This window comes from Dermacentor andersoni, chromosome 5 (assembly GCF_023375885.2).
Source record: "Dermacentor andersoni chromosome 5, qqDerAnde1_hic_scaffold, whole genome shotgun sequence".
Taxonomy (NCBI): Eukaryota; Metazoa; Arthropoda; class Arachnida; order Ixodida; family Ixodidae; genus Dermacentor; species Dermacentor andersoni.
In genome coordinates this window covers 126603775-126747416 of record NC_092818.1, presented here as the reverse complement: position 1 = coordinate 126747416, position 143642 = coordinate 126603775, and the positions used below count along the sequence as shown (strand labels likewise).

The 143642-nt window shown below is 45.1% G+C and overlaps 5 protein-coding genes across 7 annotated transcripts; 3 read left to right on the top strand and 2 right to left on the bottom strand.

The window, feature by feature from the left end:
* Positions 1 to 21497: 21497 nt before the first annotated feature.
* On the bottom strand, positions 21498 to 32330 carry LOC126531123 (uncharacterized). The gene is made up of 5 exons (XM_050178535.3): positions 32167 to 32330; positions 24327 to 24446; positions 23609 to 23776; positions 22524 to 22622; positions 21498 to 21631 (listed from the first exon to the last, which is right to left on the bottom strand). Exons 2-5 carry the CDS (start codon positions 24435 to 24437, stop codon positions 21551 to 21553), a joined length of 459 nt encoding a protein of 152 aa, XP_050034492.2. The 5' UTR covers positions 24438 to 24446; positions 32167 to 32330; the 3' UTR covers positions 21498 to 21550.
* Positions 32331 to 35148: 2818 nt separating this feature from the next.
* LOC129385061 (uncharacterized) lies at positions 35149 to 41806 on the top strand. The gene is made up of 4 exons (XM_055070975.2): positions 35149 to 35412; positions 36889 to 37047; positions 39079 to 39177; positions 41239 to 41806. Exons 2-4 carry the CDS (start codon positions 36901 to 36903, stop codon positions 41299 to 41301), a joined length of 309 nt encoding a protein of 102 aa, XP_054926950.1. The 5' UTR covers positions 35149 to 35412; positions 36889 to 36900; the 3' UTR covers positions 41302 to 41806.
* A 17-nt stretch (positions 41807 to 41823) lies between these two features.
* LOC126531122 (cytochrome P450 3A24-like) lies at positions 41824 to 66887 on the top strand. 3 transcript variants are annotated; one of them, XM_050178533.3, is made up of 14 exons: positions 41824 to 42145; positions 47622 to 47718; positions 49246 to 49298; positions 49405 to 49501; positions 51597 to 51713; positions 52281 to 52369; positions 52998 to 53143; positions 53277 to 53392; positions 54360 to 54501; positions 55314 to 55474; positions 59593 to 59684; positions 59856 to 59999; positions 64944 to 65106; positions 66638 to 66887. In XM_050178533.3, exons 1-14 carry the CDS (start codon positions 42081 to 42083, stop codon positions 66710 to 66712), a joined length of 1557 nt encoding a protein of 518 aa, XP_050034490.1. In that variant the 5' UTR covers positions 41824 to 42080; the 3' UTR covers positions 66713 to 66887. The 3 variants fall into 3 exon arrangements, with proteins under 3 accessions (XP_050034490.1, XP_054926948.1, XP_054926949.1); XM_055070973.2 differs by lacking the exons at positions 49246 to 49298; positions 49405 to 49501; XM_055070974.2 differs by lacking the exons at positions 41824 to 42145; positions 49246 to 49298 and having other exon boundaries at positions 47642 to 47718.
* A 13471-nt stretch (positions 66888 to 80358) lies between these two features.
* LOC126531119 (cytochrome P450 3A8-like) lies at positions 80359 to 120331 on the top strand. Its single transcript, XM_050178524.3, has 14 exons — positions 80359 to 80585; positions 87424 to 87520; positions 88292 to 88344; positions 88809 to 88905; positions 90150 to 90266; positions 95237 to 95325; positions 97023 to 97168; positions 102915 to 103030; positions 106639 to 106780; positions 111863 to 112023; positions 113140 to 113231; positions 114008 to 114151; positions 116141 to 116303; positions 120171 to 120331. Exons 1-14 carry the CDS (start codon positions 80521 to 80523, stop codon positions 120252 to 120254), a joined length of 1566 nt encoding a protein of 521 aa, XP_050034481.1. The 5' UTR covers positions 80359 to 80520; the 3' UTR covers positions 120255 to 120331.
* Positions 120332 to 129118: 8787 nt separating this feature from the next.
* LOC126532065 (cytochrome P450 3A24-like) lies at positions 129119 to 143082 on the bottom strand. Its single transcript, XM_055070506.2, has 14 exons — positions 142738 to 143082; positions 140438 to 140534; positions 138700 to 138752; positions 137915 to 138011; positions 137386 to 137502; positions 136250 to 136338; positions 133808 to 133953; positions 133428 to 133543; positions 132828 to 132969; positions 132012 to 132172; positions 131621 to 131712; positions 131376 to 131519; positions 129967 to 130129; positions 129119 to 129368 (listed from the first exon to the last, which is right to left on the bottom strand). Exons 1-14 carry the CDS (start codon positions 142803 to 142805, stop codon positions 129285 to 129287), a joined length of 1569 nt encoding a protein of 522 aa, XP_054926481.2. The 5' UTR covers positions 142806 to 143082; the 3' UTR covers positions 129119 to 129284.
* Between the last annotated feature and the right edge of the window lie 560 nt (positions 143083 to 143642).

Genomic DNA, 143642 nt, shown 5'->3' with positions numbered 1-143642 from the left:
GAGGACGAGTCGAATGAAAGTGAGCCTGCCCATCCCGCGGAATAATGGTTCGGTTCATTACCTACGAGGCATGCGCGTAGCACGCAGGCATCTCTAATTTACAAAAGTGACACGCAGGTGGGAGGATAAATGTTCTTTAATGCTCTCATACACTGGGTTGAACATGATTGCGTGACGTAATGCAAGCTCTAGAAGTTGAGCAGCGTGGTGTGGTGACGTTTTTGACAGCTGACGGTGTTTTCTAAAAAGAAATTAGTCGCCGTATTGGTGCCGTGTACGTTGAATATTGCATTTCATTGGCCACTGTGAAGCGTTGGAGCAAACGGTTCAAAGAAGGACGTGAAAGTTACAAAGACGATACAAGACCGGGCCAAAGCCACTGTGCAATCACCCCAACAAAATTGCAAAGGTTGGTGGGTCGATGAGACAAGAACGGAGGATAAGCATCGATGAACTGGCAGAGCTTGTGAACATCAGTCACGGTTCCGTTCACGCCATAATTTATGAGCGTCTCCGTTATCGGCACTCGTGTGCGCAATGGATGCCCAAGATTTTGAACCACCGTCAGAAGACGGAGGAGTTCGGCGCTGCCTTGACTCATCTGATTCGGTATGAGAATGAGGGTGACGATTTCTTGTCTGCAATTATGATCGGAGACGAACCATGGTGCCACTTCTGCGAGCCTGAAACACGACGGCAAAGCTTACAGTGGAAACATTCGAATTCACCCCCCCCCCCCCCCCATAAAGCAAAGGGCGTCATTTCCGCCGGAAAGGTGTTGTTGACTTTTTTTTCGATCGTCAGGCGCCATTGCTGATAGAATTTGCTAAATCTTGAGAGACTATCAACTGTTTCCGATATTGTGAAACGTCGGATCGGCTGCGTGTCGCAATCAAGAACAAACGACGTGGAAAATTGACGAACGGGGTCATCTTGTTTCACGACAATTCCCGTCCCCGTGTCGCTGATGTGGTTAATACAAAACTGGCAAAGTTTAAGAGGGAAACGCTGCAACATCCGCCATACACCTCAGGCCTGCCGCCTTGCGACTTCCACATTTTTGGGCACCTCAAGAAACAGCTCAAGGGAACCAGATTCGTGTCGGACGATGACGTGAAAGAGTCAGTTGCAGACTTTTTGAAGCAGCGACTCAAGGAGTTTTATGAGACGGGAATAACGCGACTCGTTAGTCAATGGGACAAATGTCCAAATGCTCATGGAGACTACTTTTAAATAAAGTACCCCATTTGTCATATATTCGCATTGAGTCACCTTCATTTGACGCGCCCTCGTATATTATGCAGAACTCCTGCTTTTTATATATCCTGTCTGTTGCAGCTATAATTTCGGTGCAATTACTCACGATACACGACCGGTGACAACTTTTCCTGTGTAATATACTTTGGAACAAATGACAGCGTCATTGAGATTTTTCACTGGCCGTTGCATGTGTGCAAGAATGTAAACAAGGTTCTTCAATGACAAAGTCTCATTAACATATTTGTCCTCAACTTGTTCATTTCATGGCCTTTACATTTTTCGCATCAGCGGCATGCACTGCTTAGCTAGTTTCGAACTGATATAGTTCTAAAGTTCGTGTGATATATTCTTTACTTATTAAACAGACAAAAACATCGAAGCATTGATATAAATTATTTCGGGCACAATTTTTGGGATATACGGGCATATTTTTTTATGAAAAAAATACACATTTTACTTGTTTTGACAGTGCGTAGCGTTCAACAATTCGTTTGCAGCATCTTTGGCAATGGCAATGCAGTTATTATTTATGTAATTGATCCCTCGACAAATTGTTTAAGAGGGAGCTTTAGCTCGGGCCCAACTCTGACGTGGCCTATTCAAATACATGTAAAGTGCAGAAACGCTTTTCTGAGATAACCTCTGGGTCGCTTTTAATAAAATGTGTTGCATTTGAGAGAGAAAGTGGAATTCTAGTATCTGTTGAAAGCGGAAATTCGATTTAGGGCCTGAATTTTGTTTAAGATATCTTGAAAGATTTGAAAGTTCGAAAATAATGGAATCACGACGTTTACAAACTAATAGCTCTGCATCAAGAATACATATCGCGCTTCTGTAAATGCCATCTACTACAACAGTCAAAGCTGACAAATTTGGTGTGTCAATTTGCCTATTACGTAAATTGGTTACGTTGTGTGCAAGGGTTCTGCAAAAGCCGTATTTCCGTAGTACTAAATTTTTTGAGATTCATGTGTAACATATTAATTTGTTCCGCTCTAAATGTACTATTAGAGGCAATGCAGATAATTGTGATATCATTTTTCATTGTTGAGTTACAGAGTTTTAAACTCTATAGTTTTGTTTACTGAAAATTTGAGGTTTTTGCCAATTTTTAACAAAAAATTAACAACCTAAATGAAAAATTCGAAACAAACAGTCACTAGAATTTAAGTTTTTTTTTTTTAATGCAACAAACTTCGTCAAATTGGTGCAGTGGTTGCCGAGAAAAACGAATTCTCCTTCTACATGTATTTAGATAGGAGCACCCGAGCTAAAGCTTCCCCTTAAGGACGAGGCCGAGCTGCAATGTGACACCCCCCGAACGAAATTTCTGGCTACGCCACTGCCGGTAGCGAAGCTTCCATAGGAGCCCATACGTTCAAAACATGGCGGTTCATCAGCGGCATAGTTAGTTCAATTAGTTCCCCTTGGCAGGCTCCTTGAAACCGAAATTGACTGGAAAAAGAGCGCCTGTGTCGTCGATGTCGCAGAGAGAGCTATGTTTTCGTGTTAACGAATAAAAAATGAAGCTTGCGCTTAGCACGTTTTCTCTGTTCACGCTCAAATTTATAAACGATGTCGCAAATTTTTTACCTGCACCATTCAATAACGAATTTTACACTACTGTGTGCCTCATTCGACCAAAAAATGGAGAAAATCGCTGTTGTATGCACATAGCATGCCATTCGTGAAGCGAGCTTCTGCAGAGACCCCGACAGCTTTCGCCTCCTGTCGCCAATGTAAAGGCTGTACAACCAAAACAAGCACATCATTTAATGACGCGGGCAAAAGAAACATGCAGTGCCAAAATTTTAATGAAAACAAATTGGTAGCGTAAAATACTTTAAGGCTGGAATGGAAACCGATGCCATTGTATTCCTTCCAGAAGGTCCCGATATTGTACGTGGAGCTTATTATCAGCCAATCAGCATTTCGTTTTGTATTTCATATTTTCTAGCTCCGCCGCAAATATCCGGAACAGGTACGTACGTACGTCTCTTCTTGTATTGCGCGTTCTCGAAAGCAGCTGCTATAGGCACCTTGCATTGTGCAGAGGGCGCTACGACGCTCTCATTTATCTCCCTGGTGTCGCCGACAGTGGCCGTCAGGGATGCGAATTAAATGAGATGGAAATAAAAGAACGACAGCGACCCACGGCTTCATCGTTCGTTATAGTGTTATGCACCGAGCTTTGTCAAGCTGAAGCTTGGAAATTATCGCGTTTCTAATCCCGATCGCAAGCATGCTGAGTCAGGCGGAGCATGCACGCCTAGACGTTTTCAGATATCGGATATTCTTGCCTTGTGACAAGCGATCAACGTTGTCACGGCGAATGCTCATTGCGTCAGATCTGCCGTTTCATACTCTCCCTCCCAAGTCTTTATTTTCCTTTTTGGCGGAACAATGTGTCCATTAGATCTCAACCAACTCGCCCAACAACAAGTTCTACCCCCCCCTTCCCCCCATTTTGCTTCCACCGCTCGCTAGGCTGGGTGTTCTGCCGCTGCTGTCAACGCTGTAAATCTTCAGCGCGGTGTGCCTATAGCCTCTATCGACCCGGGTTGATGCGATAGAGTGTCGCGCAGCAGGTATCGCACAAATCTCGCGCTAAGACGACATAATTATCGCAGTGCTTCTTGGGCGTTGTAACCATAGATGCTCTAACCCCGGTCCCTTGAAAGATGAGCTGGGTGTTCTATTTAGACCCAAGACGACCGAGTTTAAAATAGTGCCTAAGTATACGCTTGGTGTTTGTGTAGTCGCATTTAGCCTCCGTGACAACACTGCGCCGCTTATGTAAGTTAACTGAAGTACATGGCGCCGCTGCGGTGTCTATCGCAAATGCACACATGGGATGAATGAATGAATGAATGAATGAATGAATGAATGAATGAATGAATGAATGAATGAATGAATGAATGAATGAATGAATGGCTCGTTGCCCAATTGGGGAAAACGAAAACGGGTTAGGAAGTGGCATAAGAGGAATCGCACACCGAATCCGGAAGTAAGGATCTCCTCACATGTGACGGAAGACCCGATGCAGTCATCCTGGCGTACAGCAGGAACAACCGTGTAATTTTCGTAGCTTCGCTGTTTCTGGGAGTAGCGAAAGTTCACGTAATAACTGAGGTACCCACAATAACCACGATATCTCACGGACCTTATTGTACGGTACTGCTCTTCGTTCTGAAAGTTTTAATCTTGTGTGATCCTTCGTATACGAGTTTATCTTCCCTTCTTTTTTTTTCTCCTTCCTCAGCTTCAGCCCATACGTCGGTGCTTGGTAAGTATATACGCTTGACCTCATACTGCACTTTTATGTGAATTGAGATAGCTGTCATTTTCATAACGTGAGTGTAAGTTTGTTACGCGAGATACGCATTACTTGAAGAAACGTCTGATATTGTGAAGCTCTGCAGATGCAAAATAATGTTTCCATTTTGACCTTTGCTTTCTTTAGATTCACCACAAAACTCGGTACCTGGTACGCATGCGCCGGCTTGTACTATATAAACATTCGTTACTGTTCCCCTACCACGTTCCTCTTTGTGATCATTTTGGTTCTTTTCTGATGTCGTTTGTTTGTTTTTTCCCCTTCCTCTGGTTCAGTACAAATGTCTTGGTACGTATGTATGCTTTTCCTCGTATTGCTATACTTATTTTGTGTGTGAATTGAGATCACTGTGTTTCTGGCCTTACTTGTTGACACGTGTGCTACAAAGCTTGTTCACATTCCCGCTTCCTTAACGCGCTTGGAACGCTCGTCACCGGCGTAACAGCACAATAACCATTCAGACGTGCTCCTCTATAGGGCTCCACACTGGCCTGGTCGCCTCCAGTTTCATTCTGCGTTTTCGGTACACTAAATGGAATGCTTTACATGTTTGCAGGTCCCTCGGTGTATGACTCGTCGGGTCAGAAAAGGCCAGAGAAGAGAACGCACGAGTCGCGCCTTATTGTAACGCTACCCTGGTTCGTGGTGCACCACTGCATGTCGTGAGGTATAGTGAACGTCGGCTGTCATATGGCTCCGCAGTTTAACACACGCCTTTCTTTTTCTTTTTCCCGCAATAAACTGAGGATCTATATTCCCTGTTCTTCCTTCATAAGAACTCATCTAACCTTTGTGTACACAGCAGCGGATAAATTGCTTGAAGCATTGAAAAGCCATTGTGAAGGTTTGCTGTCAGCAGTATTACTAATTAATAAATAATAATTAACCAATAAATAAATAAATAAATTAAGTTATTTATTTATCATACCCTAACGACAGCTACGTTGAGCGACTGGGGCTAATGCCTCTTGAAAGACCATGCAGCTGCCTTTCAGTCACCGCAGACTCCTTGTCGCCATCTTGACTACTTCAACATTACTCGACGTATTGCGGCTAGGCTACTCAAGTCACTCTTTCAAATCATTTTTTTTCTTTTGTTTTACTCGCGCACTGATTGCCTGACCGGCTCTTGTAATGCCACAAAAACATGCCGCCAACGACACCCCTTATTGCTCCCTAACCTCTCGCTTCCCCAACGCCCTCCCATGCCCCCTTCTTCCTTTATTTTTTTTTCTCTTATTCTTTCTCTCTTTCTTTTTTAATTTAGTCTTGGTGTCGCCCGTTTTTTTTTTCTCCTTTTCTTTCTTTTCTTTTCTCCCCGCCTTCCCACTCTCCCGCTCTTGTCCCCTCGTTTTGGGAACGAAGCTCACAGACGTCGGACGACAGCGCTCATTACCTCTGAAGTCTCTCCCTTTATAACCAGCCGCCACCGAAAACACCCGCACGTGACGTCACTGCACTAACCCTTTAAAACTAACACGCCGAGGATGACGAGGCCGCCTTTGACGAAAATAGGTCCTCCTATCAAAACGTTGGCCAGCCTTTCTGAGGCACCTTATCCTTGTTTACAAACTTTATACCACAGTGTGCTATTCCATCTGTCAGCCCCTTTCTTGATTGTGGACCTCATGTCCAGAGCCATTGCAGATGGAGGGATTACAAACTTACAACAAAATACAAAAGTTTATAGTGGGTGACAATTATGAAGTAAGTGCTACCTACACGATGTTATCTAGGCCTTGCAAAAAGCGTGGTTATCTTCAATAGCAACAACTTCTGCGGGAATCTGGAGCAACGCCGTAGCCACTAAGCCACCACGGCGGGTCATTACATGTATGCAGCGTGGGAGTGAAGGTTTTCTTACATTTGATCTGTTCATTTCTTTAGCTACAGTAGAGCCAATTTACAGAATTGCAGGGATAATCTGTATAACACAGTAGTAGCAGGCGATAGCTGTGGAGATGAAAGGTGAAAGTGAACTTTAATATTTGTCAAGCTGCCTTGAAGGCACATCTTCCCTGCCACATAATGCAGACAATATTGCTTACAGTGAATTAAGTTTGCAGTTACAGCTCATACAGATAGTTCTACTGGAGCAGGTGAGTGATTCACTATTTTCTGCACAACGTAAAATCCTTTTTACCACAGAAGCGGCTCTCGTCTAGGTCTGCCTAAGACTTCTGTTGCATGTACGCAAAAAAATTACGTCATTGCCTTACATGGCGGCACCGGGACTTCCTATAGGCCTGCTCACTTGTGGCCGAACGGGTCGACATTTCCAGCCCATTTGCCCTTTTCACGGGAAGTGAATGTGGTTGAAGACTTATACTCTTTATGTGACCTCCGTAGCAAAGTTCGGGCGTAATCTCGGCGCTCTTCTTGAGATTGTTTCTCGATATCAAAAAAAAAAAAGACGAAGCTTAGTTTACGGTAACCCGCAGGAAGTTCGCGATGTCACTGCATCGAAAGGTGGTGCCATGTGCTACCTCTGCGGCAAACCACGTGGCGACAAATGGTGTCACCGTTCTATTGCCGAGAAATCTGCATCTTCTGAGCAGTGTTGCAACAGACGACACGCACCTTGGTTCCTTGCAGCAACATATCCCAGCATATACGCTCCCTTCGCTTGTGCATGAACGCTCGGGCGCGTCAAATTGGTTTTACAAATAGTTCATGAATCCTTAACGCATCTTACATGCCTGAAATTTTCTTGGTTAAACTCAACTTTATGCTTCATTGACGTATGTCAAAACCGCGCACGCTTCCGCCAGGAGCGCTGGCTGCCTCGGCGGCAAAGAATTCAACGGGGTTCGCCGCTTCTGCGGTAACCTATTTTGATTCAACAATCAAACAGTACAGCTTTTTGATGATAGCTGACATTTGGGCGAACTAGTAGCATATACATGGTGAAAAAAAATTAACGGCGCTACTTAACACGGACAAAGCACTGAATCCAAAACTAAACCTTTATTCAAGGCGTGGCTATTTATATATCGCACTTTTTACAGGTGAAAAGTAAATAAGCAAACGTAACAAGTAACACGTAAAACACCTACTACATTTCCAACAACGCTTCCACCTGCACATACACGCCTACACATCACCACGTTTGCCACTTATCAACCAAAACAATTTATTTTTCAGTTAAAGCAATTGACGGATGGATGATGCATGTACATTTTGTCTTATAGGTGTGGTATGCTCCAGTGATCAAGCCAGTCTCACTACATATCTCGCAATGATGTTAGTACGATAGCATGCCAGTTTATGCCGTACTGCGCTAATACTGACTGAGGACCTTAGCCGAGAAAGTGTAAGCGTGGGATTGAAGATTAATATGCAGAAGACAATGATAATGTTGAATAACCTGACAAGGAAACAAGAATTCAGGATGGCCAGTCAGCCTCCAGAGTCTGTACATGAGTACGTTTATCTAGGCCAATTATTCACAGGGGACCCTGATCATGAGAAGGAAACTTGCAGACGAATAAAAATGGGTTAGAGTGCATACGGCAGGAATTACCAAATTTTGACTGGGAGCTTACCAGTGTCGTTGAAAGGAAAAGTGTACAATAATTGCATTTTATTAGTTCTAATATAAGGGGGAGAAACAGAGGTTAACAAAGAAGCTCGAGAACAAGTTAAGGACGGCGCAAAGAGTGATGGAATGAAAAACGTTAGGCTTAACGTTAAGAGATAGGAATAGAGTAGTGTCGATCTGAGAGCAAACGGGAATAGTCGACATTCTAGCTGACCTTAAGAGAAGAAAATGGAGCTAAGCAAGCCATTTAATGCGTAGGGCAATAAACGGTGGGCCATTCGAATTACAGAATGAGTGCCAAGGTAAGGGAAGCACGGTCGAGGACGATAAAAAACTAGTGGAGTGATGAAATTAATAAATTTGCAGGCGCAAGTTGGAATCAGCTAGCGCAAGACAGGGGTAATTGGAGATCGCAGCGACAGGCCTTCGGCCTGTATTGGGCATTAAAAATAGGCTGCTGTTGTTCTTGCTGCTGATGATGATCATGCTAATACTATAACATCATTGCGTGGTATAACGATATTGACTTCCTTGATCATTGCAGCATAGCACATCCATAAGACAAAAGGCACATATGTATCAGCTATCCGACCATCGTTTTAACGAAAAAAAGAAATTGTGTTTCTTGATGAGGTGCAAACGTTTTAATGGTATGTGCACGTTGAAGCGTGGATATAAATATACGTATGGGGTACTTTGTTTGTGTGTATGTGAGAGAGAGAGACAGAGAGAGAGAGAGAGAGGTTGGCGCTGGTGTTTGTTTAATGGTTCTGCGTCTGTGTTAAGTAGCGCTGTTTTTTCTTTCCATGATGCACGTAGTTCTTTAAGTCCTATGCCATAATTAAGGTGCTTTATAGCATCATTTCCAGTTGCACAACTTTTGTTCGCGGTGGATACAGGCAAAGAGTCCAAGGTTTCTGCTCTGCAAAGCTTTCAAATGGTGCCCGTCTTTTACTTTGTTTGAAGGGACATACTAAGGTGAACAAGCTATCTACTCCTCTAAAATGTGCTGTTGACCGTTCTGAATAGAGAACAGGTTCGGCATACATCAGGAAACACCATATTATGAAAGATCGGTCGAGTTCCCGGATGTAGTTCTCTAGGACTCCACAGACTGTGACATCGATTGCCCATGAATACTTATATAACATTACAAATAAAGAGGAGTAACATATCAACTGGCGAAAGAAAAACATTCAGCCTAACTTCTCTTTTGCACGTATTTTGTTCGCAAGAGGAATAACAATTCGTGAAGACGGAGACTGCGAAACTTGTAACCTCACTCAAAGACGTCACCGTTCTTGTGATTTAGGCAAAAGGCAAGAAAAAGTGATGTTTGACTCTCAAACTCGATTTTCTCCACCATAAAGTGCTTTCTTCGCCCGGAGAAAGCTGCAAACGAATAAGTGTACGAATCTACCTACTGCACAATGCAAAAACTACGCGCAGTACGTATGATAATCATTCCGATATACTGCGTTCAACTGCTGTGCTTTGCCCTCTACTCTCTTGACTTCCTTTTATGCAGTACATATTAAATAGCTAACTAGACTGAAAATATGTGCCTTCGTGTAGATGTATACTCGCATATTTCAATTTAGCATTCGTCCTTGGTGTCCCTGTAATGTCTTCAAATAATAACATCTTTAAGAAGATGCTGCAGTAGTCGAGGTTAGGAACCAAATGAAATAATAAATAAAAAATCACCGGATCTGATTCGCTACTTGCTAATTTCTTCGTTGTGGGAGTGCACAGCGAACATGTTTAAGCAGGAGGAGCTAGCAGCGGCGTCAACGACTTGTCGCCGATGTTGATCGTGACATTTAAGCCGATGACGTCGGCGACCAAAGGGATCACTGCGCCGGGCACCGTGTCCGTATCAGGGCTTGGCGCTGGTCCCACACCCCAAGTTGTCCAACAAAGTGCGCCGTGCTCAACGAACCGCCGTGCTTATTCAAGCACGGGCACGAGCCCAGTGCGAGCTGCTACGACGCCAAGGGCCGCAACGAGTGGGTCAGCTGGTCTTTGAGTTAGTCTGACCCTGTAATGGCCCGGTGCATCATATATGCGGCACCCTATATTTTGATACACCGAAATTATGATTTAAGCACTGAAAACTTGACGCGTATACACTATAGTAGCGTTTTTAATATTCTGGAGCGAGTTATCAGTTGTGGATAGGTTAGCAGGCCACTTGTTAGTTAATTGTTTGTTATACTAAATAAGTGATAAAATAACATAACGTTTTTAGTACAAATGTGCAATAAATCGTGAGAAATGAAGATGCGTAAGATATTACTAATTTTCCTTGATATGGAAATGCGGTTGGACATTGCAGCCCTGCAAGGTCAGAACCATTTCACATGAAAAAGTTGAAATAACATTTGACATTTATTCCTGACTGAAGAGAGCGCATTCGCAAAAAAAAAAGAAAAACAAGGAAAAAAAGAAAAAAAATTATAATTGCTTAGATTTATTTTTGGTGATAAAAATATTACTAAAGGGTTTCTTGAACTATCCACAACTGAAAAAACACCTCTTATATGAGAAACGCTACTATGTGCTTTGTGTCAAGTTTTCAGGGATTAAAACTTTTTTTTTTTTTTTTTTAGAGAATTCAGAATATCCACAAAGGTAAATTTCACCGCAATGACTTCGTGGTTAAGGCGTCGCGCTGGTAAGCACGAGGCCGTGGGCTCGATTCCCGACCGCACCAGCCCCATTTCGACAAGGCCGGGATGCAGGACCGCTCGCGTACTTATAGATTTAGGCGTTTGTTCAAGAACCCCTGGTAGTCAAAATCAATCGGGAGATCCCCGCTATGGCCTGCCTTATGTCGTAGTTTTGGCACGTAAGACCTCTCACTTTGCAAAAGTTTTAATGAAAAAGAAATACGTGGGCCTTTGCGTGGTTTTAAAGGGCAGCACGCGTAAAGAGAAGCGCTAATTTCGCATACTCTTAGGCATAATTGTGGCTAAAAAGACGCACACAAAGCAAGTGCGACACAGAAAGAATAAAAAAGATCAATCCCGGCGAAAACGGGCGGCTGTTCAGCGGCTGCACTAATTAACTATTATCACCTAAACTTTATTTCATAATGGAATGAATTGTCAAAAGACCCCACACAAAGATAGATAGCCATGTAGGAAAAAAATAAACATCTGACGCACATTTACTTCACTCCTTGGCATAACTATTCGATAATACCTTCCCAACAGTCATCCAGCTTCCTGCAGTAGTTAATGCAGAAAGTTTAGATAGTTGTCAACTGAACATTGCCTAATTGCTTTAGCGCCTTTAAGAGAGCTAAGGCAACAGGATACCAGCGGTATTCCTGTCATGTTTTGAGGATACCAGCGGTGTTCCTGTCATGTTCTTAAAAATAATTTTTAGAAATGCTTGAAACGTTTGATTTGTGACTATGACTTGCGAAATGTTTGATTTAAGACTTCTGAAATATCTGAAAAGAGTTTACAGATTTAATTTCCGCGGATTCTTGTTTTAAGATAACACTATAGCTAAAGAAATGAGAACGAGAATGATTTTGCCCTTTATCATTCTCTGAACGCTGTAAGTCTGTCAGATTCCCAAAATAAATGACTCATCGTCTTGTCAATGCTATGACTAACTGAATCGTTCACAGGTTGGTTGGTTGGTCTACCTCTTTTTAAAGGTGGAGAACTTTCTTCAAATAGGAGGCAGTTCTGCTTCGTTCGAATCTCAAAGGAACGCATGTACAAGCTGCAAGCACTACAAGAACTTCGGTCATTTCAGATATCCTTCGGAGCACTTTGAAACGACAACACGAAGGCTATACTGACGCAGATCGCGCACACGTGTCAAAAGGGGCGCTTCTATTTGTTAAGGACCATTTGTTGTTCCGATTCAGCAAACAACGACTCTCTTCACGTAAGCTAAATCTGTTGCCAAGAAACTAATTAGTGCGTGATTGCTTAAATTATTTTGCGAAGTATTGCTGACAAGTTGCTCATGTGCGAATATTTAAACGGTATTTAAAATATTTAATATATTTAAAATATTTAAAATATTTAAAAGAGTACAACGAAAGTTCATTATTGCGCTGTCCTTGTGCGCATGTTCGTTGCCTGTCCTTGAGTAACGAGAGTACTTCTTTAGAAACGGTTGCATGCCTTCATTTTGTGGCTGTGGCAAGGCTCCTTGAGCAACCCTCAAAGAAAGTGTGACGCAAATCTCCCTTTATGCCTGCAGAAGCATTAAGAGCAGCTGTCGAAGAAGAAAAAAAGTTATCGCTACCTAAGCCAGATACCCACCCTAGATTGCAGATTCCGCATGCTTACGGTTCAGACATTTTTAAAAATTTATGAGTATTCAAAAAGACGTACGCAATATGCCTTTATCACTGAACCTGCTGAGTTTTTCCAAGTATCGTGGTAGAGATTGCACAGCCCTGTGATAGTATTCGTACAAGCACAGTTACAAAAACTGGATGTATCCATACACCAAGTTTACCATTCAAATGATGCCTTTACAGACCTCAAAATTGAGTTCGAGGACATATTTCCTAATCATGCTAAACTATTACCAAGGCGATATTTAATTAATATCTTACACGGCCACCTGCACCAGCTAACCACTGACAACGTAGTAGCTACTGACGCTTCTGTTTGCAATGAGAAGGCGGGAGTGGGGATCTTCTCTGAATCTCTTGATGGTCCTACTCCCTTCGCCTTCCGGACTTCACACCTATATTTCAGGCAGAACTATTAGCGAATATATTAGCATTACGAAAACTCCCCCCAAAAGACCCATTAGCTGTTATCGTGACCGACTCGCTATCTGTATGCACAGCACTAACTGCATCATTAAATTCAGCAATTCAAAGAACATTTCGTTCGATGATACCTCCGTACTTACGAAAAGTATGTTTGCTCTGGGTACCGGGACATCGTGGGTTGCACTTGAATGAAATGGCAGATTCACTCGCACGAGCATCCCTTAACGGCCCTATCATATCTGTTTTGCCGACATCAGCTTATGTCACCGCAGCAAGGTACAGAAATTTCGCTATATCTCAAAATTCTGCAATATCCATGCTAACACCGTGTTCTGAATTCCACCATCTTGGCTTCCCATGGAATATTGACACGTGTACTTATATTTATCGGGCGACCACGTTTCGCCGCCTAACAAATCTTATCGCACAGCGCGGGACGCGCTTGCATGTATCCGAAGTTTCTGGAAAGTTATCGATGCTTCTATCCACAGTCTGTTGTCGACGAACCTTCTGATTTATTCGCCTGACTCGAATGGTGTAGAACTTTGTGGAAGGCACGCGGGTCCGAACGATTAGTCTGGAACATTCGACGACTGCTCTATAAAAGCCGACCCCCTTGACCCGCAGATCAGATTTCCGACGATCGCCGACTGTGTTCGCCGCTTTCGTTGTGCTATAAGTGTAGCCTGTTTTGTGGGCACAAGTTCGCCCAATAAAAGTTAGTTTTCTCGTTCACAGTATTGCTACTGTGTTCTTCTACGTCACCACCACGTGACATCTGGTGGAGGTGCTTTGCGTTCATGTACCGGACGCCCCCACAAAGCCGTGACCCAAGCCCTCACTCGGAAGACAGCAACGTCGCCAAGAACCAGCGAGGTAGCCGCAGGCTGCAAGGACTGCCCCCGGAGCACGGACTTTTGCCTGAGACGACTAGGAAGATGGCCACCACGTCAACCCCAATGGCAGCCCCAGCGTCACCCGTCGTGCTGCAGCAGCCCAGGGAGCCTCCGACGTTCCGCGGTTCAACTTTCGAGGACCCGGAAAGCTGGCTCGAGACGTACGAGAGAGTCGCTACCTTTAAAAACTGGAATAGCGACGACAAACTGCGATATGTCTTCTTCGCTTTGGAAGACGCGGCCAGGACGTGGTTCGAGAACCGAGAAGCCACCTTAACGACCTGGGAACTTTTCCGAAGCGGCTTCCTGCAGACGTTCGCAAGCGTCGTACGCCGAGAACGAGCCCAAGCGCTATTAGAAACCCGGGTGCAGCTACCTAATGAGACGACCGCGATCTACACGGAAGAAATGAGCCGTCTCTTCCGCCACGCCGACCCTGAAATGCCCGAGGAGAAGAAAGTCCGCCTGCTGATGCGTGGTGTGAAGGAGGAACTTTTTGCCGGAATGGTACGAAGCCCACCGAAGACCGTGGACGAGTTTCTTCGCGAGGCCACCAGCATCGAGAAGACACTCGAGATCCGAAACCGGCAATTCGACCGCCGCACAAACTCGACGAACTACGCCGGAGTTCAATCACTGGCCACCGACGACCTGCGCGAGGCTATCCGAGCGGTCGTGCGGGAGGAGCTACAAAAGCTGTTCCCACCATCACAGCCTCAAGTGGCTTCGATTGCCGACGCCGTGCGTGAAGAGCTCCAACAACAACTTGGAGTAGCCCCTGTATCGCCCCAGCCTGAGCCGCAAGCGATGACCTACGCCGCCGTCGCACGCCGTCAAGGTCCCCCTCCGCGACCGCGCCAGGGCCCTGTCACGCCGCAGTTCCGTCGTCCGCCGCCGCCAGCGCCAGCACGACCACCCGTCGCCCAGCGGACCTACGCGAGGAAGACGGACATTTGGCGCGCTCCTGACCACCGCCCGCTCTGCTACCACTGCGGAGAAGCGGGGCACATCTACCGCCGATGCCCATACCGGGAGATGGGACTGCGAGGTTTCGCCGTTAACGCGCCGCGGCCACAGATTGGCGAACGACCTCGCGATATCGCCGACTACCTCGCCGCCACTCAGTGGAGCCCTCGACGAGCTTCCCGTTCGCCGTCACCAGGCCGCTACCTGTCGCCGCAGCGCCGACCATACACTGGCCCAGCCCGGGGCCGGTCCGTCAGCCCATATCCGGAAAACTAAAAGCAGCAACCGATGGAGGTGCGGTTGCTGTTCGTCGAACTGACGAAGATCCTCCGCCGCCGACGAAAACGACGAAGAAACCATCTCGACGACTTCATGACGACACGCCGCCGTCCCGAAGAAGTCGGGAAGCCAAGACTACACCGACGAAAGACGACTTGACGACGCGACGTTCCAGCTTCAGATCAACACGACGCAGCCGTGATCCGACGCCAAGACCCAACTGCAACGCCAGACAAAGAACCACCGACCTCGACGTGCTTCTCGACGGCCACGCAGTCACTGCCTTAGTCGACACAGGGGCCGATTACTCCGTAATGAGTGGACACATCGCCGTCCAGTTGAAGAAGGTTAAGACTGCATGGGAAGGCCCTCAAATTCGGACCGCTGGAGGACACCTGATTACGCCGACAGGAATGTGCACGGCAAGAATTACCATTCACGACCGGACTTACCCTGTCACCTTCGTTATCCTCCAACAGTGTTCACGAGACGTCATTCTCGGCATGGACTTCCTCAACCAACACGGCGCAGTCATCGACCTGAAGTCGAAGTCAATAACGCTGTCGGAAGATCATGCAATACCGCCGGAGAGCCCTCGTAGTCACCACGCCTTGAGTGTGCTTGAAGATCAAGTGAGCATCCCGCCTCGCTCCAGCATTATTATTTTGGTCGGCACCGAAACACCCGCTGACGTAGAAGGCGTCATCGAAGGCGACCAACGTCTACTGCTCGACCGTGAAATTTGCGTCGCAAGAGGGATCGCTCGACTGCACGGAGGAAACACGAAAGTGTTGCTGACAAACTTCAGCAAGGAGTTCAAGCACATCAACAAGGGCACGACGATCGCATACATCGAGGAAATTGTGGAAACCAGCGATGCCTTTGTCCTCTCGGATTCTATCGCATCTACCCCGACAACCGTAGTTCCCGAGCCAGACTTCGACATAAGTCCAAGTCTCCCCGTGATTAAGCAGCAACAGCTCAGAAGTCTGCTTCGACGATACAAAGGCTGCTTTTCGACGTCATCGAGGATTCGACAAACACCAGTCGCAAAGCATCGCATAATAACCGAAGAATGCGCTCGACCACTACGCCAGAGCCCTTACCGAGTTTCGACGCGGGAACGTGAAGCTATAAGAGAACAAGTCGACGAAATGCTGCGCGACGACATCATCCAGCCGTCGAAAAGCCCGTGGGCATCCCCTGTTGTCCTGGTAAAGAAAAAGGACGGAACCCTACGTTTCTGTGTCGATTATCGTCGACTGAACAAGATCACGAAGAAGGATGTATACCCCCTCCCACGGATAGACGACGCATTAGATCGGCTCTGCAACGCTAAATACTTCTCGTCGATGGACCTCAAGTCTGGCTATTGGCAAATTGAAGTCGACGAAAGAGATCGCGAAAAGACCGCCTTCATCACCCCAGACGGCCTCTACGAGTTCAAGGTTATGCCATTTGGACTGTGCTCGGCGCCTGCAACGTTCCAGCGCGTGATGGACACGGTTTTAGCAGGATTGAAGTGGCAGACCTGTCTCGTTTACTTGGATGACGTCGTTGTCTTCGCCGAAAATTTCGACGAACACCTTAGGCGGCTCGCAACAGTACTCGAGGCCATCAAGTCATCAGGGCTCACTCTGAAGCCAGAAAAGTGCCGCTTCGCCTACGATGAGCTTCTGTTCCTAGGCCACGTCATCAGCAAGTCTGGAGTCCGCCCCGACCCGCAGAAGACAGCTGCCATCGCAAAGTTCCCGCAGCCCACCGACAAAAAGGCAGTGCGTAGATTTCTTGGCATGTGTGCCTACTACAGGCGATTTGTCAAGGACTTTTCACGCATCGCTGAGCCGCTGACACAGCTAACTAAATGTGACATCGATTTCAAGTGGGAAACGCCGCAGGCCGACGCATTTGAAGAACTCAAACGACGCATGCAGTCGCCGCCCGTACTTGCGCACTTCGACGAGCTCGCTGATACCGAAATCCACACTGACGCCAGTAGCCTAGGCCTCGGTGCCGTCCTAGTCCAGAGAAAAGATGGACATGAACACGTGATAGCTTACGCTAGCCGGTCGTTGTCAAAAGCGGAAGGCAATTATTCCACAACGGAAAAGGAATGCCTAGCCATCGTTTGGGCTACAGCGAAATTTCGCCCCTACCTATATGGCAGGCCATTCAGAGTGGTCAGCGACCATCACGCGTTGTGTTGGCTAGCTAACTTAAAGGACCCTTCAGGACGGCTGGCACGGTGGAGCCTCAGACTACAAGAATACGACATCACTGTAACATACAAGTCCGGTCGAAAACACTCAGATGCCGATTGCCTATCACGCGCCCCCATTGACCCGCCGCCGCAAGATAACGAGGACGACGACGCCTTCCTTGGAATAATAAGCGCGGAAGACTTCGCTGATCAACAACGAGGGGACCCGGAACTAAAAGCCCTTGTCGAGTATTTGGAAGGGCACACCGACGTTGTCCCTAGGGCATTTAAGCGTGGATTATCTTCGTTCACGCTTCAAAACAACCTACTCGTGAAGAAAAACTTTTCACCAGTCCGCGCCAACTACCTTCTTGTTGTTCCGTCGGCGCTGCGTCCAGAAGTACTGCACGCCTTACACGACGATCCCACTGCTGGGCACCTCGGATTCTCCCGGACGCTGTCGAGGATACATGAAAGGTATTACTGGCCGCGTCTTACCGCCGACGTCGCCCGTTACGTCAAGACATGCCGAGACTGTCAACGACGCAAGACACCACCGACAAGGCCAGCAGGGTTACTACAGCCGATTGAACCTCCCCGTCGACCATTCGAGCAGATTGGGATGGATTTGTTGGGGCCGTTTCCGACGTCAACATCCGGGAATAAGTGGATCGTCGTGGCGACGGACTATCTCACCCGATTCGCTGAAACAAAAGCTCTACCGAAAGGCAGCGCAGCCGAGGTGGCGAAATTTTTCGTCGAGAACATCCTGCTGCGACATGGCGCCCCAGAAGTCCTCATCACCGACAGAGGAACGGCTTTTACAGCAGAGCTCACCCAAGCCATTCTGCAATATAGCCAGACAAGCCACAGGAGGACAACTGCCTACCATCCGCAAACTAATGGTCTCACGGAGCGCCTGAATAAGACCCTCGCCGACATGCTAGCGATGTACGTCGACGTTGAGCACAAGACGTGGGACGCGGTCCTGCCGTATGTAACCTTCGCTTACAACACGGCGGTGCAAGAAACAACACAGATCACGCCGTTTAAGCTGGTTTACGGCAGGAACCCGACGACCACGCTCGACGCCATGCTGCCCCACGTCATTGACGAAGAGAATGTTGACGTCGCTAGCTATCTCCAGCGCGCCGAAGAAGCCCGACAGCTCGCCCGCCTCCGGATCAAGAGCCAGCAGAGGACCGACAGCCGACGCTACAACCTCCGACGACGCTTTATCGAGTACCAGCCCGGTGACCGTGTTTGGGTTTGGACCCCTATACGCCGACGAGGACTGAGCGAGAAGCTCTTGCGTCGCTATTTCGGACCGTACAAGATCATCCGACGTATTGGCGTACTGGACTATGAGGTCGTGCCAGACGGCATTTCGCTGTCACAGCGGCGTCGCTCACGACCTGAAATTGTCCACGTTGTGCGACTCAAGCCGTACCACCAGCGTTGACGAACTTTGGGACTTCGCGTAACTGACTTTTAGACTTGATTTCTTTTCGTTGTTTTGTTACTTATGTTTAATAAGTGTCCTTTTGTGTGTCGCTCTCTTATATTTGTAGCATCGGGACGATGCTTTTTAAGAGGGGGGTATTGACACGTGTACTTATATTTATCGGGCGACCACGTTTCGCCGCCTAACAAATCTTATCGCACAGCGCGGGACGCGCTTGCATGTATCCGAAGTTTCTGGAAAGTTATCGATGCTTCTATCCACAGTCTGTTGTCGACGAACCTTCTGATTTATTCGCCTGACTCGAATGGTGTAGAACTTTGTGGAAGGCACGCGGGTCCGAACGATTAGTCTGGAACATTCGACGACTGCTCTATAAAAGCCGACCCCCTTGACCCGCAGATCAGATTTCCGACGATCGCCGACTGTGTTCGCCGCTTTCGTTGTGCTATAAGTGTAGCCTGTTTTGTGGGCACAAGTTCGCCCAATAAAAGTTAGTTTTCTCGTTCACAGTATTGCTACTGTGTTCTTCTACGTAACCACCACGTGACAATATTAATTGGTGCCCTTCAAGGCAATTGGAAGTATCTTTTACAAAATTGAGATGCCGTATACCTCCTCTAAATTTTTACTTACACAGGTCTGGTCTCGCGATGTCCCCTCTATGTTCTTATTGCAGTGCACCTGAAACTATCGAACATTATTTTCTCTCATGCCGCCCCTTTCTAAGACAAAGAAGAATATTAGAATGCTCATTTACCAAACTTGGCCTATCACTAACCTCGACAAACATTCTTTCTTTTGGGGCAACTTCACTGGGAACCAGCCACAGGGATGCTTTTCTTGCTGTTTACAATTTTATTAGAGAGACAAAAAGAGTACCTTGCTGATTTTCTACAATTATCCATAGTTTCTATTACTTAATTTCTTTACGTTAAATTATTTTATCAAAATTCTTACCAATACTTTCATTGCAAGTCTAAATTACAGTTCTATCGTCCCACGCTCCACTATTCAAATCTAGTTTCTCTATACTTCTAACCTTACGGAAAACCGCCTGCTTCTTGGCCAATCCCCCATAGTGGGTACGCGCCACTGTCTGGGACACAAGACAAGACAAGACTTTCGCAGGTGAATCAAGTGAGCATGTAAAACTTGCCTGTAGCACTGTAACCTCCGCCATCATCTCGCAGTGAGATTGCACAAAATATTGAACAACCACGCGGATTAAGAAAACTCTCTAGTGAGCCGTTGTTGGACATGCTAGGCAAGAAAAAAAAATTGATTGCAGGTGAAACAAGTGAGCATGTACAAGGTGCTTAGCACTTGTCTGTCATCACTCAATGATGTGAATGATGTTCCAGTAATTTTACACTATATATTGAAAAACTGCGCGCATTCAGACAACCCTCTACTTGGTTTCCATAGGTTGTAATATAAACTGAACTCACCCGGACTTATTCGCAAAATGTACATCTTTTTTCTGCTAATCACTCGGACTCAGATTACCCAAAATTCTACTAGTCCAGGCTCACTCGGTCTCAGACTCACACCCCTAGGATCCACTCAAGTTCACTCAGAATAACTCTCACGGGTCAGTCTGAGTGAGTCTGAGTCGACTCAGAAGTGTGACGAGGCCGTTGTCATTGGTCATAACGAGGAAGACGCTTGCACGTGAGTGAAGTAAGCTTGCAAAAGGTACCTAGAACTGTCGTCTGTCTTCGCTCCCGTGACGATGTCGTAATGAGATTACGTAAAATATTGAAACACCACGCTGATTCAGGAATCGCTTTACTAAGAACGTTGTTGTTCTTCATAGTAAGAATTCAAACTTTTTCAGGTGAAATCAAGCGACCCTGCAAAAGGTGTCTCCCGCCGTTGTCTATCATCCCTGCCGTCGTCACTGCCGTCGTCCCTGCCATCATCATGTCGTATTGAGATTACATAAACGCAGATTGCATAAACCATCTTAAAACCGTTGTCGTTGGTCATAATAGACAACAAAAACAAGAAGTGCTTTGTGGCGAAGTTTATAGGTTGAGACACTGCTGTTCCGACCAGCTCGAGTACCACAAACGTTGCACAATTTATTTATTGCATCTTAAAGCAGGTCACATTGCCACCCTTGTCACGCCCCACGAAACTCGCAGCACACCTCGCAGTTTTCCTTGTACACGCGTACTTATAACAACTTCCTTGCTAAAGAAAATTTTGGTGCCGCTTGTGCAACGAGATCACATGATGACCATCCTTACGCGTGGCCAAGCGATTGATTTCATGACAACACTATACGCCACCAGTGCCGCAAGAAAGTATGCCGGCAGAAAGTGTTGCAGGGCAACTATGGTAAGAAACATGTTATGTTTGTTCCAAAGAGCAGGGAGACGAGAATAAATAGTTTCTACAATAGTTAAGTTGAGGAGACGCCACCTGCCGTCTTCACTCGAAATGTCTATGCACTGGCACAGTACATCAGAATAGCAGCAAGGACTACTATCATCACGGTGTCGGCAGGACCATTGCGGATGCATCCCAACCGTAACTACTGGCAAACATCACTCAAACAGAGACAGCTGTTTGAGTGAACCTCTCTGCAGTTAGAACACTGGTGAAACGTATGGCCGGATACGCAATGATCACTGTCCTCTGAATGCGGGATGTTACTTTCCCACGCACGCTTGCCGCGATTGCGGTTGACTTATGTTATATTGTCTGTGGGTTTGTGGTCTCTAGTGTTGCATTTCTATCTCCAACGATGTTTCTTCTATGGAAAGCGATAAATGGACTTCACGACGCGTAGAGTCACAATCTTTTTATATATAAAGACGCGAGAAATCTAAGCGATGGCGCCAATCACTCGGGCTGGTGGAAAACCGTCACGAAGGTGTAGAAGCCGTGCAGAAAGTGCATTATCCCACAGCCAATTCCGGCACCCTGTCAAGAAAAAAAAAACATGTTGGCACGATGCGATCCTTTCTCTAAGGTTTTCAGGGAGTGAAAAAAAAATAAACGAGAAAAAGCAGATCCAACTCATACTTTAGAATATATGGGGAGCAAAGCTTTCATAATGTAATTAGATCAGTGCTATAAAGCTTCTCGTCTTCTTCACCACATTTTCAGCCTAACAAATACGTGTGCCTGCCTGACAAGCCCGAAAGACGCGGAGACAGCCAACACGCGACTCGCGTGATCAACGCTGCCCCGTATTTCACTGAATACGGGATCGGCTGCCTTTTCACACGCCATCTCCGGGATCAGACCAGTTTACTAGTGTACTATCACCAGGGCCGACCCGCCTAACTGGGCAAGAAGCTGACCGAGCAGATGCGCAAAAGTCCTAGAAAGAAGACATACAAAAATTCGCTTTATCTAAATAATTTTGGGCTTGAAAGCATGATGCGCTTGCAAGCGAAAATTTGTATGGGCATTTGTTTTCGCATGTTTTTTTTTTAACGCAGAAAAAAGAGCCACGGACCAGATAGCGCGCCGTAATTTCAAATTAATGTTTACGAATTGTTCTAAAACATATAATTGACATATGTGCCGTATATAAGATAACTAATAAGTTCTTTAATAAGTATCTTAAGTTAAGAACAATAAATACATCTAGACGCTTCTTCCGGTTCCTACTGCTAATGAAGCATTTCAACCTAAGAAAAAAGAATTCAAAATACTGGGCGCTTCTCCAGGTTGCTGTTGAAACACACAGTTGTAGGTTTCATCCTTACGGTAGGCTTCGCTTTTCCTAAAGATACCTCGAACAGCCTGCATTTCTTACCCTATAATAAGCAAGAAGGGGCCATGACTACCGCGCATGCGCACTCACCGCCGCGACCTGCATGAGGAACTCGCCCTTGGCCACGCCCATGAGCCAACCGCCGCTGAGCAAGAGGAAGGCGCTGCCAATGAGGTGGTACAGCAGAAACTGCGACAGAGTGACCCAACAGCATGCATGGAGAAAGTTGTTAGCACACTGTGCCCAAAGGACATCAGTGATGCATACCTGGTCATTGCATTCCTAAGTTTCAAAGACTCACTAGTGAGTGCTCGAGTGCTCGCGTGTTGCCCTTCTTGACATCTCTGTCATCGGTACGCCAACTAACCCAGCAACAACTTCTGGTTATGCCGATAAGTTAATCTGCTCAACTTATTTGCCACTGCTGTATCGTTCATCACATGGTCGAATGATCTATCTATCTATCTATCTATCTATCTATCTATCTATCTATCTATCTATCTATCTATCTATCTATCTATCTATCTATCTATCTATCTATCTATCTATCTGTCTATCTGTCTATCTATCTATCTATCTATCTATCTATCTATCTATCTATCTATCTATCTATCTATCTATCTATCTATCTAAAGATGATTTAGACCTCGTAATCTCCAACAAGCAATTGAAACCACTGGGACACGTATGCATGATTGATTGCTTGCTTGCTTGCTTGATTGATTGATTGACTGATTGATTGGGGGTTATGACCTGGGTGATTGATTGACTGACTAATTTATTGATTGATTGAAGGGGTTATAACCCGGGTCATCTGTTTTTTTTTTTTTTCAGTTCTGAACATTGAAAGATACAGCCCAAAAGATCCACGCACATCTGTGCCCTTCGTGCATCCCATGTCCCGTCCCCTGCGCTGTCCACCATGTTCGTTGACGATGACGTTTAACTCCTCAAAGTCACACCTGGGCTTTTGAATCCGCAGCGGGGGCTCCCAAATAATTTTGGCAAGGGTTGCTTAGGGAACCTAAACCTTTTTTTTATGTTGGCGTTCTTCCCCCGATTGGGTCGATGTATCTGCGGCGGGAAGCTGAATCCGCGACCTCGCTTTCAACAGCAAAAAAGTAATATAGACGCCGCGGCGGGTAACTCCGCCTATCAGAGAGCGTTCCACTCACGTATAACGACAGCGGCAGCAATGCTTGCGTGTAAGGGGAAACGATGCCGCCCGCGAGCATCATGAGCGAGACGTAGCCGTAGGCAAACGACGAAACCACCATCAGCTCGGCAGCCAAGCTCTCGTTGGAAGACAGCATGACGGCCACCAGGGCCGTAATGGCCGTCACCTGCGTAGGGTTTCGACTGGCGGGTAGTCCACCACTTGCGCACTTCACTTGAAACGGCGCAATTACACGGAACCTAGAGGGAAACGTTTTCCATAACGGTCGCGACTTGATTAGAAAGAAAAGCAGCACATAACACAGGACAAAATAGAGAGACAGACAAAGCGCTGGAAAATCGTGCCTAGAAAGGTCGGACGCACTAGAAATTAATGAGGAATTCCAATTTGTATTCTGGTCGCTTTCCTAGACTCACGAGGAAAGGAAGTGAAGGGGTACATGTCAGAAAATGCGTGTACGAAGTTTACTTATTTTGCTGATCAAAGTTGCCTTAGTCAACTATCCAGTATAACCGAACAAAATTCTTCAGGTGGTTTGGCACAAAACCGGCTCCACAGCTCCAACAAGAAAATTCGATATACGTGCATTTGCAGTCGAGTCCCACAGTGTGATAGTTCCGTTGTGGTGGTAAGTTACATTAAACCAACTTATAGAGTACAAACGTTGTTTTGTGCGACAACGAAAAATAGTGAAATGACGGAAATAAGGCACTCACTATTTCACAAATGTTTAGGAAGCCATGCCATGTGACCGTATACTTGGGGTTCACACTCAAGTTGCTTTGTTGCTTGGCTTCTTTCAGTGCTGCCTGAGGCGTGTCTGCCATAGCTTTTCCCTGCAACAAAGTACCCGAGGACAAAGCACAGGATGATGCGCATGTGCTCTTATATGTGAAAGACCAGTGCCCATCCTTCACAAGGGCTCACAGATGGTATATTTGTTCTTGTATAAAGGTCACGGTAAATTATAACAACAAAACGACTTTCTCACTGGCTTACTCGCGTTCCTGTCCCTTTCTTGTGCTTCAACTTATGATAAGCTAGCTTACCTTATGGTACATTCGACTGGTTAATAGCGCGCTCTAACTTGGTTTGTAGCCCACTCGATATTGAAGCCAGGGAAAGCCTGCCCCATACGGACGTGCAAGCTGATCCTAGAGCAATCGAAGTAGCCACGTGATCAAGTTTCTGTGAAATCTAGGTAGCGTTACCAGGTTTAAAGTAGGAGCGCCTCCGTGCACTCTGAGCTAGAGCGCGGCGCTCTGAATGAGCCAAGCGAATGTGTTCAGAACGCTAAATTTTGACCAGGCGAATGTAAAATGCGCTGCGTGAACGCTCTATAGAGCGCTGGAAAACGACCAGTCGAATGTACCATTATTAAATGCGTAGTGGATTAGTGATCAAACGAGCGCAGGCAATAATATTGTTACGTGTAGAAAGAAACAGGTGGAAGAGACTATTTACAGGCTGTTTACACTGGAGCCAGAGCACCAGGCCAACATTCGCTCGCGCCAAGGGCACAGACCCACTTCGTCGTTATCGCGGTGGCTCGTTTCTTGAGCATCTCGCGATAATATCGTAATACTACCTCTTCCCCCCCCCCCCCCCCCCCCCCGTCTGGCGGCAAAAGAACCGTCACTGTGCTGTTAAATATCCAAGGCGCGTGGATAGGTGTAGGGCTTCAGTCGGGCGACGTTGACAATGTCACTGGTTGTCACAGCGGAGGACGTAGTGGGCGTGGCTAGAACGATTTCATAGGTGACATCGGTCACTTGTCGGAGCACGCGATATGGGCCTGAGTAACAGGAAAGCAGTTTTTTTACAAAGGCCAACTTTACGCGATGGTGACAAAAGCAACACGAGGGGGCCGGGCGCAAAATGGACATCACGGTGACGGAGGTCGTAGCGTTGTTTCTGTTTATCTTGAGACACTTGTAGACGAGCGCGCGCAAGTTGGCGGGCATGGTCAGCATGGGCGATTGCATCACGGGCATAACCGCTAGTTGAAGATGTGGTGGACGCAAGCACAGTGTCCAGTGGTAGCATCGGCTCTCGGCCATACAAGAGGTAAAACGGAGTAAAGCCATCAGTTTCGAGACAGGAAGAATTGTACGCACAGGTAATGTGAGGTGAGCCAGGTCCCAGTCACAGTGGTCGTCTGAAACGTATTTGGATAGCATGTCTGTAAGGGTGTGGTTCAAACGCTCAGTGCGGCCGTTGGTTTGAGGTTGGTAGGAGGTGGTAAATTTATGCTGTATTGAGCAGGAACTCATGATGTACGTCGTCAATGACTTTGGCCAAAAACGTACAGCCACGGTTTGTTAGCAATTGACGCGGAGCACCATGCATCAATATGATATCATGTAGGAGGAAGTCCGCAACATTAGTTGCGCAGCTGGTCGGAAGAGCGTGGGTTACGGCGTAGCGAGTCGCGTAGTCCACCGCGACTGCAACCCCACTTGTTTCCTGATCTAGATTACGGAAATGGGCCGAGAAGGTCCAAGCCGACACGATGGAAGGGCTCGGCAGGGATGTCGAGCGGCTGCAGGTAACCAGCGGGGAGCTGGGAAGGCTTCTTGTGTCGTTGGCAAAGTTCACAAGCGGCTACGTAACGTCGTACGGAACGGGCAAGGCCCGGCCAGAAAAAACGGCGGCGTACCCGGTCATAGGTTCGATATATGCCGAGGTGGCCTGCGGTTGGTGCGTCGTGATGCTCATCTAGAACGGTGGAGCGGAGGTGTTTAGGTATTACAAGTAGGAACTCAGAGCCGTCTGGATGAAGGTTACTACGGTACAGAGTACCGTCGCGGAGGACGAAGAGGCGTAGAGTAGCATCGGCCGGAGAGTGTTCAAAACGGTCGATGAGTGCTCTGATGTAGGCGTCACGACGTTGCTCGTCGGCGAAATGAAGCAGCTGGGATACAGAGAATACGCAAGCAGCACTGGTAAAATTGGAGGAGTCAAGAGTCGTAAACAGGGTAACGCGACAAGCTGTCAGCGTCTTGGTGCAGGCGGCCAGACTTCTAAAGCACGGAATATGAAAACTCTTGTAGCCTCAAAGCCCATCGATGAAGCCGGCCTGTAGGATCTTTTAGCGATGAGAGCCAGCAAAGTGCATGATGGTCAGTGACTACGGAAAAAGGGCGACCGTAAAGGTAACGACGGAACTTCGCAACCACCCAGACAACAGCAAGGCATTCTCGTTCCGTAATGGAATAGTTGCGCTCCGATGGTGCTAGGAGGCGGCTCGCATAAGCAATAACGCGATCTTGGCCACGCTAACGCTGGGCTAAGACGGCACCGATGCCATGACCGCTGGCATCTGTACGCAATTCTTTAGGGGCATCAGGGTCGAAGTGGGCGAGAATGGGTGGTGAGGTTAGATGAGTGACGAGACGAGAGAAGGCGGCGGCTTCCGAAGTACCCCACGAGAATTTTACGCTTTTCTTCAAAAGATTAGTGAGGGGTCTAGCAATTGCCGCAAAATCTTGAACGAAACGACGAAAATATGAGCACAGCCCTACAAAACTTCGAACGTCTGCGGCTGTCTTCGGAACCGGAAAGTCTCGGACAGCGCGTGTTTTGTAGGGATCCGGCTGTACTCCGGAAGCGTCAACGATATGACCCAGCAGAGTAATTTGGCGGTGGCCAAAACGACATTTGGACGAGTTAAGTTGTAGCTTCGCCTTTCGAAATACATCAAGTATAGTTGTTAGACCCTCAAGGTGAGTGTAGAACGTTGGCGAGAAGACGATGACGTCGTCGAGGTAGCAGAGGCATGTGGACCATTTGAAACCTTGGAGCAAGGAGTCCATCATACGCTCGAAGGTGGCAGGGGCGTTGCATAATCCAAACGGCATTACTTTATATTGGTATAGGCTATAAGGTGTGATGAACGCGGTTTTTTCTCTGTCCATATCGTCAACAGCAATCTGCCAGTATCCAGAACGAAAATCACTAGAAGTTAAATAGCTTGAACCGTGCAGGCAGTCAAGGGCGTCGTCTATATGTGTAAGCGGGTAGACGTCTTTCTTAGTAATGTTGTTCAGATGACGGTGGTTTACACAGAAGCGCCACGCGCCGTCCTTCTTAACAACACCACAGGTGACGCCCAGAGACTCGAAGAAGGCTCAATGATGTTTTTATCTAGCATTTTGTTCACTTCACTTTGAATTGCTCGGCGTTCCGACGCAGAAACTCCATACGGTCGTCGGTGAATAGGCGTAGCATCGCCAGTAAGAATGCGATGCTTGACCGCGAGCGTCTGGCCTAAAGGGCGATCGTCTAAGTCGAAAATATCTCGGTAGGACGATAATACTTGGCAAAGGTCTTCAGTCTGCGCAGAGGACAGGTACGTAGCAACCATTTTCTTAATGGTGGGATCGGCGCCCGAGGCTGGCGCAGGGGGCCTGCTGAGCTCGCAAGAACCATCGGTCGATAACGCTGCCACGTGATGGTCGCCGAGACAGTCAACGTTGGCAAGGCAAATACCTTGCTGTAGAATTTGCCTTTGCCAATCGAAAGTTAAAGATAGGCATGCGAGTGCGGTTCGCAGTAATAGTAAGTATACTGTGAGGCACGGTAACGTCGAACTGCAGTGGAATGTCGGGCAGAGGAGTGACGAGGTACTCGCCATCAGGAACTGGTGGGGAAGACAACAGTTCAATATAGGCTATTGACTTTGGCGGTAGGCGAAGAAAGCCGGTGGGGCATAAGCGGCACTGGAGTGCGTCAGAAGGTTCTGCCAGAATCGGAAACTCAAGGCGAAGGGTACTGGCAGAGCAGTCAATAAGAGCAGAATGCGCGGAGAGAAAATCGAGGCCGAGGATAAGGTCGTGGGGGCAATGAGCAATCACGGCGAAGAGCACAGGAGTGTGGCGGCCGGCGGTGCTGACGCGTGCCGTACACATTCCGATGATAGGCACAGTACCGCCATCCGCAACGCGCACGACGCGTGCCGACGCTGGGGTGAAGAGCTTGTTCAGTCGTCGTCGGAAGCAGCACTCATAATAGAAAGATGTGCTCCTGGATCGATGAGTGCCGTGACAGGATAGCCGTCAACGTCAACGTCAAGACGGTTTTGGTTCGTAGGTAACGTGAGCAGAGGATTCGAGTGCAGGGTCGACAACGCAGCTTCACCTCCAGAAGCTGCAGTGCCTAGTTTTCCGGCTGGACCTGGGAGGCGATAGGCGGTGAAGAGAAGCGACGGGGTTGGGGCGAACGAGACTGATGGCGTCGAGGTGAGGGCGAGCTGGTGTAGCGAATGTTCGGAGCAGGAGCATCAGCGGCAGTGTGTTCATGGCGGGTAGCATAGGGAACAGAAGGTCAAAATGTGCGGGGATAAGCGGCGGCGTATGTCCGAGGAGGTGGTGGCCATCGGTTGCGGCAGTGACGCGCGACGTGGCCGAGGCGACAGCAGTGGAAGCAGATCGGCCTGTCATCAGGGGTACGCCATTCGGACGCGTTGCGGCAAGATGTGGCAGAAAAAGGCTGCCGGGGTCGAGGAGGGCCGCTAGAGAACTGGGGAACGCTGGGTTGAGAAGTTGAACACACGGAGTTCAGACCCATGTTCTCAAATTCCTGTCTGACGACGGCCTGAATCATCGCAATTGTGGTTACTGGTGGATCGGGAGGCGTCGCTGAGAAAGCTGGCGGACAGGCGGCCTCGAGTTCGCGCGGACAATACGGGCTACGTCGTCACCGGTGGTAGTCTGACGCAATCGACCCTCACATGTCGGCGTAGCAGCAGTGTTGGGTAGCCGCGTGATGTGGTGTGAGATACGGCGGCTATTAGCTTGTTCAATTCTTTTATGATGGCGTCGATAGTTAAGACGTTGCCCTAAACAAGCAAATTGAAAGCGTCGTTGGCGATGCCTTTTAGCACATGCGCCCCTTCATCTGCTTCAGACATAGCATGGTCAGATTTGCGGCACACAGCCAAGACGTCGATGATATATGAAACGTATGGCTCTGTAGGTGTCTGAACACGAGACGCAAGAGCTCTTCTCGCGGCAACCTTGCGCCCAATGGGGTCACCAAACAGTTCCCGTAGCTTTTCTTTGAAACTGTCCCGACTGGTTATCTCGTCGTCATGCGTTTGGTGCCACACGCTTGGGGTGCCGCCGAGATAAAAGATGACATTGGCGAGCATAATGGTTGTGTCTCACCTGTTATTAGCGCTGGCATGTTCATATAGCTTGATCAATTCGTCAACATCCTGTCCCTCCAGGCCAGAGAACACACCAGGGTCGCGATGTTGGGCAACCGTGACGATTGGAGCAGTCGGACCAGCCGAAGCCGTTGCAGAGGCGGGCTCGTCACCGGGAGGCATGGTGACTAGCTCGATGTACCGACCACTCCGAAGTTCCGTGGCGAGGACGGGGATCACTCACCTCCACCAGAATGTTACGTGTAGAAAGATACAAACGGAAGAGACTATTTACAGGCTATTTACACTGGAGCCAGGGCGCCAGGCCGACATTCGCTCGCGCCAAGGGCACAGACCCACTTCGTAGTTATCGCGGCGGCTCGTCTCTTGAGCATCTCGCGATAATATCGTAATAATATATTTGATATTAAAACGAAGGAAAATAAAGCTGGGCAAGTCATGTAAGGTGAACATAGGGCGGATAACCAGTGGACGAGAAGAAAGAGGAAGTGTCGATGAGGACGGCAGAGAAGTTGGTGGTTGCGATGAAATTAGAAAACCTGCAGGCATAATATGGCGTCAGCGGGCGTAAGACAAGGCTAATTATCGATTACAGGGAAAATTTTTTGGCCTCAAGTAGGCTGATGATTAACCACCGCAAGCAAAAATGAGTAGAAATACGGACAGCGGCGGCCCCAATATTATCTGAAGCAACATTACATTCCGTTAACGCGTTTTGCTGTGTTATGGATGACTCGCCATGCTGCATGACTGATCTCATAAGGTTCCATTAAGCTCTCTACCTCTCGTACCAATCAGATGTTCAACTATTAATGCTCTTACCAATTGTATCTTGCAGAGGAAATGGACACCTATTTTGTTTACCTTGAGACTCCGTGCAACAACTCGCGTCTTTACTACACAAAATTGCCATCACCGTTCAATCACAATGTCTTCGTTCAACTGATTTCACAGCTATGTTAAGTTTTATCACGTGTCGATGGCAGTAGTGTAAGGCAGCCGTTCCTCGATGTCTCTATGACGTGTTCTTACATTTTTTTATGCTAGACACCCTTGCTGATGGGAGCCACCTTTCCTCATCTATCGCCACTACAGCCGGCTCACCGTCATTTAAGACTCTTATAACCAAATTTTAGAGCGCAGCTCTTAGGCGCCCGGCCCTTCGATGAGCTTCAGTGTTGCAACACCTCGTAACCGAGCGGACGCGGAGCGCAGCGGGAGATGAAAGTACGTGCGAGGAGGTAAGTGGAGGAGAAGGCTACAGTGAGAGCATGAGGCGGGAGCGGAGGAGGAACGGAGGGGAGACGGCCTGCGCATGCGCTGAGTTGCCGGTGGCCACGGAATCTTCAGCCGCGTGGGCGATCTTAGCTGCGCTTCCGAGGGGGAGGGCAGGGTGGCGTGAGCTGGGGAGGGCTACACTCGCCCACGGCGTCAGCTGCTGAAGTCAGTCCGCGGCATCAGCGTGTGTTACGGGGATCACTGCTCCGGCAAGGCTCGATGGGGAGTGGTTACGAATAAAGGTCGATGCGACGCTCCCTTAGGTGCTGTCGCCGTTGACGCTGGTGGCACGATTTCCCCGCGACGAAGCCCCGCTCTCGTCGTTGGTGGAACGAAAGCGTGCGAAAAAAAAAAAAGCGTAGTGCCTTGCAAGACGGGCTGCGCAGTGACGATGGCTACGATAGGGCGTCAGAGTAGGGCGCATTGTCTGTACGGAAACATAGCGCTGCATGAGCTGCATGGCGGCTGCTGTGAATCGCGCCCACGCATCATCTACGCATTGCCTCTCGCGATATCCCGATTAGCGAGGCAGTCGCGCCACACTTCACTCCGTTTGCAATGTGCTGCACGAGACAGATTGTCCGCGCCAGCTAAGCTACTCACAGCGTTCTGTTCCTAATATAAACCGTGTACCTATATAATCATTATACGAAATATTAATGCGCGAAATGAAAACACGTATGGAGCTGTGCTCAAATTTCACAAAAAAGAGTATCGTATTCGTCGGTGATATTTTGCTGGGCGCGGAGGGGGGGGAATTGCATTTACTTTTCTTTCTTTTTTTAATCTACTTTTTGATGCCCATAGAATGCTTCGGAGTTTTTCACTGTTCCTTTTTTTATTATTCATATATGATTGTTAGCAAGCCTATGTGCCTACTCCCTCTGCAGTGCCCACTGGACCCTCTGAGGGTATGATAACACAAATAAATCATAACACGAACGGTGTCAGGTACACATTGCAGTCGGGTGGCGCCTCAGCTGTAGATGTCACTTTTATTGCAGGATAAGCAACGTAGTGTCAAATTTACGCAGGTAACCTTACAAATCAGATTTAGATGGCGGCGGCAGCACCACCTACAGATAGTTGTAATTTAAGGCCACGCTTACCTTTTGTGGTAACTGCGCGCAAACGGAAAAGGCCCAACTGTCGCTTCTCAGCGACCTCGCACTAACGTGGTCTTGTCTTCGTCTTCAGCAGGCACGAAGCGCGCGCAGTAGAGACGATCATGGCGATGATGGTCCTCAAACATATAAAATAAAGGACTATAAAATAAGGGATCCGCCAAGAATCGGGCTAGTTGAATAGAGGTTTATAATATACATTAAATGAAAGAAATGATAGAATCATGAAACCTAAAAAGCAAGGACTAGCGTCTAATTGAACAATTCCATTAGATGAATACACAAATAAAATATATTTAAAGATATGCAAAACCGACGCACACTTTTGAATGTCGGTGAAGTAAAGCTTTAGTAAAGCGGTTAATTAAAGCGTTACAACCAACAGTGACGCGTACATTTTTCTTATTCCCCGCAACATGTAATCCATTGGAATGTGTATTTGTGTCCACCATGAAGGTTACAACTTTATTGTCATGCAATTTTTATGTTTATGCACTGCGTCATTCGCAGGCTATGCCGAAATGCAAACTCCAAATCAGGTGGATGCACATTGTGAGATGTATATGCATCGATGCCTCAAGGACGAAGACGATATGTCATGCTTGTCGAGGGAAGAATGCTGATGAGAGCTCTATTTTTTTAGTATTCCTATCAACGCAAGGTTTACTGTAGTATTGATCAATACTTTATCTCATGTATTAAGCTTTCTTTTTACTTTTTGTGTTATTTATTTATTAACCAATTTCTTTTATTTATTGAATCAAATTACCACCCGATTCGTGGCCTATTCCCCATAGTGGGTTTGTGCCATTAATTGAGACTTCTTCATCATCATCATCATCATCATCATCATCATCATCATCGTCGTCATCGTCGTCGTCGTCATCATCATCATCATCATCATCATCATCATCATCTATCTCCAGAAAAGTAGGACACATATCGAACAACATTTAGGAATTCTTTACCGTCTTATTGTGGCATAGAGGGACTTACCAATTCTGGGGGGATTGACCAAGGATGGGAAAGCCCCACTGACACATACTGAGTCGTTACATAAATTAAAATAAAGTGAAAGAATCCGCGATATATAATTCACCATTGCATTAATAAGATGGCGTGCTTTAGGGATGCTTGTGAGCCGACATAATGGGTATGGATGTTTTATGAGGTATTATGGAGGAAGTTTTTTGGTACGCAGAACATAGGGGCGCATACTTGCTCAGCCTACAAGGTTCATACGCATAACCTAGTTCAATAAGTACTTTCATATAACTTTCGTATATACATCCACATATATATCCACCGAGATAGCGCTCGGCCCAACATCAGCCAGGCAGCCATGCCAAACCTTGTAAAGTAGGCGAAGAAAATTTTGTTTTAAAGGAGGAATTTAAAAGTGTTCTCTTCGCCCCCTTTTTTCCTCGATACATGGTATTTATTGCAGCGACTTAATCAATCCATGCAATTATTACAAAGGCAAAATGCAATAGATCACTTTAAAAATAATCAAAAAGCACGATTTCTATGAGCAGGAACCGATAAAGAAAACCAGCATAGTTGCCTCTAAGAGGGAGGCAGCGTCAAACAACTTGTCAATCGAAGGCAACAGCCCGGTTGCCTTCGACTGACGAAGAAAGAACTGGCTAAGCAATGTGGCCCAACGTTCGTGTCTTCCATAAACTGCGCAAAATAATTAGTAAAAACATAAAATAGCACATTACCTCCATCGGATATAATAAAAGATAGAACGATATGTGAATCTAAATGAGAGTTTTTCTACAAAATCCTTTTGGTGCACGCCCTTGCAAAGCTTCTCCCATTTGACCACTTCGAATTGTAAGCATTTGGTTCGCGCTTCGGTCTCCGAGCTTTGCGGTAACAATATTACTTACTTTTGAAGGCAATCTTGATGTAATTTCTGAAAGCAATATTGAGGTGGAGAAAAACCAGGACTTCCAAAGATAAAGCTGCACAAATGGGAAATTGAATGAATAGCTACAAATAGCAAAATTCAGGAAAAATCAAGCAAGAGAACACGCTTGATAACGAAATATCGCTATATATTGTAATTTTTAAATATTTTAAAGAAGATTAGGCAAAAGGGGTAGCAGTGAGAGGGCGCACCATTATTACCTTTTCAGGTGGTGCCGCTAACAAAAGGAAAAAGAAGAAATCCAGACAGCGAGAAGAATGGGCAAGGTAAGCCGAAACCTTGCTAGTTAATATTACTGCCAGTATACTAATGTTTCTTAAGATTTATGGGCGGGATTGAAGGCTTTGACCTCATTTAACAGGCTGGAAAAACTGAAGCTTCCATTGGGTCTTCCATTATAGCTTCCCTTCTTTCAGTGCATCCGCGACAACACTAATTCTCATCTGGTGGAGTGCTGATATGATAGACGCATCACTTGCAAGTACGGAATAAAGCTTTCGCCATTGTTGGCTCGCACAAGATACGTGCGTGAGCACACAGTATTCGTAAGCCGTTTAAACAAATTTGTACGAGTCCATACACGCAAGCAGTGTGTCGATAAAACTTGAAAAGTTGCTCTGATAAATTATAATTTCGGTGGATGCGCAAACGTTAACGCAATATTTGAAACAACAATTAGGTCAACATACTTATTCATGCCTTACTCGTACTCGGTCACATTTATTTCTCTGGTGCGACTGTAAGCGGACGCGAGAGCAGACGCGAGTGAACGCCGGTGACTGTGAGTGAACGAGTACGTGCATATGGGTTACCACCTGTGCGTGTGAGCGGGCGTGAATGGCGAGTGTCGCTGAGTGTGTGACGTGGACGTGTGTATGTAAGGGAGTGGTTGCCTGCAACAGATTGGAAGACGTGAGAGTCAACCTGAGGTGCTGGTGGAGGGAAAGGGCTGGAGCGTGAGCACGAGTGACTGACTGCCGGTGAATGTGAATGGGTGTGAGGGAGAACATGCGCATATATACGTACCTATGAGTGGACGTCAGCCTGCGAAGTTCGAGAGAGTGCATGGCCGAAAGAGATTTTGGCGACCGAGCGCTCACCTGGTTTACCGATCTATAGAAGAAGCAATCAGTGAAATAATACGGTAGGCAAGTTAGAAGCTGCATAAACTCGACCGGCCATGTCTGTGTGCTGATTCGGATTTCTAACGCCGCCTGAATGACTTGCAGGGAGGCGTAGAACTCAACCTCGACTACTTTTGCTCGAGAAGAGGAATTGCGTGCACTCTTGTCACGGTGAGCTAAGATTTCGTGTTGATTTTGTCGAGCTAAATAAATAATGGAAACCTCCATGCTGCCTCCCGCTCAGATTAAATATTATAAGCAAGCCATATGCCAAATGAAATTTACGCTACTTAAGCGCCATCGTTTTCTAGGAATTTCGCATATCTCCGTACAGTGCTTTCGTTACAACAGCAACAGAAAATGATATCGAGACGTATCCAGCCCAAGAATATATTTACGTCGTGGCACCCACGTAGAAAGCTATTTCGAGTTGACAAAGAACACAACTTTTAATTCACAGCCGCATGCTTGGTTACCAGGATTCCTGAAGCTATCCAATTATTCACCTTTGCGGCTCTTCTTTAGCCTAAGTAAACATACGTATATTGATGTTCGTGTGTTTAGTTCTCATAGCACTGTTCATATTCAGCGCTCCGCACTCCTTTATTATCTCTTTTTTTCTATCCTTTTTTTTGTGGTGACATTCGTTCAAATCATTTTTATGTATGACGACACTTCTTGTGTACATTCATTAAAGATGGTCCACTTCTTAAATGACACTGAGATGAACTAAGCGGCTAAGTCAATGAAGAACTTGTGGCATAGTTAGTGTCCACAAGTGTTACCGGCTGTGTCGAGTTCGTGAGGCATCGCATCAAGACATCTCTCGTCTACAAGCCACCGGCTGCGCGATTGCTTCTGTCTGAATTGGCAGGTACCGGTCGTACGTAGTACGCAAGGTAAAGAAGGACAGCGCTCGTCCTGTCCTTTCTTTACCTAGTGGCCTCGTATTTTTTTTCACAATGTGCAGCTAGACGATGCAGGATGATGCATGCATGCATTTGCTGCAGAAAAAAGAATATGCAGTGACGACTCAGTACATTGTGATGGAATGCCAAGGTATTCGCCCAGCCGGGACCCCAGGGAACGTCCACATTTCAAAAGCACTGGGGTTCCAAGCTGATTGGAGCGTTAACTGGTCAGCAGTCAAGAAAAGCAAGCGACGTTTAGAGAACCACTGAAAGGAGGAAGGAAGAAGTGGAGCTGGAGTCATTATACATTTACAATATGATATAGAGATTTTGATGAAGAGAATGAATGTAATGTAGACATAGGCAAAAATGATAGACACCAATAGACGCAGTAAAACAGGTTCAGCTCAAGCAGGCTAGGTTATCATTTCTGGCAGCCCCCGTTTCAAATAGAGTGCTATTAGAAATCGTCATCACCAGTTTCTATTGCTCCCATCCTGGGAGGGCGCTCAATTGCAACATTTAGTAACATTTACGGGACCTTCAGTTGTCCCCGTCTCTGTTGTAAGATGCAAGATAGCTGCGTATGTGCCCTTATTTACGGGAGGCCAGAGTTCTTTCGGCCGTTATTCTCTGCAGCACTAACTGCTGGCATATTACTGTCCTACGCAAATGTCCTTGCCACGCGCCTGCGTTCCGCTTTCGCTGAACAAGGACATCACTTTTCCTTCTCCAGCTGTTCTCAGCGATGTTGTTCATACTGCTGCATACCACGAGCAACACTTCCGGCGTCTACATGTGGCTGTGCTACCTGAGCTTCACCTACTCACTAGTGGGCGTCTACCTGGCGGTGCACAGCCTCTTCAGCTCAGTCGACAGCACAACCACGGTCTTTGTGAGCAGCTGCTGCTTTGGGTTCCAACTCTTATAAGGCTGTGCTGCCTTGCTCACGGCTGATTTCTTGTCCTCCCCGATGAAGAATACTTTCACTCTTTTTGTGCGCAAGGCAGGGTGAATGTATGCTGCGCCGAATACATCACTACAGCTTCCTATAATGAAGTATTTGGCGAGCAGTTATTTCAAAAAATGTTTTCCGCAGTTTTTATTGAAGCACACGTGATAAAATTGTATTATGCAATGCAGCTCTCAAAACTTTCACATCATGTTCCGACCGCTTGCGAACTCAAACTAGGCTCTTCAATCTATAGTTTGGAAATCAGATTACGGCTTTAAAAGTATCTTTTCTCTTGCGTTTCAAGCACAGATGAATAAAATACAGCTCACAAAGGTTATTTCTGTAGACACCGACCTCTTTCACTATAGTTCTTGTGTTACCTATATTTCTCTGATCACATCTCCTTTCGTTCTTTCCACTGTTATTTTTTTAGGTACATGAAAACTCACTTCAGTCATTTTAATACTTCCACTATCGCGTTCTCAATATGATAAATAGTCTTGCCTCGCGGGACGTGTTGGGGCATGGTGCCCGCAGCTGCCCTTCTGGACGATACAAGAGAACGGGATGGACTATAGAAAGGCGACACGAGACGGTGCTGTAGGCTTTTAGAGAGGCAAAAACGAAATCCGGCCGTGCTGTTTAAGTGAGAAAAAACGAAATCAGGAAAGAAATAATTTACGATAACTCAAAGGGAAGCTCATTACTTTTCGAAGCGAGATCGGGATGCCTTAGAACACGCACCTATAAAGCGAGATATAAGAAGAAAGAAAGAGCATGTGCTTGCGGCGGTAAAGCTTGGGAAACAATGGAGCATGTTTTCTTAGAATGTGAAGACGTCTGACGTCGATTTAGGCATCACTGGCCTCCTTGAATCCCTTGGGTTTAGCGAGAGCAGTGGAAAAGTACACATGTCCGCAATAGAGATAAGTAAAAGGCGATTGGAAGATTGGTGGAAGAAAAATAGGAAAACGACAAAAAATGGAAACGTATAAAAACAAAGTTCGGAATAGGGGATCAGAAAATTTGGTTGTTGGAGTTCATAGTCTTTCATAGTCTTTTTTTTTTTATTTTGTAAACTAGGTAGGGCATTAGGCAGTACAAGAGCAAGAGCGTGATGGTGCAACCTACCGGCCCGTTCCAAAGGGGATGCTCATAACATCCATCCATCCATCCATCTAGGCTCCGCAAATGGTTGATGAAAACGCGACGATAGCAGTTACGTGTGCTCGTGGGAAACGTTATGTGGTTGTGTGTGCGCGCTGAACGTCATGTCTCTTTGGGGACCTCGTAGCGACTGTGCATTTCTGTCCATGACAATGTTTCTTCATTTCCCTTTCTTGTTATTTTTGTTAAGACGAGGTTTTGTGCTATGTGTATGCAGGTAGTCTGCAGTGACACCATAGGGACAATGCCTAACTTCATCTGTTTGTTTATGTGCATATATTGCATCAGCTACAGCCATCCACCCGTTTCAAAGGGTAGACACACACACACACACACACACACACACACACGCACGCACAAGCGCACACGCACACACGCACACACGCACACACGCACACACACACACACACACACACACACACACACGCACACGCACGCACGCACGCACACACGCACGCACGCACACACGCGCGCACACACACACACACACACACACACACACACACACACACACACACACACACACACACACACACACACACACACACACACACACAATCATCATCGTTCTTTCGAGCTGTTCCGAAGAGAACCAATACCAATTGGTCCGACTTTCATCTCAAATGCCTCACAGTCTTGAACTGCTGCCAATGTCCTTGTACTGTGCAAAAAGCAATGAATTTGAGGCTCACAATTCCTTAATATTATATACAGAGAGTAGCGTGAGACGCATATTCTACATTATTTTGCCAAATTCTACAATGAATGCGCGACCTAACACAGTCCGCGCGTTGTCTTCCTTAGTCGGTGCTGTACTACGGCTCGGGCTCCATCTTCTTTCTCGCTGGTGGCGTCGGTGTCCTCTCCAAAGGCTACGATGGCTTCCTGAGCCTTCTCATCGGCGTACGTGTCTCTTTGGCTTCAGCCCTCGCGCCTTTACATTTCCTGGCTGGGTAAAACATTGATCCTCTGTGGAAGTTATAGCTTGCGTCGACTAGTCAGGAACAGAACACATGTGCACGACAGTGTTCGGGCGGCTGTTGTCAGCATTTACTGATTGACTATCGTACTTGACTAATGCTACGAATAATTGAAAACACGTCTTATCATCAGTTTTGCGCAATTATGTTGCTGCGGTGACTGCAATGCTGCGTGTCATTCAACCAAGAAACACTTTTACTTTAAACTTTATATTGATATAACTTAACCTTCTCAAGCTCGACAACATGCTAAGAACCCGGCAAACGTATCTATCTTTCGTTTATTACGCTTTATTTACCGACATCGGCGCCAAATACTGCACTTGCAAAGATTTTATTGCCATACAGGGTCTGTCCGGAAAGTAATGTCAGTAAGGCCATTAAAAATAATTTACTGAATTTATCGTTACAAGGGTTTAAAAATCTTCAAAATACTCTCCTTTTGCGTCAATACATCATCTACAGCGAGACTTCCAGCTCTCGAATGCGTTGCGGTAGTCCTCCTCCTGAATGGCCTTTAATGTTGCGGTGCAAGCTGCTTTGAGCCCGTCCATCGTCCCAAAATGCTTGCCTTTCAGGGGTGTTTTGAGGGCGGGGGGGAACAGAAACAAGTCGGGGGGAGCCAAGTACGGGCTCTACGGGTGCTGGGGGATCGTTGGTACCTCTGCTTTAACCAGGTGTTCGGTGACGATGAAGGCACTGTGGGCAGCCGCATTATAGTGGTGCAACTTCCAGTTGTCTGCGGTGTCCGGCCGGATGCGTTGAACCGTGTGTTTCATTATTTTGAGGACTTCCACATAAAATTTGGAGTTCACAGTGGTTCCAGGTTCTACAAACTTGTGATGAACCAGTCCGTGGATGTAAAAAAAGAAACGATCAGGATGATCTTGATCTTTGATTTGCTCATCCTGGCTTTCTTCTAGCGAGGGGACGAGTGTGTGTGCCACTCCGAGGATTGCCTTTTGGTCTCCGGGTCATATTAAAATATCCAAGTCTCGTCACCTGTAATGACGTTGTCCGAAAATTTTAGATCACGTTTGCACATGTCAAGGTTTTCTTGGCACGTTTCAACGAGGCGTGACTTTTGGTCGTCAGTGAACACTTTTGGAACCATTTTTGCGCACACCTTCCGCATGCCGATATCGTTTGTAACGATTTCATGAACTTGAGTTTTCGGAATGTTTTACATGTCGGCCATTAAGCGAACACTTCATCGTTGGTCTCCGTTCAACAGTTCCCTCTCTCGCGATTCATTGTCTGCCATGGTGGTCGTGGATGGCCTTCCGGCGCGGTCATCGTCGTCGACCTCTTCCCGGCCTTCCACAAAGGCCTTGTGCCATAGAAACACTTGCCGATCTGACAGGGCATGTTCTTTGTAAGCAGTCTTGAGCACAGTAACAGTTTCTGCAATGGTCTTGCCAAGTTTCACGCAAAACTTGATCGCAAATATTTGTTCTAACGAGCGCTGTATTTTTGCTTGCACAATATTTCGCACGGACAGGCCCGTCCTACACTTTCCGATGCTCGGAGCACACTGAGCGACGGTGCGCTGCTTAGCTGAGTTCCCCCACTGTCAGTTTCAATCGGTTAGACCGCGCTCCGACGCACAGTCGCTTCACAATAAATTCACTGACATTACTTTCAGGACAGTCCTTGTATATTGCTTTGGGTGGCACTCCACCTATGTTATCAAAAGATCTGCTCGTCATCTTTGCAAATAATTAGACCTGAAAACGATGTGAAATACTTATTGCAAATAATTAGAGCCGAAAACGATCGAAAAAGCTTATCAGTATTTTATTCCAGCCTGGGAATAAGATTGGCTGGTCTTTCAACATTGGGTATAATATTTATATAGCTTCTTACTGTTCAATTTTCTCAACCGTTCGTCACGTTGTGCACGAGTATAATGCCAATTATTTCAAGAGAAAGTTAGAATTTTCACTGCCTGTGTCGTAATCTTGTCTTTCTCTTTCTTCCACAGAGCTTTTCCTTGGTTCTGGGGGCACTTATGTCCGTCTTCACAATGTGTGGATCCAAAATGTAGATTTCGGCGGTCGCCATATAAGCCACGCCTTATTCTGCAAACACATTCATTGACATTTACTATCATACGCGCTGTACATTATGTGGAAAAATTGACAAAAATAAACTCCCACTTACGACTCATACTGAACAGATTCGAATTATTTAAATTACGAGTGCACCGGTGTGTCTGTGTGTGTTTTCTTCTTACCTCAGTTCAAAATATCCGACCCGATTACGAATGAGATTGTGCGTCACGTGCTCTGTCAAAAAAAAAAAGAAAAGAAAAGAAAGAAAGAAAGAAAGAAAGAAAGAAAAACGTGGTTGCGCCACGAGAGTTAAACCGGATTCCCCTATTTCACCACCCGTTGAATACTCCTTTCCGTCAAGGACGTACGTTCGTGCGTCGTGCGTCTAAGTGATCTCTCCTTTCATGCAACGAGTCTCGACTGCGCAGCTCCCCTACGGGGCAGGCCACGCGCAGTGTTCGCGTGCGTGCGGTGGCTTGAGACGAGCGTAAAGCTCCTGTGGACGTGCTGCAATACTATCGACAGCGCTTTGTTTCCATCTCGAGTTTATCCGTACCTCCTCCGCAGAGACCCACGTGTCGAGAACCTCTCGATTGGAGAGATGTTTGTTCCGAAGAAGGGCGAAGTGCGCATTGACTCCACCGAGCTGTTTTTCGAGCAAACATTTCGCATTTGCACTTTGCTCCTCGATTGCGCTCAACTGTGAGCTCACCGCGCGCGAGCTGCAAACCAAGCTTCACCTTCAGACGCAACGGCGCTGAACAAGAGAACGATGGCGCTGATGAACATTCCCGAGTGGCTGCTCCTGGTTGTGACTGCCTGCGTTTTGTTTTACCTGTAAGTAATCTTGTTCGCCTGATTTTCATGGCGCATTTCTTTCGCTTGTTTCATTCAGCCGAATACACGGCTTCGTCTATATTTCAGTCTGTGTCATTTTCAGACTGGAAAGAAGCATTGTGTACCTCGTGCCAGAATGTTAGAGACGTGCACTCCTGAAGTACAGGTTTAGAGCGCATGTCTGAATGGAACACTCCCGCATATTAGCCATGTTCGCGTTTCTTTGTCTTTTCGTACGGGCCTCACGAAAATCTGCGACTACGGAGATGCTGACGACCTTATCGTGCCCTGCGCAGACAAATTAGAAAATGTATCCACGAGACCTTGAGGCTTTATTAGATTACAGTTAGCACTGTACCGCCTTCAGGATATTTGCAGCGGCTGCTTCTTATATATGTCTAATAATGACGATGACTACGACGACAACGACGATGGTGATAATGAACATCCTCAAATATGGCACATACCCACAATGGAAGATGGGTCGTTACTTGTGTAGTTGTAGGAAACGCGCAGTTGATCACAGCCATGAAGTAGAGAAGCATACAAAAATAAAACTGGACAGAAAGGAATATATTGTATAGATGAGCAGTAAGAGAAGATGAGTGGACAGTTGCATTTTAGTGAAATAAAAGGTTCATTGAACGCTGTATATATAAATGATTTGGAAAAAATTTCATAGGGATCGCAAACGTTTTGTTGCTTCAAGGACATCACACACAGTATCAAACACATCATTGTGGCTTAAACCTATTGCCGAGACCCAACGGTAAAACATACTCTACTTTTGGGCTTCAGCCACAGAAAGACGTACACGTGGTCATTACACTTAATTTGAATTTAAGTGTGCAATGTGTACGTCCTTAGGGAGATTGTTTCTGCAAAGCGCTGAGTGAAATAAGATAACACTTATAAAAAAATGCTCTTAGCTTCAAAGTGCAAAACCTTCAAGCCTGTCTTTTAGGTTGTTTTTCTCGCACTCAAGCTACACTTCCGGCGAAACGTTTCCAGAAAGCAACATGCCATCGACAAAACGCTGAAGTTCTCTTCCGCCTTTACAGCACTATCAGAAATATGGGAGTTCTGACTACATTTGTTAAAGTAAGCCTGCTTGTGTAGTCATGCGTCTATATTTACCGATTCTTTAGAAAATTCTGGCACTTCATGTCAAGTTAACGTGCACGGTAAAAACCAGAGCGCCCGCATACCGCCGGCTAGTACGTTCACTCTTCTAATGTTTTCAGAGTATTCTCCTTATTCTTAGACCAAAGGAAGAGATACACACAGCCCGGGCATTGATATTATGTATTGGTTATGGAACATATTTATATATCTTTCTTTTACTGCTGGCGCTTTCTTCTGTCGGTATACTGTGGTATAAAGTTTGTAAACAGGGATGAAGTGCCTCAGACAGGCTGGCCAACGTTTCGATAGGAGGACCTATCTTCGTCAAAGGCGGCCTCGTCATCCTCGGCGTGTTAGTTTTAAAGGGTTAGTGCAGTGACGTCACATGCGGGTGTTGTCGCTGGCGGCTGGTTTTAAAGAGAGAGATTACAAGAGGAAACAAGCGCTGTCGTCCGCCGTCTGTGAGCTTCATTCTCAAGACGAGGAGACAAGAGCGTGAGAGTGGGCACGCGGGAGAAAAGAAAAGAAATAGAAGCAGAAAAAAAGGAAAAAAAGGAAAAAATAAAAAAGGGGGGTGGGGAAAACCAGGGCAGCACCAAGACAGACAAAAAAGGGGGAGTGAAAGAAAGAGAAGAGGGAATTCTTTAAGAAATACGGGGGCTTGGGAGCGTGTTGGGGATGCGAAAGGTTAGGAGGTATTCAGGGGGAGTCGTTGGCGGCATGTTTTTGAGGCATTAACACGGCCGGTCAAGCGGTACGCGCGCGAGTAACACAAAAGACCTCGAGCTTAGAAGTACCAGACAGGAAGGAAATTTCCACAGAACTAAACGGCTCCAATGTTATAGACATTTCTAAAACATTAAGTCAAAAAGAAATAGCCGTACTCAGCAAGGGCTTAAACTTTTGCCCCACGAACAACACAATAAATGAATTCGAGCTTCACAAGGACCTCTCAGAATTCTCCCGACGAATGCGTATCCGACACTTTTTTGCAGACACACCAGACACCGGGACGACACCACTTAGAGCCCAATCCACTTGGACTCCCGAACCAGAACAAGCCATAGAACTTGACATATACCTTAAAACTATCACTAAAGAAATTATAAGCCAATCCAAGACATCTAAGCGACCTAAAAACATAACTGCGTCGGAGAGTCATATCATTTCAAATCTGAGCTGCCGGAATGACATTGTTATTAAGGAAGCAGATAAGGGTGGAAGTATAGTTATTTGGCCAATAGAAAAATACAAGCACGAGGCTTACAGACAACTAAACAACCCAGAACATTACCGCAAACTAGATAACGATCCGACATTTTCCTACACGGTGACAATTACCAACAGGCTGAAATCACTTTTGGCTGATGAATTGATAACACCATCAGAATACAAATTTCTTAAACCAAGCAACAAAACTGCCGGACGTTTTTACCTCCTTCCGAAAATTCATAAAATTCCATCCGCTGAACTATACACTGCTATTATCCCAGGCCGTCCAATAGTATCAAACAACAACACCCCGACAGAGAGCATCTCCACATTCCTTAATCACCACCTTGGTGACTTGCCAAAAGCACTTCCGTCATTTGTACAAGATACGCCCCACCTGCTGAGAATTATAGAAGACATTAATACTAAAGGCACACTACCCCACAACACAATTCTCGCAACACTAGACGTCACGGCGCTGTACACCAACATTCCAATCCCTGATGGTTTAGCTTCGATAAAACAAACGCTGTCTAAACACAGTGCACAACACTCTACTGAAGTCTACCTGTCTCTCCTTGAATTAGTTCTCACACATAACTACTTCGAATTTGAAGAGAGTTACTACCTACAGATACATGGTACAAGCATGGGTACGCCTTTTGCACCAACCTACGCGAACATATTTATGGGGATTCTAGAAACAGATTTCCTATCGCGCTGTACTACCAAGCCCCACACATACCTACGGTACATAGACGACATACTCATAATCTGGGGACATGGTCAAGACAGTCTAGATAAATATGTAGCCTTTCTAAATTCTGTTCACCCAACAATAAAATTCACATCAGAATCCTCAACTGAGCGCATAAACTTTCTGGACACAACAATATACATTGACAATGGTGAACTAAAGACAACGCTGTATAGGAAACCTTTCGACAAACAACAGTACTTAGAATATACCAGCCACCATCCCAGACATTGCAAACAAGGCATCTTTAAAGGCCAAGCCACACGACTACGTCGCATTTGCGTTGAAAACCAAGACTACATAGATAGACTCGATCACCTTAAAGAAACGCTATCAAACAGGAACCACCCAAACAGTGACCTTCAAACAGCTTACATCGCTGCAACCAAACTTGATCGAGCCGAGGTCCTCAAGCCCCGCCCGAGGATCACAAGAACAACAACGCCTCTTCTTACTACTAAATTCTCAAACGCACTCCCAAACGTGAATAACATCCTAAGTAAATACTACCCGATTCTCACCAGCAACCAGAAACTTAAGAAGATTTTTCCCGACCCTCCCAGAGTGGCCTACAGACGCAACACTAATTTTAAAGATGTTCTTGTGCACGCCAAACTACAGAAAAAGAAGAAGTTGGGAACCAATCCCTGTGGCCGCCCCAGGTGCTCTACATGCAAACACATTCAATCTACTACTACAGTAAAAAGTACAGCGTCGAATTACACACACAAGGTAACTTCGGCTTTCACCTGCACATCAAGCAACGTAGTCTACTGTCTAGAATGCGCCGCTTGTAGCAAACAATACATAGGTGAGACTGGACAACAAATTAATACAAGACTCAATGGTCACCGCGCGGACACAAAACACAATTTACCCAAAGCAGTAGCCAGCCACTTTAATGAACATGGACATATGTTTGAAAAAGCAAGGCTCTATATACTACAAACAAATTTCCGTTCCCCTCGCGAAAGGAAGTATACGGAATCATACCTCATACACAAGTTTAATTGCCTACACCCGACAGGAATTAATTTGGCACGCGGCAACTTAGAATCTTTAAAAGCTGTAACTTAAATCTGAAACTCTCATATCATCAACCAATACACAAAACACATTAGGCCACCAGCCAACTTTAATTCTTAACCTCACGTACTCTTCCATTTCGGAGAAAGGGAGGGGGAAGGGGAAAAGTGGGGGAAAAAATCTTTTCCTGCCTACTACTTATTTTATTGTACTCTTTCAGGTTTTTACGTCTATACCAACTGTACGATCCCCTTCTTCCATGTACACTTGCCCCCTTCTGCGCGCGTCACCCTCCTGTTTGTTATACCGGTTTCGACCCCCCTCCCCCTCTCCCTTCCCTACCCTCCCCTCCCCCCCCCTTTTTTTTATCCTTTCTTTTTTTTTTTTTCTCTTGAGATCCCCTCGACAACACATTCCGAAGTCAATATGCCTGTTTCGGCGCCTCAACCCAGAGTATCGGCATCTCTGGATGCCGCCGTAACGACACCTACGTTAAGCGCGTGGGGCAGTGCCCCTTGAAGGACCATGCCGCTGCCTTTCAGTCACCCCATACATTGCACCGCAGACTCCTCGTCGCCACCTTAACTATTTCAAAATTACTCGACGTATTATTACTATGCTACTCAAGTCACTTTCAACTCATGTTTTTTTTCTTTTTTTTTTTGTCTGGGTTTTCTCCTTTCTCCGGTTTTTTTTTTTTTTTTTTTTGTCTTTTGTGTTACTCGCGCGCGTACCGCTTGACCGGCCGTGTTAATGCCTCAAAAACATGCCGCCAACGACTCCCCCTGAATACCTCCTAACCTTTCGCATCCCCAACACGCTCCCAAGCCCCCGTATTTCTTAAAGATTTCCCTCTTCTCTTTCTTTCACTCCCCCTTTTTTGTCTGTCTTGGTGCCGCCCTGGTTTTCCCCACCCCCCTTTTTTATTTTTTCCTTTTTTTTCCTTTTTTTCTGCTTCTATTTCTTTTCTTTTCTCCCGCGTGCCCACTCTCACGCTCTTGTCTCCTCGTCTTGAGAATGAAGCTCACAGACGGCGGACGACAGCGCTTGTTTCCTCTTGTAATCTCTCTCTTTAAAACCAGCCGCCAGCGACAACACCCGCACGTGACGTCACTGCACTAACCCTTTAAAACTAACACGCCGAGGATGACGAGGCCGCCTTTGACGAAGATAGGTCCTCCTATCGAAACGTTGGCCAGCCTGTCTGAGGCACTTCATCCCTGTTTACAAACTTTATACCACAGTGTGCTCTTCCATCTGTCAGCCCCTTTCTTGTTTTTGGACTTCTGTCGGTATAGTATTTAATGACGTCTTTCCCGCCAACAATCATCTTCAGTATCCTGAATAATTTGACAGGTATGCAGCAAGAAGCAAAAATTACTGGAAAAATCAAAATGTGGTTCACGAAAAGTTCTCCTGGTTGTTCGGACCAGCGACCAGCCTTCTGTACAAGGTAGGCCGTATGCGTCACTTACGAACGATTATATGCACACCAGAGCAAGCAGGTGAGCTCAAACTGCTCATTTTGCTTTGTTTCCGGTGTAACTGTGCCTCCTTCACAGAATCCCGATGATGGCGGCATGAACCTGACACCGTTTTGCTCCGTCGGTCTCCAGGCTACAATCTTAGAATGCACATCGAATGTCACTCTAGTTTTTCGGCAGTGCAAAGTAAAATAAATGCGCATGGGACAGGCGCTGACTCGCAACTTCTAAAACGGAAACATGCGAACTTAACTGTGCGTCAAATAACCCCTAAAATTTCCTGAGCCAGCGAAAATTTTGACCCTCCTAAGTAACGTACACAAACTATAAATAAAGGATACGACACCTTCGCTCTCAGTAAATTGGCTGCACCTTACAGATAATCCTTAGAGATGAAATTCGGCACAAGCATACGCAATCACTTAATTTAAGAAAAGACAAAGAATTGGGACAATAAAGAGTGACGCCGTTGAACACGATTAAGACAAAATTTTCACACATGGAGTTTCTGAACGTGCGCCTAAATCTTGAGTACACGCTGACTTCTACAATACAATGATTATACGAGAACTAACCTTTTACTTCTGACAGACTGATTGATACATGCGCAATATTTTTTTACGTTTGTGTCATGTGGTATTTTTTAACATATTTTCTCTCTACATGGCCTGCAGTTGGCCAGTTATAGGGGCCGGGGACCTCCATTAGCTTATTGACTTATTTTACAGTGTTCATAAAAGCCCTCCCAAAGTCTACGTGTCGTATATTTTGCGAAGCAATATGTCATGTATTTATGATGTGAGTAAACAGTTAGTATTATCTGCACGCTTCACTACAGTTTGGGTTCTTCGACAGAGAATCATTTGTGAAACGACAAACTATGTCCAATTTCGCGTTTAGTTCTCGGTGATTAATATACTCTCTTTTTATATTTGCTTTTTCCTTTTTGTTCATTTCTGATGTAGAAGTACTTTCATTCATACACCGAAAAGCACATCACCGTAAGATAACGCGCAATGTTATACAAAAGAAGTTGGAGACAGCAGAATACTTACTATGTGAAACGATTCGCCCCTGAAGTGTTTTCACTTGTACATTCTGCCCCCCAATAAATGGAAACATTAAAAAAATTCCCAATCAGGACAGGAAAACCAAAAGAATGCGCTCGAGATATTCCAAGCTTATCATGTTCAATTTCAACTTTGTCGTACGATGGATCTATATTTCTTGAGAAAACATCCAGCGAGAAATTTATTTACCATCCAGGAGGCAAACATGCCTCCTTATCCTCATGTTTCAACTGCTACGTTTCTTTCCTTTAACTGTTGTCCGTATTTGTGCGTTATGAGCAGCAATAAAAAGAAAGGTGCGTATTGCGCAACGCAAATAATGCGCTATCAATCTTTTTATATCGCGCAAGAAACAAAATGAAGAGAAAGTGGGTCCGCGAGAAGACGAGTTTATTTTTTTTAAATATATTCTTTTATTTTGACCAGCCTGTGCACACTATGGATCAAGAACGCTACCTGAAGATGGGAAGGATATTTGGGTATGTAGCGTTAGTTGCTTGCCGCAGACATGTGAACCATGGCAAATGATTCTAACTTGAAGATATGCACGGTTCGTTCTTTTTAACACGTATTTTAACCCTCCAGGTATTTCGAGGGAGGCAGGCCCGCATTGTCGGTTGGTGAGCCTGATATGGTGAAGCTTGTGCTCGTCAAGGATTTTCCAATCCTCTGTAACAGACGGGTACGTAAAGAGATGACCTTGCATATGCTCTTGGCTTAGTTCTTACCGTTGTCTCTTTGCATAAAAAAGCCCGCAACAGGTCATTGAATTCGGGAGAGGGTTGGATACAGTCGGCACTAGGTACACACCGTGCATAGGGAGAGCAGAATAGGCAGAAAGACCGTAGCAGGCATAAAATATCAGCATTGCCATTTGTTGGGCGTGTTGGTAAACTGACTTGGAAAGCATATTTAGCGCCATCAAACAAGGGCGGGAGGGAGACGACCCCACAATGCGCTAACTTCAACAACTCGATTCAAATCAAGTTGTTGAAGTTAGCGCATTGTGGTGTCGTCTCCCTTCCGTCCTTGTTTGCTGGCGCTAAATATGCATTCCAAATAAAATATCACATACTTGCGAGTAGAACAAAATAAGAAAAAAAGCTGTAATAGAGAAAATATATTCGAAGTATATTCCAAGGCGGAGTAGTAACATCGCAAATATGTAAAAGAAGAAGTAAACCGGCAATTTCCTATGCCCACTGAAATAAAAACAATATAAACTTCGAAAAGTCGGAAGTCAATGGGGAACGCACTAACGGAAAGAATGAAGTAACAATTTCACTAAAGCACGCCCTGTATTCATAACTATACGGATATTGCGAGAGGAACTAAATGCGAAGAAATGCACTGAAGAAGCGCGTGCACTCTTAGAGCGCTTGTCCTGTGCATTTTATCGCATTTCGTTACTCTTACGCTACCCTTAGTGTTGGAGTCGTGCCTATTAGCTGAATCGCAGCGCTCCTTAAGCGGCATTAGCAGAACCTCCAACGCGAGAACATTTCCTTATCAGCCGTCGTTCGGGCATATCCAACATTCTAGATAATGATTAGCGTGAAAACGATACGACGGCCACGGTTCTGGCCAATGGTGGACAAGAGTTACATATAAGAGAAGTTTTGTAACTACAAGTCAAGGGGCCGCACTTTGTGAGGATTCTTTTCGTTCGATTATATTTATTTCTTATCAACTGTCTCGCTCAATGGCCGATCTCGGCGATAAAATTGGGGCGTGGCTTCGTTCGAACCAATGACAAAGGGCAAAGTAAGATGAAACAAATTGTTACATAATACGGACCCTGGTTCCCTTTCCTGCAGAAGGTCAGTAGCGTGTTCCCCCCGAAAAAGATGGTTCATGGTATGAAAAGGCAGGCTTACAAAGCACCGACACAGGAGTAACGAAAAGGACAGCACAAACACCGCTGTGTTGTTTTTCCCTTCTTCTGGACTATTTTTAAGGCCTGCCGTTTTATAACATGATTTCCTAACAACTTGCTCAGGTTTCTATTGTTATAAGGTAATTATTGTAACGTAATGATTATCAATAAATATTTGATCTAAAGAGCACTACAATGACGAAGTTTCTTGGAATTAGTAATTCTTATGCAGTGCCAAATCGTACTATCGTTTTTTGGTATTCTTAAGCTAGAGGACAGATGGCAGAGAAGTCGGTCCCTAAAGACCACACGCGCTGGCACGCGTTCAATTGATGTGACATATTGGGGGGGGGGGGGAGGTATTCTGAAAGAGTCCACCTAGTGGATTGTCCATTTCGGCCGCTGCTGATTGGCTAGGGCCGGTCGTGGCCTCCTCTCTCGTACACTTGCATCCTATCAGCAGCGGCCGAAATGGACAGTCCACTAGGTGGACTCTTGCAGAATACAGCCCCCCCCCCCCCCCCTGGCATGCTAACGACAAGTGTTTTTTCTTGCTGAAGTTCGCAAAGGAAAGTGAGAGTAAGGTTTGGCGTGAATCATCAAATGAACGCTTGCAGTGCCAACTGCTTGCTTTTAATACGTTCGACTAATGCTAAAACTTGCAAACATGTGAACCTCCCTAGCCATCGTCGTCAACACAACAGCACAATAAAGCATGGGTAAATATCCGAAGCATAACTATCTACATAACAGACGAAGCCTGACGGACACTTGCTATTGAATTGGCCAAGCTATAGCCTGTGCGACTAAGATAGTTACGTCAGCTCATGTACTTGTAGAATAATACTGGCATACCTCACTTACAACTATAGGATGATTGACTGTGTTTTTATTGCGCCAGATAATAGATTTTTTCGAACCAATTTTGGACAACATGATGACCACAGCGCCTGTAGACATTTGGAGGAAAATCAGGCCCTCTTCAAGTCCTGCATTCACCATGGGCAAGCTGCGCAGGGTAAGTTCTTTTCGAAAAGGAGCACCAGGACACGTATCAGAGCCAAACAGTATTGATATCACATTAAAAATTAATAATAAATTCGGAGTTCTTGCGTGCCAAATCCACGATCTAATTATGAGGGATGCCGTAGTTGGAGACTCCGGATTAATTTATTTCAGTCCCTTGGGGTTCCTTAACGTACGCCTAAATCTACGAGTGCGAGCGTTCTTGCATTTCAGCTGTTCTTCTGTAAGCAAGCAATAGACATCCACTTTAGTGTTTGAAAGGTAATACGTATACCATCGGTATAAAATGAAGCGCTAATATGTTGAAAGCCGCGGGAACAAGCTTTGGCATTTCCATGCTTTCCCGTTTATGATACTGACGAAATTGAGGGTCGCATATTGAACTTGTAAACTGTAGCATGTTTAAGTGACCAGCCACGCTGAAATCGCACATGACACTATCAAGGGTTATGTGAAAGTTGCGTTGTGACCACCAATGCTCCTATCGCACTTCAACGTTGTTTTTAGACCTTACTGAGTGAAGTAAATCATTGTTGTTGAATTCTATACTCTGCTTCAGATGAACGACATGATTCAGGACTGTGCGAAAATAACGTCTGAGCACCTTGGGAAAGCCGCTGAAGAGGGAAAAGACGTGGATCTCAAGTGGTAAACACTTACTATGTTCCATGTTCTCCTTTAAAGATAGAGACACTTTGCAATGTTCCATATTCATTTACGGAAATATACTGTATGCCAAGCAAATACCTACAGCGTATTTTTGACGATACTGTAAATTACCATCAATATTATCGCTCTTGCATCCGTGAAACACCCTCACGAGAAGTTCTTGTGTCGAAACTTGGCTCCAGAGACATTCTTTGTTCAACCACTGTTGGTCACTCCAGGAGCGATCTTCCTGTGAACCTGTCATGCGTAGATCTACTTTTACATCTAGCATCGAATTCAAAAAGCCTATAGATCGAAAACTTCTGTTTCAAGACAATGTCTTTCTTTGTGGCCCCACTTTTTTCGTATTGGGTCTGTATGTTTCTAGCCTCTTTTGTGTATTCAAGAAGGCACGTATTTCACCCATTAGTCCTAAAAATTTAGGCGATTTGGGCTGTTCACGCGCTATATAATACAGCCGTGACAGCGACGTTAAGCATTTACACATACGTATTTTCTGTAATAGAACTAGTAGAAGCCATATTTTATTTTTTAGTTCAGTGAGCGGCTTACAGCTTTGCAACCTGTGACTACGTAAACCAAATGACAATTCTTGTTTCTTGTTCAGGTTTTACAGCCATTATGCACTGGACGTCATAGCGAAATGCGCCTTCGGCACCGAACTTGACTCGTACAAAGATGCAAGCAACGAATTTGTGACAAAAGCCTCGAAGGCATTCTCTGGCGGGATGAGTCTGGCTGTGGTGTTGTTCGGTAACGGCAGATATGTCTCTATATCTCTCCACTTTTATTTAAATAAAATGGTATGGCACCTGGCCATCACAACTGTAGGGATTCATCCTCTCTTCCCCATCTTGCAGATGTCATTTGCTTGTTTTCTTTTCAGTTTTATGCCCGGCACTATTGAAAGTCTTTAAGGTTAAACTTCTCGACTCCGAGCCATTTCGATACTTCAAAGAGGTCTGTGTGGCAATTATTCAAGAAAGAAGGCGGAGACAGCACGTAAGTATATTGCACGGACACTTTTTATCCCCAGGAGGAAACCAGGACAACCTCCAGGATTGGGGAAGGGAGGGGGAATGCAGGGCGTTATCTCTGGGCATACTTGTGCTTCACACTATGGTCTCATCTGTTGTACACACTGTCGTACACACTGTTGTACCAAAGCACCAAAATTTATTGTATGGTTACGTTATCAACTCAAGCGTCATAAAACACTACTTGCTTCGGTCTTGTTTATGTCGACATAAAAAGCACCAAGGTATAACGATATCTTTGGCCACACGATGTTGCGTAGGTGAGTTCTCGTATATAATCAACAAATTAGAAGACACTCTAGTGAGCCGATTTGTTCGGGTTGAGACCATTCAGAGGCAGGGTTAAGGTCTAGGCTATGACTAATATAGTTATTAACGACATTTGGCAAGACAAGCAAAAATGTGTGGCCGAATTCTTTAAGGCTTTTCTTTCGTAATTGTTCTTTGCCATTGGGCGGCTTCCTTTGCTAATGACATGTCCAGCATCAGGATTGGCTGGAATTCTGTCTTACGAATAATTCTAGTGTAAGAGCCTTTTTGTGAATACGGAGCGTGATTCTGAGTCTCAGCTATGGCGGAAGGAAGTGAGGTGCCGTATAACTTTCAAACTGTTCAAGACTACGCATGTGTGCATAGAAAACATGGAATAATGGCATTGCGCCAGACGTTCATCTACCAGAGAACAATTTTGATCAAATTTGAATTAGTTAATTGTGCGACACTTTATCTTTTTATTCGTCCTGACCAATTTGAGGAAGGGGCGAGTTGGGGGGGGGGGGGGGGAGGGTGCCGGGCATAGTGAATGCATTAGCGTCTAATGATTTTATCGTTTTATGTAAAGTTTGGCTGCCGGCCGAATGTCTACAAATAAAAAAAAAATTCCGTTGAGAGAATGTACGTGGTGGCAAATCGAACACGAATTCTATTTCTAGCGTCATGAAGACTTCTTGCAACTCATGATGGATGCCCAGGAAGGAACTCTTGGCGATGGTGTTGAAACTGCGCCTGGAAAGGAACACACAAAAATATTCGACATTGACTCTGAAGTAAAGAACGTGACGTTTGTCACGAAAGGTGAGTGAGTAATTAAATAGTAATGACTTGAGCAGTTTTGTAACGTATCGTTGGCCAAGCAGCAACCACGTGGAGAGTATTTGGAGTGCAGTGTCGGTACCCTTAATTGTGTCTGCAGGTTCATATTGGTTGGCTTATCAAGAATAATTATATCCACCTTATCGTGGCTAATGTACATACAATTAGGTATCCGATTTAATGGCAAATCAAATGGCGCCTATTTAGCGATTTCGTGGGAAGGAAAAAAAAAGAAGGAGGGGAGGCTGGCTTGTGCGCACGGACGCCTAGAGACGCTGCGTGAAGAGTACGCCTGAGATGTGCGCTCCAATGTGATTGTCTCATGTATGTACAGCCCGAGCCTAACGGTTCGTTTTTTTCTGGAGGTTATAATACTTAGGCATCCACCGCTAGTAAGCTAATGCGTTACTCTTTACTTACTTAAGCAGCAGGCTTTAAAAAACAGCATGGGCACACAGTGCAGATATTTGTCCCTCTCCTTATTTGGTGAATGTCGTCTTTTCTTCCTTTTTGTTTTGCAAGCACGCTGCTGCAAATGAACTACATTATTTCAAGGCAGCTTAATTGGAAAATAATAAAGCTGCGTCTCTAAGAGCTGCCATCTTAAGCTTTCCTCACTTCCACCGGTTTAACAATGTTCTTGAAGATGTAGCCCGTACTTCCTGCCCAAAAGTCAAACCGGTTATATGAATTGTTTAGAGTTATCCCTTGACATTTTGATGGCGTAAAACAACGGCATGCGGTCGGCGTGCAACGCAGTTTGCGTTGAGCATGTGATTAAACTTGCCCTTCAGCCTTGTCAGAAGACGAAGCCCTGGCGCAATGCGTGCTGTTTTTCGTCGCCGCCCACGATGCCACCTCATCCGTCCTCGCATTCGCCGCCCATCTTCTCGCTCTTAATCCCGATGCGCAAGACAAGCTCCGCAGAGAGGCGGATGAATGCTTCGCCACACATGTGAGTATATTTTGACGGTGAGGATGAGCAAACAAGGTTATAAATGTACGAAACACAGTCAGAATGTGGAAAAGGGGTGGCGGCGCCAATACTTTTCTGTTGAGGGAATACATCATGAGGGAGAAAAATGGTCATCCTCCCGAATGTAGCACGAAAATACAAAGAAAAGCCACACGGGTTTCTTAGAAAGAACGCTTTGTAGTTGAAGAAAAATTCGTCCTGGTCCGAGATTCAAACCCGGGACCAACACCTTTCTGGGGCGGTCGCTTTGCCATCTTACCTAATCATGAGGCTAGAAGATCGCATCGCAAGAGCGAATTAATCGACAACTCGAAGCTTAGGGAACACAGATTATGGCAAATCAATTCTGCGGAAGCCCGCTAAGTGGTTTGCCACTTTAGTTGGGGGAGCAGGAGGGCACTCCATCAATTGGTATTCCATGGTGGTAGAAGGTGGAGCGGCATGGGGGTAGGGTGAGCAGGACGAAACATTGGGGGGGGGGGGGGGGTCGCCCACACTGGCTTTTCTTTAGAGGCACACTTTATGTGGAAGACCAATATTTGGAAAAAGAGTCTTGACGGTGCATCCATCCTTTGAAGATGATTGGCGACCGTAATGCGATTTGCAAAATTTTTAAGATGGGTGTGTAATTGGTGATGATATATGTTATGTTAGTTATTAATATTATTATGAATATTGTATCCCCATGTCGTCTCTCCATGTCATCCGTGAATAGGAAACCCTATGGGCACATCAGCAGACACATTAAGTATAACAATCCTGCTAACAACTTCAATGATGAATCATACACGATATATCTTGTTGTGATTGCTGAAACCCAGTTAAAACTCCGTAGAAACCACCATTACAACATTACAACCACCACATCAAACAATTACTTACATCTTGGACGCCAAAGAGTCGTTAATAATGGCAGTGGCGTAGCAACTATTTCTAGAGTGTGTGTGGGTTGGGGGGGGGGGGGGGGAAGCTTGTCGACGGTGCTTGAGTCAATGAGTGCCCGACAGTGGTCCCGCATCCCGCCCATTACGTACAGCGCCCATAAAGAATACACATTTGTTACAAAGAATTTGAATATTTCTACAAAGAATTGTCCTTGCTGTTAAATCTGCTACATAAATGTATGGCTGGTTTAGGTAATAGTATTGTCGAGGTTATACGCAACGACGTACAACGAACATAGATTACTTGCAATATTCACACACAAAAAAATTGACTCGCCATCCCGGCCCTGCGACAGCGAATGTCCAGCCAATCTGTTGAAAACAACCACTACAACTACTGGGAAGGGGGGGGGGGGTTATATATGTAATGCTATATTGCTTTATAAGGCCTCCTCTCCCCCCCTCAATTTCCGCGAGATTTGACATCTGTTGCTTCCACAGTCTTTCCAGGGCAACGGGATAAATTCTTTGTTCGCAAAACACATTCATAAAGCTCCGGTTAGCTTACATGCGTAATTTACTACAAATGTCATAATTAAGATCCTATCTTCGAAGTTTACCTACATATTGCCCATAACGCGCCCTTTATTTTTTGCCAAATATAAACAAAATGTCTTGGTTCGTTCACCGAGGACATCGCTGAAACTAAGGCGGAACGTTTATGACGCCTGAAAATAGGGAAAGTAAGACGACTCCTTATTAATTATTTGCAAAGCTTCTAACCAGACCAGAAGCATAAAAATTTTGTCCCACATTACAGTTACCATGTACCCCCTACTCTTCACACAAAATATAAACCTGTTGTAAACTACAGCTATGCCGGGATACTGGGAAGCATAGCTGATAGTGGTCATACCAGCCGCTCTAGCACTTGAATAAGAATTGTTCTGCAAAAGCTGTGTTTGATCAAACCGTTTTAACTTCGCACAGAGAGTTTCCATAGTGTACCACCAATTTTCGCTAACTTTGGTCTTGACGACTTTTAGGTTCTGCCAGGGCAGCGGGCTCAATTCTTCCCCGCTCATTAGACATGTTCAAACACTGTGGAGTGCTTGCATACGCTATTTATTGCGATAGCCCCAATTACCCATCTGTTTTGAACTTCACCTCCACATAACGCATTCAGTCGTCCTAACAGTCACCAAACATAACGAAGCTGCCTTCTTTAGTTCAGTGAGGACAGCAGGCGAAACTAATATATCACGCATGAAAAAGTTAGAAGAAAGATGAGGGTTCAATCATTATTCGTAACGCTTCTAAATAAGTCAAAATGTTAAAATTACGCCACATTACACTTAAAATGCTGCCTATTCCTTCAAAGTATAAAATATCTGAAACACAGAGTTCTCTTGGGACATTAGGAGACTTAGCTAATAGCAGTAGCGTGATACTCCCGAACGCTTGCTTACAATTTATTTTTAACGATGTATTTGATCAACACGTATTTACCATAGGACATAGACTTGGCGTATGTTCGCAAAATTTGACCTCAGTTGTTGTATTTATGCCAGCGCAGCCGTCTAAATCTTACACCGCTCGTAAAACATACTAATAACACTACGTACAACTTGCATACGTATTTTATTGGAAAATGCGCATTTTTTCCACCCGTTTGGAACACTGCCTACAACTTATCCATACCATGGCCCTAATTTTCCCTAGATATAAACAAAATGCCTTGTTTAGCTCACCGAGGACTGCGGAGAAACAAACTACAAATCTCGTAATATGCCCTTCAGTCATTGCGTGCACGTTCGTGAACGCGACTTAATTTTACCGTTACTGTGTAGTGGTTGCAAGGAATAGACAATGAACAATAAAATTTCAGTAAATTCAGCATTTTGCTCTTGAAGTACGCCCATTTCCATTCTGAGTGAAATGTATCGCTTCACACGACCGCTTTCATGAAGGCACTACCGTCTTTGTGGGACGTTTCAAGTGGGGCGTTTCGGTGGTGATCGCGAAAGATTATTTCTTCCCTTGTTGTAGTGCTTGGGACCAATAATTAACCCTTGCATGCAATTTGAGCGGGTGATTCAATATATCTAATGAATAAATGTAGCATGGACGATGGACGATCACTTAATTGGCGCTTTCGGAGATGGTCATGTGTTTTGGAGAAATCGAAAAACCCAATTCTTTCCTGAACGTTGGCTTTTAGCTTCCTAATATGCACATCGTTCTTTGCTACCCAGAATATCACGAAGCGTTTTGTTCAGGTATTTATTCAGCAATTCACAAAAGCATGGAATAGGTGCACTGCTGGCAGAACATTTTTGTATCGACGTATGCGTACACTCACCTTATAGACTCGTGTAAGGGCCGCACCCGTGTAAAGGCCACACCCCAAACTTAGCAAGCCAGAATTCGGAGAAAATTCCAATGGAGAAACAATAGCGTTTGGTGCCCTGATGCCGCACGTGCGCATCGGCGAATTTTCGCGCGCTGCACACTTCCGCGTGCCGCCACTAGATGGTGCGAGCTGCGAGTTGACCTCCGATGCAGTGGTACATCCGGGTTGTGCTGAAGTCGCTGGCACCATTTTGACTGAAAGGTTCCGTCCCGTGTAAGGGCCGCACCTCGTCAAAATTGGGGAAAAAAGTGCGGCCCTTACACGGGTTTATAGCATTTTTTTCTGATAGACGGAGCGCAGCTAGAATGACTTTTGTGCGCATAGTTAAATAAGGCAGTATATGTGGCACGAAACGACGTTGTCCAGCAGACTGGTGCGATTACATAAATTGCAGAAAATGCCAGTAAGTTCAATGTGCCCTTATTAACTGTGTGTCAATTTGTACATTGGTTTTGTGCCGAGGACACGAGTCGCATATGCGAACTGAGGTGCTGTGCACCAAACATGAGAAAGTGAGCGCGGCTGTGAATGCGTCATGGCATGTTTATAAAGTCTGGCGGTTTTGTGTACGCTGCCGCAATCTTCAGACACCAAAGTTACAGTATTTGTGGAAGGAAGGATGTTTTTTTATTTCAGCAAGGTACTACTGTCGTTTCAGACTAGAACAGAAACACTATTTGATTTCCACACGTTGTCACCGAATATTTATATGTTGCTTGAAAAGGCAATTTTAGCTGTATACATGTTATATACCTTGCAATAAACATTAAAATTCAAATGATGTCTTTCTGTACTTCCAGGGGAATAATCCAAGTCTTGACGTCATCTCTAAGCTGCCCTACCTGCACTGTGTCGTATCGGAGACTATGAGGCTGTACCCACCTGCTCCGAGGTGCGCTCTATTTGTCTTTTCGCGGCTAAAGATAGCACGTGAATACGACGAGTTTCTTTTTCACAGGAAGGTGCACATACACGCATATTACCTGTGGATACGTTTTTACATCCAGAATACTTTGGCGTTGGATGTTCTAAAGCCTTTTTTTAATTTTCTATTTCTTTCTAGACTTGACAGGACCACGTGCCAGGAGTATGTCCTGGGCGACACTGGAATCAGGGTGCCCAAAGACAGCATTGTTACGATCCCCATATACGCTATGCATCGGGACCCGGAGTTCTTTCCTGACCCTGAAAAATTCATTCCTGAAAGGTAATTAATTTTCTAAGCGTGACACACCATGAACAGTCGGGTAATGACAAAAAAACTTTAGCGGGACATGGATTAGGGGTGCAGGCGAGTTTGTTTAATAACCCTGACACGCGGGTAAACGTTTTTTTTACACTGAAGGACTTCTTACCAAAAAGAACTTCGCCTCTGACACATGGTACGGCGCGGCCTCTTTTGTTTTCAGGCGCCACAGAACATGTTGCGCGGCCTCTTCAAACTGCAACTGACAACGCATTTAAGAATGATGTATCTGGCCAATTCCAATTGAAAGAAAACAGAAATAATTGCAGTTTTGAGATGAGCTTTGAGATGAGCGCTGCTTAAAGGGTCCCTGAAATGGTTTGGACAAATTTTGTAGACGCGTAGAATACAGCTACAGTGAAGCATTCAGGCTACGATTTAAGTGAAGCGTCTGATAATAAGAGAGCTACGGACGATTAAAAGTTGCTCTCCTCTCTATACCCACGCTTTTCTTCCTCAAGTCGTTCGCCGAACGATCGGGGCTAAGCTTCGCCTTCACTGGTTCTGCGTCATGATAGGACGTCTACTTTCGGTGTCTTGCAGACAGTGCGTGACGCCTCACCAACGTGAGGCGTCACGTTGTTGACAGCTCGTGAATGGCTTAGTTACCTGGGACTTCTTCACGAGCCGGAACCCAAATAAAAGTTATGTCCCTCCTAGGAGGGTTCTTGAGTAGAATTTAGAGGGCCTCTTCAGACATTCTCCCTTTGCTAAAATTTTGGATAACTAAAAGCTCACCGCCAGACAAATGACGCCACTGCTAAGTAGAAAATGATTTTTAATGCACTCAAGTTATTATTAACGCGCAATTGCGTCCTGTCAAGTTTTCTCTCGTTGCACTAGGTTATCCTTTTAGGCCCATTACCACGACGGACCCTTACAGAAAAGGAGATACTCCTTTATCTTGTGCCACCCACGTGAACGTCTTTTCGGAAGACGCCCCTGGTTCAAAGGCCCTTGTAGTGTCCATGTGGCAGGGTAAAAGCTAATTTCACAAAGATATAGCGTGACACAACGCGAAGAGCATAAAAGAATAATAAAGCGAATTTAGAAGCGTCCGCAAAAACGGGAAAAGTTGAGAAAGAAACGCGGTACAAAGGTCGCATGAGTCTACCTGGAAAGAGCCGCGATGGCAATTGAGTGCCATGAATCAGTCCTCATCTTCGAAAGGAACAGTGCAAAATACTGGACAGTGACTGGCGAACACACACACATAGCGCTCTGGAAGCTATATATTTCGACAGAATTGCCTCTCTGGTTGGGACAGATAGCCAGGAATATAGGAGCGACTCCAACCAAAAAGCGGAGTTTGCCATTCGCCTAATTGTCTCGCCTTTTGCGTGGTTCCCTTCAAAGATATTGCCGTACGAAAGAGCACGAATTCAGGCCTTAGTATCATCTACATGTCATGCAGCCAGCCGAAAATACTATCACACAGGTGCAAACCTAATGACCTTACCCGAGATCTTGCTCACTTTGTTAGGGACAAGGAATTAAAACTAAGACATACTTGGCAGTTAATCACTCACTTAGTAGAGAGATGTCTTGCGACGGATGTTCTAATAAAATACCTGACCACACATGAGGTTAGTTGGCTGCAGTTAAGAGACATAATAAACAAGCGTATTTCTGTGTTTTATTTATTTATTTATACACGTATACTGCAGCAGCCCTGTGGCAGGAAATGGGAAACTAGGACAGCACATAGGTTCTTCAAGTAAGCCTGGACAGTTGAAAAATGAAAGAACAAATGCTAGTAAACAATATAAGTACGAAGACAGCAGCTTGAAAACACGCCAGTGCATGCCATAAGTGGTAGGCAAGTACTGCAACAAGAGCACTGCGCATGTGGAAATCTTTGTGTAGCTGTGAACGTTGAAAACTCATATAATTTAAATGCGTTTCCCTGATTGACGTGGAAGTGATTCGTTCAGTAAACTTGTTATTGTGCAATAGATGGCTCTTATTCGAGCTAGCACGGGAAAAGGGAAATGAAAATAAAAGTAAAATTCATTTAAGAAACTCTATCAAAATTTTTCAAAATTTTTCAAAAATTTCAAATTTTTTCTAAATTTTTCTTAATGAACAGTCCATTGTAATCGGCATTCTTTATCGACCGCCAGGTTCATCTGTCGATGTATTGCGCATCCTTAATGATTATTTGAACATACAAACATTCAAACTGTCTAATCTTATTTTGATGGGCGATTTCAACGCACCAGGTATCCATTGGCCATCATTTACGTTTTCTGGCCGGGATACATCCATCTGTCAAGAATTGCTGAACATTGCCTTGTTCTTCGATTTAAAGCAAATTGTTAACGAAGCAACAAGAGGTGACTCGCTGCTTGACTTGGTCTTTCTCGGTTCAAATATTTATCAGTGTGGTTTTGAATGTGATATTGTTGATGGAATTTCGGACCACAAGGCTGTGGTAGTTACTATTAACTGTCCTGTTTTCGCGCCGCTGTCGACTTTCACCACATTTCCTGATTTCGTTCGCGCTGACGATAATGCTATCATCGATTTTCTTGCTTCCCCTTTCGATGCATTTCACACGATTAGTCACATGGGTGACATCAACGAACTAGTCTGCAAATTTGAAACTATCGTCAGTGACTGCATGCAACGTTTTGTTCCGCTAAAAACAAAGAAAAAGAACCTCAAAGTACCCTGGATGACACGTGATATCCTTCATGTATCACGCCGCGTTGCACGCCTCAGGCGCGTGAAGCGTTTAACAGACCCTGATAGTGCCATCAGGTTTCGTAGGGCAAAGGAAGAACTGCGAGTAATTACGAAATCGGCAAAAGATCGTTTTTTCAATGTCCAGTTAGGACTTATAAAAACTAATCCTCGCAAATTTTGGTGCTCTGTCTTGCCAACAGAGCCTACATCGGCAGCTATAATCGTCAATGATGAAACAACTAATGATCCGTTAATAATAGCTGATGCTTTAAATGCCTACTTTAAATCTGTGTTTTTATCAGATACCCACTAAGTTCCTTCCTTTGACCCTCCTAAAGTGACAACTTCGATTACTGATATCATGATTAATGAGCATGGTGTACTAAACCTAATACTACAGTTAGACACTAAAACATCTACCGGTCCTGATGGTATACCTAATTCTTTTCTCGTTCGTTATTCATTGTGGTCTGCTCGCTACCTAACCATCATGTTTCAAAAGTCCCTCAATACCGGCATTGTTCCATCCTCATGGAAGCTGGCCAAAGTCCATCCATTATTCAAATCTGGTAATAAGCAGCTCTTATCTAATTATAGACCTATTTCATTAACATCATATCCATGAAAGATGCTGGAGCAAATAATTCACAAACATATAGTGGAATTTCTGGAATCTAATAACATGCTTTCTAACTTTCAGCATGGTTTTAGGAAAGGTTTCAGCATCTTAACACAACTAGTAGAATTCTCACACGACATCCTCTGCGTCCTTGATATCGGCACCCAGGTCGACACTATATTTATAGATTTTTCCAAGGCTTTCGATACTGTACTGCATTCTAATCTCGTAATAAAGCTTAACATGATCTTGAAAAATTCTCACTTGGTTAGTTGGATTGCCAGTTTCCTTTCTCATCGGTAACAATTCCTATAATTCAACTAATTCTTCTTCTGTTGACGTGTCATCTGGTGTACCCCAAGGGTCGGTTCTTGGTCCTTTACTATTTCTACTATACGTTAATGACTTACCTCGAAACGTCACTTCACACATACGCCTTTATGCGGACGACTGTGTTTTGTATCGCGTGATTAACACACCAGAAGATAATCTTGAACTAAATTCCTCATTTATCAGCTTCTGTACCTGGTGCAACACTTGGCAAATGAAAATAAATTTTACTAAAACTGTGATAATGTCATTTTCTAATAGTGCCTCTCCTTCATTGACCAATTACACTTTCAACGACTTATCCTTGCACAGGGTTTCAGAATACAAGTATCTTGGCGTCATATTTACCACTAACATGTCCTGGTCAAAACACATTAATTTCATTTGCACTAAAGCACTCCGGAAGCTCGGGTATTTGAGGCGCAATTTTAACAATTCTCCAAAGGAAACTGAGTTACTAGTGTATAAAACTTTAATTCGCCCAATCCTAGATTATGCTTCTCCTGTCTGGAACCCTCATAAGCAGTGCGACATTAACTCCATTGAGAGCATACAACGAAAATCTATTCGGTTCATATATCGTCGCTATGATCACTATTTTTCACCCTCTCGTGCCTTATCTTCTTTGAACCTAACCCCTTTATCCATACGCCGTCACATTGAGTCATTGAAGTTTCTGCATGGCATCGTCAATTTTTATTATCGTGTCTCACATCCCACATATATTCCTTCAGACATTCCTCGGTCAAGTAGGAGTCACCATAATCTTAATATTAAGCCTTACTTTGCTCGATCTAATAAATTTAAGTACACCTTTTTCCCACGTACTATTGAATTCTGGAACTTAATTCCCGGAACAATTAGGTCACTGCCATTAAACGATTTCCTGTTAAAAGTTAACCACACCTGATTTTATGTATTTTCTTGTTGTTACAGTGTATTGACTCATTCTCGTTTTTGTACTGACTCTCAGTGTTGCTGTTATGTTGAGTTTCATTTTTGTCATCTTCCTTATTCTTGTGAATTTTTAATATGTTATTGTTTACTTGTTTTTTTGTATGACTTATTTTTGTCTAACCCACTCCTGCAATAGCCCCATAAAGGGGCTGCAGTATGTATAAATAAAATTAAAAAAAAATAAATCTAGTATTCATCAAGTTCGCTAAGCCACCTAAAAAACAGGTGTTGCGGAGATACAATGCCTTAATTTTCTATTGCGCAAAAAAAAGAAGAATCAGGTGTTTTGCATGTGCTTTTTTTTTTTCTAGATTCAACGATGAAAATGCTGGTTCCATACGACCGTACTCTTACCTGCCTTTCGGAGCAGGGCCTCGCAACTGCATCGGTATGCGTATGGCCCTGCAGATCACCAAGTTGTGCCTGCTTCACTCTGTGCACACCGTGCAGTTTGTACCCGCGAGAAAAGCAAAGGCAAGTGCGAATTTTGACTTGTAGAAGTTTTGCGAAACACATTCATCCAACTTAACAATGAAGGTACATTTAGTAAACTCCAGTCAGCAACCCATTACCAGTATACGGAGTCTCTGAAAGGTGATGTCCCCGGCCTATGCAACTGTAGTCGCTGACCTTATCGCATGTGCAAAAACGTTTTCGAAGTTCAAGTCAGACGACTTGCCGTGACATGCACCAAATTTTTTTAGGTGATTATTTTTCAATAATGGCGTCTTCTGCCGAGTTCGTCGACGCTTGCCGTACCAATACCGATATCGTTATAAAATACAATACAATAATTACATTAAATACAATACTATTACTTACAATAACAAATACCAATATTACCAGGTTTGCATTAAATAGCAACTTCGTTTTACACAAAACACACACTAATTACGGTAAGCAGAGCACCCATTTTTCATCTGTCGCATTCTGGAGCACACTACCATTAGATACAGAAACACTTAAAATGCACGAGTTCAAGAAACAACTAAAAGAAAATATTTTGTCGGATACTTATGTCTAGTTCATACTCACAACCATTCTTTCAGTGTGCCTTCATTTCATCTTCATTGTCATACCATTAGATTTCTGCTTGATGTCCTTGCCATGCATATATATTCGAGTATGCAAATTATGCTTTGTACGTCATGTAACTTACGCAAATTTTTTGGAGTTTAACGCGATTATGCTACAGTGCCTTTTTACATACGTCCTAATTATGAAAATTTAATTCTTCAGTTAAGCTATTGATACTTAAACTTGTAATTCTTCCTTGTTAATGATTTGCTGAAACTGCTGTAATCTATGTTTTATTACGTTTAGGTTGTAAAGGAGGTCCGATTGCAGTATTTGACTTCGGAACCACCTTCTGTATATTAACATCATGTAATCTTTCTAATCATGACAATAAAACCAATTCTGATTTTGACAAGAGCAGAATGGGAAAAACATATCAGAGCGGTAGAATTTAGGTGGGCCTTATAAAAAGAAAAGAAAGAGAAAAGAAGGGCGTGTCAGCCGAAGTTCACGCGAAAGAAGAAAAGGTCGGCGTAATCGTGGTGTATGTATTTATATTTACTGAAATTGGAAGCATTAAAGATGATACAATGCTGCATAATTGCATGATACGTTTGCGTTCTTTGCATTATTTTCTTCGTTCCGTTGTCGTACATGACATATTTTTCCGAATCCTCTTATTTCTTTTATTTATGCCAAGTTTCTCCATTCGTTTCTTTTGCGCGCATGAAAGTCGACTTTGTTTCTTTCGCGTCGACTTTGGCTGACACGCCTCTCTTTCTTTCTCTTTCTTTCTTTCTGACCAAGAGGCCAGTTAGGATCACGCCGGAGATAGTGGTCTATGGTGCAATGTGGCCACTTTTGGACTATATATTAGGGCTAGTTACGCCCATACCGTTAACTCACACAGTTTACGATGTCGACATCTATTTCCCACATCATCACTTTGACGAACCGTTCGTTGTTTTGTTTCGTCCACCCATTCTAGGCATCTTTCGAGTTTGCTAAAGGCATTGGAATCCTGAAACCGAAAGAAGTCACCGTTGGAATAACTAAAAGATGAAACTTCTTACTGATGCAGGTTTCTTACGGTCTCTTTCACATTCTCCATCCGTATACAAGTTACGATTAAACACCAGCGTGTGCAACTTGTTCCCAGAAATTGATGTTGTAAGATTACTAACCGATACGGTTGTACTTTCGTGAAGTCCGAATAAAAGAAACATAGAAAAACTGCATCTACGTGACGAACATTTCATTTAAATTACTTATTGCAGCTGCACAAGACGTTTACGCTCGATTGTCTATGTACAGTGGCCAGCAAAAGTTTAAGGATCGTAAGCGCCGCAAGAGAGTATTTCTTCTTAAGGAATACAGGCTGAAATTAAGTGCTACAACCTGCACGCGCATGTTATGCATTGAAACCGTTATGCTAGAAAAAAATGCTCATTTTGCTGCTGATGCCTTGGTTTCAAAACATTTGCTTCCGAGAGTACGCACAACCCCGCACGCAAGTACATAGAACACGGCATCGGTGTGCTGTGGACATCGTTATGCCCGCCGCTGTCGCCTAGCGGCTATGATGTTGCGCTGCTAAGCACAAGGTCGCGGGATCCAATCCCGGACTCGGCCACCGCATTTAGCTGGGGGCGAAATGCAAAAACAGCCGTGTCCCGGGCTTTGGGGACACGTTAAAGATTCCCTGGGGGCCGAAATTAATCTGTAGTCGCCCCACTACGGCGTGCCTCATAATCGACTGGTGGATTTGGCACGTAAATCCCAAGAATTCAATTCAAGACATCGTTAATGCAGTCTGCCGCAGAGAGGGGCATTGTTTGGCGGAACACGGTGTTCTACCAAATAGACTGGATGTCACAACTGGGGTTTCCAACCGTCCCTTGTTCGCGCTCTGTTTGCTGAACACTTCACCTTAAGCTAAGTCAAACATGGCGTAGTGATTTTCGTGTATGACGCATGGTGCCATAGAAATAAGTGTAGGGGTTGCGGCAGAAACCGGCAGAAACCTGCAGAACACAGCCTTTAGAGAGCAAAATGAACGCCTTTCGGAGCGCACTTTTCACGTTCCCGAAACCACTTGGTTTAATTAGCATTATCGCAAAAATGGGGGTCTGGTTCTATACTAGTAAAACTTAATATTACTGGGTAAATGACACCCACGCGCAAGTCGACGCACACTGTGGATAGAGTTAGAAATAAAGCAGACGAATAGCCCGGCAGCATCAGCCTATTAATCGGTGATGATAATATGGTTATCGGCTGTTTGCATAGCTGCATCGTCGAGTATACTGCGCTCGGCGCGTTTTGTCGGACAAAATTACACTGCAACCGTTTTTCTAGGTATGATAACGAGTTATATAGTCAAAACTGCCTCATTTACCTCGACAACAATGCAATCCAAGCTGCTTATTCACTTCAGGAGAATGAGACAGTCATAGCTCCGTCTGGCCAGTTCTTGGCGGGCTACCGTTTGAGATAGAGATAACAAAAAAAAAAAAAAAAGACGGCGCGAGGCAAAATTTTTCAGTAAGAGGCAAGCACAGCTGCCGGCATTTCCTACCGTGTCGCCCGCGATAAAGAGTCAATGCCATGTAGAATATGTAGATACGTACGATACGTAGAGTAGGTACGTAGATACGCAGTACGTATGTAGAGTACATAGATACAGGTCGTCACAAAAGGGTTCACTTATAAAGGGGAAGTGGGTGATACACGACATTGGCGAAAAATATATCGCGATAAGGGAACATGTTGCATACCTTATCGTTCCTTAGAGCACTTCGCCTTCGCTTGCTTTTAGGCGCCACAGTAATAATAACAATAAGACTTGTTGTTGAGCGAGTTGGCTCGTACTGCGAGGAAAACAATGTACTGATTAAATCTGACTAACACCGGTCTGTGTCCCTTACTACGTTTTTCGTGTTGAATTTCACGCAGTACATTTATTTCCTCGCAATAATGATAACGTAGCAGGCTTCGTTATCTGGATGAACACGAGTACGAGGTCGCTCTCGCGGGGTTGACGAATGATTGGACATAAACCACACGTAGATAGTCATTGAGCAGAGGGCCGAGGCATACGGTGCGATGTGTAGCCAGCGTCGACGATGCTCAAGGAAGCCAAATACTGTTGTCTCAGGTGACGAGCATCCATGAAACAAAAGTATACAGACCACAGGTTTCCTAAATAAAAAAAAAAAATTTCGTTTCTTAGGCGCACAGTTGAAAATTGACGAGTACAGTGTGGTGTTCATGCGGCAAAGCTCGGACTGCAGTAGTCAGTTTACGCCAGCGTAGCTGAACTGCGAAGAAATTAACATTTTAATCGAAACACAGGGCTCCTCTCAAATTCTTTTTTTACGCCCGATTGATAAACAAACTTCCCACAGGTAGAGCAGCGCTTCTTTGACGCACCTGGAGTTAGGGGGTGCATAGTCCACGCCTCGTAAGACTGCGTCAGCCTGGCTTGTCTCGGAGCGGGTGAAGGGCCTCACAGTCCCGCAGGAGGCGTGTAAAGTCTGGTGGCAGCATCATTGGAGCATGGGCGGGTGTTCGGGTTCGGGTGTTGTGGGTGGCATAGCCATGTTCTGTGTCTACGTTTCTGTCGGCCACCTTTACATAGGAAGTGAAAGCATGGGGAATGGAACTACGCGCCATTGATGAAGCCGATACCTATGACGGCGCTCCACCGACAATTAGGCTATGGGTCTATTAGCACATGCATACTATTTCAACGAGGTGTTGCTTTTTCGGAAGCCCGAGGAATACATCCAAGGGTAAGTACCCGGTCTAAATCAAGCTGGAAAGGCTGCTTCGAGAACGTTTGGCTGAAAGCTCTAATCATGTGAAGACATTCCGCTAGACGCTGGTATAGATGCAATCTAAGGAAAGTGGGCGACAACAGTCATTTTATAGCTAACACAATCCTGTGACTGTGGCTTTTCCGGGCTACTATATATGCGGTCAGTTCGTCCGTCCGTCTGTCCGTCCGTCCGTTTTGCATATATTTTTGCTAACTCCTTCACTTCACCCGAATTCCCAAGATGCTAAGCTCGTTTTATTCGTAAAGTACACGGTTGCACCCTTTTGGGTGTATGTTTGTCCCACAACAATAATTGTCGTCTAGCTTGCTTGCGTTTCCTTTCTTCAAAACTCGGTGCTCACTACTTTCCCGTCGAGAACGCTGTGCCACTCTGATAACGCGCAAGCTGTTCGTGATTTGGAGGTACCAGCATTGCAGCGTTAAAGAAAGAAAATGCGGGTAAGATATATGGCGATTATTGTTGTGGGACAATTAAGGCCCAAAGGGTGTAAATATATTTTAGGAGTTGAATACTGATATCACTACTGTATTTTTGCCCCGTTGCGGGTCGCTAACGCTAGCGTATCACTCGCTTCGTCGGCGCACAGGAACAGATATCTGCCACCTTCCCCTCGCGATGAGAGCCTTGCCCTCCCCCTTCGCAGCACATGTCGCCTTGCACTCCGTAAGCTCATTCACGTTTTTGAGGTGTGCTCATTACCCGGCTGGCCGGTAGATCTCGAAGCGAAGTACTACTTTCACAAGCTGCAGGAAGATCGTACCTGGGAAGTCGGAGTCTCTGGCTCTTGTACCAAACTGTTTGGTATGGAGCAATTCGCCATTTTGGACTGGGCGCTCCTCGCAGTCTTCATCTGCCTCCTGCTTTACTTGTAAGTACTTTCAGCGCGTCTTTACATATCAGTCTGCACGTGCTTTGTCGCTGTTGTTTACTTAGCATTTTGTTCTCAATCCCTCGGCAGTTGTTCTCGATCTTTAAAGAAATAAAAAATAGGACGGAAATGAATGAATGAATGGATGAATAAATAAATAAATAAATAAATAAATAAATAAATAAATAAATAAGTAAGTAAATAAATAAATAAATAAATAAATAAATAAATAAAAGTAATAAATTCAGGAACTAAGAAAGTAAAATAAAGAAAGAAAGGAAAAAAAATTATGGAGTTTTACGTGCCAAAACCACTTTCTGATTATGAGGCACGCCGTAGTGGAGGACTCCGGAAATTTCTACCACCTGGGGTTCTTTAACGTGCACCTAACTCTAAGTACACGGTTGTTTTCGCATTTCGCCCCCATCGAAATGCGGCCGCCGTGGCCCGGATTCGATCCCGCGACCTCGTGCTCAGCAGCCCAACACCATAGCCACTGAGTAACCACGGCGGGTAAGAAAGAAAGGAGAAAGGCAAAAGAAAGGTATAGGTTGTCTTTCTTTTGAGCACGCACAAACACCATTATGGCAACATAGGCAACATTATGGCAACACATGGCGAAAGTTGCATACCCAGCGACGCAAGTTGGTCTGACGGTTGGTTTTGAACCCGGCTTCCCTCAGCACAACAGCCCGATTCGGCTCGAGCCATTTTAACTTCTCCCTGTGGCCAAGTTGGCGGGAAAGAGGCTGGCGGGGACGTACGTACACAGACTGGGTGAAATTCCCAAAGGATGATGCTAATGGCAATTAAAATAATTAATGATGGTGGCTCGTCTAGACCTCGCGATAAGCGCAGAGTCAAGGTTAGCCCAGAGTAAATCGTTATTCCGGAAATGGCTTTGCGTCGTGGTCCACCATTACGACGAGTCTGCCCCTCCGCGGGGTCTTTTTGGCGACTCCATAACAACAGAATCGCGTAAACAAGCCGCGGATTTCAGACTGCAGCTTCATCTTCGGGCGTCGGCGCCAACGACTGCTTTCAACAACACCCCCGGTCCGAGTGAAAATAGAACACGTGCCTTGATTGGCCCAGTGTGCCGTAACAACCGAGCTAACTGGGGCCACTAATATCTATCGGCAACGAGATACGCAGCAAACGGATCAGTTCGGCCCCTAACGTGGTGAAGGATATGGGTGTCTATAGCGCTAAATATACGAGGTGATGTGTGTGCGGCTTTGAACTCTTATAGCTGCTTGTCGTCGCTAAATGCCACTTAAGACCTAATTTGGAACAGGGCGCTTAAACGGTCGCTAAAAATAACCGGTTAATCACTTTAGACTGATAAATTATTTCGAAGCTCCAAATTAGTTATTTCGCGTTATTCGGTTGGTTATTAAAAGAAAATAACACAACACTGCAACATAAACAACGATGTGGCCATATCTTATACTTGCCCGATATCGTGCTCTTTGACGTGCGTCTGCAAGCTAGTTCCTGTCACAGCTTGAAACATTTAAGTAAACCAGTATTCGGTTGTATCTCTGGTTGCAGAACGACAGGAATATTGCAAAGCGCAGAACCTCGAACAAAATTTAAATAAGAAGTTTGACTGGAAGCATTCATTCATTCATTCATTCATTCATTCATTCATTCATTCATTCATTCATTCATTCATTCATTCATTCATTCATTCATTCATTCATTTCCTGGCGTGTACATGATCTGTGTGTCTCATAACGCAGGTATGCTGCGAGGAACAGGTGTTAGTGGAAAAAGCAAAATGTCCCGCATGGGCCATTCTCCTTGATCCTTGGACCTGCAATGCGTCGTTTGTTCAAGGTATATTTCCTGCTCCGTTTCTGTGTAGCACAGTCTACGCCGATGATGCAGCCGCACGCGCGATGAATAAGGAGGGCAATACACATGATGATGATAATATGTAGATGATGAAGAAGTGTGCCGTAAATGCCCACACACAACCAGTCCTTGACTGATGCGCGCATATGAAATCGTCACAGTATCTGCACCCAGCACCCCAACCTGCGGGAACTCTGCTACGACAGTACACGTTGCATCGAAATATGCATTCTCGAATATGTTGTGTCTGTAAAACCTACCGTTATGTAATGTCGAATTTATTACTTGAAAACGTCGCATCATACGATGTGCGAAATACTTGGGCATGTTCAAGAAGCGGTGAAACAATAAGCGAACGAGTAATCGCACTTAATGTTCTTATTCCTAAAATAACTAAATTATTCATTTGTTTTCTTACTTATTTCCATATACTTCAGGCCATACTCTTGCCCAGGCAGGAGTGGATTGATATAAAAACAGGCACAACCATGAATGGGGGCAGTAGATACATTCACGGCGACAAGCAAGCAAAAATAAGACACTAAGAAAGCTTTCTGACAATATTCAAGTAGAAAATAAATTTGAAATGCAATATTCATACACTCATACACGCACACAAAAGGATGTAAGATATTACAAAATTTAGGAACCACACTAAAAATGTGGTTGGAGTTAAGCCAAACGACTAACTTAACTCATGAAATGTTCTTCAAGAGCTCGGGAAAGCTTTTGTGCTTCAGAAATCACTTTGTAAAGAAATTCTACTCGGAAATGGTCCTCGTAAGAAAGTTGTGTCAAAATGAATTCCTCCGGAAACAAATAGTCGTTAATACATGCTCCTGAGAGTGCCAAGTCTTTCGTGTCCCTGAAGGGGCGAGATATGACGGTACAGGTATCTCGAAGTGGCTTTCAAAAGCTTATGCAAAAAAGAAAGGGGAGGTATTTTTCAACGAAGCTCCAGGGCAGGAATTAACTCCTGGCCATAAGCTGTAAAGGAAAGTCGAATCTTTTGTATTTCCTAAAAAAAAGACGAATCTAATTGCTTTTGTATAATTTCTAACTGTGGCAGCCGCATGTTATCGGCTGCCGTATGTCATGCGGTTGATCATGTGACGGGGAAAAACACAGCAGATTACAGCAGCATAAAAAAAACGCATAATAACCTAATAAATACATCTGATTGCATATATTTTCGCTTATCTTCCTTTCTAGACGATTTCCCTTATCGACGACGAAAGATGCCGAAAACTTGGAAGACTGTTCGGGTAAGCGACATAGGCATTGATTCAGGCTTGATTGACTATCAGAACCAAACTTTATTTGAATTTTATTGCTTTTGAATTTATTTGACGCACAGTTCCTGTATCTGTTGTCGCTAGTCCACATGTGAAATTTCAAACTCGATTTCCCCTGCTGAAAGTTCGATGAATCCCCCATAACCATAATAACCTACAATGCCTTATTTTGACATAATTAAATATCACATATAATTTTACAGGATCACCCAATGTTTTGAGATAATGATATTATACGGGGCTTAATTATTCAAGGAATTTAAACAGAACTCCATTTCCTTTATGGTACTTACATTAATTTTACTTTTAGATTTCCGCAAATTCTGTTATTTGTTCCATACTAAGTTCTATCTGTATCATGGAAGAAGCAAGGAGGTTTTAAAAAAGACCAACTTCAGTATTTCCAATCATTCTAACTGGTGTTTTCAACAAATATTTTCAGCATCTAGGAAGGTAGTAAACCGGCACTCGTGGTTGCAGAACCGGATTTGATAAAGCAGGTTCTCATAAAAGACTTCGCCTCACTTTCCGATACATTGGTATGTATGAGTCTTTGAACTGCACATAACCTTAACGAGATCTTTCCGCTGCATACGAGTATAAGCCACAAAATTCTACGGTAAGCACATGATGCGCTCTTGCATAAACACATACATTGCCCGTGCCACTGCTCGAAGCTAAACAGAATGTTTTTACCACGTCTTTTTAGTAAATTAGTCCTGCTACCGCATATTATTAAAAAAAACAGTTACATAAGTAACGAAAATAAATTAAAGAGAACGCGGGCCATGTGAAGCCGATGGATAACGATGCCAAGGAACGTATAGAATAGACTGCTTACTTTTCTTTTTTAATTATGGGGTTTTACGTGCCAAAACAACTTTCTGATTATGAGGCACGCCGTAGTGGAGGGCTCCGGAAATTTCGACCACCTGGGGTTCTTTAACGTGCACCTAAATCTAAGTACACGGGTGTTTTCGCATTTCGCCCCCATCGAAATGCGGCCGCCGTGGCCGGGATTCGATCCCGCGACCTCGTGCTCAGCAGCCTAACACCATAGCCACTGAGCAACCACGGCGGGTGGACTGCTTACTTCGAACAACTGTCTATCTATCTGTCAACGCAATCCATACTTCGCATTTCGGGCGAAACGGCTACTTTTTTTGAAGGCGTGCGCACGTGACCGGGCGCGTGCACGCGCACTGTTATTGTGCGGCTCTCAAGCGTGCGGCGAATGAACAAGGTCGGGCTGCAGCGAAACTGGCCCGGCTTAAACGCTTCCATACTGAGTTTGTGTGTCGCACTCACTTCAAAAACAACTCTTATCTCTGTTAATTGTTTCCTCTATTTTCCCTTTGTTCCGCTCTTGCAGAATCACACGCATAAGCGTGGACTTCTGAATATAACGCACTGGGATCGCTACCCGCATTGTGGTTCCTAAAACACATGCCACTTTGCTTAAAGAGTTGTGCCCTGCACATTCTGGCAGGGCATGATATATATATATATATACATATATAAACCTGCAGTAGTTGCCGTACGAAGCTCCACCGGATGGCATCAGCTGAAAAGTATAGAAAAAGAGCGTGTAAAAGCAAAACGTGCGAAAGTGGTGAATGGGCGTAACTACAAAAAAAAAAAAAGCAATTCGCTTTTACATACATGGCGTAGAAAATACCCAACATCCCAAACAATAGCATAAAATTTGAAGAAAACATCTTATTTCCAAGCACCCATTCGAGGACATTATTTCCTGCACTTCAAGAGCCCAAATGCACTGGCTACTCAGCGTTTCCGACAGATCTTGGCCTGAGCCGACGCGATGGTACACTATACGTACGCGGTGTTGGATACAACGCAGGCTCTCAGCCAGACCATGCTAGACGCTCGCCGAATGCCTTCTACTCGCACTCAAGACAAATGCGTGGGTGCAAAGCCTGTTTTCCGTGGTTCAGACGACGAAATTATTGTCTTACATGTTCCTGGTTTTTTTTTAGCTCTACGGCGTTATCTTTTGCCCGTTCTGGCGCCAGCAACGCACTCCCGTGTTAACCCCCTCGGCAACGGATCGTCGAGTTTTTGACAAGCCTGAGCACCGAAAGAACGTGTATCTTGATGGGGGGGGGAGGAGGGGCATAAAATGCGTCAAATACTTGGCCCCGTAAGATTCAGCACACGCAGTTCACAGCAACGACGACTGAAGCCCCGCGGGCACCTGCCTTTAAGCGTCGTTTCCTGCTTCTCTGCGCTATAAGCACGCGTTATAAGCGTACCACATATTTTTCTTTTCCTGATAATCTAGAGGGCCCCTTCGCATTATATTTGTGGTTGCGTTATTTACGTGTAAATACGGTAAACACGCTTAACAAGAAAAATAACTTTCCCGCCGTTTTCCAGCCAGTGATAGTGATAAATATTATTTCACACCTCAGTCAGAAAGGATCCTACAGCCTACGTTCTCACCGCTGATTTATAATTGGCATCTGCGCTGGTCAGTGAGAGAATCGAAGTCTTGTACATTGTACCACTGTGAGTATGGTAGCATATACCGCAAAATGAAGATCATCCGCATTGCGCGCGATCTGCATTGTGCATGATTGTGTGTAACTGCGTCATAGCGGCCGAGCTGCTTCTCGCTAACTGTGTCACAAAGCCGAGTGCGGCGAGCGTGCCTCAAAAGTATCCAAAAAAGTTACGGAATTAATTACAATAATATTGGCGGCCAGAGAAAGCGTCACGAAGTTGTTCTAGTAAGATTCAGTACACGCGAAAATAACCGCATCACCGCGTACGAACTGCTTTTCGCGAACTGCACCACGACGCCGGGTGCGGACAAAGTACCCCAAAATGTACCGAAATTGATTTTGAATAATTTTGGACGTCAGAGAAAGCGCCACAGACTTCTCTTAGTAAGATTCAGTACACGCGAAACTAACTGCGTCACAGCGGCCGAGCTGCTTTTCGCTAACTGCGTCACTAAGCTGGGTGCATGCTGCTAGCGTTCCCAAAAACTACTGAAATAAGTTACAATAATGTTGGAGCCCAAAGAAAGCGTCACAAACACGTACAATTCATTAACTCAAATAACTGCACCAGGACGGCCTACCTGTTGTGTCGCTAATTACAACACAAGTCTAAGATCCGTGCCGTAAGCCTAAATAGCTTGAAATGCGTCGCAGACTGTCAAACAAAAAGTCTCACCTTGCCGTAGTCCTACAGTGCAGTGATGCCGCGTCGAAGCGCGGGAGGAACGGAAGAATACGCCGGGAGCCCAACAAACCAGGCTACATAAAAAAAAATGAAAAAATAGAAAAGACGGACGGCTCGCCGAACAGGCGAATGCTACATGCGCAGCCGGCCTCGCGCTCGCTTAGGTGGCGTGTCTGGCGCATGACGCAAGCATCTTGCGCGTCTGGCGTGCCGTTAGCTTGTTGCTAAGTAGCGCAAGAAAAATATAACTTCATTTGACATTCCTTTTTTTTTTCGACGCTCGGGCAGGTAACGGGTGGCATTAACACTAGCGTGACCTATTTACTGTTTCTAGCTTTTGCCGAATGTCCCCTCTTGTTGAATTCCTTTCTTTATGGCTATAACGTCTTGGTTCGTTGCAGGGCCAAAGACTTAAAAGGGTGGCGCTGCTGCGGGGTTCCACGGAGACCACGAACAGTTCTCCATATGTGAGACGAAGGTTTTCTTGGATCCAAAGATTCGCAGAATGACTTCCATCTTTGCAATGTAAGTTTGTCCACGCGACGCTGAATTTTCTTTTGAGCTCTTCTGGCCAACCTCAAGTCATGTACAGACTTCGTGCGCCTGTATCTTCGCTTTGCACGACGACGAATTGCACGAAGCTTATCTAACTCAATGTCGTATTCGGTGCGTGTATACGGTCTCAGAAGCGAATGTTTCGCCGCCTCTAAGGCACCCTTTATGATGTCCTCTAGGCTAGAGGACAAGTCGTACGACAGCCGTCTTCGACAATTGACTTGAACATTGGCCAGTCGATACATTGTGTGACGCCGGCTAACCTGGAGTCCGTCAACTGTACAGTCCTAAGATAAGTGGGTAGGTGGTCACTTCCCCGCGTTTCAATATCCGGAAACCACCTGACCTTTCTAGTGAAGGAGCGTGTAACAAAGGGGAGGTCCAGGCAGCTACAGTAGGCAGTTACACGCAGAAAGGTGGGGCTTCCATCATTTAACAAGCACAGTTCTTGTTCGTAGGCAAATGACACTAATCTTCTGCCGCTCGAGTTTATCTTAGAACTTCCCCAGAGATGGTGGTGGGCATTAAAATCTCCAGTAATCACCAAATGCTGCGGAGTCGCTGTCGTGGTTCGCCGTAATCTCTCGCAGTCCAACCGACTTGAGGGCGATATGTAGGCTCCAATTAATGTGAAAGTGAGCTTGCCTTTCTTCACCGTCAGACATACGTATTGGTTTTCTTGGTCAGGGGACACTGGATGACCGACATACGTAACATCACGTCGCATTCTCCGTGGGTGGCGGACATGAAACACTCATACCCGGACAGTCTGATGTTATCTGATAGGGGCTCGCAGATGCAGATTACTGGGAACTTATTCGTGAACACAAACTGTCGAAAGTCCGATATGCGTGACTTCAGTCCTCTGGCGTTCCACTGAAATATCGACACGTTCCGGACTTCGTCACGAAGCGACGGCTTCTGGGGGGCCATGATTTTAACCAAGAGCTTCAAGTACGGGACTCAAAGTGTCCAGCATCTGTAGCGCGCTTTGCGCAGACGAAGACTTCATGTGTGTACGTATAACGCGAATGGCATTCATGAGCAACCACAGAATGTTGATGACCTGGAGATCACCAGCCAGCGTCGCTTCAACAGTTGCCGAAGCCGTCGAAGTCGGTGCGTTTTGAGGTAACTTAGCAGAGAGTTGTGCCCTCGGTTGCTCAGGCCATTCTTGAGGACGGGCGAGCTTCTCCGCTTTGTTTGCTTTCCTTGTATCTGTCTTGGTGGCGCAGTGCGATGGCGCGGCAGTCCTTCTGACGGTAGCTGGCGTGTACCCGTCTGCAGTTGCGGAATTTCGTGGACGTTTTCGGTGTCGATGCCGACGTCGCCGAACAGCGGCAGCAGCCTCTCGATGCGTTGAATTGTCCCGGACCATTCGTTTTAGAATCGCGAATTCCTGGCCAATCTTGCAACACTTGAAGCACTGGAGGGGCTTCGGTACGAATGGTCACACTGGATGGCGGACATGTCCTACTTTGACGTGGGAAGGAAGGAAGGCTGTCTCCTTCAAACAAAATCTTCACACAGCCTGTGTTTCCCAGTCTGAAAAGCCTTGTAATGAAATTGCCTTCTGTCGTTGGCTTTATCAGCGTTGGCAAGCCGTCATTAGGGATGGCAACGTCGACGTCATAAATCACGCCCGCAGTACCATCGCCGCCTGCAGGGATCATTGATCGCACCGTTACATTGTCGATATCAGCTATATTACGTAGGTCTTGTTGGGCGCTGCGATGTAAGACATCAACTGCCAGGACATTATTCCGCGAGTTTATTCGCACGTTTTTAATCTCATTTGGTGCGATTCTCACTAGTAACGAAGAGAGGAATTGTCTGTTGAGGAGGCGCAAATTTGTCGCCGGGTTCACGGGCATAAAGAGCACAGTGTGCGGCCAGCGCAGCGGTGCACTCTTCACGATAGATGCACTTGGCGACGAAGATGCGTGCAGTAGTTTTCTTTTCGCTGATCTACTCATCATGACCTGGAAATCATCGTCTGACGAGTCGCAGCTGTCCGAACATATCTCTGTGGCCTCGCTGTCTATATCGGTTGACGCACTTCCACGTTTCCTGGACGCTAGCCGACCTGACGGCTGCACATCAGGAAAGTCCTCGGAGAGCTCTTCATCCATTGCCGCAAGGAGGGAGCGGCAGCTCCCAGAAATGCAGGGAAACAAAGCGAAAAAGCGGAGACAAAAGTACAAGCGTTCTATCAAAGAATCACTTCGTGGGATGGAAGGGGGGATGGAGCATTCTCCTAACCTCAATACCCTTCCCCCTCGGGTGCCATTAGCTCAGGCGCCGTCTCTAAGCGTGTGACACGTGTGCTTGTTTATTTTTCTCAGGTGACCGCTGTTCACAGCAAACGTTAAACGTTATCGCTCAGCGCAAGACGCGTCTGCATGATTTGGCACTTACCTAATGTTATCTTTCTTTCTGCTGCGTATGTCCTAGACGAACCTTGTATTATCAGACTGCATGCGCTGCACGAATTGTGTAGTAGTGTCTGCGAAGCACGCGAGCACCAGCGAATACACTACAACCTTCGACGAGTGATATATAGAAGCCGACGCGCTTGACCCGCTGATAAGATTCCGACGATCGCCGACTGTGTTGACCGCTATCGTTGTGCTTTGAGTGAATCTTACTTTTTAGGCCACAGGTTCGCCCACCAATAAGTTATTCACAGTTTTGATGCTGGCTTATTCACCGTCACTACAACGTGACACGTGGATAACGGTTACGCCGTAATAAGCGTGGGAACAGGGGTACCTATGACGCCTGCTAAGTGTGAAGAGCCTGCTAAGTCTGATCACTCCTAGTCGTCGTGATCGGTAAGCGTGGAGAAATATGACACTTAGGTTAAGCGTCTAAAAAAACTACAAATACACGCTTAGATAAGCATGCATTTCTTTAGACTGTTATTTTCTTTAGCGACTTACGTCATATATTGTCTCGCTGCGGCGTCACTGACGCCAGCGTGTCCATTGCTTCTACGTGCTGGAGCTGACCCCCCCCCCCCCTTCCCCCACTATCTGCCGCCTTCCCATCGTTTCTCTCTCCAAGAGATATTGACTCGCCAGCTGCGCAAGGCAAGCCGGCCCGACGCTGCTCAACTTTATTCATCCTCTGGATGTGTCAACTGCTCAGCTGGCGCAAGCCTTGAAAGCGAACTTTTAGATTTACAAGAGGGAGATCGGGCCTGGAAAGTCGCAATCTGTAGTTACTATACGAAAGCTTGATGGAGCGCTTTGCCAATGTGGACTGGGTGCTCCTGGCAGTCTTCGTCTGCGTTCTTCTTTACTTGTGAGTACTTTCAGCGCTGCGACCTGCGCAAGCGTACTTTGTGTGTTCTGCTGTAGCTTCAGTTTTGTTCTTGCTCAAGAAAGAAGGAATGAAGGCCTCTTTGAGAGTGTGCGCAGCATTATTACGGCATAACTTGTGATACTACGTAGGCTAAACAAACGAATAACGGTGACACACTCATTCGAACACTCGCGTCTCTTTAAAAATTGATCTGCTTAGGAACCCATAATGAAAGTAAGAGGCCAGATGCTTTGAAGTCTACTTGTATGCCGAGAACCAATTGCACGGTCGCAATAAAGCAGCTAATGCTTTTTTCGTAGTAAAATCAACGCGAACATGTCGCAATCTTCATTTCAATTGTGAACTGGGATGTCACACTCATTCATTTCGTTCCACTGCATGGCTCCAACCATAAGTTAAGCTTCATCAGTGTGCAACTCCCAGCATATTCTTTCATAATAATGCGTTATGGGCCCGGCTCCTGTGAAAATCACCTCTAATGTAGTGTTATAGCTCACCGCTAAAGGGAACATCAGAGAAGCTTATCGGCGCTGATAGCGACTCAGTATTGACCCAAAGGTATCGGAAATAATTTCTTTACTAATAATCCGCGGCCCCGTGTTCGTGGTTGACGCAATCGAAGAGCTTTTGCAGCTCTGTGCTTGCCGGTTTCGCCATTTGACTCCGTATCATCCGCAGACTAATGGCCTCGTGGAGCGCACCAACCGAACTCTCATGGACGAGCTTTTGATCGACGTCGACGCCAAGAAAAAAAAATATGAATGACACCTTGCCTTTTATTATGTGCGCCTATATCATTGCAAAACATGAAACCACTGGTTACACCCCCTTTATGTTCTTTATATTCAGCCACCTCGCATTTGCCTTGACAATATTCTGCCTTTTACTCTTCGCCCTTCCAAAGCCTGTCGTGTAGCTCAGCCTCACACGTTAGCTCCCCAGGACCGCTCGAAGATCAACTACCATTTACGACATAAAACTCTGTCGTACCACAAGGGGGACGCGGTGTGGCTTGGACGCCGCTTCTCAAGTGCAGTCTGAAATTTTCTGGGCGACTCCGGCTTTTTCGTCATCACTGATCGCTCAAGTGATGTGACCCACGCAATTACTCATCTCGTATCTTGCGGCTCATTCGCCTGAAGTGTTATCATTCCCGTGGCTCGAGTGCACATGCGATTAACTCACCCAGCGGGCTTTGCTTGCAAAGATGGACGGGCTAGGCTAGAGTTGGAGTGGCACCCCATCCTAACAATGCCCTCGCGTGCGCGAAAAACGCAAAAAAAGCAAAGCACAGATCCAAAGCAAGAAATGAAATAAAGAAAAAGATATCCGCCTCCGTTCAATCCTGTGAAAGCGGATGAACAGCGAAGCTTGTGTGGAAGTTAGACGACGTTACACAAACAGCACCACCACAAGCGAGGTCACGCACGCACGTACATGAGCGAAAATGCAGCATAAATCCGCATTCTTCTAGGCCGTCCGCCAAGCGCAAATGCCTTATTGAACTAAATTAACGTTTAAAAGTAAATTGCGTCAGAAAATGCGTAACGTACGACTTACAAACATGTAAAAGATATGATAGCTTCGGATTGTTATTTGAGTGTATTAGAAACATAATTAGGTTACGCAGAAAGTCAAACACAAACCCCTTTTCCAGCTGCCATTTTTTGGGTGAGCACGCGACGAGAAAAGTTCACCGACAATTAATACACTCCCTCATGCGAAATTTGAGCGCCACTCTATACAGGTTTTCATTTCGCGGTATATTGGCTGGCGCGGACAATCTGTCTCGTTTGGCATGTTGGAAACGGAGCGAAGTGTTGCACTACCGGCTCGTTCATCGGGAGACCGCGAGAGGAAGCGCGTGGGTGACGCGCGGGCGCGATTCACAGCAGCTGCCTCAGACAGACCTCCGCTCATGCAGCGCTTTGTTTCCGTGTATGGTATCGGCGGCGTCATCGATGAACAGACGACGCGCGCTACTCTAGCTCCATCTTGTAGCCATCATCGCCGCAGAGCCCGTCTTGCGCAGCACTGCGCTTTTCTTCTCACGCTTTCGCCTAGAGTTCGCGTAGTGCTTGTGAGTCCATGGTTATGATGTTTTGGTGGTGTGCTCCCGTATGAAGTGAACCTTATCGCATCACCGTTAATCTGATCATGCAATAATTGCAACAATTCGCAGCGGTGGCTTAGCGGCTATGACGTTGCGCTGCTGAGCACGATGTCGCGGGATTAAATCCTGGTAGCGGCGGCCGCATTTAGTAAGGAGCAAGGAGAAGGGAGTAGTTAGCAAGGAGAAGGGAGGCTTTGTGTCCGGCCCGCAGAGCCCTCCCCATCTCAGTAAGGTGCCTGGTGGTGGTCCCGTGCAGACGATGACCTCTCGGGGAGCGCATATTTCCCCCTCATCTTTTAAGAGGTTCAATACTTACAAGCATTTGTCTCGCAAACCATATTTATTTCAAGGGAATTTTCCACGTCTCAATAATTTCTCTCGTCGTATTCGAGTGCTGATTGCCGTGTTATAGTTTGTACACGAAGCTTTCCCTCAAGTCTAAATATTTTAAGGCAGTTTTCCTAGTCTCTAAAGCCGCTCGAGCTCGCTCTTCTCCTCGGGCGGCCATTTTTCCAAGAAAGTATGCCTTCCAACCACTATCGACTATCGATAGTGGTTGAAAAAACGACTATCGCGGACAACATCAGTCCGATTCCACGTAAATATGAGGCTCGGAGCAGGAGCTATGGCGCTTCAAAGTAACCTGGGGCCTGAAGAACCAACCTATTGAGCTATCTTTCCGGGCAACATCCAATGGTCACGAGTTCAAATCGCCTGTCATGTTCCTTTTTCTTTCCGCTTTTTCTTTCTTTTTTCTTTCTTTCTTTTAATGCCTTTTCCTTTATTTTACCGCTGTACGGGTACCCTCCTAAAAAAAAAAATCCATATATATCTTCAATTATGTATGGCCACACATGTGCAGGTCATAAATACCAGGTTCTCTAGCCGAGTGCCATCCGTGCGGTATAACCGAGCTCAGATTGGTCCACCTTGACTGATCAAATAGGGCACCACTGTAGGTTAAATGAGGCGTACAACTCCTGCGGGACCCGCCGTGGTTACTCAGCGGCTATGGTGTTAGACTGCTGAGCACGAGGTCGCGGGATCGTATCCCGGCCACGGCGGCCGCATTTCGATGGGGGCGAAATGCGAAAACACCCGTGTACTTAGATTTACGTGCACGTTAAAGAACCCCAGGTGGTCGAAATTTCCGGAGTCCTCCACTACGGCGTGCCTCATAATCAGAAAGTGGTTTTGTCACGTAAAACCCCATAATTTAATTTTTAATTTAACTCCTCGGGGACGGTAGAGTATCCGCCTCCCGTGCAAGAGGACCGTGATTCAAATCCCGATGCCGCACAATTCCCCACCGGAAAATACAAAAAAAAACGTGTGTTGAGAAAATTGCACAAACAGGCCTGGAGTGCGGCCTGATCCCGGTGACCAGAACCGGTAACGCACTCTCTCACCAGAGCAGGATTGGCCACCCTGGTGCAGTACTTGGCCACAACCTCCTATATGAACACAACAATCAAACCCCGGCCCTCAGTCCCCAGCTACTGCGAAGCAACTGACCACGGCGGCGGCCAGACCTGCGACGCTGCAGAGGGTGCTAAGAATCCCTGGCTCCGGACAGGCCGCCATTGGAATATGAACCTGGCAACGTTTAACGCTAGAACGTTATCTAGTGAGGCGAGTCTAGCAGTCCTATTGGAGGAATTAGAGGGCAGTAAATGGGATATAATAGGGCTCAGTGAAGTTAGGAGGCCAAAAGAAGCATATACAGTGCTAAAAAGCGGGCACGTCCTGTGCTACCGGGGCTTAGCAGAGAGACGAGAACTAGGAGTCGGATTCCTGATTAATAAGAACATAGCTGGTAACATACAGGAATTCTATAGCATTAACGAGAGGGTGGCATGTCTTGTTGTGAAACTTAATAAGAGGTACAAAATGAAGGTTGTACAGGTCTACGCTCCTACATCTAGTCATGATGACCAGGAAGTCAAAAGCTTCTATGAAGACGTGGAATCGGCGATGGGTAAAGTCAAAACAAAATACAGTATACTTATGGGCGATTTCAATGCCAGGGTAGGCAAGAAGCAGGCCGGAGACAAGTCAGTGGGGGAATATGGCATAGGCTCTAGGAATAGCAGAGGAGAGTTATTAGTAGAGTTTGCAGAACAGAATAATATGCGGATAATGAATACCTTTTTCCGCAAGCGGGTTAGCCGAAAGTGGACGTGGAGGAGCCCGAATGGTGAGACTAGAAATGAAATCGACTTCATACTCTGCGCGAACCCTGGCATCATACAAGATGTAGACGTGCTCGGCAAGGTGCGCTGCAGTGACCATAGGATGGTAAGAACTCGAATTAGCCTTGACTTGAGGAGGGAACGGAAGAAACTGGTACATAAGAAGCCAATCAATGAGTTAGCGGTAAGAGGGAAACTAGAGGAATTCCGGATCAAGCTACAGAACAGGTATTCGGCTTTAACCCAGGAAGATGAACATAGTGTTGAAGCAATGAACAACAATCTTATGGGCATCATTAAGGAGTGCGCAATAGAAGTCGGTGGTAACGCCGTTAAACAGGAAACCAGTAAGCTATCGCAGGAGACGAAAGATCTGATCAAAAAACGCCAATGTATGAAAGCCTCTAACCCTACAGCTAGAATAGAGCTGGCAGAACTTTCTAAGTTAATCAACAAGCGTAAGACAGCGGACATAAGGACCTATAATATGGATAGAATTGAACAGGCTCTCAGGAACGGAGGAAACCTAAAAGCAGTGAAGAAGAAACTAGGAATAGGCAAGAATCAGATGTGTGCGTTAAGAGACAAAGCCGGCAATATCGTTACTAATATGGATGAGATAGTTCAAGTGGCTGAAGAGTTTTATAGAGATTTATACAGTACCAGTAACACCCATGACGATAAGGTGAGAGAGAATAGGCTAGAGGAACTTGAAATCCCACAAGTAACACCGGAAGAGGTAAAGAACGCCTTGGGAGCTATGCAAAGGAGGAAGGCAGCTGGGGAGGATAAGGTAACAGCAGATTTGTTGATGGATGGTGGGAACACTGTCCTAGAAAGATTGGCCGCCCTATATACACAATGCCTCATGACCTCAAACGTACCGGAATCTTGGAAGAACGCTAACATAATCCTAATCCATAAGAAAGGGGACGCCAAAGACTTGAAAAATTATAGACCGATCAGCTTACTGTCCGTTGCCTCCAAAGTATTTACTAAGGTAATCGCAAATAGAATCAGGAATACCTTAGACTTCTTTCAACCAAAGGACCAGGCAGGATTCCGTAAAGGCTACTCAACAATAGACCATATTCACACTATCAATCAGGTGATAGAGAAATGTGCGGAATATAACCAACCCTTATATATAGCCTTCATTGATTACGAAAAAGCATTTGATTCAGTCGAAACCTCAGCAGTCATGAAGGCACTACGGAATCAGGGTGTAGATGAGCCATATGTAAAGATACTGGAAGATATCTACAGCGGTTCCACAGCCACCGTAATCCTCCACAAAGAAAGCAACAAAATCCCATTAAAGAAAGGCGTCAGACAGGGAGATACGATATCTCCAATGCTATTCACAGCATGTTTACTGGAGGTATTCAGAGGCCTGGAGTGGGAAGAATTGGGGATAAAAGTTGATGGAGAATACCTTAGCAACTTGCGTTTCGCTGATGATATTGCCTTGCTTAGTAACTCAGGAGACCAATTGCAATGCATGCTCACTGACCTGGAGAGGCAAAGCAGAAGGGTGGGTCTGAAAATTAATCTACAGAAAACTAAAGTAATGTTTAACAGTCTCGGAAGAGAACAGCAGTTTACGATAGGTAGCGAGGCACTGGAAGTGGTAAGGGAATACATCTACTTAGGGCAGGTAGTGACCACGGACCCGGATCATGAGACTGAAATAACCAGAAGAATAAGAATGGGCTGGGGTGCGTTTGGCAGGCATTCTCAAATCATGAACAGCAGGTTGCCGCTATCCCTCAAGAGGAAAGTGTATAACAGCTGTGTCTTACCAGTACTCACGTACGGGGCAGAAACCTGGAGGCTTACGAAAAGGGTTCTGCTGAAATTGAGGACGACGCAACGAGCTATGGAAAGAAGAATGATAGGTGTAACGTTAAGGGATAAGAAAAGAGCAGATTGGGTGAGGGAACAAACGCGGGTAAATGACATCTTAGTTGAAATCAAGAAAAAGAAATGGGCATGGGCCGGACATGTAATGAGGAGGGAAGATAACCGATGGTCATTAAGGGTTATGGACTGGATTCCAAGGGAAGGGAAGCGTAGTAGGGGGCGACAGAAAGTTAGGTGGGCGGATGACATTAAGACGTTTGCAGGGACAACATGGCCACAATTAGTACATGACCGGGGTAGCTGGAGAAGTATGGGAGAGGCCTTTGCCCTGCAGTGGGCGTAACTAGGATGATGATGATGATGATGATGATGATGAAAATACAATATACTTTACCGTGCGTTGGGGGCACGGTAAAGATACCCTGGCTGTCGAAATTAATCCGGAGTCCCCCACTACGGCGTGCTTCATAATCAACTCGTGCTTGTGGCATATAAAAACCCTAGGATTCAATTCGAGTCAAAAAGTGAAACGAAAAGTTCAATCGTAATAATTCGCCGTATTATTCTTTTTTTCACTCATTCATTTATTCATTCATTCAACCAATCAATAATTCTTCGACACACATGATCTGCGTATATGCTACCACAGGTACGCTGCGAGGAACAGGAACTACTGGAAGAACCAAAATGTTCCGCACGAGCCGTTCTCCTTGATCCTTGGCCCTGCAATGCGTCGTCTGTTCAAGGTGCGAACTGTGGCGAGAACTTTCCATGTTGAATGTTTATCACAACCGTATCTTTATGTGTGGATTGCCTATTACACCAACAGCATGCTTAGATAAAGGGCTCTGAGGTTAACGATGGAGCACAATAATAAAAAAGTATGTTCTGTTACGTGACGTTATTATTATCACAATGTCAGCACTAGCACAACCTGCTGAAACTCAGCTGTGAAGGTACATGTAGCACCGAAATATGCATTCTTGAATAGGTCCTGTCTAATACCTATTCTTATATAATGTGTGTTACGTCCGTTGGTCTCGTTGTCCTATGCCTTCACGACCTGTTAAGCGTACGTCTATGCCAACAACGCTAACGGATGTAAAAGTGGCGACGAGGATGCGACTGGCCAGAGCGGAGAAATTTCGGTGTACAATTTGGAGACACACCCTAGCAAGACACATCAATATGTGGTTCGACATTTTGCTCATAATATTTTGTGTTTTTTCCTGTATTATGTAGCTTATTTAGTCAACCACCAGCGAGAACATCGTATTGTGCGATTTGCGAAACGCTTCAATGGGCTGAAGCAGTCTAGAAACAATAAAAAATGACTAAACATGCTTCAGGTTTTTTTGCGGTAACGGCATATATTATCGGCTGTCGTATAGCGTACGTTTTATCATGTTACGAAGAAAAATACAGCACGTACGAATGCAGAAGAATTACGAAATGCATAATTACCCAGAAATATAACTTACTTCATATACCCGTATTTTCGCTTGTCTGCCTTCTAGCCCATGCCCCTTATTGACTACGAAAGATATCGAAAACTTGGAAGACTGTTCGGGTAAGTGATACAGTAGATGTTGCTTCAGGCTTGATTGACTGCCAGAACTAAAGTTGATTTTAAATTACTTCGCTTTAGTATTTGACGTACAGTCATTTTTTATCGCCGCTAGCTCACTCGTGAGGATTTTGATTCAACTTGTCCTTGTTCAATGTACCAATAATTCCCCCTTAACCTCGGTGTCATATAATGTTTTATACTGTCATAATTAACAATCAGAACTAATTTTATACGACCAAACGAAACTTTCGGATAGCGATTACATGGGGCTTCGGTGTCTTTAGACTTAGCTTGACTGTTCTACAATATACTTCCTCGCGTTTTATCTTCCAGTTACAGCGCATTTGGCTCTCTGTTCTGTGGAGAGTTCTATCTGTACTATGGCAGAACCAATAATATTTCAAATGAAACCAAATTCAGCATTTGTAACTACCCTGACAGGTGTTTTCTACAAACAATTTCAGCATCTACGAAGGCGGCAAGCCGGCGCTGGTGATTGCGGAGCCGGATTTGATAAAACAGGTTCTCGTAAAGGACTTCGCCTCCGTTTCCGATAGACTGGTACGCGTGAGTCTTTCACACTTGCTGCCAAATACGTGTATAAATAGCAAGCTTATACAGTTAGCCCATTATGTAATCCTGCAAAAACAAATGCATTGCTCGTACCACTACTCGCAGCTAAACACAATGTTTTAAAAAAAACCGTGTTTTTGGTAAGTTGTCCTACTACCACATACTTCTTTCTTTAACAAACAGGGACATAACTGATCGAAACAAATAAAACTTCTAGAGGGAGTTCTCACAGTTGTGCAGTTTATACAATTTAACGGAAACATAAAGTAAGTGAAATTACTATGAATGGAATGCTAGAACTCGTCAATGTGTCGCAGTTTCTTATTTATGCATCAGCAGGATCTGGAATATCGCGGTAACCCTTCAGTGACAGAAAGCAGCCAGCAAATCTTCGCAAGCTCATGCCACTTTTTATTTATTTTTTGATGCCTATAACTTTGTTTTGCAAAGTGACCTTTCTGAGAGAGGTTTTGAAGATTCCCTTGCATGACGCTGTACTTGTACGAGAACCCTGTAAACATGGCTCATTGTAGGACTAATCAAGCGATTATAGAGCTGGGCCCACTTCATCATTTACTCAAATACTGACCGAAGACATCTGTACATGCAGGGCCGAGCTGTGCTATTTCAACAACAATAACAAGAAAAAAATGCTACCGTCTTTCCTATTAAAAACGAACAACGTAAATGCACCATAACCCCATATCTAATAACCCCCTATGATATATTAAAAACAAACCACCCTTTACGTGAGATCTCTACTTGTTCATGTGGAGGTATCGGGTATCACATTTATGAGGCATATAGGTTTCTTAATTCGGTAGGGTTGGGCCATTATGCTGATTATGAACAACGGCATACACATTAATATATCTTTGAAAACTACTCCGTTGATTCATTATGCAAAAAAAGAGATGAGGCGTGCAGACAGGACACAAGAGTAGAGAAGTGGACAACACGAACGCCGACTTTCTACTTTCGACCTTCTCTACTCTTGTGTCCTGTCTGCACGCCTCATCCCTTTTTTGCATAATGAATCCTTACCAACTAGCTCAGCCTTCTGTCGTTGTAAGCTCTGTTGATTCGCTAACGCTCCAAGCAACGTTGATCCGTAACAGACCATGTAATGTATTTTGATTGTCAATATAAAAACTTGTCAAGCGTGAGCGAAGAAAGCGCGCTGTCGTTTCCAAATACATTACTCGCGAGGTCTGTTTCTCTCTTCGTTTTAGCCGGGCAACTTTTTTGACCCCATTGTGGACAACACGATGGGTGCGGCGTCTGGAGAGCACTGGAAGAAGATTCGCACTACAGCCAGTCCTGCCTTTACTACCGGCAAGCTTCGTAAGGTGAGGACAAAGCCGACTGGCGGATAGCTTCCTGTGGCTATAATGCGAGTAAAGCTACGCATGTAGAGTTTCCACATTTACTAATTTTAGAACGCCACGTATATAGTCCGGACCTATTTGAAAGCACTTTCGGTTATATTTCACCATTTAAAGGCGTCACCGCGGCCGCAAAGCAATATGTTATGCCCTGTCTAGCCAACTAGCGGCAGTACAGTCCAAAGCTACGGCTCGAGTCAGCCATTCGGTAAGGAGAGGATGTTTCAGCTAAAGGAGGAGGGTGAAATAGAGGGATCATCATCATCATCATCAGCCTGCTTATGCCCACTACAGGGCAAAGGCCTCTCCCATACTTCTCCAACTACCCCGGTCATGTACTAATTGTGGCCATGTTGTCCCTGCAAACTTCTTAATCTCATCCGCCCACCTAACTTTCTGCCGCCCTCTGCTACGCTTTCCTTCCCTTGGAATCCATTCCGTAACTCTTAATGACCATCGGTTATCTTCCCTCCTCATTACATGTCCTGCCCATGCCCATTTCTTTTTCTTGATTTCAACTAAGATATCATTAACTCGCGTTTGTTCCCTCACCCAATCTGCTCTTTTCTTATCCCTTAACGTTATACCAATCATTCTTCTTTCCATAGCTCGTTGCGTCGTCCTCAATTTAAGTAGAACCCTTTTCGTAAGCCTCCAGGTTTCTGCCCCGTACGTGAGTACTGGTAAGACACAGCTGTTATAAACTTTTCTCTTGAGGGATAATGGCAACCTGCTGTTCATGATCTGAGAATGCCTACCAAACTCACCGCAGCCCATTCTTATTCTTTTGATTATTTCAGTCTCATGATCCGGATTCGCAGTCACTACCTGTCCTAAGTATATGTATTCCCTTACCACTTCCAGTGCCTCACTACCTATTGTGAACTGATGTTCCCTTCCGAGACTGTTAAACATTACCTTAGTTTTCTGCAGATTAATTTTTAGACCCACCCTTCGGCTTTGCCTCTCCAGGTCAGTGAGCATGCATTGCAGTTGGTCCCCTGAGTTACTAAGCAAGGCGATATCATCAGCGAATCGCAAGTTACTAAGGTATTCTCCATTAACTCTTATCCCCAATTCTTCCCAATCCAGGTCTCTGAATACCTCCTGTAAACACGCTGTGAATAGCATCGAAGAGATCGTATCTCCCTGCCTGACGCCCTTCTTTATTAGGATTTTGTTGCTTTCTTTATGGAGGACTACGGTGGCTGTGGAGCCGCTGTAGATATCTTTCAGTATTTTTACATACGGCTCGTCTACACCCTGATTACGCAATGCCTCCATGACTGCTGAGATTTCGACTGAATCAAACGCTTTCTCGTAATCAATGAAAGCTATATATAAAGGTTGGTTTTATTCCGCACATTTTTCTATCACCTGATTAATAGTGTGAATATGGTCTATTGTTGAGTAGCCTTTACGGAATCCTGCCTGGTCCTTTGGTTGACGGAAGTCTAAGGTGTTCCTGATTCTATTTGCAATTACCTTAGTAAATACTTTGTAGGCAACGGACAGTAAACTGATCGGTCTATAATTTTTCAAGTCTCTGGCGTCCCCTTTCTTATGGATTAGGATTGTGTTAGCGTTTTTCCAGGATTCCGGTACGCTCGAAGTCATGAGGCATTGCGTATACAGGGTAGCCAGTTTCTCTAGAGCAATCTGCCAACCATCCTTCAACAAATCTGCTGTTACTTGGTCCTCCCCAGCTGCCTTCCCCCTTCGCATAGCTCCCAAGGCTTTCTTTACTTCTTCCGGTGTTACCTGTGGGATTTCGAATTCCTCTAGACTATTCTCTCTTCCATTATCGTCGTGGGTGCCACTGGTACTGTATAAATCTCTATAGAACTCCTCAGCCACTTGAATTATCTCATCCATATTAGTAATGATATTGCCGGCTTTGTCTCTTAACGCATACATCTGATTCTTGCCAATTCCTAGTTTCTTCTTCACTTCTTTTAGGCTTCCTCCGTTCCTGAGAGCATGTTCAATTCTATCCATATTATACTTCCTTATGTCGGCTGTCTTACGCTTGTTGATTAACTTCGAAAGTTAATCAACGAAAGAAATAGAGGGATGCCTACGATTAATGCGCTGTTTCCATCGCATAAATGCGTACGTGACCGCATTTGCACTGGCGCTTGCCGCTTTTGTTCGCTCTCTTAAGTTAACATCATTCAGCGTGAAAGCAATAGAACACTGCAGAGGGAGGAGTCGCATAGCTCGAGTTTTCAAGAAAAGTGCTCGTGAATGTGGCACGATCCGTCGGCGTCTGACGGCTCCTATTTGTCGCGGCGCGTTGCGTTACACCCACATATGTAGCCTCTTCTCGTCTCTTGGTGAACGGAACGAGCCGGATCGCGCTGCCCTTCTTTCGGGCGATTTACGCATCCCACCGAGCAATAACCTTCCGGCATGACGCGTCTCCTTAGCGGGTGCGCACAAATCGCACGGAAAAGAGAAATAACACCGGCGATTCACCATGCTGTCGGCGTGTGCCAACGCGCGGATGGCGTGTTTTTTGTCCACCAAACACTTACATGTGTAACGGAACATCACGTGACCATCTCTCCGTGACGTAGACAGAGAGAGGCATATTGGGTTGCTGTGCTGGAAGGCACATGTTTTATCCTAACATCGCTGGCGCATTTCTTTATAGCGTTATTGCCGGATTTCACGAACATGCGAGCTAACTAACAGAAATAAATCGCTAGGTGTATCGCATACGCGAGTGTGTCACAGTGTGCACGGAATCTCAAATTTGCAAAGAGACACGAGGTATAGAAAACTCACTTTAAGCAATCAAATAGCATTCTAGAAGCGTAAAGCTATTCGCTTACGCTTACAATCACCGTCGATGGCTTCCTGCATAATTTTCAAATACCTACAAGTACAGAATACCCCGACTTATCGTCTCATGTCTTTAGCATGTTAATTACTTTAGCGCACATGGAATTACAAGTTTAACATTTTTGGCTGCCTTAAACGGACCCTGAACCACCCCTTGGACTTGGTGAAATAACATATAATCCGCGGGTAGCATACGCTGCTGTGAGCATCTCAGCCAAGTTTTGCGGTCGTACGCGGTGCGTGGAGCTCGCAAGTCGGATCGCGAGGTCACCTTTCTCTCAAACGCTCTATTTTCATCAGATGGCACTGTCCTAGCTGATTCTCTTCTGGATGCCTTATTTCGTCATCGGACGTTTTATTTCGACATTCCCCTAGACGGCTACCATTGGCCGATAGCTGACGCCAAGCTGCGGTCGGCTACATGGCGTAGATACTGCGGCCGCCTCGGGGTGCCTCCACGAGTCTACTGGCTAAGCGCCCTGCGGATCGCTGAGAACAGCTGCGTTTGGCTTATGTTAAGCACGTCGTAATTACCAAAGGCGGAATTCATGGCTTCTACGTTAACATCCAAAATGAAATTTTAAGTGCGTGCCACCGTGACATGTAGAAGGCGGAGCGTCGTGGGCATGCCCCACTGCGCAGTAGCCTTCGCAGTGCAAGGCATTGAAGAAAGCACCTTCTCTATTTTGTTTTAAAGCGAAGCTTTCTTTGCACTTCTTTCCACTTTCCCCCCGCTGCTGCTGCTGTCTTGTGCGCCGCTTCGGTAGTGGTCCAGAGCGTATATGTACATGGAAGGAGCGTGAAAAAGAAGAAAGGAGACGCGAGAAACTCGTTTGACTTCTGTACCGCATCGAATGTGCACAATACCCTGTGGAACTCCCTGGGAGTCGCCACAATAGCCTCTCTACAGCTGTAATTATCCATGACCTCCACAAAAACATTGCAAAAGTTGTAGCACTTGCCTTTCTACTAACGTGCAGGTCCAGAGGGAGGCTAGATAGAATGGTTGGGACGAGGGGCGAGAGGAGGCATAGAATGGGTGGAACCGACGCAGTCCGGAAACGAGGGAATAACAGCCTCGCCACTTCGCTCGCAGTTCCCATACGAGGTTCGGTACGGTACGTTTCTGCTATTTCTGAAAAATAAGCAGAATGTAAATATGTTAAGTGGACAATTTATGCAGGGTGTGCAGAACAGAACCGCATTAATTAAAGCGCATCGCAGGGTCTAGGCCACACTATTGAAGCAATCTCACTCCAAATCAACACTTCTCTGCCCCCATGGTAGCTTTGCGGATATGGCATTGCTCGAGGTCGCAGATGTGATCCCGACCGCGGCAGCCACATTTCGACGGGGGCGAAATAAAAAACGCTCATGCACTTAGATTTAGGGACATGTTAAGAGAGCACTGTGGTGTCAGAATTAAACCGGAGTCCGCAACTACGGCATGCCTCATAATCCAATTGTGGCTTTGCCACGTACCACCTTATAATTCAATTAAAGTTTAATACTTCTGCCAGGATGCGATCTGCCATGTGAGACAATGACAATGCTCAACCCTCTCGGAGGTTGTGAAATATGGCACACAACAATGCCTCAAGCAAACACCTCTCCCTGTGTGTTCTGTGTGCTAGCAGACAAACAGCAGTGGCGCACGCAAGGTAACATTTAACATCAACTCACCCTTCGCGTGTTGGACTGAACGTTAAAGAAATTAACCATTCGCCGTCAACATCACCGTTAATTATCGTAAATCAAAGCAAACAGCACAGGGAGCTTTGCTTAAATCCAATCCCATAGTGCGTGGGTTCTGCATAATTTTTACCCGCCGAAGTTGAGTAATGGCTATGGTGTTGGGCTGCTAAGTACGAGGGCGCGGGATCGAATCCCGGCCACGGCAGCTGCACTTCGATGGGGGTGAAATGCGAAAACAACCATGCACTTAGATGTATGCGCTTGTTAAAGAACCCCAGGTGGTCCAAATTATTCCGGAGTCCCCCACTACGGCGTGCCTCATATAATCGGATCGTGGTTTTGCACGTGAAGCCCTGTAATTTTTTCCTCTATTTTTTCTTTTTTTTTTTCAGATGAACGACTTGGTCCTTGAATGCGTAAAAAACACGTCAAAACACCTGAGACAGGCCGGCGACAAAAAGAAAGATGTGGACATAAAGCAGTAAGCCACGAGATGCATTTTTGCTTCCGTGAAATTGCGCTTTTTAGTAAACAGGAGTAGCTTACTAAAACAACTTTACTATCAGCGGCACCTGTGATTGCGGGCTAGGGGAATGTGCATCAGGCCGACTTCTCAGCATTTCGTATCATTAAACTTTTGTATCTGTTTATAATGCAACTCTAGCCAACGCAGCTTTATTTTTTTTTATTCTCTTTTTTTATGCCTGTGCGCGCGTCTCTTCCTACTTGCCTTGCCTTCCTCGCACTGCACCTATAGTCATTGCACGCGGGTTTGTTCTGACAGTGTGCAATTCAATGCCAACATTATTCGACTGGACATGCGCAACATTGATATAGTTAATTTCTACCTTATTTTGCATTTATTCACCTTTGAAACTGCCATGCTCTTTCACAAGGAGAAACTAGCCAAACGGAGCTTTCTTGTTCAGTTTTTTTTCGCTACTCCGCGTTCTGATACAAACAGTGAAAGGAAGGCGACGAAAGAAAGTCTGAGCAACAGCATTATGCACAGCCAATCTAACACGCTGACGCCTTTCTTGTTGGAGGAATTCTAAACTACTCTCAGCTAAAAGTATGACTTGTTGGCTGTAAAGCACTATGCTGACAACGTTTTCCAGCTTAGATTTATTTTGAGGAGGAGGCGGAAGAAAGTAAGGGGAAAGGCAGCGATGTTAACAAAAAATACGTCTGGTTGGCTATCCTGCCGCGGGTAAAGTGTAAAAGGAAAATACAAAGATAAAGCGCAGTCATAGCCTATGGCCGTTCATTCGAAGCTACGCGGCTGTCGGCTGCGCTCACAATACTCCACTCGTGTCGCTGTTCCCTCCGAACCCAACTTGCATTCGCCCTTAACAAGCCCGCAAGTAGACAATCATGTGCATCTTAGCCTTAAACTTTTTGGATGCTTTTAAGTGCCGACACCCCGATCTGATTGCGAGACACGCCGTATGGCGGGAGACTCCAGATTAATTTTGACAACCAGGGCCTCTTTACCACACACCTGAGTATAACGTACGCGAGGGTTTTGCATAGCGCTCTCAGCGGAGTGCGGCCGCTGCGGCCCTAAATCGCACCCGCGACCTGGAGCTCAGCAACGCAACGCCCTAGTCATGGGGCTACCGTGGCCGGTCCATCTGTGCATTATGCCAAACCCCCCCCCCTCCCCCCCCCCTCCCCCCCCCCCCTACGGCATAACTCCTGCAAAGGAGTCACCCTCGGCAAAGAACTCCTGCAGTGACGAAACAGCGACAACGTTGACACAATTAATGGCATCCCAGAAGGCCGGTGATTACGCGGTATATAGCCAGTCCAATGCTTAAGCAGTATTATTCCGCAAAATGGTGATCATGTGCGCGTGAGCGACGTTCTGCGAATCTTAATGCAGAATGTTAGATTTCTTTTAAAATGAACCTATCTTCAAGTGCGTATTACACTGACGGGATGATACAATGAGACATCCACGCATAATTAATTGAGAACTGAGGGGTGTCAGCTGGGCGTCATTATTTCTTACGTTATGTCTCGTGGACTCCGGTATGATAAGGTTATCTGGAATTCCAAACATCAGAAATCCTATGACATCTCCCAAATACGCGGTAGAGGAGCTATCATACCGGTGTTAGCTGGCGGATAAATGAAAAAAAAAGAAATGTTGCCTTTTGTTTTACCGTATTGCAGGTTTTTCGGCGATTACGGGCTGGACATCATTGCCAGATGCGCCTTCGGCACGAAATTGGATTCGCACTCAGACTCTTCCGATCAATTCGTCATGAACGCTAACAAAGCTTTTGCTGCTCAGTGGTCGCTTCCGTTTGTGATATCAAGTAAGGAAGGGGCACATGTATTCAGATCTCATTTATTACTTTTTTTTTCATTTCATTTATTGAACCCTCAGGGCCAAAGGCATTAAAGAGGGGAGTGGTTACAAAACAGAAATACATAAATAAATACAATGCATATTACAGAACAAGTATTATCATCCTCCTGTTATACAATGTTAGCTAGTGCAGAACGAAAATGCTGGTTATCAATTATGTCGACGATAGCTGCGGGAAGGCGGTTCCATTCGCGTGATGTGTGAGGCAAGAAAGACTGAAATGCAGTTTTAGTGTTACATATTTCAATGCCAACTTTGTGACGATGGTCAATGCGATTTGACACGTATCTGAGGGACGAAATGAGGGAATCACGTAGCATGGGGTGATGGTATAGTTTATAAGAAAGGCTCAAACGAATTGTCTGCCGGCGGGATGCTAGAAGAGGTAAAGAAAGATTAGCTTTGATGCTTGTTACACTTGCGGTACGGTTAAAATTGCACAGGATAAAACGAGCAGCGTTACTTTGAACCAGCTCAAGCAAAGTTATCAGTTTTTCATGACGCAGATCCCATATCGCGGCGGCATATTCCAAATTAAAACGTATTAGTGTTTTATAAAGCAGTAATTTCAAAGAAGATGGAGTTTTGGAAAAGTTACGGTGCACGTAGCCCAACATGCGGTTAGCTTTGTTAGTAATGTATTCAATATGGCGCGTCCAGTTAAGGTCAGCAGAAATATGAACACCCAGGTATTTATATGAAGTAACAGCCTCTAACGCAACGTTATTTAGGTAGTACATAGGCGGAGAGTTGGCGCTTTTTGATATTGGCATAATTTTGCACTTATTAGTATTAAGTTCCACAAGCCATTCATTATTCCAAAGAGAAATGTTAGAGAGGTCACGCTGAAGACTGTTTGCATCGCCGGGGATTTTATTTCGCGGAAAACAACACAGTCATCAGCAAACAAAAGAATGTTAGATGATAGAATTGAAGAGAGATCATTGATGTAAATAAGAAATAAAAGGGGTCCAAGCACTGACCCTTGTGGCACGCCCGAGTAAACTTCGCTGAAAGCTGAGTTAAAATTATTAGCGCAACCGAACTGCGATCGGTTAAGAAGAAAGTATTCAATCCATTTCAGAACATTGTAGTCGATATTCAGTTGGGTTAGCTTTAAAGATAATAAGCGGTGACATACCTTGCAGAATGCTTTCGAGTAATCTAGGAAAATGCAGTCAGCTTCTGATGCGCGATCTAAAATATGGTGAAGTTTGATAGTGAAACTGGCAAGTTGTGTTTCGCAAGAAAATTACCTACGAAAGCCATGCTGTGCGGGTGTAAAAAATGAATTAGACTCGAGAAAGTACACAAGGTTAGTGAAGATTACATGTTCTAATAGTTTGCAACAAGTACTAGTGAGCGAAATGGGGCGATAATTTATAGAGGATGTTCTATTTCCTGACTTGAATAATGGAACCACCTTCCCGACTTTCCATTGTGTTGGCAGAGTGGAACTATCGAGAGTCTGCTGAAATATCTTTGTTAGTATTAAGGAACTGTAGACAATTGTATTTTTTTAAAATTTAGCATGAATGCAGTCAAAACCGGGCGATGAATGAAATTTTAGGGCATCAATAAGTTTAGTAACGCCAGATGAATCGATGAAAATTTGAGGCATAGTTGGGAAATTATACCGGTGTGGAACGGGACGTTTGGTGTTTGATGTGCGCGAGAAGTTCAGAACAAAGGTTTCGTTAAGTTAAGGCTTGTGTGTTCGTGATGCCTTATTTAGCATAAAGAGTAGCTTTCTGAATACGCTTCCGGCGTCTCTCCATGCACGACAATTTAAACGATTCCATATTTAGTCGGTATGCCAAACACGTTTCCCAAATCACTTTGCTAATCTTCTGTATTATTTCCCTTTCACCAAAGTACGCATGAAAGCTGCATCTTTTGCAGCGGTTGATGTTTTGCCTTTTTTATTTGCTTCTCCTTTTATATCTCCCACTCTCTTGCAGAAGCGATTGAATACGTGTAGACTGCTCAACATAACATATTGGGCTCAAAATTCCTGTCATTATGTTTGTCACAGCATACATCATTGCGCTTAAAGAGGTAATCTATTTTAGGCCACAACAAAACACGAGATAAATGAAAGGCACACCAATGGAAATATTTGCATTTCGACGTTCGTTCCTGAGTGGCACTGGCATCATGTACGCAGATTTATAGGCCTGCGACATATTTGGCGCCTCTGGCAACGTATGCCGACATTCTGTCATTCCTTTAAGTAACCTTCCTATTATATTATTTACATTGGTGTTTGGCGAAAGGGAAAAAAAACATGTCAGTTTCTTGAAAGTAGCATGAAGCTACAAAGGAAACCTTTATCAATTCCTCAGAAAGAAACAAAGTTCAATAAAAAATGGCCGCAGATTTTTGTGAAACAGCAGCATCACAACCCAATTTATAAGGAAAGTGTGTCTTTCAAGAAACTGCATTTAATAACTGGAGCTGTCCCTAATTAAGCCACATATTTTAAAACGTTGCCCGCGTATTACTCGCCCTTTTGAAACTTTGCCTGGATATAACGCTTTCGAGAACTTGCCAATAATTTTTTTACAAAGACGGTAATACATCTACACACGTTTTTCTTCACGAGGGCATTGGCAATATTCCCCCCCCCCCCCCCCCTTTTTTTGTTTACTACATTTGATCTTCGTGAAATTTATAGTTCTCCCAGGGAAGCGGACTAAGTCTGTGCCGGTCGAAAAAAAAAATTATAACTCACAGGAGTGCCTGCCGAAGTAATTTATTGCAAAGTCCGCATTTCACCCACGCACTTTAGATTTGTCCACATATCACCCACAATGTGCCCCTTATTTCCACCTTATATTAACAAAGTCCTCCGGTTAGTTCGCCGAGGACAGAGGGGACAAGCTGCTATAAGCCTCGTTTAACGGAAGAAAATATAGAAAAGAAATCACCGCCCAAGCACTCCGTACAGATGGTTAACCAGCGCAGCTGGAACGTGTGGACCCGGCGATCACTGGGTTAATTCCGTCGGTTCATTAAACGACGGCTTGGTAGGCTGCCGCACCCTCGGTACGCAGTCACTGCTTGCGCTCGGCTGCACGAGCCTGTTCTTGTGCCGGGGCTGCAGCATCGGCACGGTGGAGACAAGCTCGTTCCCGGTTCTGCTCGTGGCATTGCTGATCGAACGCTGCCTGCTCCTCCGGAGTACGCATGACGCGTGGCCTACCGATTTCGGAGCCGGAGAGCACGTTTTTACTGGCGCTGGCAATCGCGTGCCTCTCTTTCTCTTCTTTTCGAGCATGCGCATGGGGTTGCGCCGGAGGAGTTTCGACGCACAGGCGACAGACAGGCAGACGAATTGCCTAGCCATATACAGCTTAGCTGTAAAACGAGGGTTCAGTAATTGTTTACATCGCTTTTAATTAACTCCTAAACGTTAAAGTTTCGCTTCAGTTCACACTCAGAATGCCAGCTATTTGCTCCATGTGCAATGTTGCCGTGATGTAAAATTCTCTCGAGACACTGAAAAACATATGGGGAAATGACCTTGTAACGTTTCTGACCACTTGCTAAATGAGCTTTTACACTTAATTGTCAGGTTATCTTTACATTTTTATATTTTTTATAATTTGGTTTTTAATGAAGACGTTTCATCACTTAAAAAGACCGTACTAAATCCACAGAGATGTAACTCCGCACACAGGTTTGACAAGGTTTCCCCCTTTCTGGTAAATTTCATATTCGCGGATTTTTTTAGTTCCTCCCAGAGCAGCTGGATAAATTCTGCGCCGTTGGTAAAATATACTTGTAACGCTCTGGCGTGCCTTGCATGCATAAGCTCTGAATTTTTGCCGCACATCACCCATAACCTCTCGCCTATTTTCATCAATTTTAAACGAGGGGCGTTGTTTACATCACCGAAGTCACCTGGATATATTCTTAAAACCTCGAACAACGCACGAAAATAGGGAAAATGCAAGGGCTTTGTAATTAGTTACAATGCCCCTAATTAAGCTAGGAACATTAATGTCTCGACACACATCACACATACCATTGCTCCGAATTCCCCACTAAATATGATCTAGGTGTTTCATAGAGTTCGCTCATAACATTGAGATGCAGCGGATAAAGACCGTATGATATTTTAGAGCACTTTTTAAGAATTTTTGCACAAGGACTGTAATTAAACTATGCATGTTTATTTTGCAACCTAAGTTGTCCCAATGTTCTCCCTATCTTCATGAAATTTTATTGAGGTGAGATTTATATTACTTCCAGGGCAGTGAGCTAAGTTCTGCGCTCTTCTGAAAACCCGCTTGTAACGCTCCGCAGCGCTTGCTTACGTCTTACTGCAAGGAAGGAGGAGGAAAGAGAAAAGTAGAAGGCAGGAAGGTTAACCAGAATAACGTCCGGTTGGCTACCCAACACCGGGGGATTGGGAAAGGGAAAAACAAAGATCACAGGGAGAGAGAGGAGGGAAGGAAAGAAGGAAATTGCGGCAACTTCGCTGACGCGTGTGGTTTTACAGAAATTGCATTAAAAGTCTTACTGCAAAGGCAACAATTAGCCGCCACACTCCGAACTCTGCCTGCACATCGCACATAACCTGGTCCTTATTTTCACCAAATATAAAGAGCTAGTGTCCAATTTATTCCCAAGTTCCATGTAATGTCAGCTTGGTGTCATATGGAGGTATATTAAGACCCTAGGAACCTTGTGGTTAACGGCCGAAGAGCACCTTGGGCTGCTTGAACAAGTAATTTTATACTTATTATAGTTCACGTACACTGATTGAACATTTGATACTTGGTATATATAACCTACACAAATTACATTTTTGTTATACATCACCCACAACATGCTTGCTACTCCAGCGAAATATAATTAACGCGACTCACATAGTTCCTCCAAAAATAACGGGAAAACTGACTACACATGTCGTATAGCGGACGACATTTGGGAGAAAACGGGTATTCAGTAATTATATTCAAACCATATGATTAACCTACACCCTTCAAACTTTCGGCACATGTCACACATAGCATGGCCTTCATTTTTTTTTTTCTCGAACAAATGATTGCTGCTTTCTTTAGTCGTCATAGAGCCGAAGGGAATCTTCGTAAGCTTTTCATGTAACGCCACTAAAGAGGCCGAAATGGAAGATTTAGCCATTTTCATTTCGTTCCGAATTAACCCGGAGAACAAACGATTTGCCTGCGTATCACCCCAAACGTTACCCAAATTTCCTCAAAATATAAAATTTGCGAGTGATTCAGTTCTCTTTTCTGTCTTCAAAAAAACCGTGAAAACAGGCACATAACGATTTTGAACGCTTATACTTGCACTAACAGCTTCGCTGAAAAAGTGGCCTTGGACCTGTAAGCTAAGGCCAACGCCTTTCTGCTTGCGACAGTCGCTCTGACACCCGAGCGAACCAGCTGCGGATTGGTGCTGCTGTCAGGTGCTGCTGTCAGGTGCCTTGCAACTTCCTGTGAGCTTCAAGGAACTGGTGTCATGAAACTTTAAGCTCTCTTTCGTTAAGCTTTCGCCATCTTGCAGGCCCACTTTTGTGCTTCTTTCTGGCGTGATAGTACAGTACAATCACAAGTAGAAACAACCCTTTAGTTTTATAGAAGTATTCAACAAGGGAACGTGTCTATTAAATGCTTCTTTCAATTCTGGTGTTATTCATTCATGACGTTCCTTCCCGACAGAGTTGTTTCCTGGCGTGGCGGGCGCCCTGAAGATAGGACCTTTAAACTCGGCGATCTTCCAGTATTTCAAGAAATTTTCAACGAACATAATGGAAAACCGGAAAAAGAAAAACCAAGTAAGCTTGCTGTGTTGCACTATATAGCTATACACGGTGCTCGCCTATTTAAAGTATGATCATAAGAGTGTTTGGTACATGCTTTATAGAATGTGTAATGTTCCCCAGCATGCGGTTGAGCGCTTCCTTATTATACGTCATATAGGACATTAGCTTGCCAATTGCGTGGCTTTCTGCTCTATCAGCTTATGACCAATAATGTTAATATTGTTCGACGTCTTATAGCGACGCCTAGATAAATGCGTAACAAAGCTGCATGAATGGTCATTGAACATTCGGCGGCAACTTGGCAGTTGGGGCACGTACTAAAGATCGCAGTTTCTGATGCCTTACTTATTCGAGTTCAATAAATGTTTTTGCTTACTGTGGTGTCGCTGGGCAAGACCTACTAAACTCGATGCGAACTCAACCAACCATGCCAGGCAGAAAGCGCATATTCCCATGCGTGGTATGCATATATAGTTAGCGTTAATGCCATCTCTAGAAAGCTGTCTAAGTTGGGTTGCGCAGAGGGAATCTATTATTGGGCTCAGTCACATCTATCCTGCCCGTGAATATATACATATATACACGAGATTTAGAATTGTTTTGCATAATCCTGAAATCTTGCTGGCTGTCTTCGCTGTCTTGGGGACCCACGAATTGCCGGCTAAGAAGATTGTTCATCCTCGGCCACGGGCTCGCTAGGCTGACTGTCTACATCTGGACCGAGGTTCCCAATTGATAGATATTCTTTCGTTGGGCTCGATAGCATCGATCAAGTATAATTGCTGAATGTTGCTGCTGTGAAAGGTGCCTGTGAAGAAGAAGGTGCAGTATCTGTAGTATCTGTAGAAGGGTCGAAACCACTCGGCGTTGTGTCATTCTAGATTTCTAATTAATGGAAAATGAGACATCCACCCAATCGTAGCAATCGCTACAAAGGAACGTCGAATTCTAGATTTCCGTTCGCTATACTGGCAATACTTCACCGGGCATAGACATCAGCTGGGACGCGTTCCAGGTTCGCCCATTTTCAAAGAAAAAACGTCCAGCGTGCTATCCTTCTGATGATTTTCAACGATGGACTTAAACATGGAGTGCATTTTGGACCGGCAACTGCTTTCTTGACTCTCATGTATTTCTCTACTTGAAACTTGGTTACTCGCGCTGTTCTGCGTAGGTCTACGTATAGGCTTTACTTTTTCGTTGGTGCTCAGACACTGACTTAGGCAGCTGGTGCATTTCCCTGGTCGGGCTTACGCCGAAGTCGGCGGTCCGACGACGTCCAAATATGTTTGTATAGCGGGTTGCATTACAGGAGCAGTGCTTGAGAGCAACCAGTGACTGTGCGGAGTGGGTCGATATATCTCTGAGTACTCTGTGATATTCTTCTTGATTGGGCGCTGTTCTAACATTGACACTTCTGTGTACGACTTACGTACCCGATTCAATATTTCAACTTTCCCGCTCTCCTGTGGATCATACACAGTAGAGTACCTGCGCTTGATTCTTCTCACTCGGAGGAAGAAGTCAAATTTTCTGGACAAAGCTATAACCCGTTGTCCGAGACCAATTCAACGGAATAGCCTTCCCTTGCAAATACTGCGAGCAGGAAATAAATCATTGTATGAGAGGTACAAGGCTATCCGTCTTTGTAGAAATTTCCTATAGTCTCGCCGAGAGCCCCGATGAGTCGAGGTACTCGACGATACTTAGGAAGGGTGGTAGCAGATTACGACCCTCTACCTTTCACCCTCCTACCCTCTCTCTCTTTTACTGCCATCTCCGCCACCCTGCTGGCGCTGACCCGTGCTCCCGCATGGGTTGCAGAAGATAGTGCTAGCTTTTCCTCCTTTCCCCACAAGAACCACTTCTCTCTGGCTGAAGTTGTGTTGGAAAATTCTTCATGCTTTTGTTCACGGCTGGACACATCATGAAACCACGGGTGAAAGGCTCAATTGCTTATCTTGACCTGGCCACAAATACTTTTTCCCGAAGACACTGTTGGGTCTTCACGATGCCTACAAGACACACACACACACACACACACACACAGAGAGAGAGAGAGAGAGAAATAAACGGCGTAGCAAAGGCAGGGAGGTTAACCCGAAAAGATTCTGGTTTGCTATCCTGCAGTGGCGGAAAGCAAGGGACAATGAAAGACGAAAGGAATAGCGGAGAGAAAAAGCAAAGGCACGAAAAAAAAAATAGAGGATGCTGGGAACGTCCATGAAAACTATAGTCTAATAGGCCACTCGAACACAAAAAAATTCAAAAGTCGCTTGACCGACTTGTGGTGTGACGACTGTTTAGGCCGGCGTTCCAGGACTGTCTGCTCCCAAAGCGGCCGGACGGCAAAGAACGTGTTTGAAAGTTTAATCGCTGCCATGTGCCATCCTAGAGTCAGTTAGATAAAAGTTGATGTGAGCTTAGCCGGAACTATGATACGTTCTGCACGCAAAAGCTCATCGTCGGTAACTGACAGCTCATTTCGCCCTTCATTTAGTAGTGCCACTTCGGAGGTTGCCAATGTTTTATTGGCTGGCCACGATGTAAGAACAGGAGCAATGAACTTCAGCATTGCGTCATTCGCGGCTGTAGCAAGCCTTAGGTCCTCAATTTCAGCCAATGACGTGACCAGACACACAATCTCTTCGAATTGGAGTCTACTCTCTGTGCCAGGCTCTGGAAACCTGGACAAGGCATCTGCGACTTTGTTGTGTTCTCCACGTCCGTACTGAAATGTGAACCTGTACCAGCCTTGAACAATGGATGCTTTATCTGTGTAGGTTAATTACATTCCTTCTAGAAAATTGCTTATTCAAGCATTCCACTGCGTCAAACTGCTGTTATCCCCATGGGAGGGCCGAGGTGGGGTGTAAGCAAATAAATTTTAGGTCTGCTTTAAATCTTTAGGCTTCTATCTTTAAAGCAAAGCTTTCTTTTCCGATGTATTGCGTTCACTGACGTTTTCTGGCTGTATATTTTTATGAATATATACTAAGCTTATACCTGATCCGATTGCAAGTTCCTTCCACTCCAAAATGATTATGACAGAATGACACACAAGGGTTATAGAAGCCTTAAATTTATTTATTTATTTATTTATTTATTTATTTATTTATTTATTTATTTATTTCCAATACTGTTAGCCCTTGCGGGCTATCAGAGGGGTGGGGGAAAAATAATTTTCAAGAAACACGTAACGCTAGTTCTGCAATAAGCAAACACGTGGCAGTGTCCCAGTGTGGCATTGTGCCAGTGTTGGCAGTGTGCCAACATGTGCCAGTGTGGCATAAGAGATATTTGTGACCTTTGTGGTGTGTAAACGTCAATTTGTATAAAGTTACGCGTTGCATGAGTCAAAAGTAAGCACAATTGTAACCATTGTCTTTAGCTGTACAGCGTTTATATTTAATCACTTCACTCAAGCTTCCCTCCACATATGCTCTAACACATGCGCTGAATCTGCATTTCTTTAGTACTGCTGTTCGCCGCAGTCTCTCTTGCCCACAAAATTAAGCCCGCCACGTCAATATACCGTTCAGGTCACCTGTTCATAAATAGCGAAATATTTTCGTTACATCGTGCATGGCCGTCTCTTACAAGAACTTGTTGATTTTCAGCGGCACGAGGACTTCCTGCAACTCATGATGGACGCTCACGAGGGAACACTCACGGAATCACCCGAAACCTCTACCAACAGGGAAGCCGCCATGTTTGATCTCGATTCGAAGATGAGCGTAGACAGCAGTCCGGCACGCAATGGTATAGTACACCAGTAACCAAAAGTTGGAGCGGGCACACACGTACGCGCATTTTTCGTTAAATGTGTACGGCTCAGTAATGGCGACGACAAAAAAGTATTCTTTTGCTTCTACATATAAGAAAATAGAGTATAGAAAACACAAAAATATTCCGTCGGAATTCATCTCACGATGGCTGTCGACATTAATGGGATAAGCGTTCAAACAATATGGTGACAAACCAAATTCCTGAACATACCTTTAATTATGATTTGTATACTGGTTCTGAGATTTCGATGACTTTGGCTGCATGCGGCATACACTGCCTCTGGGATGGGCCTACCTCGCTTTGACACTCCCTTGTCAGAGTCGGTCATGACCATGACAGCATGACGACGACTGCATGACGACGGCGCAGTGATGACGATGAAAGGACGAAGGCGCTATGGCGACAACGCCATTATGGCAGCGGGAAGACGAGTAAGAAAGGATGATGGCCGTATATTAACGACATGGTTACGACAATGACGTGAGGGCCAGGGGATGACAACGAGTGTGTGAATACGATGAAGTGGCAAAGATTGTATGACGATGGCGGCATGATGACAACAGGTGACGAAGGCTGTGTGAGAAGAATCGAATGACGAAGCATGAATGAGGATGATAGAACGACCATGGCGGCATTACGACATGATAATGGTGGCATAATAACGATTGAACGACGACAGCGTGATTGCGGTAGAATGACGAAAAAATAAATTCGCTGATGAGACTATGAAGGCGGTATGACTACGATGGCAGAACGACAATTGGTTGACGTTTTAGCAATGGCTGTGGCACGACGAGAAGAAGTGGACAATGACATGACGACAATGGGATGATGACCACCGCATGACGACGATGGTGTAACGACGAAGGCTTGACGGAAGTCGGATGACGAAGGTGGTACGACCACAACGGCCTCACGACCACGACGACACCATGGCCACGAGCGCATTCCTAGTTGCTCAAGCTAGTAGACAACTTGGATCACTAGGGCAAGCGTGTGAAAACTCTTGTTTGTTTCACTCTTCTGTGCAATATGTAAGGACCTGAGGGGTTGCTTACTTCAGCAATGTTTAAAATTTTCTTTTTTTTCGCACTTCCGTATTGGCTCACTCGGTATCCGACCAAAGCTGTCTGTGAGCTGAAATAGAAAATTATATTCCACCAGACAGCTGGGCGAAACTACAAAAGAAACCCAATACAAATTTCCTAGAAAGATAGCTTGACACATAAACGAAAATTTGCCCTGGTCCTGGGATATCGTATTTATAGAATCAACGCTTTTCTTGGCTGGTAGCTCTACTATGTGAGCTAATCAAGAGGCTAGCACATCGTGGAGCAAGGCCAGGTTCATCGACAATATGAAGCAAAGCAATGGACGGTGAATATTCCAAGTTGGTTCTACGGAAGCCTGCAAGGTGACGGAAAAATCCCGAATGGGGCAGTTGTTGCTTTCACGAACATTCCTCCACCTTGCGGGCTGCCACACTACATGATTTGCCATAGTCATCGTCTGTGAGGCGCAGGGCTGGCTACGGCGTCGATTAAAAAGGGCAGGCCACAAACGAACTCCATGCCTTGACCCATAACCCACAAGTCCGCGAGCAGCCCCATGAAGCGCACGGTTCAAACCTCCAGGCCCAGAGATGTGAGAGCCAAACACCGAAAGCGATATCGACTCAAGGAATACAATTACGACACTCAGCTCTTCGTAGTGCTTCCACCTCACATGTACAATTATTCAGGACGAAGTGTCAATCCGTCGAGAGCGCACTACGCAACGTAGCCATACAGAACCACATTTATACTGTGAACCGGCATGTAAGGCATAGATGGCAAGTAGTGCAACTTAAGTGCAAACCATAAGAACAACCTCCTAATTCTAAATCCAATCCTCAATCGGTTGTATGTATCTTCACGCAGACTCATGCTGATGTGATGAGTTTACTCGTGCACATGTACTTATGTATTGGTTTGCTTACCTTGCCCCCTTTGTTATTATTTCCTTCCTTGACCATGGGCTCATAAACGCACCGCCCACAGTGAACAAACGTTAAGTACCACCAACGAATAAACATTCTCTCTTAATCTCTTCCCGTCTAATATTCAGTTGTCTCCACAATGCGCAACCGTTTCAGTTGTCTGCTTTCATTAAACGTCGTATGCTTAAGATGTTCTTTTTATGTGGGTGTTCAGTTGTGAAGCTTGGAATTGTACCGAGTTGATAGAAGTCGCTCTCGGTCGCGGTGGCCACATTTCGATGGAAACGAAATGCAAAAAACGCTCGTGTACTTAGATTCCGAAGTACCTTAAAGAATTTTATGTGGCCAAACACAATGAGGACCCCTTTCACTAACAGCCACGGTGCTGCATATTTGAACACTAAATCTCGTGAATAAATTGTTTTGATCGAGCAGTAGTAACCGCTGTTTAACGTAGAAACAAAGTTAATAAACACCACACACACACATGCACACACGCACACACACACACACACACATATATATATATATATATATATATATATATATATATATATATATATAAGTCATATCATAAAAAGACAACAACTACTGACACGAAGGACAACATAGGGGAAATTGCTTGTGCTAAATAAATTAAATCAAGAAACCGTAAATTAGTGGAAATGAATGTGGATGAAAAAACAACTTGCCGCAGGTGGGGAACGATCCCACAGCCTCCGCATTTCCCGTGCGATGCTCCACCAATTGAGCTATACCGCGGCGCCGATTCCCCATCCACTTTATTGGGTATTTATGATTCCTTGTAGAACCCTGGGAGTGTTAGCCAGCGCCACCACTCACAAACCTTGGTGGCGGACGTATATATATATATATATATATATATATATATATATATATATATATAGAACTTGAGTGGTGCTACAAGGTAAACAGAACAAGTATTTAATTTCGACAGTTTCGATCGGTGGACCGATCTTCATCAGGGTTTACAAAAAAATGGCAGTTCGGCCCTGGTAGTGAAGACACCAGACCGGGTGCCCGGTCGTTCTTACATACATCAAACCGAGAGGAACAGTTGTGACAGTGATTGATTTTCGGCGCCTTGGCAGATTTACAGCGGCCTTTGGCAGCTATGCAGGGCAAGAGGAAGGCGGAGTCACATGTATGTAGAGCAAGGAGGTCAGTGAGGAATATATCGGCCAAACAGAGACCCCTTTTCGCCTGCGGTTTAACAATCACCGCGCGCATGTGAAAAGTCTCCCCAATTTACCCTTCTCCAGGCACGTTCGGCTGCCAGATCACTCCTTTGAACGCGTGAGCGTTGTGCTCTTGCAATCTGGTTTCCAACACACCCGTGCACGCGAGCAGAGAGAATCTTTTTTCATCCATAAATTTGGAACGTACACTAAATGAATTAATGAGAGTCCGGGGCGGCTGACGTGCCTCCGGGATATGCCGTGAAAGTGCATGGGAAACGCGAATACATGTTCTGTACTTAAAAATTGAGACGCTGTCTATTTACTGCTTGCTCACCCCACATGCGCCTCAAGGGCGCGAGCGTAAAACCAATAAATTCAGTTTCCTGGACCCTGCCACTGAAGTGGTCATTCTGAGTGACCTATTGCCCTTCTTGAAATACGCACGTGCTGACTTGATGGCAGTTGTCTGGTAAACGTTCAAAAATTGGACCACAAGGAGGCTATTTAACTCGGCTCCCTAAATCTAAGCCCATGGGCGCACTTGCTTTGCGAATCCCATGCATATATACTTTTTTGGAACTATATATTTTTTTTCGCACCGTAGCTGGACCACAGAGTTGCCGGAACGGGCCGTGCCTTGTATATGTGTACTGTGACACTGTGTTTCTTTCCACAAGTTGCCGCTCTTCTGTCTTCCTTCTGGGCCCCTTCTCTATTGTGCCCCCGCCACCCGATTCAACTTGCCCTCTCTCCCGCTACAACGGCAGCCCACGCACTGGTGCTGCGGAACGACCGTTTTCTCCCTCCTTGCCTCGGGTGAACGGGAACCTAGCTGCCGCTACTTCCCGCCCCCCTCACTCTCCGACTCACGTCTCCCTCCTCCTGTGTGCTTTTTTCTTTTTTTTTCTTTTTCTTTCTTTTTCCCTTTTTTTCCTCACTGACCTCCTTGCTCTACATACATGTGACTCCGCCTTCCTCTTGCCCTGCATAGCTGCCAAAGGCCGCTGTAAATCTGCCAAGGCGCCGAAAATCAATCACTGTCACAACTGTTCCTCTCGGTTTGATGTATGTAAGAACGACCGGGCACCCGGTCTGGTGTCTTCACTACCAGGGCCGAACTGCCATTTTTTTGTAAACCCTGATGAAGATCGGTCCACCGATCGAAACTGTCGAAATTAAATACTTGTTCTGTTTACCTTGTAGCACCACTCAAGTTCTTTACGTTTGAAAGGTAGCCTGAAGAATCCCTCTTTGCCTACTACTATATATATATATATATAATGAGAGAGAGAGAGCACGCGTAACGCGAAGGCGTGGGATTGTTCCCCACCTGCGACAAATTGCTTTTTTCATCCACTTTCATTGACGTTAATTTATCATTTTTTTAATTCAATTAGTAAGTACAAGTAATTTCCCCTATGCTGCCATTGGTGTCTTTGTTTGTTGGCTTCTCATGACATATACGAGGGACGTTCGGAAAGTTACTTTCGTCCTTTTTTTAAAGAAAAGATGGTGCACCAGGTGAAACAGACAATCACCATAATATTCCACATACGTTGCTGGTTCAACGACGGAAGGAGCGTCAGCGGCGGAGGAATGATGCACGCGCAGAGCGCCGAAAAAGAGATTGTTGCAGCCCCAGGTTATTCGAGTACAAATCAGGATGGCAAACAGACTCGCGCTGATAACATAATCGCCAATGGGAGTGCGTGCTGTTGTCTGGTATCAATGGAAACGTGGGACTAATATGTCCGTCATGCGTGAACGCACGGTTGTCAATATATGCGGCACAAAATTTTAAAGAATTATGTTTACTCTAAAAACAACGCGTGGTATAATGCTTTGTAGCCGTAACTCAGTTCTGTTCTCACGCAGTACTGAGTGAAGACGAGGCCTTGGCGCAGTGCGTGCTGTTCTTTCTCGCCGCCTACGACGCCCTCTCGACTGTGCTGTCCTGTGCCGCCTACCAGCTGGCGCTCAATCCGGCCATTCAAGACAAACTGCGCCGCGAAGCCGACGAATGCTTTGCCACACACGTGAGCACAGATTTTGTTGGATTGTCCAGCCTACATAGGCGAGAGATATTGTTATTTCAGTCAAATGGGCATGCTTCCCGAGAACCACTATAGCCTAGGAAAAATACTAGATCCTATGCCTTCTCCTTCAAAGCAACGTCAAGCCACAAATTTACTTTCCTTCTTTTATTCCTTGAAGACATTGCCTTAATTGACAAGCTCTAGCCCGCTTACATCCTCCCCATCACATTTGTTTCACCTGTATGTTCCACGTTCTTATATCTTTGCTTTCTTTATTCCTTTCCCACCCTCCTCCTCCTCCTACGACCTCAGCCAAGTCAGATTCAGCCAAATCACAAAAGAGAATTTGGGACCGGATCATACCTTTAGTTTATCTAGTGTTTAGTGTTTTCTTCTTCACACTTGCGAAATTCGCCATATTCAGATCTTTAACCAACGATGTAATTTCCGTTCTGCCTTTTTCTTCTTTCTTCTCCCTATTATTATTATTATTATTAGTAGTAGTAGTAGTAGTAGTAGTAGTAGTAGTAGTAGTAGCAGTAGTAGTAGAAGTAGTAGTAGTAGTAGTAGTAGTAGTAGTAGTAGTAGTAGGAGGAGGAGGAGGAGGAGGAGGAGGAGGAGGAGGAGGAGGAGTAGACCACCAGGTTGTTTCTGGGCACGTTCATAAAATTGATTGATACACTAATTCATTCCTTCATCCATTCATTCATTCTCTTCAGCGAACATTCCTGTTAAATGAAAGTCTAATGACATCTTTACTGGTCAATATTTCGTACCGAAGTTGATCGTGTTTACTTAGACTAATGTTTAGAAGAGGGAGTTGACTATCCACATGTCAGCATCTCCACTTTGCTGACTGTTTTTCATTGCCAAGAGTGAAATTTCTAGTCGGTGGGCGACGTGATGAGATTTATTTCCTACTCTCCCACCTGGTGCAAGCGTTGCCTGTTTACGTGCTAATTCAACAAATGCTAATAAAGCATAGATAATTGCCAGCTTTATAGCTTTGCCCGAATTACTTCGATGATATATACTATTCATTTATAACCAATTTGGCAAAAGTGAAATTTTGTTGCAGTTGACAGTTGAAGTTTACTGTGACCCTCTTGCCCGCAGGGAGAGGATCTGAACTGGGATATCGTCAGCAAACTGCCTTATCTGAATTGCGTCATATCAGAGACGATGAGACTGTATACGCCTGCATTCAGGTAAGTAATGTGTACGGGTAACTGTGAGCTACGACCGGGTAAACATAAGGCCCTAAAACAGGAGGGCAAGTCTGTGCAAGGGACATTTGAGTATCAATGAAGGAATATCAACATCCCTAGGTGTCACACTCTGTTTTAATCCTTGTGTGGGGTGTCAGTTTGGTTACAACATTTAGCTGCAGAAGGCAGACTTGATATTCCATACTCATATGCGTACGGCAATAATTAGGAGACTGTAACACTAGGGAAACTTGCAAAACTTGTATTTATGCTACGCACGAATTTATTCAAGGGTGACCAGCCAGTCCATTATTAGAATGTGATAGCTTACAACGCTTGCAGAAGAATAGAATACAAATAGAAGCTGCATAGAAACTCGAATTTTTCGAAAGAAGAAAATCCAGCCAATCATAATATGGAACATATTATTATCCAAGGTGGTCAGCCAATGACCATGAGCGCTAGCAAATCAAAAACTTTGCATATTCTGTCCATGGTGCATAACACAGCATACATTGAAGACGCAACGTTATTTAACCGAGACTACAGACAAACACGAGCCCCGTGCAGGTGCCACAACTAATAGCGATAAGCTTGTTCCGCTCAGTAACAGTTCCTGGCAAAAAGTAATACTTAAGGAAATTTTTCTAGGGCGTGAGAATGTCACCAGTAAATCACGTCTTTTCCTTTATATCTTATCCGGATGAGCCTGTCGATTATTCTTGTGACACCAGTGTAATAATACTCTCTCTGCTCAAATCTGCTTCTTTTCGCAGGCTAGATAGGACCACGGTCGAGGACTATGTTCTCGGAGATACAAAAATCAAGGTGCCCAAGGGCTGCGCCGTTATCATCCCAGTCTACGCTTTGCATCGGGACCCAGAATTTTTTCCCAACCCTGAAGTCTTCGACCCTGACAGGTAAAAATGCAGCAAAAAAAAACCGGAATAATGTCAGACCGATGCGGGAAGACAAGGGCCAAGATAGCGTAGCGATTCTATTTCAATGCTATTTTTTTTTTTTGCGCTTTGCCAGTGGTCCGAGCGGCGCTGTGCCTGCTTTATCACCAAGATCAGCAGGCCGTAAACCGTACCATGATAAGAAAGGAATAGAATAAAGGGAAAGAAATTCTTAAACTGGTCTATATAATCATTTGAATAGAACAGCAGGATCTCTTCGAGGTATTGTTCTTGTTTTGCATATTGTTGTCTCAGCGTGCAATCTATATTTCTCTATAGAGACAATGTTTTCTCAGCGAGTTATCGCAACGTTTTTGTATCGTGTATACGTGTTTCTAGCCTCTTTCGTGGGCCGATCCCGAAGGTAGTGCACTTTAAAATTTGGACGGTCAACCTGTGTACGTGCAGTTTAAAAATATGGGCCGATCCCGAAGATGGTGCACTAAAAAACCTTAAGCAGTCCGACGCTTCTCCTGCTCCCCTCACACGAGGGGCCATGCGATAGAGTGACGTGCGCAAGGAGGAGGAGGAGGAGAAACATTTATTAAAAAGATAGGACAAGCAGGTGTCGTTCTGCTTGTGCGGGAGGCGCCCTTAGTCCAGGGCTCCTGCGGCTCTTGCTGTCGCCCGGGCCCGCCGCACCAGTTGCTGCTGGTTACGAGGGTCCGAACTAGTCAGCACGGCCTCCCACTGTTCGGGTGTGGGGTTGGGTATTTGCGGGGCCGCCTTCACGTTGGGGCACGCCCATGTGGTGTGATATAGGGAGGCGTAATCATTACAAAGGGGACATTTGTATGAATATAGTGTAGGGTGTATTGCGTAAGACTCTGTCCAATTATCTCCTCCAGCTCGCTTAGGTAGACATTGCCTTCCATCAACGTCAAGTAGAGGCTGCATCATCTTCCAAGGTTTCCTTCTCTGATTGTTTTCTTTTTTTTGTGTGTGTAACTAAGTAAAAATAGAGGAGTCGCCGTGACTATGGGGTGATTAAGTCTTCTTTTATAAATTTATTTGAAAAAAAAAAAACACATGTATAGTCTGTACCGGTAAAACACGCCATCGTTGTACATTGTTGCCGCGTTATTGGCAAACGAACGAGCTGCCTAAATGTAACAAGCGGTTAAAGCGATACCGTTTCCTACAAAATTACTACAGGGAACTCTGGCGCTTGTTCATACAGGAGTCGCAAGTATGGCGGGTAAAATATCAGAAGGGGAATTGTTGCTAGTGCGTGGATTTACTTAACTCTCGCCTTTCGAGCTTCAACCGGCTCTGTGACCTTGCAAATTGGTCATCTTCAGCTAAATGTTGCTTTATAATTTCCACAATTTGCAATAGATATGCATGTGCGCAAAGTTCTTTTACTTTATTACGTTTAGAAAAACGTGATTGCTCGGAAATTTACGAGGACAGAGCGTGATGTATAGCTGCACAAGAACGTCTGATGCCACAAGCGTGAAGGTTACAGGCAAATACAAGTACTATCCATCATTATTTTTGTATATAAACAACCATGGTGCCAGAGTTTCTTCTAGTAATCTTTGTAAGTACAGTACTTGAAATGCAACGGCCTGAGAAATCGTTTATAATGCATCCTGTGCATCCTCTCGCGTGCACTCAGTGCTTACTTTCTCTCTTTCTTTCTCTTTCTTTCCCCCCCTTTTCCTCAACTGCAGTATAAGGTAGCAAACCGGATGCTCGTCCGGCTGACCTCCCTGCATTTCTTTTCCTTGTTTTCTCCATTATTCTCTGTGGATGGAGCCCCGGGGAGAAGAGTCCCAGTGTTGACAAAATCCATGTATAATGTCCAGGTATATACGTTTCATCACACAGAAAGTGTGAGCACATAGCGAGCGAATGCGTGTACTTCACTGGGTGATGCGTTCCCGCAAAAATGAATGACGAATGAAGAGGTAGATGCACTTTTGATTACTTTCTTTTCACATGCAGGTTCAATGACGCGAACATCGCCTCCATTAAGCCCTACTCGTACCTACCTTTCGGGGCTGGGCCCCGGAACTGCATTGGCATGCGCTTCGGATTGCAAGTCGTCAAGTTTGGGCTTCTATACGCTATTCGTGCAGTGGAGTTTGTGCGTTCGGAGAAAACAAAGGTTGGTGGCAAAAGTGCCGTGACAAGTCAACTTCCGCTTATTTTGCTCAGTCGAGATATGCAGAACTAGTTCGAACTATGATATCTTCTAATGACATGCACTATCAAACGTAGAGTGTTATTTAAAACTTATGTCGACTGGTCTGGTGCATGATTTGCACATGCAAACGATTCTTATAAGATTACGAAGCGCGAAGGCCGCAGTTCTACCCTCATCACTTCTGACTCGATATTGAGATGCTCAAAACTATCAAGTCTTCTGCTCGCGGCAACTCTCTGACAAAAACTCCACGTATTGGGAGACAGTGGCCTCTACCCAATATAGCTAGAGGTACAATCAAAAACGCTCGTACTTGCACTCTTACGTCACTGACGAACACCAATGTTTTAATATGGGAGACAGTGGCCTCTACCCAATATAGCTAGAGGTACAATCAAAAGCGCTCGTAATTGCACTCTTACGTCACTGATGAACACAAATGTTTTAATATACACCCGGCAGCACCTCTAACGCGACACGTAATTTCACAATTCGCACATATCGCATCGTTGGAAATATAGCTTTCGTACTTCACGTAAATCTCGTACTTCTCGTTTGCGTACTTTCGTACGCAAACGGAGCATTTCGACAGTTTATACGCGGCCCAAATCGGCATATATTATGGGCTGCCCTGTACGGGTGATATACAGGGTCTTCAGAGTTAAACCCCCCGCAATTTTAGTAAAAACGAGATGCTACCTAAGCAAGATCAGCTTGCACAGGCAGTTCATGCACTTTAGCGTACAAAATTTTCGCCAGCAATCAGAGTCATCAAATGCAGTAATTAAGAACAAATTATTAACTTTTTGCTATCACGATTTACGGTATACGTAATACTTGATACCTCAAGACAATCGTATTTGAAAACAACTTCACACTCCGTGATTCTGGCGGTAGCGCTCCTGTTCCGAGAAATTAATCATCAAATTTGACACTAAGTCAGCTAATTTCGCATTCAGTGCGTGGATCTCGATAGGCTACTACTTCAAGCGTCACCGTTGCTTTGGACTACGCAGGGCTACTCTACTGATGATATATCGGTTGTACGTTCGGCCCATAAAGAGATTTGGCTGTGTATTATTTTTCGGTGCCCCGCTTGTAGAATCGGATCCCCTCGTAGATTTAGAAAGAGGAACTCAAGCTCATGGCTTGGGCTTCCTAGATTCGTTGCCAACATTGATTTTTATCTGTCATTTGTGTTTCCCATGGAATAATAATTGGTGTCCCTCGAGGCAATTTGGAGTTCGTTTTACATAACTGCGCTGACCGTATTCCGCAACTAAACTGTTTTTACACAGGTCTGGTCTGTCTTCGTCCCCTCTATGGTATTTTCGCAACGTGTCTGAATCTATTGAGCATATCTTTTTCTGTACTGCCGCCAAAATTCAAGACAAAGAAAACGTTTTCAAAGTACCATTTAATCAACTTGGCCTATCACTGACTTCGCCAGCCATTCTCTCCCTTGGGGCGTCTCCGCTGGGATTCAAAGGGATGCTTTTCTTGCAATGTACAACTTTTATTAGGGATAAAAACGATTAGCTTAATAATATTTGTGGATGATCTCCTCGTTCTTTTTTTTTCTTAATTTTGAATTATTTAATCTCAAACTTTATTATAACATTCCTCTCAGTTCTACACCGTTGTCTCTCAGCCACGCTCTCATATTCGAAGTTTTATTTTATTTATTACAACTGCAGACCCTTGCGTCCAAGCAGGTGGGCAATTTCAATATGACAGCCATAATACAAAAAGCGACAATGGAAACTATTTCGATATTAGTGTAATAACATATAATAAAACAAAATAGCAATGGAGCCTGTTTCAAGATTAGGCTAATAAGATGTAATGCAATAGACATTAATACAAAACAACAACGGAATGTGTTTCAAGATTAATGAAATAATGTAGCTCTACGACAACAGAGATTCCACTAACAATAAGATTCCAATCTTATTTAAAAAATCATCAGCTCCTCCGCCCTATGAAGAAGGACGAGCAGCGAAGCTGTAGTGTATTTTACTAAACTCAATCGACGCATCTATGTATATATAGATATTACGCTCAACACGCGTCCGGCCCATACCAGGGTTCCGTGGAACCTGCCGACAAGGTTGCCTAGGCGACTATGACGTAACCACAACACACAGCGCCCACTGGTGGTAGCAACAGTCTGTAAGGGCGCAGGTGGCCGTTAAGCGGAGCCTCGACGCGAGCGACGATATACGCTGACGAGGCGCAGTCAAAGGAGTGCACGAAACAAAACACGTTTGTTTGTCGTTTGCGATTGAGCATACTTCCTAGTTAATTAGCTGAATGAAACTTGGAAGGATTGGACTTCTATATTCTAGCATACAAACATGGGGCTCTCCTTTTTCCTCCCGTAGAAGCCCATGTATTGGCAGCAGACGGGAATTCCGCAATATTTACAACTTCACTGTGAATTACGTATTTATGAAAAGTAGATGAAACTCGGCGTAATGTTAGAGTCTTCTTAGCGGCTAATTGTCTTATAATTTTTTTCGGAATAGTTTTAATAAAACAAGGGTCATAGCCGTTTTCTGTAACCATACTTTCTCCGTAGACAGCCATGTATTGACAGTAGAAGGAAATTCTGTAACGTTTACAACGTCACTGTGCGCTAGCTAATTATGACAAGTAAATGAAACTGGGCGTGATGATAGAGTCGTTTTAGCGACCAATTTCAGTCTGAGATTTTCCAAGGTACCTTCATTAGATTGAGAGCTACAAAGCATTCGCGAGAAACTGAAGACGAACATTTTTCCGTGTCGACGCAACGCGTAGGCGGACGGACATCGACCACCACCGGAGGGTAGCTATATACAGCTTCGCTGTGAAACACTTGTGAAACCGTCTGTACTTTTACCACCCTCCCGTATCGAGTATGAACCGTTGTAGGGAAGCAAGAAAATGACCCCATCGGCGAAAGCACCGTCCCAGTGCTTGCTATAGGTGCGAGTGGTGTCGTTTTAGCGGGTGATACGGATGACATCGGAGGAAGGTCGAGCCATGCATGGGATTAACAGGCGCGAGTTCTAATGTGAAGTTTGTCACTTGCCGCAAGACATGGTACGGGCGAAATCAACCTCTCGCAGAGGCCAACTCGCTGTGACGTTGTTCTAGGAAAGGCCACGTCACCAGGGTTGGAGTGAGTGTCACAGGGGCGGGCGTCAGAAACGTGTCGTTGCTTTGGTGACATCTACCAGCACACATCTGTTGACCATACTGATGCAATGCCATGTTAATCTCTGCTCTAAAATCACTTTTATCGTAACTTCCCTGTCTCTTCTGTCTCTTCTGTCTCTTCTTTCTCTACTCCTGTTATTTTGTATGTCTTCCACGGCAATGGAAAAGTTCAGGTGTCCACAGAAAAGTGAGACAGTCCTTACAATGCCCGCGTCCTTTTCCTTTCCTGTTTGCCGCAATTTACTCCTACTACTGCTACTAATAGATAGAACTTGCGCTTGTAGAATTTTTTAGTGTTTCGACCAAGCATAAGCAAGCTACGTAATTGACGATTAGAAAAACCGTGATCACCATCGTGTTCATGCGTCGCTATATACTGTAGATTACTCACTATAGATCATTTGTTTGGAAACTATTGACATGTGTGAAAATACAGTTTCCAAGAACTTGTCACTTATATGCCGAGCAGTGAAGTCAAGGAACTCTACCAGGTACACGTGGTTCTAAGACCGGCATATCTGCGTAAATACGCTGAAATCTGATGATGTCATGGCAGATGCAACACCTGTCAAAGATTTATGAAATCACTATTCGACATTTTTCTCATTTCCTGGACTTTTTCAGGTTCCACTTCAATTTGAGACAGCTGCAGTCAGCGTGTTGAAGATAAAGGACGTCACCATTGGGATACGAAGCCGCGCGCAGTGATAACCTTTGCAGCGGGCGTGCTCTTTTTGCTCAAGTGAAGTTTGCACTTCTGCATTAAATTTCGTAGGTCTATTTTATTGATCTTGTCGATTCGATATTTGGTGCAGTGGTGAATAAACAAAATGCTCTGCAGATAGGCGGCAGCATCGAGTTACAGTAAACTACAGGAAAGACATAACAGAAATTGAAGCAATGAAGCCGAATAACGTAATAGATACATGTTACTGCAGCAATGGTTCTGCCGCGAAGTATCTGTAATTGCGCTCATATGCTTATGTGAGTATGTACAAATGCCTCAATTTGCGCTGTTGCGTCTTTCGTATATGTGAACTGGTTTACACAGCAATAAGTTGTTCTTGAGTGTGCAGTATAAATGTCTGCCATGTACAGAGTATACGCGTACTGTGCTTCCCGGAGTGTTGCTGAACAGCTATTGTGGCTGTTCAGAATAAGAAGGCTGATTTGATTTCCGGCAATGAGAAATGCAAGAGTAGTGGTTTGTATGTATTTTTGTGTGCCCTGTATCTTTTCTTCAACGAAAAAAAAAGAAAGAAAGAAAAAGGGCTCGTAAATAGAGCCCTAATTATGCAAACGAAATCCATTCCAGTGGGTCACGCAGACCATTTGTGTTTTAAAGAGAACGCTCACGTATATAGCAAGATACTTGAGACAAAAAACATGTGAAAGATTACCGTGGTTGAAATATTATTATACAGTATTAGGGGGTATTCTGAACAATGTGTCGGTACTAACGCCGAAATATGAAGGGAAAAACTTATAGCAATAGTCGACGCCGCTGAGAGTGCCACGTCGGTGGTTCGACTAGGGAGGCTTCTACGCACGGTTGCGCCAGCGCGTGAGGCTAAAGTGCCTTAAATTTCGTAAAGTAGCGCCACGCTTTGAAGAATGCCACCTCGTCCTCGCGCGCTGTGGCCGAGGCCGGCGCCGTGTCGCTATTGGCCTAATAGCATCACGTGGGCCCTCGCGCCGTGCATCAGTGCCATTTTTGCTCGAGAAGCGTCTAAGCAGTGGCGAGGAGCGCATGTTGGCGCCGTTGCTACGCTCGAGCAGTGTAGGCGGCGCCACAGTCGAGGAGGGATCATGAAAGAGAGGAGAAACGAGGAGGAGTGAAGGCGGAGGAGGAGAGTGTCGCTACTTTACAGAGTTTAAAAGGCTTTACGTGAGGCATGTGTGGATATGAAGACTCCCTAGGTTGGGCACTTTGTTAGTGGCAGGCTGCGCGCTTTCTTCGTGCCTTCGTCACACATACGACCTCAACGCAAGACGCCAGAGCTGAAGTAGTTGTACTGCTTGCATCTAATTGTCAAAACCTACGGCAACATCCAAGACCAGGCAACACGTTGTTAACCATCTATTAGCTACCTTTTCAAGATTGAGCAAGTGTTTACCTGTATAAAATTTACTAGTGTCGTCTGCATAGAGTATTATGTCAGGAGCTTGCGGTATATGCACGATGTAATTCATGTAGGTAATGAGGAACAGCGGTCCTAGAATAGAGCCCTGCGGTACTCCATCTTTTAGTGCATGCAATTGGGAACTACAACCCTTTGAACAAGTCAACTGCACCCTGACAGATAAATAATTAGCCATCATATTTAGTTCCGTGCATCGGATACCCTAATGTGGGAGTTTACAAAACGAAATAGCGTGCTTGATGGAACTAAACGGGTTTTTTTAATGCCTAAATATTCCAAGGGTCTATTGCTTATTATCAATGTTGTGAATACACTTTCTTTTTAATATCCAGTAGTGCCACTTCTGTTTATTTTTTTTCACGGAAACCAGATGTTTGCCTTGCAAGTATTTGACGATCATCGGGAAACTTCATTAATCGGTATTTTAATTGTGTACTAAAAAAAGAGTTTCAAAAATAAAGGTAGCACGGATATAAGCCGGCAGTTGTTCATGTCATTGTAAGAGCTACCTTTGTGAATGGCTACTACCTTAGCAATTTTCATGCCTTCTGGAAAGTGAGTCGGAGAGACTGAAAGAAGCCAGGCTTCGTCGTCGGAACGAAACCAAGAGGAGACAGCGAGCCGAGGAGACGGAGGAAGAACGAGCCGCACGCCTCGAGAAGCGTCGTAAGTACCAAGCGGCCAGGCGAGTGGATTCAGATGAGGATGGTTCGTCGCGTAGTTCGGCATCTCGTGCCAGGGCCGCGGATCAACGACGGAATGAAAACAGGAGGAGGCAACGAGCTGCGGGGACAGAAGATGAACGTGCTCGGCGTATCGAACAGAGACTTAAAGATAAGTTCAACCAGGATCTGGCCAGTGACCCTAACATGCAGACTACACACTGGAGAATCACGATCAACCTGGTTTACCAGAGACAAACATTGGCCTCAAAGTACTGTATCGGAGCCATTGAGACGGCTGCTTGCTACTTCACCGACCATCGGGCCGTCTTTGTGGCAATTGAGAAACAACAAGATGAAGACTTTGAAAATAAATGCGTTACGCTTTAAAAATGTCTAGTCTTTAATGTAGCCATAACTTAACGAGAGGTAACAACCAAACCTAAACACTCAGACTTACGAAGCTAAACGATAAAGATGTAACTGTAGAGAGAACCAAGCTAAACAATAAGATTAATCGTACCTCTCGCTACGCACACACAGGCATAACTCAGTTACGCCACAGCCAATTTTTTTCGTCGCGAGGATAGATTGAATTTTTTACAAGCACTGCTCCAGGAGGGCACATGTAACTGGCAAACGGAGGCCTCAGGAGAGCACTCGAGGTTATAATAAGGCGGGTGGTGCAGGATGTCCAGGGCACCCAAGGAGTAGCGAGTAGATCAAAGCTGGAAGCAGGGCGGCCCGTGTGTTGGGGCTACGGGGGCCGAAGAGTTCCAGGGGGTGCTCGCATAAAAAAAAATGGCTGCCCACGATAGCGGACAGCCGATCTTATACACCCCTGGCGCGCGCAGGCCTAGGCGAGCCCCAACCCACGGACCAGTCCGGGTTCTAGTTTTGGTGTCCCCGTTGCCACTTTGGTGTCCTGTAGGCCCCGCCAATAATGCGAAATAATGACACGTTGTTACAATTAGTAAAAAACACGATTGAATAAATATAATTACGTCCAGCCGCCAACTTGTGACGCAAGTCCCGCACTACCGCGCCCCGCGACTTCTGCAACACCAGTCAGAACATTGCCTCTGAAAGTACGTCGGACAGACTTTCTCGCGCCTGCGGCGCTGCTGCCGAGTCAGTCATCGTCACCGCGGCCTTTCAGCAACTTGCGTTCAGCCGCGGTTGCTAAGGCTCCTAGATGTCCACCACGACTGACTTAGCACGAGCGCCGCAGGTGCGAGATAGTCTGTCCGACACTGCGGTCGCCAAATCCGGCGTCAGTGCGCGCTGCTTCACCTATTTTAGCGCGCCGGCAGCCAGCGTCCGAGCGTAAACAAACTCGACCCCTCTCCGCATTACCGGCTCGCCTAGGGACACACACCTACAACACGCGTAAGAAACTCCGTAGTGCCTAGGCAGAGTCATATATTCAAAGAGCAAAAGTCCCCAGATTTCCTCTCTCGCGCTCGCTCTCACTCGCGCCTGCGCACAAACGGTTGGTGATCCCTCAAATGAACGTCTCGTGAATATGAGTGTCTCTGAATGTGCTATATAGTTCTCAAATTGGCAGGCGAACTTGACCATAGGTAGCTTTATTTTGTTACGGATATTCTCGTTTATTATTGAGCAATACCACCTTTGTTATTGTTTTGTATGAGCAAGCGGAAGCGCGTTTCGAAGCTATCCACAAGGTCAGATGATCAAAAAAAATTCCGGATCTCACACACTGTGGGAACCAATGTGAGCGAAGCTCCTGTGCGGCTTCCGTTGATAGCTCGATAATTGACGGTGATGCTCACAGTGAATGTTTAAATTCTTCAGTGCTATAGTAGTATACGAGGGTGATGGGTTGATGTTACCTCACGTGCACCGCTTATGTTTGTCTACGCAGTAAACAAAACGTACCGCGACGCAGTTTAACTTGAGACATCGTTGTGCGCCATTGTTCATAGTCTGCGAGAAGGTTAGGGCTGTCTTGCCTCACACGGGGAAACGCATCGTGGTAGAATAAGCGCTAAACTTTATTTAAATTATGGGGCTTTCCGTCTCAGATCCACAATCTGATTGGCACGTGGTAGTGGGAACTTCAGATTAATTTTCACCACCCGCTTCGAGAGGTAACGCAGATTGCCTGGTGCAGTGGCGATATTTATGAAATAAGCATAAAAGAGCGATTGAACGGCGAATATATGATGGTTCAAAATAGATATCAGGTTTGATCTGTGTTACGCCCGAACGGGGACTGTAGTTACGTGTAATGAAGCGAGTGGCTCTATTTTGTACGGATTCTAGCGAGTTTATTAAGTAGTTTTGATATGGGGGACCATATGGATGCTGCATATTCTAGCTGTGGCCGCACAAGTGTTAGATAGGCCAGTTTTCGAACATTGTTAGGGGAATTCCGCAGGTTCCGGCGCAGATATCCTAGTGTCCTTGTAGCTTTCGCACAAATGGTGTTGACATGCGTGGCCCATGAAAGATTATGCGTGAGATGAATACCTAAATACTTGTATGATGATGCCTGAGACAGTACCGTGCTATCTATGAGATACGAGAAGTTAGAATCGGTACGCTTGCGGCCTGAAATAAATAACCTTGCATTTATTCGCGTGAAGTGTCATTTGCCATTTATTACGCCAACTGGAAATTAGGTTAAGGTCACTTTGGAGGGCGAGGTGATCATTCATGGAATTAATGGAGCGGTAAGTTATGCAGTAATCAGCAAAGAGTCGTGGACGAGAAGATATGTTAGCGGGCAGGTCGTTAATGTATATGAGAAGCAATAAAGGGCGAAGAATGCTGTCTTGGGGTACACCGGAAGTTACGTCACAGAGTGATGAAGTAAAATTGCTAACTGTTGTGAACTGCTTTAACGTGCACCTAAATATATATATGTGTACGAGCGGTTCTTCTTTCATTTTACCTCCGTCGAAATGCAGCTGCCGTGTTCTGGATCGAACCCGCCACCTCCAGCAACGCCATAGTCGCAAAGCTCGTCGTGGGTACAGAAGTGTTGATTGGATGGGCGGCCGCTCCTGTAGTGTCGTCTAGACAGCGCGGTGCTTTAATGCGGCTTTAGGCCAGCACGCTCTGCTTCAGTTATGCGCTTGACAAATTTTCTCGGAGTTTATTTTTCAGAAATAGCACAAAGGTACAGAACGTTGTTTTGAAATTGAACTGATCCAGTTTGTCCGCAACTGCTGCCTTGTCTAGTAGTATAGCGTTTCCTTGCTTTCTAACGTTGCCTTTTCGCTCTCCCGCACTCCCCCAATGTATGTCAGCTGTCCCGAACGAAGACTGGCGCAAGGCTGTTATTCACACGTCTCGTGACTGCGCCGGTCTCACCCATTCTCTGCCTCCTCTCCCTACTTCCCCTCTACCATCATCTCTACCTCCCCTCTGGATATAGTTGCGTGTTGGCACAAAGGTAAGCACTGCAGCTTCTGCAATAATTTTGCGGGAGGCTCACTGATAATTACAGTGGTCTGGAAAGTATTGTGGCGACGCCCAGGAAGCCACAGAAGGAATTGCGGTGGCGTGAAGGAAAGGCGAGTTTCTCATGACGCCTTTTCGCTGTTCGCAATGCTCAGTCTTAGTCTGCTCAGTCCCAGTCTTAATTTCCTCCAACCACGCCTTTTAGATGGCGTGGTTGGAGAAAATTATCTTCAGAGGTTAAGTACATCTGCTACAAAAGATCAAAGGAACCGATACCGCTTTGCAACCCCTTAAACCTAACTGACGGGTTGCCTCGCCCAGCTCATGATTTCATCTGGTCTACCGATAACTCGCCCTCAGCAGCACCAACTCTGTAGTGGGGTGCATGGTGCTGCATGCTATAAATTGAAACACCCAAGACCACGCCTCAGTAGAGCACGCGGCGCGTTCTTGAGAAAGTCCCTATATGGTGCCCATTGCCTTAGACCTTTAGCGTCAAGGCCTTACCAGGTTTTATTCCAGGCTTATTTGTCCCTCTGGTGTGGGCGTGGCGCGTACAAGTGAAACTGTCTGAGAAAATTGTGTGTAGCTGCTGGTAAAGTCACACATCTATATATTTTGGTTAAAATCAATGTATTGAGGAATTTGTAGGAATCGCGAAAGTGACAATCGGGGAGTGCTTTCAAAATTTCCGAATGATGGCAGCGAGAAAACAAGAGCTAGCGGTTTGAAATTTTCTGCAATGACGGGGTGGCAATTATGAAACAGTTCGCAGGCGTTTCAGAAGACCGAGGCAGCGCGCTATGTAAGGCGCAGCCGTGGAAGAGGTGAAGCGACCACATGTCTAGGGATGCGAAATTTCCGGGAATGTTGAGCGGCAAGAAGAAGAGCGTCTTTTTTTCTTCGTTTTCTTTTAGAAAATTCTGATAACTTTGATAGAAATTGAAACTTCAGTAAACATTGTTTATACTTATTATTCCAACAATAAAAAATATCCTTAAATACATGAAATATTTACGCAGAGAACGCGAACAAAATGGTATGAACGCATTGTTGTCTTTACGAAAGGGAGAGAGATTTATTTACAGAATGGCAGAGAGGTAAGCCTGAGCTTTAACTTGCTCTGGCCTGCTACTCTAAACTGGTTAGACGGGGAGAAAAACGGCTGACGAATGGTTATGATGATATGAAGAAGAGGTGCGTGCATACAAGTTCACAAAGTTGTGGCCTCTCTAAAGCCGCACGTCCAGCTCCGTGGCTTGTAGGAAGGCTATAGCGGCACTTGTCATCAGGGCTGCGCTGTTTGCATTAGGCCAAAGACCTAAAGGAAGCTCGTCTGATAGCGGCCTCTTATCGCCGTTCGCAATGGAAGAGAGTGCGTACGCGGTGCGAACGCAAAATATATGGTCAAGTGTTTCTGGTAAAGACTGCTAATCTGATAACTGAGAAAAACGTCAGTGTCCGAGTCACTCTGGCTGAATACACCTTGGAATAAGTCGCGGCGGCTTCCACATGCAAAGTTGATCGTACGTATAGATGAGTTTTCGAACACATTTACTTGTGAGCCTGCTACGAAGCTTGTTATGAACATTTCCTGGTAAGGACCAGTTTCGGTCTGAAATGGCAGACCGCGAAGGTATCTGTAGCAGCCCAGAAGTCATACGTGATTACTGCAAAGGCCTCTGTCACCGGGGGGCAGGATATTCTGTAAGAAGCCACAAGCTGTATACAACTGCATACAGTCGTATACAGCTGAGGTACGTTTTCAAAACGAAACTGAAAGCATAAAATGAAAAGACTTGAAAACTGCGCTGCCGTTTTCTTGTCGCCGTCGTCTCTTTATAATCGCATGCTCCACAGCAGAGAGGATTTTAATGTTTTCTTCCCGCTTTCTATATGCTGAAAAAGAAAGGGGGGGAAGTCCCCAATCTTTACGTTTTTTTTCTCCAGCCCTTACATCTGTAGACATGATGTCCTGCCGGCTAGCTAGAGCATTCCTGTGGTGGCGGAACATAATGCTAGCTTATAAAACAAAACATGTTCCTGAGAGGCACGCCAAAGAGAAACACTGTTAAAGCTTGAAACGTGTTTGACGAGTCCGTCCGTGCTTCCTGTTATGTTGTCATCATGTCGTCGTTGTTGTGTCACCTCCTCTCTAAAACTCATGATTAGCTACATAAAAACAAATAGTTGCCCGCGACATCGCAGTGCATCGAACTCATGCCTCTGTGGCAATGTGCAGTATTGGGCAATTGAACGCGCTAACCACTGCGCTATCACGCGTGCTTTTACTTTTTCTTTCTTTCTTTTTTTTCAGCATAGAACTATACTGTCACCAGCGCAGGGTGAATTTTATTTACCCAACACAAGTGTACTATAGTGAAGAGTGTAGATTCATAATTCGGGCAAGCGTTTAGAAGTGGGACCTCTTGTATGGCCGCGAACCGACGCTAACACTGGACACTGTGCTTCCGTCCGCCACAGCTTCAACTAGCGATTATGCCCGTGATGCAATCGCCCATACTGACCATTCTCGCCAACTTGCGCGCGCTCGTCTACAAGTGTCTCAAGACAACCAGAAGCAACGCTACGACCTCCGTCACCGTGATCTCGATATTGTGCTCGGCAGACTCGTGTTGTTTTGGTCACCATCGCGTAAAGTTGGCCTTTGTGAAAAGCTGCTTTCCTGTTACACAGGCCGATATCGCGTGCTCCGCCAAGAGACCGATGTCACCTATGAAACCGCTCTAGGCACGCCCACTACGTTCTCCGCTGTGACAACCAGTGACATTGTCCACGTCGCCCGACTCAAGCCCTACAACTCTCCACGCGCCTAGGATATCCCCCCCCCCCCCCCCCCCGGGCGCCTCCACGCGCCCGGGGAGGGGGGGGGGGAGGTAGTTTTACAATATCATCGAGTGATGCTCAAGAGACAAGTCGCCGCGAGAACGACAATGAAGTTGGTCGGTGCCCTTGGCGCGAGCGAGTGGCGGCCTGGCTGCCTGGCTCCATTGTAAATAGCCTCTTTCGTCTGTGTCTTTCCACATGTAACAATATATATATATATATATATATATATATAAAGCAGGCTTTTAGGCCTTGTTGAGAAAAGGGGTTCAGTGTGTCCTTGGCGCTTATCAATTTGCGCAAGAATGCGTGCGCCACTCAGTCTGCGTCAGGTAGCCTCTGTATGCCTAATTTAAAGGTTACAGAGAAGAAGATACTGTAACCCATGAAGCCGGTGTTGTGTGCATATCAAAGCTGTCTTTAAGAATGATGGCGTTGTCGGCTGTGAGAGCCCGCTGAGGTCACAGTAAATGAGTTCAGAGCAAGATTAATTACCAAGGGCACTGTGTATTTACGCACATTTCGCAAAACAACAGGTGGCGCTTCGCGAACAGAATTGTATACTAAAGGTTGCTGGCGAACTTTCTTCCTGACAGCATACTGATGTTCAACGAAGGTGCCCATCGTATAGGGCGAAATGTCCTGCGTCAGGTTCAAATGTCCGATCTCTTTCGTATCCCTACAACAGTGCCATCGATCCTCAGAGTGCCAAGGCTTTGTTTGATCTGCAGAGGAACCTGCAAACAACAGAATATACTTGAGGTAAAGTTCACGCTGATGTTTTATTGTTGTCGTAAATGTAGCACGCTTCATCTCTCCTTCGAGCCGGTTTGAAGAAAAAGCTGCAGTAAAAATATTAGGTGAAATCCTTGTACACATAGCAAGCAGTTACCCATAATAGAAAACAGTTGGTAGGTTTGGTTTCGTTTGGTTTCCTTCTATGGACGCATGCGCGCTACAGAGAATTGGCCTAACGTCGTATGGAATAAGAAAAAAAGACGTTTAGTTCTGACTGGAAAGCTGACCGTAATCGCTTAACTTCTTTCACCTACTGAAATGCATCTTGCAACTTCCTCGTGCGCCATTGCAAAGGCTTTCTTGGGTTTCCTATTTACCTTCAGTAAATGTACGTAGGCTGGATGAGTTTTAAAAAGCGGACAGAATGCAGATGGGATAAGCACCGAGGGCGACAAAGACAACTTGCAAACGAAACAGCACGAAAAGCATCCTTCCTTTTCCCTATACCGCTTAATTTGCTTCAACACTATGCTGCTCGACGCTGTCAGCGCTTAGCTAACCGCGCGTTAATTTGGCACCGAAACACACAATTCTCACCTTCGTCTTTTCCGTGGGCACAAAGCGAACTTTGTGCACGGAATGTAGGAGGCAAAGCTTAATTGATTGCAGAGCCAAGCGCATGCCTATGCAGTTCCTCGGTCCGGCCCCAAAAGGAAGGTATGTGTAAGGCCGGATAGATTCTACGTTGTCATCGTTAAACCTGTAGGCAAGAAACAAGCCATGGTCAGGCGTTTAGCACAAATGAGTGTTCCAATGAAAGGTGTACGAACGTGTCGACCCATTTCCCATCGAAGGCGTGGTTCACATTGTTTGATGCAACGTGTCAACAGCGCAAGTCAATGCTCTTGCGCTGTTATCCATCAAGTTTTTCAAGTTATATCGAGAAAAATTCCGGTATTCAGACCTCATCCAGACGGTGAAATTAAGATCATACTAAATGATTAACGTGCTACAGCGACTGTTTGATGATCTTGACACGGCTATGAAAAATAAAAATTAATATTAAAGCTATGGTAACTCTCGTGGCCTGTATCAAACAGTTCATTTTTCATCCCCAGAGGAATAAGGGGAACTTACGTGCACCGTATGTGCTTAAGCGCATCATATCCTTTTACCATCATTATCATTTCCAGCTTAAATATGTTCGTTTTACGTTTAATGAATTCATATTAGCACTTTTGCCAATAAACTCCCTGTTTTCTAAACTATCCGTTCGAAAAGTCCGAACCCGGCAGAGCTTAAGCTCCCAATGTAATCAGCTTTTGATATATATTAAAGCGAAAGACTTACGTGGCTCGTTGCAATGGCTCATACTGAAAAAAAGCGGCGTCTAGTCCAGTGATGCAAAAGATATCATCATCAGGAATGGCTCATACCCGACAAGCAAAGTTGCAATGGCTGAATATGAATGAAGAAACGAAAGAAAGAAAGAAAGAAAGAAAGAAAGAAAGAAAAGAAGAAAGAAAGAAAATAAGAAAGAAAGAAAGAAAGAAAGAAAGAAAGAAAGAAAGAAAGAAAGAAAGAAAGAAAGATGAATGAAAGAGAGAATGAAAGAAAGATGAATGAAAGAGAGAATGAAAGAACCTTTAACTTCTTTCGTTCTCAACGACATATATGCGAACATTAGTGCTCGCACATGTCGTTGAATGTGTGGCGCATATGTCGCTGAATGTCTGGCGCTTATGCGCCAGACATTCAATGTATGGCGCTTGTACGTATGGCGCTGAACGACATTGAACGTATGGCGCTTATGCGAGTACTAATGCTCGCATAAGCGCCATACGTTTATTTCACACTGCGGCTCGTTATGTCTTGCAAGAAGTTTGACCCCTCCGATCGTATAACTTGATGCATTACCACGTGTGCAGCAGACTTTCGCCTTAACGTGTTACAGGAGCGTAACATGCTGCCGAATTTTTTTTTCTCGTGCTGACAGAGCGTATTACCTATCTGGGCGGAACTTTTCGGGTTCTGGAAACACTTCCTGGTCGTGGTGCATGGCATAAATTGGCACGACCACGGGAGACCCTTTGGGAACCTTGATCCCTGTGTCGCCTAAGACGTAGTCCTGGGCAGCGCACCGCTGAGTTCTGAAACGAATCACGATATTGGTTTTCTGTGACAAAACTGTAAGTTAGACGTGCGATCTCAACCTAAAAATGATCGAATGACGTGCTTAGGCCAGCATCACCTTGGAACGGCGGGGAGCATCCGCAGTGTTTCTGACACGACAGATTGCAGGTACTTCAACTTGGAAATGACGTCAATGCTTGGTTGGGGACCCTGTGTGAAAGATCACAGAATGACGCGTGATATCATGCACCCACAATAGCTAGGGGAAGAAACTTGAAGGCCCGGGGGAAAATATGGTGAGCAGGAAACGGCATTTCATACTGAGTTGTCAAGGAAACGAGATGGCTACTTCGCAGCCTCTAATCGTCCGCACGATTTGATTGAGGGTGGGATTGAAGGATGTGATTTGGCCATCGAGTCGTCAAACCACGTTTATGGGACGACAGTAATATTCAATTTGTGACAAGTTATGGTCAGGTGTTGCTCGTCTGGCCAATGATGAAACTTACATGGGTCTCGAAACATTCGTCGGCTTCTTTTCTGAGCCTTTCCTGCACCTCAGGATTCAGCGCCAGGTAGTATACAGCACCGGCCAGAGTTGATGAGGTTGTGTCTTGTCCGGCAAGGAAAAAGACCAGGCATTGCGCCAAGGCTTCATCTTCGGTAAGAGCTGCATGTACAAACACTGCCATGACGTACGCTGCGATATGCGTGGCACTCAGTGAATTCCCGGCATATGACACCATGTATATGACAGTGACTGATGTAATACATCATACTGGCACATGGTGAAAAATGGTTATTAAAGGGCAAAACAGCGTTAATAATGGAGTATATATAACAGACCACGCGTATATCGCGGTCTATATCAAGGTCGCAAGCACTAAGGGCTGTCGCTTATCAGTGCATTTAAATACGTTTACTTCATCTGGCTCCCAGTTACTCCGGCGTTCTGCATATGTTCGATTCATACTGTACGTCTATAAGGGACCTTTCTTTTACTCTGTTCAGAAGTATTCGTTGAGAGACACGAATGAAAAATCCTCAGTTATAAGACCCGACACCAGCTAGTCCTCTAAAAAAGCCTGTGCGTGCCTATATCAGTAATAACAGCATCTATTGTTATAATCAATGCTATAAAAAGCAGTCTACTGTTGCACGTGGCGTAATGAGAGTAGCAACTGCAAACAACGTGAAAAAGCTGTGCAAATTACTTGTATCATATAACTCGCAGCTGCTTGCTGACGGATATGAAATAGCTTTATTATACTGAAGCGTTATCAATTATCGTGGAATAACGTAATGTACCAAACTTGTGGCCGTACCGTTCGACAACGACTTCGCTCCTGACATCGTTTCCGATCCCATATCAAACAGCTTGCTCTCTGCGTCGGTTGTACTTGCTGCTGCTGTTGTGAAGCGACCTTCTTTGGCTTCTATCATGAGTTGCAGAAAGTCTTCTATGCGCTGCAACAGAGATGTGTAAGAGAAGTTTAATGTAGGCATTTTGAAAGTCTGTTGAAGTAAGTGGAACGCAGAAAATTTTAGGTACATCATACGCTTGCCTTCTTAGGCTGAGGTTTGTCGATTGTAATAAAATATTTGCTGACTGCGAACCACTGCGTTCACTGTCACCTTCGGAGTTTTGATGCAAGCTAAACTGATTTTTTTTTGTCCCTGTCATTGGGAGAGATATGCCTTATGCTTAAAATATACCGCTTCGAGTTGAAAAACTGTTTGTCATATATTTCGTTGCGGCTCTTAGTCTACGCACTAAAATTGAACTGTTGACTAAATGCTTGCGGATACTTGACATGCAGTCTGCTATATATGCTACATAGAATCTGCCCGCGGTTGGTTGCCTTGTGCATGAACATCGTCTGTGTTCGTGCGCGGTATATATAGCTTAGCGAGATACAGCTCACCTGGTTCTTTTCCTTTCTTTCATTCATTATTCGCTGGAACAACTCCCTGAAGTAAGTGTAGCGCACACCAGTCTTCACAGTAATCTTGAGAGCCTTCAGCAGACCTGGGAGCAGCACTAGAATAAAGTATCTTGAGCTGTCACACGAGCTATATATGTGATAAAATCAATCGCGACATGTAAGCACGTAGAAACAGGGTATTCTTACTACAATCATACAGGATGAGAGAAGCTAAATAATGTCAGTGAGTCTAACTATAAAGACGCTTCCAACAAGATGTGCTGCACTGGAAGAAGGAAATTATATAGGGGAACGTAAATAATAAAGAGACAAGTAGATGGTAACGGGAACGTTGTTAACGTCGTGTGAAAGTTCCTTACTTGAAAGCAGCTGTGTCGGAGTGAAATACATTGTAAAGGCTTTTTGAGACGCCTGCACAAACTGATGAGTCGTGTCAGCTTGCGAATCGAGCTTGGTCCCGAAGGCACACCGAGCGATAACGTCCACTGCGTAATGCCCGTAGAATCTGCGTAACATGCAATGAAATGTCAAGCAATATTACCCTGAAGTGAGCGGCGTCGCTTTTTAAATCTGAAACAACAGATTACAATGTGCCACATCAACACGTCCTGTTTCGATACTTTAGAATACATTTTTCAGTGTGTGCAATCCCGATTTCTTTTTTCTCGCTTTTGTCGCCGTTCCTTGTGTTTTAATCTAGGCGACATGCTTGAAAGGTATTCATATGCTACGTCTATACGGCTTTGCGTTATATTTAAGTAAGTGCTACACATATGAAGTGCCGTATTGAGGTTCAGCAGCATTTTGAAACGTGCAAAAATAAAAAGAGAAAGAAACATCATACATCCGCAGTTTCAATGTGCACTATATTTCCAGAGTGGATGTCATGTGACCGAAATGTTGGGGACCTAATAAAAAACAAGTAAAAACAAACATGAAACTTCTTACACTGAAACTGGTCACAATAGCAGATGCGAAGGAATCGTCGTCTCGGACATAGTGTAGGAAATCGACCGACCACTGGCAAGCAGAACTTGCGAACAATAAAAGCTTTGTGAATTCGGCCCGAGATGTCAACCTATTAGGATAAAGAATCTTAAGGTAATAGCGTTTTTTCGTTGATTTATGACTCTTTCGCCCGTTTTCGTGGTTAGTGGAGCGGGGTAGGACTTTCATCGGCGACGCAAAGAGCGCCTACGTCACCTAACGCCAAAAGTAAATACATCAGATTAAGAAACCTTCCGTGCAAATGTAGTTCTCACAGTCTTCTGAGTTCTAACTATGACATTTGAACTGCAAAACAAATATTTAGTCAACTTTCATTAAACGTGCAGGGCTGCTGCGGAAGTTGCGAAAATCGGCAATGGTGACAATCCGTAGATATAACTGCGCTTCATTGTAGACATGCCTTCGCAGCATCGTCCGAGCTGTACGTGTAAGCGAATAGTTATTGGGCCTGCCAGCCCTTGCTGTCGAACAAGAGTTTTGGGGTGTATGAAGGTTGAAATGCGGCGGTGGAGCGTTCGGGAAGGGCAACCCCCCTCTTCTACCATCGCCCACTCTTCTATGGCGGCTGCAGAAGAGGGCTCCGAAACCACTGCAGATTTGCTGGTTAACGGCTCTGTACTCTACAGAATTACGCGATGAAAAAGAAACGTTATCTAAGTGTCCTCTTTGAAACAAATACGAGTATACGCCTTCAAGCGCACCATATTTTCTCAATAAAACGAGTTCTGAAAGAATCACTGAACGCTGATAGAAAGCGTTCGGTTATTCGCTTACATTGACAATCGTGATCGATGTGGTCTGCATATCTTTTTTTCTCGCGCCTGAATTTGGACTTTGACAAATGTAATCTTCATCAGTAAATAGGTGCACGCAAACAGACTTATGTATAGCATAGGTAATCAATCACACAAAAAGAATTCAGGCAGAAACTCCTCTGGCAGTTGTCTAAGTATGCGTAAGCGTTGTGCCACTTGTTCATCTCCAGGAAGCTCGGTGTCATTATCAGTGTTATAAAACTTGACCCGACCAGTAAAAACGACAGCGCTGCGGCGACACGGACTGCTGTCGATGGTGGCGCAAGGTGAATTGATGACACAAGCAAACTACTGCAGGTGGCGGCGCCAGGGGCGCTGATGACGTTCCGACCACTAAAGGCCGTTATCACTCTTTAGCGCCTTATCCATCGGCGTCGAACCATTATAAACCGTGATCAACCGTACCGCGGTAGCGGCCGCGTATGACGCGGCCGCGCGAGCGCTATATTGAAAGCGATCTGCGATGGTGGACATTGTGCGCCGAGCACTGATAGCTTGGTGTGCATTGTGTTCTCGCCGCTTAGTTCGCATTGAATCGCGAGGCGGCAAGAAGGTCAATTCGCTCACTGTTGCGGACCTTATCTCGAAAGTAATCGTCTTACGTGACAGACGGACGGTTTTCCTCGTTAGGTAGGCATAGAATACGCATTTAAAAGGTCCTTTTGTATCAAGGTTTATACGAAATAAATTTGCTGGTGCCCAATGCAAGGACAGAAGTCGAAATGCGGAACGATAATGCTATGCCTGTTCAGCAGTATCTGCCTCCTTATCGTCCCTTCCACTTCCTTCTCTTGACTACTGTTCAATTTTCAAGTATGCAGCACTAAGTGTCCCAGTTGCCTGCGTTAAAATACTTAGAGAAGAACTTAACTAAGTAAAGCACATCAAAGTTTATATTCATACGATAAACAATGTAGCGCCAGCAGTTCGGTTATTGGTATTCTTGTACGCGTATAGAGGTCACCCGGTTTGGCTCACTTTTTCATGTCGGCGTCCCTCTCCTCTTCTGCGGCGGCGTTCAGGTGGTCGCAGGTGATCTTCACGCAGTCTTGGATTAGCTCGTGCATCTGCGCCAAGTATGGATAGATTGCGCTCCTCGTCAAACCATTCCGTTCGGTGCGGTATAACTTTTCAACGTTGCGCGACGAAGGCATTTCTAGAGTTTTACAGTGCACTAGACAGAACAAAGCTTTGTAAACATCGTGACTATGTGTCCACATTTTTGTCCACTGCTGTTGCGTGTGTTCATAATCAGATGCGTAAGCATGCCATATTTCAGCCGTTTTCTGTCTAGAGTAACAGGCACGACCTGCGGCAGGCACAAATTTTTCCATGTTTCCCTAATGACATTATTTTAATCATCTGTATATGCTCCTCTGCGATCATTATAAATGAAGAAACTGGACGCAAAGTTCCAGTGTTGCCACAATTTGCTATGATTTATTGTTTAAGTTTGTTTTCATAACCTTCGTGCTCCAGTCTAAACTGTGCAGCGTCCTAAATATAGTATAGTAAGCAACAAAAGCTTGTTGCCCCATTTTCTGTAAAAAAAAAAGCGCTTCATAGATTTTCTTTTCTTTAAGACGCCAGAACAAAGATTCCATTAAAACTATTCTTTATTGAAATGATTTAAACAGAGATAACCAGGTCCAGCGTCATTAGCAGAGGCGGAAATGGGACCCAGGGTTTGGGCGACGCACAAGGTCGACGTGATACATCGAATATAGGGCCAAACACATGGCACACATTTCGAAATAATTTTTAGTGTAGCCATGCACTTAAAGTCCTTGCGTCATTGTATTACGACCAGCACCATACCCACAAAACTAAAGCTTCTATCAAAGGGAAAGCGTAATGATCCGCAAGCACACTGAACACGCATACGTTTCGTCCCATGGATTGCAACGCAGTCATCACGCGCGTGTAACTGTCGCGCAGATCTTAGGTTGCACCTCAGACGACCTGTGGTACCTTCCACGTTAAGAATACGGTATTCAAAAAAGCTGTAGGGAGACTAGCGTCGGCTCGTACCGCTTCTATATTCTTGTCTTAACGCTTTCTTGATTTTAATTTCATGATAGTAAATTCAAAATGCCATGATGCAGTCGACATACCTTGCGCAGTTTACCAGTGGTAAACGCTGGACTAGACGCCGGTCGTATTTTTCTCCAGCGATCCACGCGGGCAAAGACCATCATATTGTTGATTATAGGGTCTCCAAAATTCATTTCCTGCGAGAAAAAAGAAAAACAAGATGCAGCGGTAGCGAATTCCGAAGGTTTTCGCGAAGTCCCTGAAGTATAAATTTTAGACCGTTGTAACACACAAAGAGCGGATTGAGTCGGTTAAACAAGCTGCGGTCTCGCGAATGCAAACGGAGGCCAGGAAGCAATAGATCTTGGCGTGTGTCGGTTGATCGACGAATTCATCTAAAGTAACCCGCAGGATCAAGCGTTCATGCTGGTCTTTGCCACGGGCTTAAAATCAATGGTAGCGGTCGTCTACGTTTCAGTTGCAGCCAGAAGCATCTGACATTGACCTTGCAGCAATAGTTACTGCTTAATTTCATCTCAAGCTCGCCATTTGCGCGAAGGAGTGCTTGTAACCAATATTGTATTTGTCTTTAATGTGGGAACTTCTCACCAGTCTGTTGGGTAACAAACTGAAATCCTTGACGAGTACTTGCTTCACCAGTTCCGGTTCCGCAACCATCAGGGCTGGCTTGGTTCCTTCGAAGAACCTAACGGAAATTAAAACGTAACGAGGTCAAATCACACCTCTCTGCATAGCGACGGGAGCCGAAGGCGCGGTTTCATCATGACACTGTTTTTGTGAAAGTTATTTCGTAAATGGTCGATTCGAAGACTGTTGGAAGACTACAGCGGCCGAAGAAGCCACTCTAACATCTCGAGCGTTCACGCATACTTGACCGCGTATTACGTTATTGTTATTCTTATGCGCATTTTCGTCTAAATTGATTTGATTTACTGATGCTTATTCTTGTTCTACATGGTCATCAACTTATTTCGTTATTCCTTTGATTCCTTTTCTTCTGCTGCTGCTTCTGTCATTACTTTTGTTTTCATAGCAGTCTTGTGAACCCATTGCAAGTAATTTTAATATTCGCGTAAGATAATAACGGCTTAATCCTGCAGGCTCGTGCCGATATACGCGTCAGTTGCGCTTCCGTAGAATGAACAGATCCGATGTTCCATCGTGGCTCCGAGCGCCAACGCTGTGGAATGCGCCAGATTATTATCACGAAACGCGCAACCTATTAACTGCAATGCGCAGGACTCTCTAGCCACGTGCTCACGCACATGGGCAGTTTCGCTGTCGCAAATAGAACCTTCCTGGTTCACATCGCAGTATGGCATCGCGTTATGATAAAATGTTCTGTGCTTGAGGGAGACACCATGTGCACTCACCCGAACAGTCTCCCATATTTCCGGCACCTCTCGTGGTCCGCCAAGCATATCGGCTGTAATAGAGGAAGAGAGTTGACGTATTGAAAGACAGACAGACAGACACACAGAGAGAGAGAGAAATAGAAGAGAGGAAAGGCAGGGAGGTTAACCAGACGCACGTCCGGTTTGCTACCCTGCACTGGGAGAAGGCGTATACGGACGAAAAGAGAGAGAGAAGAGATAGAGAGAGCACAGTTTCGCGCACATTTGAAGGTTCGAACCGAGTGTACACATGGTTGCCAAGACCTGTCGACTTGAGGTACTTCAACAACACTTTCGTGGCTTTCTGTGCCATCGACGCGTACAGCCATGGTCCAATGATTTTCATTTTCGAAAACGGTCTAGAGTCTAGCTTGTTCAATGCTGTCCGGAGAGCTTCACGCCCGACATATTGAAAGGAAAGGTGACCTTAGTAGGCGCCAAAAATTATTAAAGTATGTCAAAGGAATTCATGTTCAGTGCATGATTTAAGGGATCCTCGAAATAATTTTCGAAGTTGGAAATATACGCGCAAGTAAGGTTACTGTGAGGAGTCACTCCTTTACCTTAACAAATAAAAATACTATAATCTGGACTTCCACCACACTTTCAAGGTTGATGAAATAAGCGTTTGATGAAGGTGCGTGAATGTTACGCGCATATGGCTTGAATGTGTTAAGCAATGCTACTGAGGGAGTTTCAAAGGGCAAAAGAGAGAGAAAGAGAGAGAGGGGAGAGGGAAATAGCCCTGCGTAATATAAACGCACAACGATTGCAATAGTAGGCATCCTAATGTAATGGCAGCACTAAGGAAAGAAGAATCAAACGCTTTACCACAAAAAATAAATCAGCACAAGCTTGGCATGAACAGGTGATCAAGGACTTTAATGAATACTTTCTTAGAAGCACACTGAAGACAAACGCCAAATCAAGTAACACTGATAAATGATTCCTTCAAAATTACAGTTTCACTGCAATGGTTTGCTAATAAAAGAGAAAATGAAGGTACTAGTTGCAGTTCTTGAATTTCGCGTTGAAACGCCGGCGCCGATAAGTCAGTATGACGTCACAAATTTCGAAGTATTATTCTTATTAAGGCACCTGTGGGGCTCAATAAAAGTTCTTAAAACTGGCTAAGTCAAGGTTGGCTCTCTTAGCAATGTTTTCTGTCGATCTTTACCAACAAAAAAATAAATAGGTGTGAGCAAATGCCGTCAAAGTTTTTTTTATTACTAATCTATACTAATCCACAAAAAGGTAAACGTTAAAAATTGAAAAATATAGGCCCATCAGCTTACCTCCAGTATTGTATAAAATATTCCCCAAAATGATTTCCAATAGAATAATATATATATATATATATATATATATATATATATATATATATATATATATATATAATATGCCTGCTCGTGCTTAGATTCTTGCTTCATTTATTTCAGATGTTGGTAACAAATGTAGCTTTGTCATCCACACGACACTTTTAAACTACTTTGTCTCCTTCTCTTTGAACGATATTCCGGTGTGTCGAAGAAGTATTTAATTATATCTTGTGACAGATATAAATGTATCACAATAATGATGACCTACAAGGAATAACAGCAGTCAAATGTACCGCGCCTTTTGTCGTATTTAGGACATTTCGAAAAGCTATCGCACATGCTCAGAATAATTGCCTCGGGCGTTTACTTGGTGTTCACCGAAGTTTAATAACACTTACCTTTGTCAGTATTCTGTACAGAGGACGGATGATCAGCGACAACTTCTCATGTGGTACATTTTGTTTTTCCCAGTAGTTACGGTGTGCTGTTAAGTATCTATGATGAAGAGTAAAAAGAGTTTATAAATGTAGGCACAAGTTTTACGGATATCAATGATCATTCCCACTAATAAGACTGAAGAAATCAAGGCTTATCATCACTGGGGACGAGGAAGCGGCAGGGCGTTCTTTATCTCATCGGCAGCGCTCGGCCAGCAGCACGCATTTTCGCCGTCATCCGACGGGAGCCGGCCTTGTTCACCGAACGCACGCTCGAGAGCAGCACGGTACCACTGCGCAATCGCTCCGTCACGTGGCTTTTTTTCATATTTCGCGGGCTTTCTTTGAAACCCGGAAAGAAGGAGTACGTGAGGCGTATCGCAAAGAAAACAACTCGATCGGTGGTTTCTGAAGGTGCTCTACAAATCTGCGTATCATACTTGGGGTCCTCAGCCAATAATTAGAAAGTTGGGTAATTAAACTTAATTAATGAGTGAGTTATGGGGGAAAAATTGTCTGAGTTACTATATAGGCTATTGCGAATAGTATGCGTTCAGTTCAATTCGTTTCCGACGCGCCTTTCATTTTTAAATGCTTGGCTCAAGTTATGTGGGACACCCTGTATAGTGTATGCTGCACGGAGTTCTACTATACCAGGGCGAATAAATGAATGAATAAAACGCGTATTCCAAAAATTACGTGTTGTAGTTATTGCTGGAAAGGGTCGGGCGGGTCCCTATGTCGGGCATCCGTTGTACTGGGTTGCCACCCGCGCACGAGGCTCCGCTGGTCCTCGAGAGCGGGGTTGAACAAAATCTCTTACCACGCCCTGCCACGTTAGCTGTGTAATTTTTGCGATGCTGCTATTAGCTTGGCAGAACCAAACCACGTGATACAGGTCAGCCCGGCCACCACAGAATTTACACGCGGCGTTAAATTGTTCCGGATCGATTTTGCCCAGCATGGCCGGGGCTACCGTACGACACGGTTTGGAGCTTGCGAAGATGATTCTCTTCTTCCTTAGTAAGTCCCTTAGAGGGATGAGGGACAGTTCGTCTACGCCGGTGATATAGTTGCAGTATCTCTGCATATGTTGTAACCGGTGTTGGGAACTGAATGTCAGGTTGTGAAGTCATTCAAGAGCTGCCGATGGGGCTGACTGTCAAGTCCCGGAATGATGCATACACTGAGGCCACGCAAGAAACAAAAGCAGCATTTGTTTGGGTCTCTTTCAGCCTTCTTAGCTCTTTCCCTCCGAGCATTAAATGTGATTGACATGTGCGGACACACTTATGGAGCTTCGAGAACCATTGATGACTATGCATGTATACCGGAACGGAGGTCTTGTGCCACAGCCAAGTTCAGGAATTACTTAAAGAAGCAAAGACACAGGCTGAGCGAACAACTTATTTGGATGGTAGAGAATAAAGCATCACGTGCTTTAGTCGCCAGAGCATGATAAACATTGATGTCAATAACAACAAACGGAACATAGTTTGGTGGGCCATGCACTGCCCCGTAACGTGTCCTGATTGCTTCGTGTTTTAAGTCCAGATTTTGTCCAGATTTTAGTAATGTTCTTGTTTATGCTTTCCCAACTCTGCTCATGAGTTCAATGGTCGTACCAATACGCGCAAAATAACGTTCACGCTACACTATTCAGTCTTTTATTTTTTTGCAGTATTCAGAACGATATTGGAATTAAAATGAGTCATTCGCAGATGTGTGCAAACCCAAGTAACTTACACATCAAAGACAGCGAAACAGTGGAAGGCACATATAACATCCTTCAGAAGTCCACAGCGTCTGGTGTGCCACTGCCCAAAATTACCCATGACGTTGGAAGCTACTTCGCTATATACAGTATAATTCCTTCGCTATACCCGAGTCTTTACAAACGCTGCAATAAATTCTAGCTTAGTACTGCTGCATCTTCCGCGTGTTCTCGTATACTGCACTGGCTCTATACCGATGCGAGCTGCACATTCGTCCGCTCTGATCATCCGGCCCATACGGCCACTTCAGGTTCCGACGCGGGCTGCATTTATAGCTTTTCTTTGACATTTGATGCCGACCACACTCCCTCACATCGCCGGCCTTTCCCGGCCGACACCGTGCGATAACCGTTGCGGAATCACCTTTGACATGTGCGCTGCGTAATTGCGCCGCTGGGAGCATAGTGAGGGCGGTACTACGCATGCACGGACGAAGCGCATGACGACGAAGCACAACGACGACGTCATAGCACTTGTAGTACTCACAAGTAAAGTAGCGCGAAGACAGTCGCCACGATAATGACCCAGTCCGGCACGCCGAGGAATAGCGCCATGCCCTCAAGGACTCCGTCGGGCGCACGAAATCCGCCTCAGGCAGACTCTGCAATATCGGTCACTTGGAGATCAGCACCATGCAGGCGATGCCTTTCAGGCGTTCCGTTTAACTCAAGCGAGTCAAAGAGCGACGATAGTTGTCCGCCCCATTGTTGTCGCTCGGAGATTGCGCGCGTATCTTGTGATGGATTTCTGTTCATTCGCTCGGCTTCACGTATACTCCCGTACACCGATACGGAAATCATATGCGCATTGAGCGTGAGCGTGCTCCTACGCGACAAAACATATTCCGCCCCAAGGAGGCTGCGTTTTACTTTGCGTACGTGCAATGTTCGCTAATAGCTGTAGCGAACGCGTGAGTAGGAGAACGAAAGTTAGGTGCAGCGAAGCGATAAGCAATGGCGATTCACTTGAGGTGGTAGAGGACGCAGCCAAAGCTTCGACAGCGCTGCTCGTAACTACATGGGCGTGAGGAGGACTGTGAAAGGAATGTAGGAGGGAGAAGGTCTTCGGCCTGCCATTTCCCTTCCTGTGCGGAGAGAAAGAATGAAGCAACGTGACGAAAGCGGATTTTCGGAGACGTCATTTCCGCTCCGGCTACGCGCGGCGTTGTCGTCGCGTGCGTTTATGCGTACGTGTATCGAGGTCACTACGCGATCATCAAGGCCGGTAGCCACTGCCTTCAAATAGCCGGTCGCACTGTGGCTCGTTGCGCTATTCAAACACAGCATGCCCGTCAAGAAGGCGTGTGCGCTGCGCTCACTGCTCCATCTGTAGCTAAGACTTCTCGGCAAGAAAACGCCGCGAAAAGCGGGATGAGATCGCGCGAGATTTAA

Coding starts and splice junctions, on each gene's coding strand:
- LOC126531123 (XM_050178535.3), bottom strand. CDS start 24,437: ATGGCAGACACGCCTCAGGCAGCACTGAAAGAAGCCAAGCAACAAAGC. Junction 22,623..23,608: donor TGCTGCCGCTGTCGTTATAC/GTGAGTGGAACG, acceptor ACTCTGTCGCAG/TTTCTGCTGTACCACCTCAT. Junction 21,632..22,523: donor TCCTCATGCAGGTCGCGGCG/GTGAGTGCGCAT, acceptor TTTTCTTGACAG/GGTGCCGGAATTGGCTGTGG.
- LOC129385061 (XM_055070975.2), top strand. CDS start 36,901: ATGTTGTTCATACTGCTGCATACCACGAGCAACACTTCCGGCGTCTAC. Junction 37,048..39,078: donor ACAGCACAACCACGGTCTTT/GTGAGCAGCTGC, acceptor TGTCTTCCTTAG/TCGGTGCTGTACTACGGCTC. Junction 39,178..41,238: donor TCCTGAGCCTTCTCATCGGC/GTACGTGTCTCT, acceptor TTTCTTCCACAG/AGCTTTTCCTTGGTTCTGGG.
- LOC126531122 (XM_050178533.3), top strand. CDS start 42,081: ATGGCGCTGATGAACATTCCCGAGTGGCTGCTCCTGGTTGTGACTGCC. Junction 53,144..53,276: donor TCTGGCTGTGGTGTTGTTCG/GTAACGGCAGAT, acceptor TTTTCTTTTCAG/TTTTATGCCCGGCACTATTG. Junction 60,000..64,943: donor GAAAAATTCATTCCTGAAAG/GTAATTAATTTT, acceptor TTTTTTTTCTAG/ATTCAACGATGAAAATGCTG.
- LOC126531119 (XM_050178524.3), top strand. CDS start 80,521: ATGGAGCGCTTTGCCAATGTGGACTGGGTGCTCCTGGCAGTCTTCGTC. Junction 106,781..111,862: donor CAGCAGTCCGGCACGCAATG/GTATAGTACACC, acceptor GTTCTCACGCAG/TACTGAGTGAAGACGAGGCC. Junction 113,232..114,007: donor CTGTATACGCCTGCATTCAG/GTAAGTAATGTG, acceptor TTCTTTTCGCAG/GCTAGATAGGACCACGGTCG.
- LOC126532065 (XM_055070506.2), bottom strand. CDS start 142,805: ATGGCGCTATTCCTCGGCGTGCCGGACTGGGTCATTATCGTGGCGACT. Junction 138,753..140,437: donor TGTACAGAATACTGACAAAG/GTAAGTGTTATT, acceptor CCTCTATTACAG/CCGATATGCTTGGCGGACCA. Junction 129,369..129,966: donor TGCCCACGGAAAAGACGAAG/GTGAGAATTGTG, acceptor TGTTGTTTGCAG/GTTCCTCTGCAGATCAAACA.